General features: G+C 39.7%; 1 protein-coding gene across 1 annotated transcript; it reads right to left on the bottom strand.

Annotated features, from left to right (window-relative positions):
• Positions 1 to 856: 856 nt before the first annotated feature.
• LOC121189933 (cilia- and flagella-associated protein 46) lies at positions 857 to 47,524 on the bottom strand. The gene is made up of 59 exons (XM_041050414.1): positions 47,476 to 47,524; positions 47,270 to 47,391; positions 45,448 to 45,579; positions 45,035 to 45,099; positions 43,986 to 44,150; positions 43,164 to 43,287; positions 42,342 to 42,436; positions 41,257 to 41,412; positions 40,971 to 41,070; positions 40,471 to 40,569; positions 39,785 to 39,975; positions 38,946 to 39,171; positions 38,611 to 38,728; positions 36,767 to 36,896; positions 36,071 to 36,195; positions 35,527 to 35,633; positions 33,853 to 33,965; positions 32,762 to 32,974; positions 31,784 to 31,976; positions 30,078 to 30,227; positions 28,068 to 28,178; positions 27,082 to 27,263; positions 26,547 to 26,678; positions 26,245 to 26,404; positions 24,873 to 24,945; positions 24,397 to 24,532; positions 24,137 to 24,320; positions 23,464 to 23,617; positions 22,552 to 22,775; positions 22,324 to 22,446; positions 21,744 to 21,905; positions 21,299 to 21,447; positions 20,983 to 21,081; positions 20,847 to 20,907; positions 20,141 to 20,293; positions 19,634 to 19,834; positions 19,427 to 19,533; positions 18,704 to 18,886; positions 18,288 to 18,426; positions 16,760 to 16,957; positions 14,728 to 14,916; positions 14,232 to 14,351; positions 13,002 to 13,184; positions 12,495 to 12,668; positions 11,604 to 11,701; positions 11,175 to 11,251; positions 10,400 to 10,566; positions 10,013 to 10,119; positions 9,398 to 9,479; positions 8,786 to 8,942; positions 6,047 to 6,126; positions 5,548 to 5,608; positions 5,341 to 5,373; positions 4,799 to 4,892; positions 4,551 to 4,663; positions 1,854 to 1,935; positions 1,492 to 1,628; positions 1,225 to 1,323; positions 857 to 969 (listed from the first exon to the last, which is right to left on the bottom strand). The coding sequence occupies exons 1-59, from the start codon at positions 47,522 to 47,524 to the stop codon at positions 857 to 859; spliced, it is 7,770 nt and encodes a 2,589-aa protein (XP_040906348.1).
• Between the last annotated feature and the right edge of the window lie 57,011 nt (positions 47,525 to 104,535).

The following is a 104,535-nucleotide window of genomic DNA, read 5'->3' as shown; positions in this document are numbered from 1 at the left end:
CACAGCATGTTTAAACAACGATTATATCCTCAACTATGGGGCTTGAGCTTTGAAATTGACCAATTCAGAGTTAATTTCATGAGACCTGTCAAGACAACAGAACTGTACTATATACTGTCAGGAAGAAACTAAGTCAGCACTAATTGTTTATGAAAGCTACTACTAGCTATTAATAGAGCTTGAGTAAACAGACATAAGAAGACATAAGAAAGCAGGGACAGAACCACATGCAGCTGCATCACCACATTCAAGGCATATGTGACAGTGAGCCATTGTTTCCTAGCTCAGTCCTCTTATTATAGGATTTCATCCATTTCTGTCTGATCCTGTCAAAGTGTTTATTTGGCCTGAAATGATTCCTCACCCTCTTTGTTAAAGTCTGATTTAAATGCGTCAATGAAAAATTGGCAATCCTGGTGACTGGTGTGGACAGAGCATTTTAATTTTCAGTATATTGAGTGTTATCTGCAACACAGAGATCCCAAAGGTACAATTTGCCAGCACAAAGCTCAGCAGTAACATTGATATATTAATAATACAAACCATGTATGAGGTGAATCTCTGTAAGCTACCCCCTCTGAGAGCACCGAGAGCTCTAGCATGTTGCATGTTGTATCTTACATCTGCTGCATATGGCAAAAATAATATTAAAAACATCAAGTATAAAAATCAGTATCCTCATAAAATCACATAGTGGAGGATGTAAGTAATGAATCATCTTTAATGAAATATTTCATCCCTCAAAGAGCAGCGGCTTTGTTTTTTTTTGTTTTTTTTCAAAGTCGGCTGACATGGAGGCTTGTAATTATCCTGAACTGTGAAACAGAAGTGAGAAATATTGAGGGTATACAGTCTGTTACATGGCAATGAAGTTAGGGAGTCCATAAAGTATACAGTTGAAGGCTGATGGTGTGAAAGTCATTTGGTGGTAAACATCGTCTTCCTTTGAGTCAGTGAGGAGCACTAGATCTGCAGAGGAAAGCCAGAGAAATCACATCATATTATATCTGAAATTCAGCTTAGTTGGATTTATAATTTGAACGATTTTTCTTGACGGTTTAATTTTTCTCTTTGCAGAGAGACCCAAGCCTCCTGCACAGAGAAAAAGACATGTGTGGATGTCTGTGATGTACCCATAGAAAACCACATGGACCTGAATGCATTTACACTAAACAGAAATGCAAATGTGAGGCTAAATGAGGTGACAAGTGGGATACACAGTACCACATGATCCTGTAACTTTGTGATGTGGCATCTCTGAGCTCTTCCCTTTCCTCAAGGCATGGACGGTCTGACCAGAGGTCTGCCTGACCCTCAGTAGATCTGTAACACATGGTGACATACACAGATTGTATCACCGTAACTGCTAATAATGCCCACAGGCATTCAGTAAATGTTTAAAGAGGTTAAAATACAATTTATTAGCTTGACAGAAAGTAATGGTACATGTAGAAACTGCGTTATTGTTTCAAACGTATGTCTAAAACCTACTGTCTAGAACAGTGGCCGCATTACGTGTGTTCTGCTGAAGGCTGCTGTGCCACTGATTAAGAACAACACAGCCGACACCACACAAACTCAACAGCAGAGCAGTCTCCAGAGGTTTCTGCAGAGCAAACTGTCCTGCCCTGGAAAGGCGAGAAATAGAGAGATTGTTAAAGACAGAAAGTGGGGAAGCCCTTTTTCTTAAAACTGCGACTAACCTATAGCCAAAAATGTTGCCAAAGAGAAAAACATGTGTCACTACTGTGAAGTGAATTCTGTAGAACACATTAGGAAGGTGAAAGGGAAGAATGAAGATGAGTGAGAAGAAAGGTAGCTGCAAATTTATTTTAAAATAACTGTTATATTACCCCTTGTGCATGTCATGGATTGATTGGCGGAGAAAGCTGGCATTGTTCGGAGCCTGCTCAAAGAGCAGAGCTATGCGACACTCTGAAGAGAGAAAGCATAATTATTATTATCTGCCAATAGAATAAATTGAACTTCTAATGAAAGACTATTCACTGTGGCTGTAAAGAATATATCAAACTCATCACAAACAAAATACATAAAGTACTAGATGTCTCAGTGGCCTGAGCTAGGTGTTACTAAAAGCACTCAGCTGGAAAAACATGAGGTTTCTTTTATTATGAAGCTGTCATTGAGGAGTAGAGTAGAGGAGTAATGGTCAGGAGCAGCCACAGTAAATAAAGTGTTAGATTAAGAGCTGCAGGCGACTGGCTGCACACCCTCAACTTTCAACGCAACAAAACCAAAGCACTGTGCCCTGCTGTTGTGTGGAAAATAATTGTAATGTACAAGCATGAAATCAATCATTGTACCTAATGGCATGATGGGAAAAGGCCACGTACTGACTGACTTTGGTTCTTAATTAAACAACATGAATTTGTTTGGTTGCGCTGTGAAAAGATACACCAGCTGCTCTTTTGTTGTATTTCGGAAAAAAGCAGCTGCTTAAGGACTGTTTGCTGAAGTATTAAACCATATGTGCAGTTTCCATCTGTATAAACAGGTGTTTATAATACAATTCTTCTATTCTCTACACGGCAGAGCATAGTGTATGAACTGAGTTGTGTTTCAAGTGTTTAAATAAACTGCTTCCTCTGGTTTTAATCATTTCCTGATCAGTTTCAGGTGCTCATGTCTGACACCAGGTGTGAGGGCATCATCCATTCACCATCTTCTCTACAGCAGCCAGGATAGACAGTGCCTTGCAGCTGTTCTAGCTGTCTTTCTACATAGAGACAATCATGTCTGCGTCTGAAACTAGACCCTGCTGCCCCCCCTACCCTTTGCTCTGCAGGTGCTCGGGGCCAGGACAGCGTACAGTGTACTCTGATATGAGGCTCACTAGTGCAGGTATTGTCAAAGCAGTGTTACATTTGTCCTTGTGTTAAGAAGTAATATTCTTACTTAAAGAAGACAAAGATCCAGGGACAAAATGTAGAGATATAGATCCCAGACAGGATACGAGTGCAGGTGGTGCACCATGTACTGAATAACACCTTTTTTTTCCCACAAATCTGCTGTCGGCTAATCTTATCTTGATGGCCAATTAAGTAGGAATGGTTCGGTGTGTTGTGAAGTAACAGCTGGAATTCAGACCATGGTGTCAGTCACACTATAGTTAGCAGCAATAACACCAAGCTAGCGGGTGGCACATATGTCTGGCCTGGAGCGATGTATAAGGCCAGCCTGACACTCTGTCAGTCACAGTGGCAAATCCACCCATCCTCAGACCTCCTTTGTTTTCTGGTGAAGGAGACATGAGGATGAAGCCAGATGAAGTTGTTTTGTGAAATACAGTACCTTTGAAGGTCTGAAGAGCTGAAAGGTGATTTGGGGCAGGTTATTTATTTAAAGAGTAGTGAAGAAGGGAAAAGGCCTCCGCTAATAATTGAGAAGGGGAAGAAAGGTTTAGAGTCTTCTTGTCCCCTCACTGTAAATAAATTACAAAGTTCAGGAGTTCTTTTAAGACTTCTCCAAAAAAAAAAAAAAAAAAATCAAAGGACTGGTTCAAGTTTTATCAAAGAGGCTACTTCAGTGAAATGATACTCAGAAATTCTTGAGTTGTATTCAGTTCTTGAATCCTTAATCAACTGAGACAACACTGGCTTTAGGTTGAAATGATTCAGCAAATATCTGATTAAAACGTTTCTTCAAATTTTCATTGCTAAAAGCTAAAGACTTGATGGAGACTGCTCTGTACATTCAGAATAAATAGGAATCCTCATTCCCTAGTATTACAGTGCATTACACTGTGTTACACTACATTTCTACTTGCAGCAGGAGTCCAGACTGTGTTCACATTGTCATAAACAAAACATTATCGCAATTTCAATTAATTTTCAACTGCTTTTCCAGCTCAGTATGATCAACTATTATAATTCACAGTCATTCATCCTCATTAGATTTTCTCAGTGAACTGATTTTTACAGGCACTCAGTGTAGTTGTGGAAATGTTATAGCAAGGATTCGATAGTAAAACCTCATTGATTTGCAGAACAGGGATATTTCTATATATACCCACTCAGGAAATGAAAGATTGATGTGTCTGAAGAGATTAAGCCTACTGCTCCATTTAGTACTTACATAATCCACATCTCTGCTCCGAATTCGTTCATGGCAGTATTTTGCCACCTATTTTTTCCCCCTTATTTACCGTTTTAAATGCTTCAGAAAACACAAGGCGTTGTGTGATTTCATTAAATCTGGTACACTACTGGGGACATCAAGTGCTTAAGACATCTGATGACATATACTCGTTCTCTATCTCTCTATCTTTCTCAATGAAAATGTAGGTTTGTCATGTGAAATTTCCTTTTCGTGTTTGACACTACGCTTGGCTGTATGTGTCGCTGGTGTTATGTCTGAACAGACTGAAACAAACCATATTAGGTAGCAGACCTGTGTGATATGTTTCTGTCCATATATGGTAGTTTTCACACGGATGTGTTCAGAATGACATCTCACATTTTAAAAACAGCATACATTCATTCATATAAAAACTTGTGGAGGGGAAAATGCAGTGTTTGGGTGTACAGTACCAGACAGACTGAGGGCTGCTAGTTTGGCAGGAGGGATGTTTTCCATGAAGCGCTCTGTCCCCAGGTAAATAAAAGCACTGCATCTGCGCAGCAGCTGCTCCATCTCAGACAGACTTGACAGATGTAAGAGAGTGATGGCAGAGCAGAAGAGATTAGGTGTATTGAAATGTAATAAATACAGCAGGTACTCAAAAGCCAAAAAGGGACATGCTGCACTGCACTGATTTGCTGTACATAAAGGTTCTTACCTGGGCGTTTGTTTGCTGCCCATGAAGCCCTCCCACAGATGCTTGCTGTGGGTTTCCAAAACCTCCTCCATCCTTGCGCTTAGACTGGTCCCTTCTATGTCACATACAGACAACAGCATTCAAATACTATAAAACCTTCCAGTTGCGAAAGGTGTGAAACTAATTTAAACTCATACAAGGGCACAAAAGTAGAGTTAAAAAGGACATGAAGGATGCTTTAAAAGGCTGGGTGCTGAGGAGACCACATGCAGTGACAGTTGCTGACTGCAATACAATATAAAGAGAACATTAATCACTGCAGAGCTGGGCTTCTTGAGTCTCTGAAGGACTTCCTCTGATAACACTTTGGTCCAGTGCGTACCACCCACACAGACAGTGAACTAAAAGCAGCTAAAACTATACTGTGATGTAATTGATCATCCAACCATTTATTTCTGCCATAAAGTAGCATATTTCCAACCCATTACAGAAGCAATTACAAAGTTAAGTAGGTATTTTAAGGTATGTAACCTTATTCTCTGCATTGGATTACATTTGCTTACCAAAGCTGCCTTCATTGTAAGGATCAACGATATCTTTAGAGGTGTGTTAAGAATAATGATGTGTAAGAACGAGTGCAGCTTTATTCTACAGTCAGACCCAAATAAAATAGTCAGTTCAACATACAGAACATGCAGAACATAATATTTAACAAAGGTCATTTTAAAAGGACTTTTTTTTTTTTTTTTTTTTTTACTAAAGAAAGATACATTTGAAGTTTTGTGTGTCAACTGGAAGGGTGTTTGAAGGTGAGGCACGATTGGCAGGTACCTGGGTAAAAAAAAAAGTTATTAAAAGTTATTACAACCAAGGACAGTTCCAAACATAAAAAATATATATAGTAGAAGTAAATAAATAATTAAAATAAAAAGTAGATACAGACATGCAAATACTGTTTCTAGGACATGTATGTCTACAAATACCAGTTACAAGAGAGAATATGATGATGGATCTGAAGACTGATGAGACAGAGCAAAAGAAATGGAGGCAAGGACGAAAGTGTTGGTGGAAAAAAACAGAAGTGAGGCATGACAGAAAATAATCGCTCAGAAGCTAGAAATCGGATCTTTATGAAAACATATTATGTAACTGATTGAAAAAACACACTTAAAAGAGAGGTGGGAGGAACTTAATTGCCAGTGCTGATAGCAGGTAAAAGTAATACTGCTGTCTGTATCTGGGAGGCCCAGATTAATTCACTGAACTCACCCCTTTGATGGCTTGGCTTTGACCTTCCTTCCCCTTAGTTCCCTTGCCACCTTTGGTCTCCTTTTTGTTGTCACTTTCCACTGCCACAAATGGGAAGCAGAATTAATATGTGCACTTGTCTGTGGGGAAGATTACACAGCATTTGGACTGGGAGGAGAATTTTTTTTTTTTAATTTATTAGTGACTGAAGAATTTGTTGTAAAAATTTCCTCATGGCCACATCTATTATCCTGTGCTAATAAAAACACTGCATATTGATTAGGTATTGATTAACAGTTTAGTTACCACATTAATTTGATACAAGCTTAAGTTTCAAACTGTATATATATTAACACAGCTCAAAAGCAGCACATCCAAAAAAAAAAAAAAAAAACAGGAACCTTGCCACTAGTGCCAACCTCAAATGCTAAGAGCTAAGAGCACATTTTTAAGAGAAACTTTTTTCCACAAAAAAGGAACATTGACTTAATATAAAGAATACATGTAACTGTTGTGTAGTGTGAATCACAGTTTATGTTACAGTACATCACATGACAGCTTTGAGACAGTAAAGTTCAAGGCAGTAAAAACAAAAAAGGTACAAAGGTAAACATTTCCAAGCTGAAGGCAGTCTTTTTATAGCTTGTGCTAATTTGCCCTGTGCATCCTTCATGCAAAGCACTGCACAGAATAACAAATAGCCCTTTCAAGAGTGGTTTCAGGCACTATATCTTCTTGACACAATGCTAAACTGTGGATGTAAGAATTATGGTAATAATGTTGCAGAAAAAGATCACTTTTTTTTCTGGTGTTATTGTCACCCATGTATTTGATCCAGGTATTGAAAGATGTAATACAAAGTGCATGTTCTTGTAGTTTCCTATCTGTGGCATAAGCAAGTGTCAAGTGCACACACACACACACACACACACACACACACACACACACACAGTAGTTTCAAAGTAACCTTTGAACATTCACTCAAGCTATGCAAATGATTCAACCTTTAAAAAGGTAAAGGCGTCTGCAGCATCAGCTTCAGTGCTCTTTCTGCCTCCTTTTCTCTTCTTTCCAAAATATTAATGTGCATAATTCCCCCAAGAATTGAAGCATCATTGCCATTGTGGACCTCCAAAATAAAACCCTGAGAGACTGAAGAAGGATTAATTAAACAAGAGACTCATTCAGTTTTATAATACTTATAAAACCTTTTGTTCATTTTGCATTGGTCTTCACAATTCTGGGCAATGATAGTGAAACATTAGGCTAAAATTATAGATTCTAAATGATAAAGACTGTTAATCTTCCCAGGGTGTGACTGTGTAGCAAATTTATTCTTCTGAACAATACACTGATGATCAAGGTGGCTGTTCTGATTAGTGTGAGACTGTAGTAATTTCAACTAAACAACAGTTGATGCTGAGCTCCCAGTTTGGCAGTGCTGGACTAAGCAGTATCTGTACACTAGACTGTGTGTTGTGTTGGTTTTGGGTTAGGTTCTGCACTCTTTGCATCAGCTTATTGCCTGTTTGCTGGGCCAATAAGCTCAATCAGGTGACCCCTTTCTGTTGTCCACACTTTTGTGTCTCAGACTGACCACCTTAACAAATACAGTCATTTAAACTGAAAGCTTGATTTGCTCAGTCAACAGTTACCCTTGGCCACAATCTATCTATATATACTGTATATTACCCCTGTACAATCAGACCAACGGGCCTGATTTGAAATTCTTCAAGCAGGCACAGTGAAACGGTCACGGTTAATGGACATCCACTTTAGCAGAGCGGACTGTGATGTTCACGGATGTCCGCATGAACTTCTGCATGCCACCAGGATGTGAAATGACCTTTTTCTCCTTAACAAATTCCATTTCTATGGATGGCTACCTGTGCTCTAAATCCTGGCGTCAAGATGCTTTAGCAAGTATAAGCCATTATTTACTCAAATATGATGAGGAATTATATGAGGCAAACATCCAGTTGTACACAAAACCCCACTCTAATTATTAATAGTTGATAGATAAGACAGTTTTACTGCATACTGTTCTTTACGTGACAATATCTCCCATGCAATATAAAGTAGAGGTCTACTTTTGAAGATTGTATTTAGTGCTACTTAATTTGGCTGTGACTGTATGACAGTGATACCAACAAAATACAAATAAGTAAGTTACATATGAAAAAGACAAAGAAAAGGGGTTTCTAGAATTCAAAAGAAATCACAGTAAATGAATAATCATAGGTCTTGATTAAACATTTTATGTGCACTTAAAAAACGTATTAGTACTATCGGAGTTTAAACAGGGGCCCTGATTAATTAGGGCAGTAATAACTGGCTGAGCAGGAGTTCTCCTGATGGTTTTAGACCTGCCTGAAGTAATACAGCTGCAAGAAAGTCCAGTCATTTGCACTTCCATATTATAATAGGGTTCCAATAATACCTGTGTTATATAAAGTACTGCATTACTCATGCCTTTTGTTTACACTAATATGTTGTATTTCAGTCTTAATATGCATGCACAGGGGCAGACGTGTGTCTGTGAATACCTCTGTGTGGTCACCACAGGCCTTCAAGCTAAATGGATGTTTAACAGACAGCTGAAACATTTTGAATGATATTACTGATAAATGCCTCATTTGCAACTTCACAGTCACATCTATTATTTGGAAAGTAGTACAAATATCCTAATTTCTAGTGTAAGAATGTCAAGTGTCTTGGATTTTCTATACTGAATGTGTGCCGCATGTGTGTCTGTGGTACCTTTCTCTGGCTCGTCTCTGTTCAGTCGACTGTGGAAAAGCTGGAGAGAAAAGTCTCGTGACACAGCGCTCAGGCCTTCCTCCTGCAGGATGGTCAAGGATTCCAGCGGCAACTCCAGCAACTTTCTGTCTGTAAGCAACACTACACATTCCCCTGGCTCGGTTGGTGACTTAGCTGCACACACACACATAAACAAAATTATAATTATAATTATAATTATAATTATTCACATATATATAGTATAATTTATGACAGCGTAACTATTTGTTTAACCTTAGAAGGAACTATTGCTCCACCTGTGAAGTCCACAGTTTTTAATAGTGAGACTGTTTCAACAATCTGGACTGTTAATTCTTTTGGAAACAGTTTAGTGGCACTGTTATCCCCACTATGTGTACGTACTGAGTTATCATATTGTGTGAGTAAATCAATGTGTATCACATGAAATCACATGTACAGGAAGAACATTGGCTTGAGGGGGCAGAGATGTGGCCTCCTTGAATAGAAGCCTGCTCATGGACTGCCAGATAGGAATCCCAACAGATGGTTCTCATGATACACTGTACAGATAATCACAAGGCCCGTAGGATGTCACAGACACACCCAACATACTCTACCCTTACTCGAGCTCCCTTTTTCTTCTTTATCTTTGTTTTTGGTCATCTCAAGAAATGGCACAGATGCAGCCTGGAGCCTGGGGCAGATAAGTACAGGTGAGGATTAGCAGGGCTATAATACCTTATGTTTGACAAGCACATAAGATAGAACCAGACTGTGTAAGATGTGACAATGTGCAAGAAAGACAGACTGACAGCCGTAAAAACCAAGTCTAACTGGTGACATTAAAAAAGCCTCTGCCCTATTTAGGTCTACCAGTAAGAAAACATGCACAAAATCAGGATCCAGGCACTGGATCACCTGTATGACAAGACAATGTCTGATGTGAGAAAGGTCTATAGTTTACACACTGTGCAGCAAACAGGGACATTTACAGTATAGACAGTATAGGGTATGTTTAATAGATGCATAGACAGTTGAACTGCACATAATGAACCATATATTCCACTAAAATGAAAAAACTCCTTTTATAAATAACTTCAGACTTCTAAACATTAAAAATCTTCACTTCAAAGTAGTAAAGTTTCCTTCCTGCACTAAGAAAAGGAAATGAAATTTTCCCAGCCTTTGCAGTGGACAAAATGGGGAATCTGGTGGCATATACAGTACCTTAAGCAAGAGACGTCAAGCTGTGTGAGAAGTGGATTCAAATAGTCTTCCATGTCTTGTACAATTTTGCAGAAGTGAGGTGCTAACTTTTCATCTGCAGCAGTTTTCTGTTATAGGGGAACAAAAAGAAAAAAAAAGGGAGTTTCAGTAGCTGTGATGTAGTATTTATTGTTCCAGGCCACTCATTACATTCATGTGCACATTTCTTTCATCTGCACAAGGCTTGGATGTGAAAGTCAGTTGTCCCATGTCTCCTGAGCAAGTAAGAACAAACAGGAGTTGATAATGATTGCAGTGAAGTGAGCTTATTTATCAGGCTCACAACAGATAATGCTAATAGAGTGAAAAAAGAGCAGAGGTCTGAACACGATGAAAACAAGGAGAAACCTGATGCTCCTCAGAGGCCCCCGGTCTGCCCTCAGCACCGTGCCAACAGGCTTCCTTGAGGAGGGCATGTCTAGTCTCCTGGCCAAAGGCCTGAGTCTGCTCCCTCAGTGCCAGTAGAGCCTGCGGGCAGACCGAAACCTTGGCCACTCTAGAGCACGTCAGGGTACCTGCAACAACAAAATTGACACACAATCAGACATGCATACTCACAGACACATACAGGCCTTGTAATTGGTCCCTGTGAGCACCTCCACCCCCTCCTCCTCATGCTCCTTTTGTAAAATCTCCCTCTCTCTTCAGCTCTCTCATCCTGTTTTTCTGCACTGTGTATGAATTTGTCCTAATTATGAGCCAGTGTGTCTAGATATGAGCCAGCTGCTTTTTTTCTACTATTTCTACAGCTACTTATGTCTGATTAGTCCCAGGAAAGGTCATGTGAGCAGGTAACACAGTACAGCAGGTACTAAGTACCCTGTGGTGACTGGTGTTCAATGCCAGGCCAGTCACAGAGAGGTCAAATGGGAAATGCAGATGCCTCGCAGATAAATGTTAAATAGGAATACTTAATTTATTTGCTGCCATTTACATGCTGACAACAACGCTACATGACGCACTGTAATGAAGTGATGAAGATGAAATTCCCCAGAGCTATGGAACTTATTAGATGCAGTGTAAATACATAAATGCAGTAAACGTTATGTTTGAAATGGCCTGCATCATTCATGTAGGAAGTCTGAGTGCTCTTGGTATTGTCTGTTTATTGTCTGCACCAAACCTGCAACTTGCGTAGTCTTTCCTTTTGGACTTTCTGGAGCTTTGGTCATTTCATAGAAGGCCCCATAAAGTTCTGACCTAAAAATGAAAAAGCACCAACACAAGGACTTTTACAGTTTACCTGTATACTGCATGCAATGCTCCATAAGTTTATTTAAAATGCCATTTAATCTGAAATAACATAGATACCTTCTATCTGCATCCACAAACACATATGTAGTCATTTTATTCACTAGCCCTCTACTGGCAAGTCTAACACATAGCAAGCTCTTTCTTCTCCATGACTGGAGAACCTAATGTGACTTGTGTGACCTGGAGTCATTTACTCATGTACCATGATACTGTCAGAGGCAGATAGGGAGAGAAATTATAGCATGGCAAGGAAAGGGAAATAGTGAGAACAAACAGATAAGGACAAAATAGAAATTACCCGTCTTCAGAGTGCTGAAGCAGCAGGATTTTCAGGTTGGGTGGGAGCTCTGTAAGGATGTTTAGGTGGTTGGGATTGATGGTCAGCTGGTTGAAGGCCTGCGAAACCAGAGAGTCATTTCAAGATCACAGCATTTTAGAAAGCAGGAAAAGTAAGATTGTGGTCCTCAAGGTTTGATTTCAGAATATAAAGAAGCCTCTTGCACAAGAAAGGTGCCAGCAGAGATCCAGTACATGAAGAAAAACAGAGGAATATTTCTTTGCATTTCAATTTATTAATTATCTTAATTATTAAAACCTATTAGAATAGGTCCAACACATGTTTTCAGATTTACAAAACTACCAGTAATGATTTGTCAGAAATATCACAGATTAAATTGACATTTTAGCCATGTCCATGTTATCAGATAAAATGTTAATTATTCAGAGAATATAGAGAATATTTTCAATTTGAATTGCTTCTGAAGACCTCATGTTTTTGTGATGATATTCAAAATCTAAAGAGAACACCTGCCTTTTAGGGAGAAGCTAAATTAAATTAAATATCACAGTTATCAGTCTCAAATCCTAGATATTTTAACATGTGACCCCTTCAGCTTATTCATTCAAATTTAAACTCACCAGCATCAGCGATTCTTAGACTGTACAAACAGTACATGGTCATAAAGTGCTACCAAGATGTCCCCACATACCAGCACATACATAAAAACTTAAACACAAGTACAGCACGTTTGCAGTTCTACTACTCTGTGTGATTTTGGAATCCTACAGTACATTCAGAGCAAAGGCTATTACAGTACCAATATCGTGTCCCCCGTCAAGGGAAATAACCGAGGTGGATATGACAGCATCCATAAATCATGAGTTGGAGGGGGGTATGGTGACCTAGTACCTTGGAGATGCTGTTGAGGGAGTCTTCCACTCCCTTCAGCATGCTGCTGGGCCTCTCCTCCTGAGAGAGGAGCAGTTTTCTGTGGAGGCTGAGCAGAGCTGAGAGCTGGGAGACACTGGTGTCAGCACAGGCAGAATTTAAGACTTCAGCTATCATAGTAGCAGTGCAGCAGCTCTGGGAAAAAAAGCAGAAGATGGATGAAGGAGCTAGCAAGAAGGTAATAGGAGGAATTATAAGCGGTGGATGATATCTTAAAGAATACCATTAAGCAAGCCAAGATGATGTGTGGGTATGGATGCATGGGACTGTGAGGTGCATAGAGCCACCTGCAGTGTGCTGTGCATGCAGTAGGTCAGTGGCAGCATACGGGTCACTATTTGATATATATGTGGAACCCTCTACATGGTACTTGGGCATAGCAGTGATGAGCATGTAATTCTTAAACATTGTACTCTGCATGTGCAGGTAGTTTAGATAAAGATTCACATACGATCTGATGCATAATACCTGAAACAGGGCAAGGTATTGTCCTGCCACTGCAGGATCAGACTGGCCATGACAGTCCAACATGTTGATAGAGGCATCAGCCAGGATGGAAAGAGGCAGGTGATGCTGGAGACACAGGCTGATGGATTCAGTGAGTGCTTTACTGGCCTGTGCCAACAGCTGCTGGGCTTTTTGCCTGTTAGTCTGCACAATTAAGAGACATCACACACACACATGCAGACAAATTAGTATTACTATACAATATAAAAGTGAATTCAAGTACGTGTACATAATCACTCAAGCACAGACATACATGTGCACACTTACAGGCATTTGCTTATGGGCGTTTGAGTATTGTTTTATGACAGACTTTAAAAATGTGAACCTATCCTGATAAGTACACTCAACAGTTATAGTTTTCTAATAACTTCAGAAACTAACTTATGATGTCCTCATCGAAATCAAGTTTAAACTTTCTTCGAGGTATACAATGAAAGTCAAAGTCACAATAATGTTTCCTTTTCCCATGGTTCTATTTCTTTTAATGGAACTGAAAGGACATTTAAACTATTGCTGTGTTTTCTAAACCCAAACAGGTGTCCATGCCAATCTGTTCCAGCCTCTGCATAAGAGACCTCTCTTGCATCAGTGTGCAGTTCAGCCAGGTATTCATTATAACCAGGTCGTATTAAATGCTTTGCATTTACAATTGTTAATAAGACATTTCAGAACAATTTAACAGGGACAAATTATTTTAATTATATAGTTTATGTTTCTACATAAGGCTACAAAGTTCTATGCTATTGAAAAGAAGTCTGAAGTCTGTCTGGCAACAATCTTCTGATCTCCCCAGCGACAAAAGCAGAAGAAATGAACTGATTCAATCTGTGAAAGCCTTTATCTACTTTTGATATGATTCAAATGACATCTAAATATTAACAATACATTTTGTATCGTTGCAGTTAATCTTGAAGCAGACACCCCCATCAAAACTCAATCTTACAACACTACCAATTGAATCTTACTTAATATTCTAACATGCTGCCATATAAATAATACATTGCCTCCATTTTTTAAGCAAGTTTGATGTAGACATTAGATCTCTCTGAGCTGACTTTCAATATGTGAACAATGCAGAACGCCCAGAGATTTAGCTCGGGAAGATCTGAGATGTGAGGTGAACCTTAGTATAAAGACCTCAGATTAGATATGAGTCAGGAGTGATGGGGTCACTTGTCAGGAGGTATGTACCTGCAGCCCAGCACTTCTGGCAGAGGTCATCCTCAGCTCGATTCTGCTTGATTCTCTGCCTTTCTCCTTCTTTGAATTCTCCTCCTCCACAGAAGTGGTTTTAGGGTCAGACCAGGCCTCCTTCTGCACAAAGTTATTTCAGGATCACAGCACAATGATCGTGATTAGTGTAAAATCCCCTCATGATCACAAACCATGAAGACTTAAGTTTTTCTGTCTTAAGTTATGTAAGCAGACATCCATCTCTCTAATCACTATAAGCTTCTCACCCTGTGTAGCAGCTTGTTCCAGGTTATTTGCCCTGGGTATGCTTGTATGTGCATGTGTGTGTTTGCGTCTATATTCCTAAAACAGGCCCCAAGATAGAGAGTGTTTTCATGACTTGATTGATTTCTTTTCCGAGAGCTGTTATTGTTATTGTTACAAAAAATAGAGTCTGGTTTCCATAACTTAAACATTCTGTGTAAATTTATACATAAACATTTGTGTTGCCTACAAGTTTGTGTTTGTCCCAGAGAGCACACAGATAACTGGGGTCCTCCTGCACAGCCAGCAGTCTCAGGTACTTTCCCATCAGACTCAGGCAGCGAGCTCTGGTTTCCATGTTGTCCAAGGAGTGAGAAGTGACTGCAGCCAGCTGGCCCAGAGCCATCTGCCCCAAAGTACTGCCCACACTCACCCATTCCTGGAAAACACACAAGGAAGCTAATGTCAACTGAGGAGTGGATCACAAGCAATTCACTTATTTGGATACACAGATGGCTCTAAATTTGTTTGGACACATTGACTGATGTTCAGGAATTGGCTGAACAGAAACTCATTCTGGGAGCAAATACTAACCCAGGTTTAATCTATTTTGGCAGGAATGTTTTTTTTTCCTTTTTCACTAGGGAATGCTATTATAAAAGCTGTTCAGAAGTTTAGTTATAAGTGGTCGATGTGCGATGAAGACAGAGGAAGACAGAAAGAAGAGGAAGAAAGCAAGAGGAAATGAGGGGTTTAAAATGGGACTATACTGGGAAAATAACAGAATTATGTCAACTCTACATGATTATACCATTCATAAAGACCAAGTGAAGAGCTCCCAGAGTACCCACTTGTCGTGTTCACAGCTCTGCAACTATTCAACTATTAATAGGCTGTTCTCAGTCTGAACTATTAATATTAAATGAGTAATTTTCAATTTAACGTTTTGGGTGATGCAGTCGCTAACATCTTATTTGGCTTTCCAAACATTTGTTGACTGGCAATAAGCACATTCAGAATGGAGGGAATTTTTACATAACGTAACTGTCGAGTGACTGGAGTTTTAGGGTAGTCTCACTGGATGTATTGTGTTTTCTGGAAATCAAATCTTTATTATTGTTTCAAAATTGCATTATTAGGTGCAATATATGTTATATTATATGCTGGATGAGCTGATATACAGCAAACCCATTACTCCCTGTTATTTAGCTATTCTTTTTTTCTTGAGGAGCAGAAGCTTACAGGAGAGTTGAGTGAGTGCACACTAACCCATGAACCTTGGCAACTTTTATCTTACATCTTATGCACACTTGCAACATCTGTCTCTCCTAAAGCCTTCACTACAGAGAGAAATCCTATATAAATACTCTTAATGAAGGAAAAGCTCTCTCTGACCAGGTTAAATCCCAGGCAGTGGTATACCAAATGAATACACTGATGGGAAGCCAAGACTGTGATAATAATATACAACTGCCTGCGCTAGCATTCTCTTTCAAAGCTGATAAAGCAGTTTCAGTTTGATAACATAAAAGTGGGTGCTGTGAGGGGAACATCCTCAAAAATGTTAAACAGTTGTAACGTGTTGCTTAGCCACAAGAGATTTGCCCTCTTGCTGTTGATTTGCAATGATATGAAACTAACCTGCACAGTCCTCTGAGCTATAGTAAGGCAGACTTACTACTAATGTTTTTGTTGCAATTTGTCTTTTCCTGTGCCCCAGTGACTCTGCCCGAAAACTGCTCCTATCTGATGCACCCCTACTTTGTTATTCAGACTCACATTGTAGGTGTATATTAAGAATTTAGATTAACAAAGTATGCTATAGCTCTAATAATTAACTTCATCTGTGTGTGTTGGACTACAATATTGCAATGTCATCTAATTTGTTGTCTTTAAAAAGTTTTTAATAGTCACTGGACAGCAATGAGATTATATTGTACCTATGTAAAAAAGCTATTTGTGAGAAGGAAACATTCATTGTTTTTATTGGTGTTTTTATGGGATCTGCTTAGATTTTTTGCCTTACTTTGTCTTATTGTTTAACAGAAGGTGCCGTACTCTAATTAGAAGGAGAAATTGCCAGTTAATGCAATAGTTTGAACAGCCATAGTTAGAACACAGAAAGTGTATAAGTTCTTTTGCACCATCTGTTGCTGTATTACATTAATTGGTGTTGTAGGGAAATACCACAGTGCATCATTACTGTCCCAGTTAGGTTTCGTTTATATTGAAATGGATACATGATTTCACATTTGGCCCAGGTAGTGTGTGCACTGTGTAACCTGTTCTACAGAGTTGGGCTCAGGGGTGAAGCGTGTAAACTCCTCCACTGCTATCTCAGCAGAGGTCTTCTTCTCACGGGACAGAGCTTGGTGTTTCTTCTCAGCACAGTGCTCCTCCAGCAGGGCCAGACTATATTCTGCCAGGGCCAGTCGCAGGCGCAGCAGCCTCCGCATAGCTGCCAGAGACGTTCCATGACTCTGGCAAGGACAGAAAAACAATACAGAGAAAAAACTCACAAACTTATAAGCACACACCTGTGGTAGATCATAAAGGGAAATTTAACATGCGCCTGAATTATATACATCACTATTTATGGGCCATGGAATATAAATAGAAAACAATTCAAGGAACTCAAAAGTAAATGATAAAGAAAATTGCACAGAAGTCCATTTGCTTTCCTGCTTAACTGGGCTGCAACCTGAAATCAGAAGCACCTTCTTTTTTATAAATTTATAAAAAGTGGTAAATTGGCAATGGCCACTAATTTAAACAAGATAGAACTGAATATGGAACCAAAGTTTGCCCAGCTCACAAGGTTGAATAAAAGAGCATGACTTCACTGAGTACAGCTGTTTACAATGCAGGCTGGATGTCAGAACTTACTTGGGCAGCAGCACCATCTGCTGAAAGCACACTGCTACAATCCAGCCTCCAACGGCTGAGTCAAACATCCACAGAAGATTTCATCAAACACTCAGTTGAACAAGCATTTGTGGCAGGTGTGAGCGTTGTTCAATCAGTCTTTCTTTCATGATTCCATCAACATGTAAATCAAAGCCGCAGTCAGTGTTATGCCAGTCCATCTCTGGCACTGAAGCCCACCGACAACCTCATCTGACTGAGAGCTTGTATAACGTCTGGATAAAATATGATACTGAAACCCATCTGCTGTTGACAAGTTACAGTAATGCAGGTTTTATCTGTGTTTGTGTCAGAACATTGTCAGACTGTGGTACGAGATAAACACAGACACACACACAGATATTTAGCTAAGAACCCCAGAACATGACAGTGGCACAACACGGCCTTAAGAACCTCATGCAGCAGCTTTATTTGGTTAGTTAGACTCTTTAGGAAATGAAAATGCATATGACATAAACACAGCCTCTCTCTCTGTCAGGCATTTCACAGGAAAACCTCTTCTACTCACAACACTGAAAAAACCTGCTCAGATATTTTTCTAAAGAAGATAGAAGATACCATCTGCACATGTCCTTATTGGGCCAACAATTTTAGCCAGAACTCAGCTTCTGAGCTTAAGTGTAACAGTCAAACAAGTGTACTCCCACAGTTATTTTTTTACAATGAGTAATGCTTTCTGCCTCTGTCCAGTAAGTGATTCCTGGTGTTTATTTCCACATTCTCTTCTGATCAATATCAGTATAAGTAGAGTGGGTGTGACTGGTTAAAAGTGTAGATCACAGAATGCCTCTCAGAACATGTGAGAGATGAAATGCCTCCTATGGTTTTTGGGAAGGCAACAATGAATGATGGATCTTTCAAGGAACGTGCATGCACTTTATTTACCTCCTCTCGTGGGGGGAGCAGCCTCTGAGCGTTCAGCACCATATGTTCCTGCACTGTGACAGCTAGCTGCATTTGAGAGAGGCCGTTGAGCAGGAAGCGCTGTTTCTCCTCCTTATCAGTGGTATGTTTGGCTAAAAGTCTGTAGAGGAATAATGTGGTATGAGGCTTGATCAAGACAGAGAACACAAAGTATGGTTGTGTCAGTGAGACAGGAAATGAGTTAAATATGGCAATATGGGAAAATACTAGTTTGAAATCATTCCTTGCTTTGATTTATATGCAGACTTTCAAGAGCTTAGCTGTCAAAAGACTGCACTAAAAATTGTATATACAGATGGTTTACTGGATGATTTGCAGAATATTCTATTTTCAGTGGCCTTAACAGTCAGGTCTGGCCCAACTCCTGAGTGACTAACCTCACACCATGAGCGTACTCTGCATGTGCCTCTGCTGCCTGTTCTCTATAGCTGAGTTCAGTGAAACTACTGGCACAGTCTCTGAGTGTATCACAGGCAGCCATTAGCCTCTGGACAGCCTTGGTGCAGAGTGTCTCTCCAGGTTCACCACCAACAATGGCACATATATATTCCATGGCACCTCTGGAACACAACACATTGCATTAGATCACGATTATGTAAACCTCCAGTGTCATTACAACTTACGTGAGTACATTTGGCTAAGTGCTTATAGATGTTATTAAATACAGTTACATGATTCAGAGCCCCACTGCCCTGTACAGTGTGAAGAACATGTTCCACCTACATGCAAAGTGGGTTTTGTTATTTTCATACAGCTGACTTGTATTAGAGTAAATTAACAGTTTAAGTCTATAGTCATGATACTGCTTTACACAAGAATCAGAATATAAACAATCAAGTTTAAGGGTTTTTGTACTTTATGAAAATCAAGGTGTGTCTCTAAGGGTTGGTAGCTGAGTCACTTTGTTTCCAGCATTTGTTTGTGTGGAGAAATCTAAAGCTACTATCAAATATTTGCTGGAAATTATTGTGTACATTGTTTTTTTTTTTTTTCCAAAACTGGATTGTGCAGCTTGAAAATATTAATCAAATACAACAAATGTTTAACCATGAATAATTACACATTCAGATGCAATTTTGATCACACAGGTTTGGAGTTACCTCATCTGTAATGAGATGATGAAGAATGTGAGCTCTGGGACTCTGTTTACCCGCTGCTCCAGAACCAGCTTCAGAGCCCCACAGCCTTGTTTTATAATCTGATCAGCCTGGGAGAGAAAAACAAATTGGACACAATGGGAAAGGTACTCACTACAAAAACAAGGTAACTGCACTGTAGAGGGTTGTTAGAAGGTGGTGATTCTATACATTGGTTTGTGCATCTCTGTGGCTCTGGCCCACTACAGCTCTAACCCTGGTGAGGGTGAGCTGGTACCAGAACTCCTCATCCCCACCCAGGGCTTGGGCTTCGTCCAGCAGGATCAGAGCCTGGGCATGGTTTTGCTCTTCACAAGCCAGAGTGGCCAGACTGAGCAAACTTCTTGCCATTGCTTTCTGATCCCCAAGCTCCTGAAGAGAGAGAATTTGAAAAACACAGTCATAATAGAGTATATTAGAAGAACTTTTACAGTGAATACTTCTAATATTTTAGCTGGCATTAAGAAGGAGCCAATAGTAGTGGTATCAGTATTAACAATAAACTGTAGGGTAACATTTTCTTTCACATAATTGGAGAAAATGCTGGATCAGTCTGGTATGCCATGATAGTAAAAAATGTTTTTTTTTAAGTAAATGTGAGCAAGATTGTTTGGTCAGATTCTATTTTACTGGCAGAGCCTGGGACTGGGGTCTTCTTCTTCTTCTCTTTCAACTCACCCTAGCCACTAAGTGAGCCTCTGCCAGGAGCTGCCGGGCTGGTTGATAGAGCCCCATGCTGAGGCAAATCTCAGCTTTATCCAGCCAAATGTCCCAAGCACACAAATCTGTACTCCATCGGCCAGACCCCATGTTTCCATCCATTTCAGTTTTCTGAAAAATGACAAATAACTCTAAAGGACAATTCACTTTTTTTTCCCCAAAATGTGCTCAAACTGTAAACAGATAATGATTTTCACAGCAGTCAGTTGTTAACAGGACGGATACACACAAGACATACTGTAGGCACACACACACACATTAACACCACTGTGTGTAAAACTGTGTGAATCAGGAAAAAAAACCTTATCTTCTGTGCAAGGATCTTAAAACGTTACAGTGTTAAAGTTTATGAGCTGTGCCCTGTAGACTTCAATATGAAATCCACACCATTGGTGTTAACACTCATTCCAGGTTTATGAGACAAGTAATGAGACTGTCATAAACCTCATATATTACTCTGCCATCACTCAGTGTTACATTATAAAAGTATTAATCAGAGCATACAGTAAATTTCCTTTGCCAGTATAGAGTACAGTTAGTCACTTGTAGGCACTTGCCAATCACCCTCTGAGAAGTAATAAACCAAAAGTTGTAAATCCTTGTGAATGTGTCACATCCGATCCAAAATAAAAGCACAGATTTATTTTGTGAGCAGCAGACTGACCTGATTGAGAGCTTTGTGAAGGCCTCTCCTCTCCTGTGAAAGAGCAATCACTTTGTGGCACCTGAAAGCAATAATATGATTTGGTTATTTAAGAAAAGTGTACAGACTTTAAATTTTTATAGCTAAGTTGACATACTCCATCTGTTCTTGTTCTTGGATTCTGCACAAATCCAGGAGCTTCTCCTGATATGGTGAGTGTGTCTCCAAACCTAGCTGGCAGCAGGTCCTCAGAATTCTAATTAGGTGGACAACAGGAAACAACAGGAAATCACCACACAAAACTTACTTATGGAGTCTTAATAAGATTTCTGAAAGTAATTAATGGTGCCAAACTAATGGTGGTGATGCTAATCCTCCAGTCCTCCAGTTTTCTGTGATTCCCCGTGTTTTAACAGACTTTGATGATTAAAATTGGTGGAATTCCCCTTTAATGTATAGTATAGTGTGTTCACCTTAGTCTGTAGAGGTCAGAGAGGCTCCTCCTATCCAAAAGATCATGAGCAATGGTTTCAGCTAGATGCATTACAGGAAGGCTCAGGTGATCGAGTGAGAGTGAGTGAAGCTCTTTATGCAGCAGGTTGAGGTAAAACAAGCTTTGAGTCTAAAGCCAAACAAACACAGGGAAAAATAAAGAATTGAAACTATGATTCTAATGAGGATACCTCAAAACAGGTCCATATTAATATTATCCAGTGTTTTATCAGAACAGGACATGGCCCATGGTGTCACCTGTTATCTCCATTTCCTAGCTAATTACCCAGTTTTGGCAGCTGTACCTTTGATTCTATATAATCAGTGGATACCATTTTTGTTTTTAAACAAGACTGAAATCAGAGACAATACCACAGACAGCAGATGGTCATGGCACAGAGAAATGTGAGGGAGAGGTAGACTTGCCTGCTTTGTAATGCTGTGTGTATTGATACAGTGAGGGTTACTGTTGGTTCTGAATATCTGCCGGGCCTGGTCAGGACACATGTATCGAGCCCAGTCCTTCGGGGAGGAAGGAAGTGTCTGATCCAGGACAACAGGTTTAGGTCTTTCTTCTGCAGGGGTTGTCTTGTAAAACAATGAGACATAGAATTACTGTTGTACATTCAGTTTTTAATATTAAGTGCCTTTAATTAGAGTCCAGTAAATACCTGTCAAGATTATTTTAACTGCCCCAAATAATTGATGTAAATAATATGCAGTTTCACACCTTCAGTGTTGTGTCAGGTAATATCAGGTACCATGTAATAATTTGAAATTCTTTAGCCATAGGAAATAAAAATGTTTAACCCATTATGAATGTAATCATAATGAGTATTAATGAGTAGTATTTTAAAGCAACAATGGCTGACAGTTGTTGTACAGACAAGCAAGTGAAATAACTGCATTATTCTTCAAAAGTAAAAACTACTGTATGTTTCACATTCTTTGTGTAAATTGTTTAGATCAGCCAATTTCTAAATGAAATGTGAGCTGTGGGACTTACATCTTTCACTTTCTTGCCTTTGCCCTTGTCTTTGCCTTTTTTAGATCCAGCAGAAGGAGGAGGCTGGAGTGGCTGGCTCTTTGCCATCTCACTGGAAATCTCATAAGCCACTGCCATGGAAACCTGCAGTAAAATACAATCCACCAATCTGCACATGCAGTACTGAACGTAATTTCAATTTGAAGTATGGCCTCATTCACACTTCTTGTTGTGGTAAATATGGAGTACCTGCCATATTTGAAGCACAAAGGTGTAGGCTCTGAGCAGGTTCAGCTGGTGCTCAGGTGAAGTCCTGCCTGCCATGACAGCGAGCAGAGTGTGCGCTCGGACCAAGCAGTCAAGGCGTCTCACTTCCTTCAGACTGGACAAATTTTGCATGAATAACAAGCCCTGGACTCCCACCAGGGACTCACATTCCACTGAACTCAAACCCCTCTTTCTGGACTCGTCCTCTAGAGGAAAGATAAAAATACCATTTACTGATAGATCTATACAATAATCTGTAAGTACAATTGAGCAGCATCATTAACAATGCTTTTAACGATTAGGAAATAAGCCAGTAATACAGAGGCACATGTAGCATCTCTGCAATTAGCTTTCACTTTGTCTTTTACTTGATTGTTCAGTTTTTCCCTTAGTGAATATCAATAGGCTTATTGCAGGAGAATAAAAAGAGAATGCTGTACTATTCTCAGAGGGTACCCACATGGGACCTGAGAAATCTGTGTCTTTGTCTGTGTCTTTGTCTGGTCAGCTCCTTTTCCTCTGAACAGTAGTTGCTTTGTTTATTGTTTACGCAGGGTAACAAGTGAAATAAAAGTACAAACACTGAATTCCGATCCTGATGCAACTACCAACAAGCTGTGACATGGTTCTTTTCTGGATCAGACACATCAGATGATATTCCCCTGTGATTAACGCAGTGTAAAACATCAGGGATTCCCTACAGGCACAAAAAAGCTGAAGCCATATGACAAAGGACCCATGAGATATCTGTGTCCCATGCCTACATGTATACGGTACCTCAAGGGGAATCTGTTACCTTTCACTTTAGATTTTACAGTAGTATAATTCACACTAATGAGTCATTCACACAATTGTATTGTGATACAATGAACAAGATGAGTCAGTGAGTCCCACCTGCTCCTTCTGCCTGTTCAGATTCACAGTGTAGAAGGATGTCTATGGCCCACTGAACCTGCTGCTGGGCACTGGTTTTGGGGAAGTTGTTACAGTACAGCCACTCTCCAAACTCTAGCACAAGATTGACTTTCTTCCACTGAGTCGCTGTGCTCTGCATCACAAACACAAAAGTCAATCAAAGCATCCTTTTTTTGAACATTTCAGCAGTCAAGACAAATTCCCATCACCATGTGTTGGACAATAAAGTTTTTTCTGTTTCTAACAGTAAGGACCTTTCTGTGTCCTGGGGCTTGAGGTGCTCTGAAAGGTGTTACAGATGTCACCAACCCTAAGTCTTTCTAAAATTAGCCCAAGCAAAACATGACTTAGCCCCAGTTGTGAGCAGGTGTTACAAGGATTAATGTGTGAACTCTCTGCCTTCCAGGCTCCGACAAGGAGAATTTGGAAATAAGGTGTAGTGACATTCTGGTTCCACAAGATGGTGCTTGAGCCTCATGCTCTCATTCTGGTCTTTACTTTGAGCAAAAGGACTGCACAGAAAATAAAATGATGGCTTTAATGAGTAGAATTCTCTCATATGACAGATTCCAGCATCATCTATCTGAATTAATCTGCTCACTGATCAGCTTTAGGTAATAATATAAAGATGGAGCCAGAACAGAGGTATTACCAACAGAGCTGTGATGGATTTCTGGTAGGAGGTCAGCTGTTGGCTTATATTGCCAGCACACAGTGCCACCTGATGCCATATAAACGAACAGCACTGCTCTCCTTCATCTTGAAATTTCTGCATGTCCATGAATACACTTTCCCCCAGTCGTGCTTTCACCAGTAGATGATGTTTCAGCAGAGGTCTAGTAAAACACAGAGGACAACAAGATTTACTTTTGTCTTTCTTTCTTTCTTTTCATATCTTTCCCTTTTACTCACAGTCTGTGTCTGGTGTGAGGCATGTCTCTGTTAGCTTTGTCCAGCAGCTGCAGAGCACCTTTCCAGTCTGTTTTATCAATGTGGATGTGGAGCAACAAACTGTAAATGGCTGCTCTCAGGGTTAGGTCCTCTTTATCTACTCACAGAGACACATATATAGATACACAAAAATACATATTTAGAAGATGTCCAGTAATCCAAAAGTATGAAAGTATGAGTTCATAATGTAATTATCAGTGTAGATAGTATAATATGAAGTAACAGTCTGTCTTGACAGAAATTCAACTGTCCTTACAGACCATCCACATGTAGATTTTGCAGGGCTAAACGCTTAATTGTCTATCATGGAATGATTAATATTTTTATGCAATCCATTATTTACAATAGAGGTACAGAGAAAACCAATCAACCATAGCAGAAAGGAAAACCAAATATGAAGCCGTCTGCAAGGGGCGGTGTCTCCTTTTACAACTCACCTGTTGCTTCATGTTTAGAATTCCCAAGAGGCACTGCTGTCAAGGTCAGCAGGTCCTTCACTTTGCCCTGTTTCTGAAATAGAAGAAGGAAAAGATTTACACTTAAGTCGCAGGAGAAGTGACAGAAGAGTGTTGGTGGCGGTGGAGAGTTGGTCATGTTTAAAGCTCACTGGTGTATAAGATAAATTGCCATCTGACCTTGCCCTGTATATGACCCTGCCTCCTTATCTACAAATCCCCTTCCACACTCAGAGCCTGCAACATTTCTGGCTTCAATTACTCAGGTGAGGTGGTTATTTCTGATGTTCACACTTTGGAATCCCATACAGAAAAAAATCACATCAAGTCTGTTAAGACAACAACTGTATGTGATAGATTAAGCTTTTTTTCTGTGCTTACTGTGGGTCACAGCACAGCTGGAGAACAGTATCAAGTTTGAAAGAACCCCACAGATGAACATCATTCTGAATTCTCACATAAGCTGCCTTTAATTAACTGATTTTGCAGTTGAATAACTGTTTATCCCCGTGGCTGTCCATAGGCAGTGCAGGAGAGATATCTTCTCATACTTGAGCACACCTACAGTCTCTCCCCTGTAGCACCCTCAAGAAGAATTTTCATCAATTTCATCATTAATTAAAGATAACAGAGCATGTGTAAGAACTTTGCCGCATACTTTACTATGTTTGGTAGCAACTTAACTAGATTCATTTAAAAAATGAAATAAAAAAATGGGGCAAAATGGGAAATGAAAAAATAACAAGGGATAAAAGGTCAGTTCTGGCTGCCGTTCAGTTCTTGTTTTGCTCACTTGCTGTTCATTTTGTTGCTAGTACTTTCTTTGGCTGAACCTTTGTCCCATCAGCAGTTGGCATGACTAAAAATTGAAAGTTGCTGGAACTGGGACGGGGCTGGAACATTTCCCATAACAGCGGGGCAGACTCTGTGCTTCTGTGGTTTCCCTTGTTGCTGTACTGTTTTGCACCACTATTAATGCTTAAGTTGTTAAACATCACAGATATGCAAAAAGGTAGATTGTGTGCTGTCACATATTTAAGCCAGGTGCTGAATGAAAGATTCAGTGAAGGAAAAATTAGGAGTATCTTAACACTGGAATAAAGCTCCTAAAAACTGTAGCTATTTCACTGAAGCCATTTCATTGTTTGGTGATGTATGTGAAGGGTAGTTTTTTAAGTGTCACTGTATATTTTTTCATCACATCACAAAACAGCAGGATGTCATTAGTTTTGTGCTCATTAATAGTGGCTAGGTCTAGAAATCACCTTTGTTTTGCTTTTGTTGTCACTAAAACATTATGGAAATCATCATATAAGTCAAGTGACTATAAATGTGGCTAAAGAGGGATTTGTACATTTGCATGTTTGGTATGGACCAGAGCATTCAGGATCTTCTCCAGGGGATCTTGGAGTTGCCATATTTCTTCAGGAGTGTGTATCAGGGGCAGACAAGTGTTCCAGTAATGTTTGGCAGCTGTGACGCACAATGCTGGACTCTCAGCCTTTTCTGCATAACTGTGGACCAGAGAAAAGAGAAAGTAAGATATAAAGTAAGAAATGAAATGTCAGTAAGAGCAGATAAAGAGAATGTTTTTAAACATTAAATTTGTTGCAGTCTAAAGTATTAGTCAACACATAAATGAACTGTGAACAGCACCTGACACTGGACAGAAGCACCTGCATGGCCTCTCTGTAAGTGTGTACATCTCCACTGGACTTGTGGACCAAGCTCAAACCTCTGAAACACGCTGCGCTGCTCAGCATCTCATTCACTGCAATCAAGTCATACCTAAGGATGATATGAAGACATTTATTAGCTGTCAGTAGCTGTCAGCTGTCAATCCATCAACAAAAATGTAAAACTGACATACCCTTGAAAAATATGCAAACTTTGCAACTTAATTTAAGCTTTGCAACTTGGACATTTATGAAAAATGGTTAATTTATATCAACTGCAATACTCTTGAATATGCACAAGATGTCACTTGCTCCTCAGAGAGCTTTGGAAGCTAAAACCTCATCTACCCCTAACACCTGTCTCTAATGCATTTCCAGCACATTCATAACAAAGGCAGTTTCTCTTGTTCATTTTTAAGAAGAAGGAGAAAAAAAAGACAGATCTACCTGGGGAATTCTGGGTATATTCTCTTATTGTAAGATAACTGTAACTGTAATCCTCCAACAACACTTACAAAACACAGGGCATAGTATTGAGACTCTTTGCTGCTGCTTCTTCCAGCTGCAGAGCGCTCTTGGTGCAGCACAACACCAAGCTGTGGTCCTTGGCATAGTGGCAGAAGGCAGCCAGCTGGCACCACACCTGCAACTCCACCGCGGCGTCCGTCCAGCTGCATTCTGACGCCATGCTCACCAGCTTTAGGTGATGAGAGAGAGGAGAGGGGAGGGGAGGAAAATGGAGGTGGTGAGGGAAAAGGAAGAAGGAGGGGAGCGCAAAAACGTGAGAAGAGGAGGTGTGGGGAAAAGAGGGGAGGAGAAAGTGAGAGAAAAGATGTGACAAGAGGAGGGTGGAAAGAAAGAGGGGAGGTAATGAAAAGAAGGGAGGGAAATGGTGGACTAAACAGCAGGAAATTTAGTAATACAAGCAGGGAATGGGGGAAAATAGGAAGTAGTGAGTGAAAGCAGGGGGAGGGAAAGGTGATGAAACAAAGGAAAAGAAAAGGAAGGGACAGAAATCTAGACAGTATTGACGAGGGAAAAGACAGAAGGAGGAAGTAAAAAAAAAGAAAGCCCGGGGGTTAGACTGAAAGAAAAGTAAAACCAAGCAGGGGGAAAATAAACCATAGGCAGGAAGTAAAGGAGCAAAGGAGAAAGTAGGAGGCAGGGGAAGAAGACAGTAACAAAGGAATGAGGAGAATGAATGGTGGCATGCAGATAATGAAAGGTTGGTAGAAGAAGGATTAAGAAAATCTGTGAAGGAAAAGGAAAAAGAAGGGATAGGACACGGCAAGCAGAGTGTAGTGAGAGATGCAAAAAAAGGAAAGTCTATATAACTGAAAAGAGGAGGGAGGACGATGATCGTGGAAGCTACAGTATATTGAAGGTATTGACACATAATGAGATTCAGACAGACTCTGAAGGCTCATGGGTCATCTTGGCATCTGTTGTTACCATCTGAGCAACAGCCACAGTAGGAAAACATGAACAGAGAAGCACATACTGTGGAGAGACTGGGAACAGAGAACTCCATATGCCTCGGGTTTCTGTTGCACTGGAGCATCTCCACTCCAACCAGCACACGAGTCATCGCTGACTCTCCCTCGTTGTCACACTGGAAATGGGGGAGAGAACAATGCATACTGAGCATTTCAGTTCAGTCCTCCCTTAAGTTTAATTATAGAAAAGACGCATACATGTATTACTATGTGCTTATAAATAATACATGGACCTGCAGTATGATTATCATATATGTCCCAAATCACAGAGATGGCCTTGTTGATAATGTATGACTCCCTATTGTGTAGAAAATGAGTTGATGAATGATTTATCGATCGCAATTAGAGATAAACCCCATTTATATTAACACTGCGTTTCTTAATTTACATGGCAAGAAACAAACCTCATTTAGCTGTGACTCAAAGCACATCAGGCAGAAGGGACTAATGTAGGGCAGGGAATTCTTGGCTGACAAATGGTCATAGGATTATGGTGACTAATAGTCCATTTAACTGACAAATTACATAAGTGCTTTCCCCACATTTTTGTCCCGAGGTAAAGCAGAACAATCAGGAAATGTGACATCCGGAGATGATCACAGAGCAGCAGATACAATGTTGTAATATGGACATGGCGGAAGTAACACCTACAACATCCAGAAGATTAATAAAAATGTCAAGCACCATAAACCTGCAATATCATAAGCACATTATAAAAGAACAGTGAGTAGACCATCATACAGGATCCATTATGAATGTGACATGATTCTGTTTTGACACTGAGCCATACATTTGTCTCAGCGAGGATCCGTCCTCCTGTACATTTCACATATTCTGTAGTGCAATAATAAGATTTCCAAGTGGCCATTTTTTATCTTAGATGCAGTACAAGTAAAAGTGAAATACGTCACGTAAAAAAGAAAGTAATTACATAAGAATGTATTAAAATAGCTTTACGTCTTAATCATCCTTGTTACATCACAAAATGCAATACTGGAGGGTTTTTGTTGTTTTTCTGTCATTATTTAAAACTGAGTTTTTCAATGCACTCTGCTTTCTCTTTACGTGTCTCACAACCACCACACTGACATTTTGCAGAACACAAGTGCAGGCAGTACAGATATTCAAAGATTTCCAAAGTGAACATTAAGTCTCAAGACAAGCCTGTTTCTCTGGTGTTGATGAGAAAAGATGCACACACGTATGTAAAGGGAAAGCAGCTATGGTGGATTGGAGTGTGAATGTAAGGTGGGGAAATCTACAGAGGGGCAACATTTATCCAACTTTGTTATAGTGTCATAATCCAGCATGTGAGGTTTCATCATTGTGTAGCTGCTCAGTGGATCTTGAAAGCCAGTGTTCCTTCTTTCTTCAATCAAAGTGAGATTTTTTTTTCAACACCTCGCTCACCGAGGCCACAGACATTACTGCAGTCATGCCGAGGTTGGATCTGTCTTATCTTTGCTGCACGTGCAGTGAGAATATTACTGTAGTTGTGGTGTGGCCCAATGTAAATGAAAGATATACAGCCTGAAATATTTTGTTGTTTTCAGTTTAGTTTAGTTTATGACCATTAAATGACTGTAGTTGTACACTTGTGTTTTGGTGCAGTGTGTTGAAAAATATATTTGTTCTTTTGGCTTCATACATCTTGACTGAGGAGTCTTTAAGCACCAATGTGTGATCATGTTGATTGTATGACTTTTGGAGCATGCTTTTGTTCTTTCACAAACTGGTAGACAGCTTTATTGTTTAATTAACCTATTCTCAAAATGGGCCTTTTGTTTTTAGGCAATGCCTCAAAGCAATGGAGAAAAGCTGTAAGTAAAAACATACTCATAGTCAGCATCCAAAGACTGCTTGGGTAAATACAAAAAACTTAATCAGCCAGAATTGTAACCCTAATGCCAAGTGTGCCTGCGTAGTGACCACAGTGCAATATCGTATGAGCAATTCTTTCAAATGCTGATTAGGATTGAATTAGAACCTAGATGGACTGACAAAGAAAATGGTACCTCATCTGTAATGTCGATCTTTGGGCCAATCTGCTGTTGCAACAGTCTCTTGACCTGTACCCATGTGGCCAACACCTGTTTCTTTGCTGCGATGGAGACCGACTCCCCTGGGATGTTACAGTTGGACATGTGAAGGGCGTAGTCACACAGCTAGGAGGAAGTGTAGAAAACAACAATCAGTTAGAAGAACCTGGTACAGTATAAGCAGTCTGAGGTGTTCATTAAATAAAACATAACATGAACATATTCAGGATTATGCATAATTCTAAATAATATTAATATTATTAATTATAGATATCTGTAAGATACTGTAAGACTGTCTGCACACCCTGGACTTCCTCTAGCTCAAGGCCTTCTACAAGCCTGTCAGCTGCAGATGCGACAATAATACACAAAAGACACAAATTCAGTGCGACTTTGCTCAGTCAGACACTGTATCTGACCCTGATGTGCTGTAGACTAGTTATAAAAGCTGTGTTGGAAAGGCTTGTTTTTTTTTTTTTTTTTTTTTATCTTCCCTTCAAAAAGGAAACAGATACGATGAAATTTAGTTAATAATTCACTGATAAAGTGCCTTTCATCTGGAGTTAGAGCTGATATTCATGGTGGATCCTTTGAATAGAAAAGGAGAAAGGAAACAGGGTTTAATTGGCAACTGCAGCAAAGAGAACAGAGATATCAGACTCCAAAGGCCCAAAGAAACACAGTCATGAAACGTGAGTGTGAATGCGTGTGTGCTTGTGCTTGCATTGGGTTGATGAGTAATGTGGATGAATGAGATAACAAAATATACCCGGAGATCCTTAAACTTTTGACCTGTGATGCTTCTACATGTATCATGAAATCATATCCAGGAGGAGGTCTTGTGTTTCTTAGATACAGATGCAAAAATATACTGAATGAAACCTAAACAATGTCTGCGTCTATAATCCTTTCTTGCCTTGAGTGCTAAGCCTCAACATGCACCAGGTGGCTTTTTTCTTTGTATTCTTGTCTGTTCTGGAGTCCCCATTAAGTTTTTGACAAAATAATACTGCACCTAGCTGATATACATTTCAGTGGATAGATGTTCTAGCAGCTTACTTGCCAGCCACATTTTAGGGAGGATGACATAAAGTTTGATAGCAAACACTGATGGTGGAAACTGTGAAAAAACGGGACTAGGAAGTTTAAAATTTTGAAACAGTTGACAGTGTGTAAACTGTATCACGCATAATGTTTGCAGTGTAATATCTGTACAACAGATTAAAATGTGAGTTTCAGATCACGCCTTTCAAATTTTCAGCAAACTCCATTCAAAGATTATACACACACACTCCTCAACACACTCCTTTCAACTCTTTTCAGAGATTCCAGTCAGTTCTTGCTTTGAATGCTGGGATTTCAGACATTGTTTTCACAGTGGAAAGATCAGACACTGAAAATGAAGCCTAAAACAGCACAGTCAGCCTGAGAGGGAATGAAATGTGTATTGATTACTTTGTAATGTAAATGTAGGTGTCAGAGAAGCTGGCTGCGTGTTGCATGATAATACAAGGTTTCCAAACTCTGGGTGAATTATCATGTTTTCTGTCGACCTCATCAGTCCTTCTTCAAGACATTCAGATGTATAGTGATGTGTGAGGCCTTTATGTAAAATGTGTATCTAACTTTGGTTATAATTTTGCAAGTGCCCATCGTGCTCCCACATATGCACACTGACATACCTCTAATGCCTTGCGGACATCCTGCAGGGCAGCAGGGTCTAAGAAAGCCCCATGGACAGTGGCAGCCTTCTCCACCCTGCTCTCAGCTCTGTTTTTGCTCTTGTCACCTGACATGGCCCTGGCTGGTTCACACAGGGGCTGGATCAAGCCCCGGGCCACAGCATCACACAACAGCACGACCAGGGCCCGATTCCTGAGAAACAGAAAAACAAACATGCTCCAAACTGAGAAAATCAGGAAAAAAGCTTTTTCTCTTCCTGAAAGCATAAAACCCTTACTACAGATTTGGACAGGAAAATGTATGTTGACTTAGCCACATGAGAATGTCACATAATTATTGTTATATCCCAGGACAGTTTGCTGTGTTTTTGTAAATATTTACTGCTTCTTTTGATCGAACAAGAAAATACTGCAACAAAGAAAACTCCTCAGTCAGGAGACCTTCTCAATAAAAGCAGAGCTTAAACTGCCTCTTGTTCTGTGACTTAGTTATAGTTCCATAGAGAATTCCTTTTTCAGAAGTACACTTTGACCATGTCTAAAATGATTTTCATAGGACAAGTGTACATATTGGTGCCATTAGCTGAGAAAGTAATAATGTTTCAACTGAACTGAATGACTCTGTATACACAGTAGTCCACTGAGGGCTGAGAAAATGACTGCTGGGCTCGTGCAACTCTTTCAAGACCCACTCAGTAATTTAAAATATGTACAGTCATCAGTCTGAAAACAACTACGTTTCATGTTTCTGCAAATGCTGACATTCTGTGAATGAGTTTTTATCAAACTCATGTGACATTCTGCTTCACACCTGTCTACAATAACACGGATGAATGATGACGTTCATCATCAACAGCAACTGCACAAAATTAGTCTTTCATTCACTGTCAGAGGAGCAGCTTTGTCCTCTCTACAGAACAAACACAGAAACGTTTGTGTCAAACAGAATGATTTGGGTTATTTAGAGACCTAGCCTACCCAGCACACTCTATCTTTTGTAGCATCTCCACCAGACTCTGGAAGGGGGGAAGCAGGCGTTGGTATTCCCCAGCTGCCAATAAGTTGCTGCTGTAGTTCCACAGGTAAATGGCTGCATTTGCAACCACCCACGGCTCCCTGATCTCTGATCCAAGCTCTGCTGCCCGCAAGAAGTTGGAGGTGGCGTAGGCAGACAGAGCCTGGATCCAGTCTCTGGTTGAGAGAGGTAGAGAAATGCAGTAGAGAATGGGAAAGGGTGAGAGAAAATTGGGTTTGTTTGTGAGAGAGAAAAATACAACAGTATGGTGGCCACATGGTGTTGTCTCATCTAAAGGTGAAAAGGTCAATGAATTTAAAAAAAGTTGCTTGTTTAAACTCTTCTACATGAATAGTCCCATCTGCTGAAGAAAAGCAGCTTGCTTTCAGGCAGCTTTTTCTGCATGATGCAAAAGGAAGAGTGGAGCCCCAGCTTGACAATGTCAGATGAGTTGTATCTAATGAAGCATTCAGTAGAAAATGGTTGGAGCACCTGGATGCACAGTGATAGCTCTCAGCCCTCAGAATGTAACGTGCTGCAGATAAATGAGCAAGATAACCATCCTGACCACCATGACTCTCAGTGTCTGATCCTGGAGCTTTGTACCGTACATCTACAACATCATGGTCTTTATCTTCTAAAGTTAATCACATCAGTGAAGATGTTTGAAGCCTTGTTTTATGTCACATAATTGGTGTATGAATGGTAGTTTTGGTTTAAGAGATAAAGAAACAAAGTTCAGGAGATTGTATCATTCCCAGCACTGCGTATGATCAGTCCTGGCCAGTTCCACAAATTTACTCACTTTAAAAGACTATTCACAGTCATTTACACACTTCTATTTTATAGCTAAACTAACCAAACGGCCACAGCTGATAATGTATGTAGGGGCATAAGTCAGAAGCCAAACCAAAAATATTTGGACCTAACCAATTTTTTTTAAAACCAACTTAAATCACAATGTTGTCAAAACCTTTTTTTTATTCCTTTCATAGCAATAACATGACAACAAAATGTAGCACAGTAGATATGTGTGTATATGTTGTGTTTTCACCTGTAAATAACCCAGTGTGGCTCCTCTTCAGGCACACAAACCCCTCTCTCCTTTGGGGGGACAGCAGGGCTGTTAAGATGCACCCCCTCCATTCGCAGCTTTTGGACGGTGGCCTGAGCAAGACAGAGTACTTTCATTTCTGTACCTCAAAAGATAATATTAAAGGTGACTTCCTGTCTTGACAACTTCATAATAAAAGGATAAGAGAAGACCTCCCACTAAGGGAATGACAGCATCTCTAGAGCTGTTAAAGCTCAGCTATAGAAGATCAAAGGAAAACGAAACAACTGGTGAACATTTTACTGCAGTGTCCCTCCGTTCTGTCTTCATCATCAGACTGAGAGGGAAGTATCTTTTAATTTAATTAATTATAACCCCATTCTTAGGAAAATATACCCATGTGTTATAGAACAAAGAGAGAGATACATGAGAGGAGCAAGCAGAGAGGCTACAGTGTGTGTCAGTTTTGGAAAGGTCATGTAGTTGCGGTGGATAGTTGTCTCCATTCTCTTCAAAGTGCTGTCAAGTTAACGTCTCTAAGGACTTAATAAAGACTTGGAGCTGCGGGCTTGATGGGAAGTGCGTTTACACAATAAGACAAGCTCATAAGACAAGCACAACAATTTCTGACTCCGAACAATCAACATGGCTCCTCAAGGGATTGTTAAAATTTCTTATACTGCATGTTTACTACTGCGAGCAGACGTTGTTTCTAATTTCATATTTCAAAGAGTTCAAGCTAAAAAAAAGTCAAGTATAATGTTTCTATGATCACAGAGAGTTCATCAAGTATTTGTGAACATGACCAACTCACTACAGAAAACATCTAGATCCAAATAAGTTTGAAATAAGAAGCTGGTAGAGCAGAACATGTGAATCTAGTCTTTCCACTGCTCTTGGTAAATTAGGTATATTAACGTAATGTAGCATAATAATTAAAAAAGGTCACTATGAAAGTCAGACAGCTTAAAGTTTTTGTATCTGATCTGTATGTTAAACTGATAAATTGCCACTGGGTGTGACTCTTTAATTAATTAGTTTATGTCCCTGGAAGTCAATGTATGGACTCATTCCCCCTTTAAAGTTATAATTCTTAAGATTTTCAGGAAGTCAAACCACATTTATGAACTTATTTACGGCTTTTTTTTCCTGCAATGGCCATTCAGTGTGTTTAAAATAGGTAACTACCTCTTTTATATAATAGTTTTTATTGTTAGTAGTAGAGTACATGCATGCATATCATCCAGCATCATTTTATGTTACTGATAATGGCTGATTTTTAGGGTTTGATCTATTTATTCAGATCTGTACTGTATACAGCAACAACACCCTGCTGCTGCTGCTGCTCACATTACACAATCAAACTGGTAAAACACACGGGGGTAATGGAACAGTGAGGAGCAGCCACAGTGAGCTGCTGGTGACGGGCCACACACGTCCACCTCCTCAGCAGTGTAACAAACTTTGCTGTGCCCTACAGATACACCAGTTGTTCTTCAGCTGTTTTTTAGCTGGTTAATAACAGTTTCATGCAGTATTAAACCACACTTGTGGTTACCGCGGTGACCACAGGTGTGGTCAACCAACCAACCAGGGCTGAGAGATGTGAAACCTGTTTTTTTGTGGAAAATTGTGCATGTGTGTATTAAGTGGCATGAGTTAGTAAGCACACACCTCAGCACTGATGAAGCGGATTTCAGCTAAAAGGCGCAGTAGGTCAGTCACACAGGTTTGGCCATGAAGACATTCTGCACAGCTCTCCGCCTCCGAGCAGCTACATTCTGGAGACAATTGACAAATTGTCTCAGTGACTTCCTGAATGAACACTGTTACATCCACTGTTACTACTTGTAATGCTACTTCCTGTCCACCTGTGTCTTTTCATTAGCAATACTTATTCATACAGATCTGTTATATTGTTTTGGATCTAATTTGCTAGTTAATTTTCCTAGTGTCAGCTGGGATTGGCTCCAGCCCCCCTCACCACCCGTCACCCTTAAGAGGATAAGCAGTATGGATAATGGGTGGATGAGAAAGGGGTTAAGATAATTTTATAATCCTGCTAATGATAACACAGAGTTCTACAAACTAGATCACACAGCAGTTATATATCTATGTCTGTGATTTCTCTCTAAAGCATGCTTTTGTTCTAATAACCCCTCCATCAGGAACATTTCTGGTACATTACCATCACTTCTAGGATCATTCATTATCTTACTGTCAGATTTGGAAATCTTCCACCTCCCATCATCGTAAAGCAAACAGAATCGACAAGCAGCTCGGCACACATCCCAAACTTTGTGTTTTCTGGCTGTCTTCACCAGTGTTGCCCACAATTTCATCCTTGAACAGCCCCCCCCCCCAAAAAAAAGGAAAAAAAAAGAAAATTTAGATATCATTCCTTTTTAAAATGTGAAGATCAGGGCAAGGGAACAGTTTGTTTGCAGGACTATGAATAATAAATTTCTGCTCTGGATAATCTTCAAGTCCTCATGGTTTTGTTCTCTCCTGACCTTAAAGCCTGCCATTTCTGATGTTTACAATTTTAAATGTAATGATATGAACAAACAGGGGAAACTCAACTATGTGCTCTGAATTAGGTGATGTAACAGAACATTACAGACTCTGACAGTCACACAACAAATTTAACTGCACAGAGGACCAATGGAGCAAACATTCATTAGAATCTAATGTTCAGCAAAAGCAAGAAGTAATAAATTCAATGAGGAATAAAAGGCTGATTATACAGGCAATTTTCTAACTGGGTTTCTGGGAAACCTGACAGCTAAAAATGATGAACTGAGAAAACTTTTTACTGTCAAGAAGATTAAAAAAAGTCTTTTACTTGCATTTATACACATAGATAGTCACATTTAATACATTTAAATGCACACACACACACACACACACACACCTGTCTGTGCTGTCAACGTCACCACCTTGTCTGGCCAGATGTCCATCTAACCTCTGCAAAGATGCAGAGTGATGCTGAGCCTTAGCACAGAGCTGAGCCACTGGTCCAGATCCAAGACTGCCTACGGGAACTAGACAATTGTTGTACAAGTACTGTTTGCATTAGTCAAACTTTATAAATACTGCTGGGAAAATGTCTTCATTTTCTCTAAGGAATGAATCAATACAAGCTTCTTACTATTATTCATTATTCATTCTGTTGTATAACTTTTCAGAGCTAAGCAATTCTAATTTATAGAACATGGAATAAATGTACACTCATATGTATTGTGAGAATGTTAACCTTTTCAGGAAGTTGCACAATTAGCCTTATTCTATTTCCATACAAGCAAAAGAAAATACACTGAAGTGGATACATGAGTAAATAGCCCATTGCCAACACTGCCAACACTTTCAAACAGGGAAGTTATAAACTGCAGTCTATTCAGATTGGACAGGTAGGACTAACCAAAAAAAACAAAGGAACTTACTGACACTGACCCACTGACAGCAAAGAGGGTATTCAAGCATTTGTTTTATGGCCTGAATTACGACTACAGGTCTGAGAATTGGACTAGCGTGTTTTAAAGAAGCAAAAGGCTCCAGTGCCTACGTGTTCGCCCTGAGAGTTGAAATACGCGCACACACACCTCTCATTGAGAAATGTCTGAGGAACAATACAAAACTGTAGCAGAATTACATGCTGCAATTAATTAATTCTTCTAGTCTCAAGGGTTACTTGGTGTGCTGGCTTTGAAGCTAAGAACACAATGATTAAGTGTCATCATCTAGGGGGTGCTTGAGGTTTATAGACAAAAACAAGAGGTGCCTCCAGGAACCAGAGCTTTTAACCCATGCCTGCATTAGAAACCCTGAGACTAGCTATCAGAGGTGAGCTCCTTCCAAGACCATTAGGACTGCTGAATGCTCACTTGGTGCTATGGACCAAGGAGTCTGGAATGAGTCTGAGATCAAAGGCCCTTCTGCTCCATGATCCACTGCACACAGTTGATGAGGACGTTCTGTCCACACTTGGAGACCAAGGAACAGATCTGCATACAAGACAGTGTACACCAATTTTGCTCTGTGACGTTCATTCGGTTTTCACTTGTAATCTGCGTGTACTCAGTGTCTGCTTTATTCAGACAGGGGCTCATTACACAATCAGCACAGAGGACCGTGCTCCAGGTGCATTCTGGGAGTGAATGAGAGCTCAGTCCGCTAACACATAAGATAAAGATGTGATTATTTAGTTATATACTGTATATCTCCTGATCTGTGGGACTCTACTAAAGCCACCACAATGAGTGCAGAGAAAGTCAGAGGCACAGAGACAAGCAGCAGATTCAGCAGAGGCTCAAAACCTAGTAGGACAAAATGTACACTGTAAATGTCTTATCAAAATAATGAAATTTCCCACCTAAAGTAATTTTACAGTTGACTGAGTGTGATGTTAAAACATAATGAATACCAAACCACTGGTCCCTGTCTCCACATGTTATAAAATAGTCAGACATTTTCTCATCTTTCCCTTTATGCAGTTTATGCATAAAGGAGAAATATGCACTTTACTACAGACAGAGCCTCAGATAAGAGGTATCTGAAGTATATTCTCCCAGGCCAGTAAACTGCCCGTTTACAAAAGTTTAATGAAATGTTTCATTCCTGGTGCAGATAAAAGGCTCAGTAAATATGGCTGTGTGTTTCAAACTGTCCCTACAAGAGACAATCTTTCAAACTAAAGATGAGTTAAAAGAATGCCACTGTGTCTTAGTGAAAGCTGGAAGCAAAAAAGAAAAATCCTACTGTCGGAGGTGTTGTCTCCATCCAGCACCATCTGGAAATCATCAGGGCCCAAAAGGAGACCCACAGAAACCAGGATGGGACGAGTGTCTGTCTTATCTTGGGGTTGCATATCCTTAGCCTGAGAAAGAGAGAGAAGGGTTGGATGTAAGAATTAACTTGCCAAGCACAGGAGAATACAATTTAAACGTATTAGGCACACTAATTACACTTATTCAGGTCTCATTACAGTTGCACACTGCAAGCCACTTAATACTTTGAATTATTTGACTTCAACACCAGCTTTAAATTGTTATATTGTGTAGTATTAGACTGTTGGATGCAGAAGGATTGAAAACCTGCTGCATAAGCATAGCGGCTTTATCCTCGGGTCGGGAGGGTGTTTGATAAAGTGTCCGTCTGAGTTGCAGGAGGCGCAAAGCTGATGACAGGCGTTCGCGTTGTGTCCCGTTATCCAGCAGCATGGCTTTCTGAAGGTGAGTCAAAGAAGCCTCAAGGCGCCCCTCCTTCTCTTCAGTCACTGCCAGCTCTGAGTGGACTTGACAGCGCATCTCCAGCAACATACTGTGAAAATAACACACAGGCGTTTCCAGCTTAAACTATTATATTATGATAGTACAAAATTAGGAGATACTCATGATGTCTACTTATGTCATTTTGAAATATATCTAAGTCATGGTTCTCAGTAATCGTAACAAATACCAATTTATTTATAACAGTGAAAGAAAAATGACAAAAAAGTTTGTCTGTCTTACCATAAATTATCATAATAAAACTTTAACTTGATCCAAATGTAACACACGAACATATGCTGGTTTTCCTCAAAGCCTGATAGTAAACACTGTAAAATACATACATGTAGCTGAAGAAAAGTACTTTAAGAAAGTATTTTGATGGTGAGTGCTGATCAGTCACCAGAAAAACATTATTAAAACTACATTATTACATTAACACATAATCTGAGCTATAAGAGACCCATGATACTGTACTGCATACTGTGTTTAAAAACAGTGCTCCTGTGGACTTCAGTATTGAATTAGACCACAATTTGTTTGTAAGTCATCTTTGCAAACTTAAGCAAAAGTGAAACGCCAACACAACAATAAAAACAAAATTAAAAGCCCTAAGACATAAACACGAAGCCCTGTATCATGATGATTTTGAAGAAAGTGTAAACCTCTGCATGTCTTCCAGTACTTGGACCACTCTGAGCAACGGTGTCTTGATGTGCTTCCTGAGGTTGTGCTGCAACAGGGGTAAGCAGAATCTCCACTGGGTAGCACACACTGCCTGTACAGCCTGAGGGTCCCCCTCTCTCACTGCAGTCTGCAGCCACTGATCCAGCTTGCCTATCTCCTTTAGCCGCGCCTGTGGGATTAAAACTACAGACTGAGAATCTCTACTGAAAAGCAATGACAGCCCAACACTTCTGTGTACTTGGCAAGTGTACTTGGACTGAACTGGATTGAATATGTGGTGCCAATTCTTAAAGGTGACAATTTTCACACCAAAGTATTATATGGTGTGAAATGAGATTACATGAGCCTACTGCCCCCAAGATTTTTTTCTTGTAAGAGAGGAAAAACTCCTGAAAATCTATTAGGGTGATTATATGATAATTACAGGTCCCCGCTGAAACTCTATGGTAGATGAAGCGCTTCTCAGTGGGTCAGCAGTTCCTTAAGCCAGGGACACCTATTCAAGTGAAGGGGGATTTCTGGATTTACTGCCTTTAAACAAAAAAAATGAGATTACTGAAATATTACTGAACAGTTAATCAAGCCTCTGCCAATGGGTCCACTGCCTGCATTATAACGTGCGGAGGAAACACATGGCTGATAATTCATGTGTGTGATCGAGCACCTCCACACTGGCTTTGGAATAGTCATTCATCTTCGCCTCTTTCCTCAGCAGGTTGATTTCACAGCTGACACATTCCATTATTATGCGTTGGCCAATACTCTAGAAAAGATAAACACACATGTGATTTCAGAAGTCAGCATTCAGCAGTGCATAGAAAAGCGAGCGACACTACAAACTATTAAGTCATATTACATACTATCCCAAAACATCTTGCACATGCAGTGTTGCTAATTATTTTTGGCATTTCACCCAATTCACCTAAGAGCAAAAGGTGCAAATTTCTGAAAAACCTCCACACCTTTCAGTGACAATCAAAAACTGCAGCAACCTCTTTAGCTCTTGGGTATGAGCTCAGCTAATTAATCCAATCTATTGTCAGGCACCTTCTTAAGAGGGGATGTCAAATTCCGTGTATAAATTTGCATGTTTTCATGGTATGTACAGTTACAGCACAGAGCCATGATATTGCCTGAGGTTTCAAGAAAATATCGGACACTCACAGCCTCTCTTGCCCACTTTAGTTCTTTCAAACAGTCGGCAGCTACTTTCTGATGCTTCACTTGCAAGGCCAGCAGAGCCAGCTCCAGGAGGAAGGGAACTCTGCAAATCCCAGATAAAACATAATTTATACAATTCACAACACTTCAGTACAGTAATCTGAGTCATGTACTGCCCCTGGGATATCTGCATGTGGGTTTGTGGTGGTAGGTTTAAGAAGAGGACAGGGAGTAACAAGGGTAAGCTGGTTGGGTAGGTGATTTGATCAGGACAGTCTGGGTCACAGACCTGTCAGCGGGTTGGATGGAGACTGGGCCCTGAAGAGGGCTGAGGTTCACTGGCGTAGAGGAAGCCTTTGTACAATCCACCAGGAGATGGAAAATCTCCTCAAGCTTGGCAGAATCCTCTTTCGTCAGCTCATCCTTATTTATTTCTTCTAATCTGCTACAAACAACAGGAAAACTTGTCAGTGTACATTACGCACTTATGCATCCAGGAGTATGCATGCATCTGTATTTTCCTTTGCCCTCTCACACCAAACAGTACACAAAGCTTAGGCAAAATAACCTATATGATGCTGACGATGGCTGGCTCAGCCTGACTCATGCTGTCAGCGTTTATAGCTGAGCTGAAAAGCCATAAGGAGCTCTGACATGTTGAGTACATGCCTGCAGAAAAGGGGTGGGGGATGGGTCTGTACTACAGTATGCCACACCAGAAGCCATGTTACTATAGTGTTAATGTATGCAGGCGGCCAGATAAACCTGTCCACTATGGGACGCCACAGGCTAAGCTGAAAGCCAGTGGATCACTGGACTATTGACCCAGGTCTAATGTTTACAGAGCTTCCAAGTTAGCTAAAGGCACTAAAGCTTTAGGATAACAAACTTATCAATATCCCTCTGTAAGTCCTAAAGCTTAAGAAAACATTGCATGTATAAAAAAAATACACAGTGTAGGTTACAAATACAGAGTAGTAGACTTCAAAAGGCACGTACACATCAGGTCCTTGATTTGATCATTACTTAAGTAATAACAGGTGAAGGCTATGAGTCAACTTGATTCTATTATTAGCTAGAAGCTTTCTAAAAAGTCAACATGCAATCAGTCAATAGAGCATATGCTTTCAAACACGGTCATGCTTCCACAATTGTTGACAAGAAAACATTATTAAAGCAGATCAAGGACTTCTCTTCTTGGACAACTACAGCTACAGTACAACTTGTTTATCTCAGCTGCAGATAGATGGAGCTGGCTTTCATCGTGACAGCATAAAAACAGTGACTTCTGCAAAACAATCCTGCACCAAAGTCTGAGCTGAAAAAAAAACCTTAATATACTTTACTTAAATATAACACAGCAACTTTACTTACTTTTTAAATTCCTGTATTTTGTAAATGACTGCTAAGGTGGTGTGCTGCCTGCTCATTTCAATAAGGACATCAGCCTCTGCCAGATTATGCTGTACCTAAGAAGAGAAGAGTAAAGGTGAACATCACACTTGATTTATCACCCGAAATTTTTTCAAATGAAACTCAATGAATAATAAATCATATTTATTTATTTATGTACGTAGGTATGTATGTATATTTTATTTTTTACAGCAGCTATTTTCTTAGTTTAGTATCTTTATTAGTTATTCTACTGTTGGAATAGTGTTTATTTAATCTTGTTCTGGCCATATTGGTCTTACTTGTATTTTACTTTCACTTACTGTACTGTACCCCTGCTGTTGCTAAATGCAATTTCCCCACTGAGGGACTAATAAAGGATTTTCTTATCTTATCTTATCTTATCTGAAAAAGAGTCCAAAGACAGATAATTGGATTTTAGGAACAAGGTTAGGAATTAGGGGTTAAACCATTCGACCGTCTCCAGTCAAGTCAAGTCAATTTTATTTACAATATGATTTACAAAGACCCTACGTTTCCCCATGAGCAAGCTCTTGACAGGGATGTGGGTGGGTGGGCGAGAGAGAGAGAGAGCAAGAGGAATAGAACACATCACAATGCAAGTTCCACATACAGATATATATTCCTACTACTACTTCTACTACTAATAGTAATAATAATAGTGAAGATACATGTTTTTCATTTGATTCATTTGATTTGATTTGATTTGATTTTGTAACCTCCAAAATAAATGCTACAACAAAGTCCTTAAATCTTATAATTTTAGTAAGAGTTTCTGTTTACCAGTAATGTGTACAGTCTTGGATAAAGATGTGGGGTATGTGACTTGATCAGTTCTTCTGTAACTCTGGCAAAACTTGCAGCATCCTCCATTTTCCCAGAGTCGACAAGACAATTGATCAGGTGCCTGAATAAAAACAGAAAGTCAAAGACAAGCATGACATCTGGTTGTGAAAGAACAGTGTCTTGCAAACTTAAGGGTTTACTGGGCTATTTCCACAAAATATGGAAATGATGTCATGAAGTGAGTTTTACTGGAGTAGCCTCCACTGGACTACACCCCAAGTTCTCAGTTTATTACTGTGTGTACACCTCTGCATCTACTGTACATCCAACACAATCCAATACAGTGAAATATAAGAGCCTTTCCTTTATGAATCTTGTGATGTTCAGTTTTTGATGACACTGTGGTGCTGCAGAATTGTATTGCATTCTGCTGAAAGACCTTTCTTATATTTTGTGACCAATGTGTTACAAAGACCATAAGTACAAAGTGACCATACAAACTGAGATTTGAAAGGAAGTCATATATAATGAACCCCCATCCCATCCTCACCCTCTAAACAAAGATAAAACTAACATTTGGGCAGGAGGTGTCGTGGCAGAACATGATAAAACAGCTAACACTGAAACAGATTCTCTTTTTCTCTTCTACTGACAAGAAAAGACAGCCAATTAACTGGAGAGTCACAAAGCTGTGCTCATCAGTGAGCTGCTGGTTAATTAACTGTGTGTCATCTCTATGAATGCAGGAGAAGACTGGACAGAATCAGGACTGGACTTATTCATGAAAGGTAAGTAAGAGAGCATTGCGGGGTCACTTGCATCATGAGTTCAGCCCTCCAGCTGTGGTCTTGGTCTGCCACCTCCTCCAGACTTTGGACCACCTGCCTGAGGGAGGGAACCAGGTGGAGGCACCTCCCCGGCTGCAGGAGAGGACGCACTGTCTGGAAATATAGGACTGAGGCATTGAACACCATGAAGTGGTATCTGTAAGACACAAACCATATGCAGAGGAAGCAAACAAGATTACTGAATTATTCATATGATGCACACGCAAGCCATTTCATTTCTTAGTAAAACTAAATTCAGACCGAGTGTCAACTCTGTTTGGAGCAGTCCTGTGAATTGCAAATGTGTGTGGATTAACCATGGTCCAACGAGCCACAGGAGAGCACGCTGTATGAGCCTTTCTATGAGAAATAAGTGAAATTTATGAATTCAAGGCGCTGTTTAAGAGAACACTGTGTGAACAGACTGTTTGAGTGCTGCTAATTTATTCACCAGAGAATGTGTTGTGCATTAGTCTGGGCTGGATGTATTAGATATGTATTCCCTTTGGTGTTAATTGATATAGCTCATTCAGCCCTTTTATTGACAGGTTATGAGTTCATTAGGACAGAGATTCTGTGCTGATTGGTTGCAAAGGCTAGGCCAGTATCTCCAAATACATATTTCAGTGAAAGTAACAAAGGGGACTTGTCTTTTATAATTTCTATTATTACATGAATATTTATCACCCCTTTTGCCCTGCTCGCAGATACTTCCACCGAGCTGTTAAAATTTAGAAGGATACATGCTGAATATCATCTACTTGTGAATAAAAGGTCAAAGCAAAACATGAAGAATCATGTTATAGTTCAACAATGTTCTTTCAAGCCTTCATGTCCCAAAATATTTCGGTGCAGCACACTGAACCCTCCTGACTTAAAAACATTCACTGTTGTGAACATTTCACTTTCATTACATTACATGTTTTTACGGGTGCAATTGGTGAAAAACATCAGAGATGATAAACTGTGCATGGAATAAATTGGTCAACTTTCGCGAAACCGTTAGAACAAAGCCGTCCATACTTCTGAGAGGTTACATACCCTGGTTCATGCTTTGAAATTTCAATTGCTTTGAGAAAATACATCACAGCCTCTTCAAAGTCTTCCTAAGAAAATAATGCAGAGGGGGAAGTGTCACATCATTCAAACATACAAAGATCAGACAAACAGATTATTCAATGGAGGCAACAGCTTGAAAAAACACCAAGAAAAACTTTAAACTGCACAAACTGTGAAAAAAAGGGGCTATATGCCTTAAAGACTGAATCACACTGTGAAAAAAATGGCGAAACCACTGGAGTTTGTTTGTGAAGCTAGGATATCTGCTCCATTGTGAGTGTAAATAAGTACAGTATATCTCCACAATAACTGTGTATGTGTGTATTCCTCATAGGCACAGACACACAGACGCACACAACTCCCTTGAGGAGATGTGTCCAATTTACTGTCCTCACCACACTCCCAGTGGCCGACGGAGACTTCAGCTGGCCCTGGCAGAGGTAGGCTCGACACAGAAATTGATTAGCCGGCGGATTCCCTTCAAAGTACATCTTTAGACACACTGTGCTTATCTCCAAACAACCCAGCTGAAAACACAGAGAAAGGGATACACAAAGGCCAAACAAAATGAATATTTCAACCTTATCCACTGTTATATCGTGTCACCAGCGTTTCTCAGTGTTTGATACATTATTAAAATAATTCAGAAATGGCTTAATTTATATGTGATGCCTATTTATTTTATACATGAAAAAAAAAGAATTGTAGGCTGTTTTCCTTGAAGATATCAATACAGTGTTATATACTGCTTACGGCTTTTAACAGTATACTGTAAGATTTTGTTTGATGATTTTTTTTCTCTCATGCTGGAAAATCATAAAACAAGTGAAACAGTGATGAACTTTAAATCAATGCATTAGAAAATGTCTTTAAGCAACAGGAATATTCATGCTTTTTGAAAAAACAAAACAAAAAAAACTGCAGAATGTGATGTAGCTCTGCTGAGAATGAAGACTAATTCAGTATTCACTTAAGCCCGAGACTTCAAGGCAAACTGCATTTTTCACTGTGAAAACTTGCTGCATGACATAAAGAAGAGAGAACAAATCACATTATGGAATATCACTGCGTTTCATTATTCAAATAGGTCTTCCTTGCCCCGGGACAGTTCAGTCTACATTAGTGAATATTCATTACTATTCCCTACTGGGAGAATAGTTAGATTTAGCTAACTAAAGTTACTGTACAAAAACAGTGACATAATGACATGTGTGATTAGACTATTTCAGAAGAGGTTTTATTTCCATGATTCTCTCCATCAGTACCTGTTTCACTAACAAGGCACTGGCATTAATCAACCAACAGTCCAGAAATGATCTAGATCCTGCTTTATTTAGTCAAACCCAATAAATCCTTTATACATGCCATGATGTTAATAATAATTCAGGCACCTCCTCCTCAGAAGATGCCTATGTATCATCACAGGAGCAAGCATTTACTAATATATATCAGCTCCACATTTTTCACAGTCAGATGCAAATCTTTCATTCTCGGAGGCTGCTTGAAGCATCATGTCTTTTGTGACATCTCAGCACTTATGCACCCCTCACAACATGAAAACACTCCTCAGCACTTGGAGGACAAGGTTGTAGGCACATTTGTAGCATGTGTTTTCTCACATTAGTCTTTTATATTGCGGATTTCAGCATTTCAGCAGAATCTAATGCTGACTGTAGGCCAATGTGTAGACCTACTCACGCTGATTTAGGTCTACACATGGTATAAAGCTCATGGTGCCATATAGACAGTGGAGATTGGGTTTGTTGCAGTTTAATTCCACTAAATTTACCTTGTTTTCTGTAGAATTTAACACAATTAAGAGCATTTATTATTAACACAGATTAGGTATTGAGGTGGCTCAAAGTAACCTGTTAGTGAGTGCAAGGACAGAGGGTACCGTTGAGGAGACTGAGATCACTTGTAACATTCTTGTGATTTGGGGCATTTCAGCAACCTAAGATGCAGTTTCGAGTTTAAAATTACACTTGGCAGGACAGGAAAACTTGGCATTTCAAGATGGATCGTCGTGTTGCAGGTGTAATATGGAAAAAATAACAATAACCTGTTAGTTGGTCATTATCCAAAAACAACCCAGGCCCTCCCCATAAGAGCAGCATATTGTGCTGTTGCTAATGCATCGTGATCTTTAATAATCTTACGAAGTCTACTTTCAGAAGAAGAACCTTACAATGAGCCATCCCCGCCTGAACCTCTCACCTGTAGAGCTGTTTCCGCACAAACGACGTACAACTCCGGGGAAATGTGTGGAGTTCGTCCGCTGGTCCCAGCTGCTGTCATGTCCTTGATTAAATGGTAAGCTGCCTGCAGAGCTCCAGAGTCTACATGAGATATCCACGGTGAGTATAGCTTACTATCACAACTCTTTACAGCTGTAAATACACCTGAACTATTACATAACAAACCTTGTTGCTCCTTTGCCTTGGTTAAATACTGACGAATATCCAGGTCCATGTCTGGTGAAAGTTAACAGGTTAAAACACGTTTATTATTTGTGTTATCGTAAAACTAATAACGCTAATGTTTGCGCTACCCCATTAAAACTGAACAGGTTTGTGTGAGTAACTTGCAAACAAAAAAACAAATATCACAAATAGAAGAACTACATGTCAGTTCGTCAGCTCAGTTTTGATGTTAATGTAAATATACCACTTATTGTCTTAGTGTCGACAGAAACGCTAAACCTTAACTATTCCACCATCCGTGTTTGAAGTTTGGGAGGGTTACTAGGCAACCGGAGGGGGGGCTTGGACTACGGTGTACGCTCAGGCCAAAAAGGGTTGACTGTCCTTGCTTTAGCATCATGGACATAAAAAATGTTTTGTAATGATAAAATATCGGGATTGTACAACACTGAGTCTGACTACCAGTTGGAGTTTAAACAACCCATTGTATTCATTGTATTTTTATTATTTTATTTCACTGCCTTTTGGCAATTGGCATTCTTCATCAGGAAAATATATAAATTAAAAATAAATAAATAAAAAGAATACAAATGTAAGAAGTAACAGATGGCATCGCTTTCTCTCTCTCTCTTTCTTACACACACACACACACACAGACATGGATACCAAAAGCACCTCCTTGTGCTTGTGGTCCCAACGCTTCTTAACTTCAAAGTGCATCATTAGAAATCAGGCCACTCAGTGTGCAAATATAATTTATTTGGTCAAACCAAATACAGCTACTGATGTGACAGGGGGCAAAGCAGTCAGGCAAAGCAAACTACTGTGTCTCTCCCCCTGCAATGGACTCGGGGTTCCTAGTTTGAGGTTTAATTGACATAATCGTGTATTACCTTTCAAAGGATTTCAAAGCAGCATAGATAGCTCTTCAGTGGCCCTTGAGCAAATTTGTTAAGCAGTTCATTGTGGGATCTGTCTAAAAATACACACAAAGAGAATATTCACCCTTTGGAAAGCTTTAAATGTGAAATATATAATTATTTTCTGCTACAGATTTTTCCTCTGTCACTTGACCTACTTAATGGTTTGAGTTGGTGCCGTTATTTGTTGTTTAAAATTTCTGTCATATCATACAGTGCTTTTGCTTTTAAGTGTGAGTAAATATAACAGGGACGATTTAGAGCAAGATCTCTAAATGTGGGCAAGATTGCGTCTGGCATAATTTGGTCAGGTGTGCTCATACAAATAAAGGAAGCCCTTTGTATCAGTTAATGAAACCCCTGGTTACACACTCTCAAAACTAATCAGTGATACACCAATTTTATCATGTCATCAATAAGAGCTTATTGAAACATACTCAATCCAAACATGCACAATCCGCTAACTTAGGTTCTTAAAGTCCAGAACAAGTAGTTTTATGTCAGCGATATAATCAGTTCAAAGCAAAAGAGGGTGTGGTTTGCCTCACAAATACAGAAGCCAGGAAATCTGGCCAACACAGATGGTGCTATACGATGATGAATAGGTTCTTAAAATGCTAAATGTGTTGTTCAGGCTGCCATCCAATATGTTACAACAATACACCTGTCCTGGTATTTAGCTTACAAAAACCTTTACCGGTATATAATCTTATTCCTAATTCTAATTGATACAATATATTAAAGTGCTTTAATGTTAAGAATCTAAAGTTCAATTAATATCTTCAGACGTGGACCAGAACTTCAACATGTAATGTCAAGGCAAAACCTCATTCACAGAGGAAATGTTTACCCAAATGAGCTTTTTGAAATAGAAATAATAATAGTTACAAAATGTGTCAGAATCACAGGAAAAGGAACCTGGGCATTTCCCCTGTGTACACAAAATCTGACTTTAATTCACTGTCACTGGAGCTGCTCCAGAAATGGCTCATATTCACAAAGAAAGACTTAACTGTCTAGGATTACATGAATAACAAGCCTGGACTCTTTTCAGAATTTAATTTAAGGAAGTGAAGAGAGAGTTGAAGTTCAATCCAGTGAATAAATGTTAAGCTCCAGTTAGGGCTCAATAGCAGATTTTAGTTCCATTCAGATTCTGTTTACACACCATCATCCATTTTGCTGAAATGCAGCATGTTTGGGTCATGGTCTCTTGTAAAATTAGAAAGGAAATTGAAACGCCATTAAGTGATGATCCATGAGCTGTGTCTGTGAGTTATCTTTGGACCAGCGCACAAACACGAGCCACATTTAATGAGGACATAACCACAAGATGCAATCTTGTCACCAGCGCTGATGCACACCAAGGTGGAGAACAAAGATAAACAATGCACCACCAGTAGTGAAAATACATTAATCACCCCAGCAATTTCCCAGAGATGAATAGAAGCAAAAAAACCCAAAAGGAGTTTTACACCAGGAGGCTCATTGTAAACATGCACTCAGATAAACAATATGAGTCAGAACAGATTTGTTAGCTGTTTTTAATTTATTCTTTAATTCAAGTGCTTAGAAGTTATAATGAAGCTGTTTTCTAAGCAAAAAACAATTAAAAAGGAGCATGCTGATAGGGATAATCCTTTAACAATCATGGTTTACAGCAGCTTGTTGGTATCTCACACTGTGCTGAGCTGAACTGCACTGACAAAACTATTCTGCCCAGTATTTTGATAAAGTACATTTGATCTGGAAAACTTTTGAAAAGCTGTGTGCTTTGAAGTTATGATATATTACACTGTCATTAATCAATATCTAGAGCCTCTTACAGTGGGTGGGTTTTTTTTTGATAATGAGCATCTACATATCAAATAGTCTATAAATGTTTGCATCAAGCAGTGCACATGCACAGTTCACCTCTCATTCATAATGAATCAAAGCCATTGTGTACAGCAAACTTCTTTGCATTATCCGCCCCCCGATGGGATAACTTTCAACATCTCTGAAAAGCCCCACAATTCCAGAACATCCTTAAGATGCTAAATCACCATGATCAAATTAATTATAGATCAACTCTCAAATTGTTATCAATAATTTAACATTTTGCACATGGAAAGTCCACATACACAAGAATGGCAGCAGCCAAACAGTGATGACATCAGCCCAAATTATACAGACTGGTTGTTTCTCTGCATGCACACAATTCCCATTACACTTTACTATTTAGATACATAGGCCTATAGAAGAACAAAATGTCCTGCTTTTGGATTCAGAGCCAAAACACTTCATCTATGATTGAAAAGAGAATTTTCTTTATCTTTGTGTTCCCAGCAGAGTGTACCGCAACAGAGTGTAATACTTAAAAATAGCCTTTCATTGAGATTTAGACTATATTGGCCTGAGAAATCACATTTGTAAAACAGTTAATTAATGCTATTAGTGATATTAATATTGGATTGATATGATGTGATGTAACTTTGAGAGGCTATAAACAATGACCAGCAACTAGTGCACAGGTTCACGCTGGTCAGAATTAAAACTATTTTCCCTGTCAGTTATTACCATTGCTCTACCACATGCCACACCACTCCAAATCCCTGAGAAATGTACAAGGTCTACAGCATGTTAGCAGCTCTGTGAAGGTGTTTTTAGAAGGACAGAGCTACAGAATCTAAGGTGAGAACTGAAAATGGCTCACAGCAGATAGCTGGTTCAAACTGAATAGCACACTACTTTATATTTTTATTATCTTGTAACATTATCTTGAAAATCTATCATGCCATGATTTCTATGATTTAAAAAATATATATTTAAAATAATTACCTTAAAATATCTTAAATATCTGTTTAAAATCTGAGAAAAAGTCTGAGGCAAGTTATATCAGCAAACACTCATTCAGTTCAAACAACACTGTGTAAACGTTGTGCAGTCAGGCTCTGTATGCACACACCAAACCTATGCCCTTGAGCTCCAGTATGCTGTTCTCCTTTCCTTGAAGGTTTGTGTTCATTGTGTTGAGCTTGTTGAAAATGTCCACAAGGGTATGTAAATCATGCTGAGCCACCGCTTATCATGAAAATGTGCTGGCAAGGATAGGGTCTTCTTTCTTGAGATAGGCCACGACATCTTCTCTCAGCTCCCACACTCTCTGCAGAACTCTTCCCTTGGTGAGCCACCTCACCTCACAGAGAGAGAGAGCAGGTGCTGATGCTCTGCCCTCATTTCCCTGCATAGCTCTGTGAAGAGCCTTGATTGTAGTGGTTGCTTTTTGATTAAATTCACTGCTATCACAACCATATCAAAAACTTCTCCCAGGTTGCACTGTAATGCTTTGCTGGCCTCTATGAATATGAGCCACAAAACCAGACCTGCACCCAGTCGTCCCCCTGGAGCCATCAGTGCATGTACCAGTACAGTTAATCCATTCCAGTTTGAGCCCTTTCAAATTTGCACCCACCGCTCTGAAAATATCCTCTCCCCCTGCTGCTGTGTGCAGCCAGTCACAGAGCAGGAGCTCCTCTTTGATATTCTTACCACTGATGTATCTGGCAAAGATCATTAACTGGGGAATCCCAGCAACACCAACAGACTCATCTCGCTGCAGTGAAAACATTTTGTGTTCCAATATTCCCTCTGTAATTGACGTTTGAATGTCCACTGCCTGTCCGCCGCCACGTCCTGATTCTGCCTGCAACAGTGTTACTTGCGAGTAAAACAGATCTAACTTTGCTCACTGCGTCCTCACCCAAGACAGTGAGACACACATCTTTTAAATGTGTTTTTATCGGCTGCTCCCCAATGGAATGTGGCTTCTTTGACTTGGCAATGTGGATGCTGACTTGGTATGATGCCTTCAGTGCCGCTCTGTTCCCTTTGAATGCCTGGTGGATGGCAGAGAGGATATTGTCATTAAAAATTCACATTCTGACTTGTCACCACCACATTAGTCACACACACACCAGGGTGGGAAATTAACATTTTAAAATCCGAATTTCTACCAGCCACTGACAGGGGGCTGAGCACATGAACTGAGCAGCGTAGCAAAATCGAACGCTCTTCTTCTATTTTAATTAGGATAATGGATTCACATACAGCAATGTTATGCACTTTACTCGGCCAATTGGCGACCCCATAAGAATGGGTCCGTGAACCATTTTGGGAATGGTAGATCTTTCCTGCATCATCGTTGTTTCAGCAACTAATCAGCAGGAACACCTGCATTTAGGATGCAAGTCAATCAGCTCAGAATTTTAGACTTAGAGTTCTTAATGAATGCATCCAAAATTCACTGTGCATTTGCTGAGAATGCTCACATTGAGCTGGGTATAATTACTTTCTCAAGAACCAAAGCCCCCCTTTTTAAAAAAGGCATACAGTAACAACAGTCATTGATTGGATAATGAGCCTTGGGCTAAATTCTAAGCCCTTCCCGAGTGTCCATTTCAGATCCTGTCAGGCAATTAATCAGTTGGTTATTAATGTGAAATCAACTGACTGTTCAAACAAAAATGTGGCAAACTATAATGTTCTTATAATGTCTCTTTCATTCATACATATTAATGTTCTTTTCCCTTTAGGAATGAGGTTTTCTATTAGATAGGGGTAATTAGTGGTGTGAATCACGCTGTGGAGCATTTGCACGCATTTGTTACACCTCATAGCAGTTTTGGCGCAGAATACCTCCTTCCATAAGTAATGCTGAGTCATTATGAGCAATAAATCATTTACCAGTTCCTTGCTCGGACATTTGATTTCCTCAAGATTTTTGTAATCCGATTTTGTAACACTGAGTGGGTTAATGTCGCATCGCCTCTCAATTTGTAGTTTATCTGTGCTTTACTTTATGCACAATATACATACACACTTATAGGACGTCTCGGTTTCCTGATCTGTTAGCTAAAACAGTTCGACATTTGAAAATAATCTGGCCTGTCAGAGCTGGGCCATCAGACACATGGTTCCTTATCTACACAAGCATGTGTTCAAACGGTTAATTAGGGTATTGACTCAGTGGTCACGCTCTCATTGGAGATGACGGATGTCACTGATTTGTTTAAACATCATGAGTGCGGGGATTGGATTTGATGGCACCCTGGATGCATACTTAGCAATAACTGACACGATGCCCAATCCTTCACAGCATGTATTTGCTGATTTGGTTGCTCTCCACAGAGATTAGTCATTTATATCAAGTTGAACAGAAGCACTGCATTACACTCATATTGCTGTGTTTATTTTACATGCATGCTGTAAGTCATACTTTCATGTAGATTTTTAAGCTAAACTTACATACTTCAGGTGCTGTAAGCACTATAAAATAAGATTCTAAACATGAATGCATTTTTTTTTTACAGTTTAAAATTCTCCTGATAGCAATTGCTCTACAGACGAATTAAAAAGCCCTAATGCATCTTAAAGAGGTTGCGGAGCCACTGAGGAGTGATTTATCAGTACTACAGTCAACTGCAGGGAAGATAAACAACACAGTTGATTTGTAAAGGTGTGGTCCGACCAAACGCGAAGATAACTTTTCCCGCGATACAAAGTCAATGCGAGGACGCGAACACACGCGACTGGGCGTCCGCGAGCGCTGAAAACATTTCAACTTCAGCGAAAACCTATTACGCTGTGTGACGAAAGCCTATCAGCGTCGAGATTCTCCTGACGTCACCGACAATCAGACATGGAGGATAAACTTATCGTCGCAGTCTGTGAGCGACCAGGGTTTTGCGATACAAGTTCTGTAACAGAAACAGAACAAAAAGGGAGAGAGCTTGGAGAAAAATCAGCGAAACTGCAGGACTGCCAGGTAAATTTTGAAAATCTGTATCTGTTATTTTATTCCAGCTGTTGGTTGTACTTGAAATAAACGTCGCTAAGGTTAGGATAGTTATCTCAAAGGAGGCAGGCCCCACCTCGTTTCCGGAAAGAGTACTCCTATTAGCTGTCAAAGGCGAATACCTGCGAAATACTCCAAACTCTATAGGAACAACTGTTAAATCTGCATGTTTCTTTTGTTTGAGGTGAAAAATGTATGTGTCCAGTATATCCCTTGCTGCTTATTGGTAAAAATAACAACTCCTCCCAAACAGACAATGGCTAACATTTAGACTATGCCATACTGAAATAGTAAAGTGAAATGAAACAGCAATTTCAGTTGGATTATTGCAGTTTTGCAAGCAGTTTTTATGCTTGGCTGAGGTGGAAAAGTTTGTGTATCCATAAAAACAAAACACATACAAAGTACCATGGAAACAGGCTCAGCAAATAAATCATGATGTACATGAAAGCTCACAAAACAAAATGAAAACATCAGGTATGTGTGGCTCGATCTAATATCTGGATCTAATAGTAACAACCGAAGAATAGCAAAGCAGCCTCTCCATTTTTCATCTCTTAAGCATTTTTCATCCTAAGGACTTTTCTAGAATGCATGGATCATTACAGCCTCACAGGGCTGCAGTATGCCTATAGACTCTGAGTCTGTTTTCTATTTAGATTGCTGGAAGGATAAGCCGGGCTGATTGATCTTGTTAAGAGGTTCCAACACCTCCTTCTCAAAGCCATCCTCTCCGCACAGAGACAGGGTGTCAGTTGTGATTAGCCACACTCTGGTTATCTCTCGACAGGCATCAATAAACCACTTAAAGACACACGCTGGTTGCACTTTTACCTCCCATCCTCCTCCACCTGAGAATATTTCAGTACAGCTTGACCTGAACATAAACCACATCCCATATCAATAACTACACCTTGAGCCACTTCACCCAGGGAATTGTAATTCATGCTCATTGACATAAATATTCTGTAGCTTGAGCATTTACTGCCCATAGAGAATAGCTTCTTCTCCTCACACACCTCACTACAGACTATTGCTTTCCTGATGGTTGGATAAGATAAATGGTCATGTTTGGGAATTGAAATCTTTGAATTTCATTCTTAAATGAGATGTTAGTGTTGAAACTAGGAAATGAGTAATGAGGTGTAAGGACTTGATCGCTGTTAAACTGAACTGTCAGAATCCAAAAGTAGAAGTCTGCGACTTGCTTGCATGTTGGCAAGGTAGCTTGTTCGACCTGGGTTTGTTTGTTACTGTCTGGATCATATGAAGCTTCTTATCAGCATGGCTGTTTACTTGACATATGTTTACAGGTAGATAAATCTCTAACCAGTCTGGGTTTGATGGCTTTGGTATGCTTGTTGTTATCTAACGTTAACTGACATATTCTTTGCTCTAGCTGCCCAATAACTTATATAAAAAGGACATCTTTAGCAATGCCAACTGAATACTATGTCAAATTATGTTTCATGTTATTTCAAACCAGGATTTTCACTTGGCTCAGTGGGTTTACTGCCTTCTGCATAAGACACATGAGATATGTTTTTATACAAATGTAAAAATATGAATGAGGTACACAGGAGTGATAGGTGCTGGTGCAGGTGCTGCACTTGAAGCTAACTGGTCTCCACTTTTGGTAGAATTGTTTTTGTATGATTCAATGCACCGTGTTTAAAATGGCCTGGATAAACAGCTGTTTTCAAGTCACCTTTTCATATTCATTCACATTATTCATGCTGGTATTCCTAGTGCTGTAGATCCTTCTTGCATGCAAATTCCTCTCAGCTGGAAAAGTCAAACACATTCCTGGGTCTTTTAAGGAGGACAAGTGATGTTCTATGAATTGTAAGCAATGACAACAAAAAGAAATATGGTCTTTATACACACTGTCATGGAAATGACATTTCCAAATTCCGTGTATAGCTTGACTTGACTTCATCGTTGTGACAAAATCTGGCACCATCCTTTCAAAGAGATGAAAATAATGCATCTCCATGAATATTTCAGGAGGAACGTGTCCTTCACAGAATGGTACACCTGGCTAATGAGCACCTGTACTTCATCCTGCTGTTATATGTTGAGTTCTGTATCGGTTTGTGAATCTGTGCCTGCGTTACTGTGTATGAATGTTTCTCTCTTCTCAGGTGACTGATGTGTTTCTCCAGCCAAGCACCCATCCTGCCAGGATGCTGAGGAGGAGCAGCCTACGTCTGGAAGAGTTGGATCAAAAGCAAAAGGACCCTCAGTGATATTTAATACTTCTGCAGCATCGCTGAGCTCAGGTACCATGGTAACAAGCCAGAATCTCCCCCCTCCCCCTGCCATTTTCCCATTTTATCTCCTTTTCTTCTATTTCCCTATTCCCATACTTTGAAACAGACTGTGCTCCATAGAAACTCATAAACATGTAGCAGGAAGCAACTGGTCATCAAGCCTGTTCAGACTGATACATGCTACACTGATGACAAAGTTCACATCACGGTCACATTATGAAAGCAATTTCTGAGGGAGAAGCTCCCTCCCTCCTCCTTTCACTCTTTCTGTCTTTTTTCTCTTTGATGATAAGAAAAGTAACGTGCTTGAAAAAAGTTATAATGCTGTGCTGTCACAAGATGATTGAAAAAAAAAGGAACATTTTTAAATGAGTTAAAGAACAAAATTTAAGAGACACTAAATGGAAACGAAACGAGGTCAATCATGAATTACATTTACATGCTTAGAAGGAAAATTTGAGAGTGTTTTTGTATGAATTATGTTTCTTAAAGCAGCCTTGTGCTCTGTCTTTTCTCATTTGCTCCTTGGCTGTTTGCCCAGCAGATTGGCTCTAGCCTAAGGACATGTCAAAATGAGGCATCCCACTGGCCACCACTACATGGCTTATTCAAAATAAAGCAACTCAAAATTTAAAAACAGGAAAGTTAGGCGTAATAAACTTAAGCCTCCCCCATCCTACTGTTTTATAAATTCTCTTTTTATTTTTTAATGGAAGAGTCCACGGTGTCTTCCACTTCACATTATTACATGTCAGAAAATACAATTTCACTCTAAACCACAGAAAGTCATGATCTAATGAGACTGGAAGTTGGATATGTAAGTATAATGTAGTCTTACTTTACTTACTTTATGCTGCACTTAACATTATGTGTACATCATCAAAGCAACAAAGATGCTAATGTATTTGATTAACAGTTCGCTAAGCCCAGCCCACACATAGTGCTACTATTTCCTGTCAAGCATTTTGTTCTCAGATGCCTTGTGTGTAGTTTAGGACGATGGTGAATTTACCACTCAAAATTTATAGTCATTTTTTTTTTCAGGCACATAAAAGCAGGCAACCAATTTCAGTCAATTTTGCGAGCTGAAATTACAACTGTTGCTATGAGAATCTATCAGCTGAGAAGTACGGAGAGGATAACATTAGCTGCTAACACTGATATAGTATAATTTAAGACTGGCCTCCACCCAGTGGAGAGGTACGATAGTGGATGTGCTAGTTGTAAACACAGCTTGTATTTTTTTCCCCAGAGCAGTATGAAATGCTACCGGTCTTGGAGGTAATGCTGGATTTGATTACTGCTGTATGTGGTAAGGTGGTTAGCTGGACATGTTAATATTTGCCGTAGAACAGATAAAAACACTGTATAATCTAGTGCTTGTACTGGTTTTGGAGAGGGAAGTCTTTGTATTTAGAGTGACCTGCTTACTACACCCAATGCACATCAATTCAATGTGTGGAGAAATCCAAAGCTTGACCTCTGATCTGACTATTGTTTTCACGGGAGGGTTTTATCATGAGCTGTACTTTGTGTTTACAGTAACTGCTAAAGCCCAGCAAAGGATGATGGGAAGGGATCAAAAAGAGAACAGCAGAGTGGGAGGGAGGGAGGTGTGATCTTTGTCATCACATGCCCTTTAGGACGGTCCCAGCTTTTTACAGTTCACATGGCTTTTCTTTCACCAGGCTGAATAGCGCAGATTAGGGCATTTCCCTCTCAATTCACAATCCCACTTGAGGGAAACACTTTATGTAAGGGCACAGATGGGCTGTTATGCTCCTGAAAATCTATCCCCTGTGAGCCAAGACATCAAGTTCAACCTTTTGAAGGCTATCCCCATCCCCTTCCTGCTTCACACTCTCTCTCTCTTATACTGTCTCTCTCTCTCTTGTCCACATCCTTCATGACTCTGTCGCTCAATTGACTCTTCTTAAGAGCCTGCAGGGCATGAGTGTTCTGAGCCATGCACGGTCCTATAAAAAGACTTCTCGCTCATATCCTCCATCTTCCTCCTCCTGCGACACACTGACCTTGCTACCCAAGTGCTGACTGCCTGTTTCATCCAGTGACCCTCACCAGCTTTATGTCTAAAGGTCATTCTGTCACTTATGTTACTTCTTCATTCAGTGTTTCCTTGGATCAGGGTTACTGTGGCCAAGCTGCCACAGTACTATCATGTTGCAAGAGAAGTCCAGTCCTGCCATCCAGCAGTTTCTTTTCAGGCTTTAGTCAGAGGATTCACAGGCTTGACAGTGATATAAAAACTAGTACAGATTGAAAAGACGTACAGTAAAGCAGATTCAAATGCTGGCTGGAGTATAGAAGAATTATTTCTGCAATTCATATTGTGACAAAAATGAGGCTGTAACAGGATATTACAAAAGCAAGCTTGAAAAACAAGGACTGCATTTATCTTATTGCTGGGAACCAATTCAGACTGATTCAGCTTTTTTTTTTTTTTTTTTTTTTTTAAGAAGCTCCTTTCCAGAATGTGAAGCTTGCACTGAACCCCCACAGATCCTGGGGGCTCAGATCCCAGCTTGATGTGTATGATGTTGTGGAAGGATACTGCAGACACCTCCTGTGAACACACAGCTTCTCTGCTGCTTACAGCAATAGCAAAGATGTCAAACCAAAAAACACTGCTGGCTATAGCCTATTAAACTTACATTGTGTACTTCTGTTTTTTATGTTGAGCTAGGCACCGTCACAGTTGTTCTCAATTTCAGCTTCTGAAAAAGGGATAGTTTGTTCACAAATGCTGAGACTGAGATAACTGAGATAATAGGAATGCAACTAAGATTCAGTTTTAGTTTTTAAGTGTTTGTCATTGGTTTCCTGATGTAGATTAGGTTTATTACCAGAAGTATTGCACCGCTTCATATGAGAGAGACGTGAGAGACATGGCTTACCTGTCACCTGGTGTTTACATCAATAAATATAAAAGCTCTGAAGCTCTACAGGCTCTACAGGCACAGATGGCAGAGTTGTTGTGGAAGTTTGCTGTTCATTTCAATCTGAATCAACCAGTATTATCTACTAATGTATGTACAGTGTAGCTTCACATCACAAATGAATCTTAGCAAAAGTTCAGTCAGAAAGAAGGATGAAGGAATCTCCATGTATCAATCTCCATGTATCAACCAATCAGAAGCTCAACTCTATGCCCCAACACACACAATTAGGCCTATTTCTAAATTATTATAAGGGTAATGTTCATGTTCGGTTTGTGGTGTAGCCACTGCCATAAAATGACGATGTTACAGAGTGGCCTCTTCACATATCTTTTTAAATACAGTAAATTCTCCTAGTGAGAAGATTTTGTGGAGGATGTCTAAAGAAATGTCTTCAACCACTTCTGCAGCACAGTCACAGCTCCACAGCCAATCTGTTTGCACAGTATGTTCCAAACAGTCATTTTTTTTTTTTTGCCAAAACATTGCAAAACATGCAGCCTTCTGCATAAATTGAACAATACATTTGGAGTTACGTTTGAATTACCTGCTGGTTCTTAAGCCCCAATTAAGGTAACAATAATTCCTTCATTGCATGTCATCACAACCAGCTCAAACAGCAACCGTGCCATGTTCAAAGATGTGGTATGAATACACGTCTATTTGTAATTCTGTAGTAAGTGCTTTCTGGAAGAGATATCCTCAACACACCAGAGTTGCATCAGCTCTCATGCCAAAGTTAGCTGCAGAGGACAGAGAGCAGGAACATGACGTCTTTCTTCAGTACCAACTCCCAGCTAAGAAAATGCTTCAAATTATAATTGCTCAAAATGTGACATTTCTGGATTTATGTGTGTGTGTTAGTTAGTAAAAAAAATGCCTAAGCCATAGAAGCAGTTGCAGTGTGTCGTATTATGACACATTCACATTTGGAGCGCACTGGTGAATGCACCAAAATACAGCAGTGAATATTCCACCAGCCTGTATTTTTGTAAACATATCAGCACAAAATATATGCCATGCAACCCTGAGCAAATTAGAATTTCTCGCTCTCATCCTCTCCACACTCTCCACCCACCCTCTCTACCATATGCATCCCAAAATGATCAGTGAGCCTCAGCGCCTGCTGGTGCCCGTTACACTCGCATTTACGCACACACATTCACACGTTTTCTCTCTCCCGCTAGCTATTGCACTTTCACACAAAAACACACAGAGTACCACTCAGAAATGTAGTGGCTGTATTCTCCTGTACAAGTGAGAAAGGTGTGGGCTAGATTATATTATTACATGCTGGTATTGGACAGTTGGATGGTAACATTCTCTCCAGCCTTTCTTTCGTGGCTATGCAGTGGAGGTATATTTGCACAGATGGAAATTAGCCATAATTTTTGCCCTTGGCACAGTTTTTATGGAAAAATACAGCTGAATTTGTCACATTAGTTCTAAATGAAACCGTAGCATCTCATCGTATTTACCCAGTCAGATAAGATAAACCCTGAATGGCTGTCACTCATTCTACTGCAGTCTGACAACAACAGAACACGACTTCAACAGTAAGCATCTACTTCTAATTTGATTTGGTCAAAGTTTCTGTTTAATCTTATTTCAGCCTCCCTCAGACGAGGGAGGCGCTGATTCCAATGTTTTCGAATCAGTGCTGCAACACTCTGCTCTCTGTTTTCTGTCAATCATCCAATGCACACAGGAGGAAATGGACAGAAACAATTCCTCAAAAACATATTGCATTTCAAACCCTGTCTTTGTTTTAATTGGAACATGTCTCCTAGGTGGGATAGCTTGTAATTTTAAGGTAGGCTTGATACTGTAAAGCCTCTCGTACCAACTGGAATGGAAAGTACAAAACACTCTAGATGAAGTAACAGTTAGCATTTGCTGTGATAGCTGAGATGTTGCTGTTTGCCACTTTAAAGGCCTCAGAGACGTATGTTTTTCTTTAGCGTGTTTCTGTGAGTGACAGGGTCCTTATCACAAGGGTAGATGTCAAAGTTAGAAGGCCTTCACAATCAGAATAAGAATGGTGATAGTTGTTGATGATAGTTGTTGGGTTTTTGCTTCTTCTTTTTTTTTTTTTTAACCTGAGAGACAGCACTGTCAATCACGTCTGATCAAACTGCGCCCACACAGCCTGGAGGAAGCAAATGTGATGAGACATTTATTTATAACTGTGTTTTTTCTTCCAACTTCAATTTCGATATTTGCTTATTTACACACAAGTCTGTTCATAATAAACTAGTTGTCACATTTAAAAAAAAAAAAAAGTCTGCATTAATGATTAAATTCACAACAACCAAACCACAATTCCTCCCCAGGCAGTAACTCAAGCATTCTCATTAAACTTTTGAGACCAACTGCTGTTTACTTTGCTGTCACAGACTCTGTGACCTGTTTGGGCTCCACAGTGAACTCTGCCATTGTCTGGATCTGACTCTGATTACTGGGCATATGCTTCCTCCAAAAACCTGCTGAACTGTGTCAGTTTGGCTCTGCAGTGTTTGTACGACCTCGGACAGAGTGAGTGGGTGGCTGTATTTGCACTGACAGAACTCAGTGTGTGGGTGACGGGGGAGAGAGTGATTATTTCTGAGTGTCCGTTGGCTCTTTGCCTTCTTCCACTTCTTTCCCCTCCTCAGGCTGTGCTGTGTATTCCTCCTGGTGACAGAGACTAGAGTCCTGCTTGCCAAGTGGCAGACACTGCCTGTGTAATGCTGGAGGCAATCTGCGCTCATGGGCACGCTTCTGTGTTACACACACACACACTTACTCTAACTAGACTGACACCCTTATGCTCTAAACATGGTGTCATTAAGACTAGGGCTTAGCTGAAACATTGGTTTGCATTTTTATTAAAATCTGGGCTTGTAATATGATGGCACTCGCTGATGCTGAGTGTTCAGGCTTTCAGCAGTTTTAGTCCAAAAAGTACTGGTGCCAGCCTTTAAACTTCTACTCTTCAATCTGTCAGTCTGTCTCAGAAGAGCAAAATAAAGTTGGAAATCCAGTCATAGAGAGGAGAGACAACAGAGTGGACGGTAAAATATCAACTGGAACAGAGACATCACGCCTTGTTAACTTGGAGAGTTTAGCAGCCAGATGCTTTGTTGTGGTGGAGGTGTAAGCTGAAACTCAGAGGAGTTGTTAAGCAGCTTTGTCCCCTGTTTCACATCTCAAATCAGCATTTGAAATTCCTCTCAGACCTCTGTTCGTCTTGTTGGGGCTGGGGACAGTAATGAAGTTTTAAAAGAAACTGACTGTCTTGCCAAGTCTTTCTCTTTTTTTCCTCTTCAGTGGATTGGTTCACTGGTTCCCAGTAGTCCCATGTTGTCCTAATGGGTTTTCCTACACAGTTGGAGAAAGACTGCAAAAGAGGGAAGAATTGTCAGTATTCTGTTGTGCATGTAGAAAGCAAGAAAGACAGACACTTATGGCACACACACACACACACACACCTCCATCTGCGTGATATGTGTAGCAATTGCAGACAACATTCGCTTGCCAATAAGAGATTGGTGATCGACTGCCACTGTCTAATGCCATTTGTATAGATATTGCTGGTGTTTTATAAAAGCACAGATACCTGCACAGCACTCATATAATTGCATGAATGGATTTCTGTGAGGTTCTAGTTGGCTAACTGTTTTTAAGTCTTTTGAACAAAGTCTGAGTCAAGTCTCTCAAAAGCTATGAAATGACATAAACATTGATTTGGACAATTTTTTATTCTAGTTTTAGAGTTTTAGACATTTTTACATTTAACATTATGTACACAATTTTGGCATTTTGTGGGACATTTGTATGAAAATATTTAATATATTATACATCTGTTTGTTTAGCTGATGAAGAGCCACCATGTTGTGCTCCCAAGTTTCAAAAACAAAAACAACAAAACAAACTATTAATACTGCTTTAACATTTTGATAAATGTTAGAGAAAATTGTAATGGACAATGAGCACTACCATGGCATTGACTGGCAATGACTGCATTTACTGTTAGGCCTGTATGCTGTTCTACAGTGTCAGCTATCTGACATAAAAGACTAAATGTTATTATGTTATATGGATTAATGCCACACAAATAGCACCTTTAACATTGGGGCATTATCAAATGAAAGCCAGTTCCATTCTTTTTCACACAGGGAGTGAAGCCGGTTGGTTGTTGTCAGGTACTTTGACTCATTAATCACGTCCGGGCAACTGTTTAGTAGCAGATTGTTCTGGAGGATGCCAGTTTTTCTGCTGCATGGATGCTCATGATCCGAGACGTAATTTGTCATTGTCTTTGTGTCTCACATTGCTAATGGAGCTTCCTGTGGTAATTCAAAGTGGATATGTGAGATCTTTCAGACTGTTAATTATTCTGAAATTCTAAAACATGGAAATGTTAAACTAATGCAGAGCAAAAGCAGCTTCTGTTTATTAAAACACTGTACTGCTCAAGCTCAAGATGTATTTGCAAGGAGCCATAGCATAACGGAATCAGGTACTCAGCTCCTACACCAAACTCCTCTTAATAAAACTCTTCCTTAATGTTAGTTCATGATACGTCTTCATCTTAACTGTCTTTCCATTTGTGTCAACAGCTTTCTGTTCATCTAAGTAATTCATGTTTAACGGATCCTGACAACCCAAGACATTTATTAATCATCAGTCAGAAAAGAAGAACAAATACCACATCGTCTGTGTACAAACGCCCAAACTTTGTTCAGTTATTTTCAGGTTTCTCGTGTTTCTTGACCCACTTAAAAAAGATGCAAGTGGGAGACATAATATAATTGGCTGTACAAAAGTAGGTCACCCATTGAGCTTTGAAGAGTCAATTTATGGTGTTTTGGAGCCGTGGAAAACTAGCTTCTCTTCATCGTGAACTTTCAAGATGTTCTGCCGCTCTCTCTTTGGTTTTGATTAGGCCATGTTTTGAAAGGAGAATCTGTTCAGTGGTGTTCATGGTGTCAGAGAAACATCAAGAGCACAAATCTCTCTGGAAATGGACTCCCAGCAAGACAGATGCATGTTACTTGAAAAATGTTGTGAGGAAATAGCTTTCTGTCTTCAATGTGGGGTAGCCCATTAGCGTCAATAATTTGCCAACATATCTGGCTGGGAAAAAAATAAAAAATGATGCAATGCTGCAGTAGTCTAAACTAGATCTGTCCTCCCCTCCCACAGGAAGGATTTGTCTAATAACAGCTGCCCCAGCTGAAAAACATTTGACTCTGTACTATTTGTTGTCTCCTCATGATATTCCCTTTTCCCTCAAATGACTAATCCTTTGTAATCACTCCGGGCATGTCTGCAGTTATATACCGTCCAATACTTGTTTAAAACCACAGCAGTCAAACCTGATTTGGCCAAATCTGGGAGCAAAGAATGGTCGCTCTCGCTTCCTCTTCTCTTTTGTGGCGTTGCAGAAAAAAACAGCTGCTGTGTCCCGCGGCAGAGTTTGTACTGAGAGATTATACAGTGCGCCTTTCTGGCACTTGACAGGGCTTTGTAGTCTCCCACACATTTCTGGATAATATGTCAGACTTGCTAATCTGACATGGTGTACATCCCTGTCACCTGATCACTGGCAGAATCCTGATATTATAAAGACAGAAGCCCAGTGTGAGGGAGACAGAGGGTGAAAGAGAGAAACAATACGTATGAGGAGGGAGAAAAAAATGGAATGAATCCCCCAGACAGATGGTGCATGCATGATAGATGAGCAAGGCAATAAATTTTACACTGGGTGCAGGCTTAGACAGACTTCAATCCACCCATTGCACTGAAGTGATAAACCATATGTTTAACTCTACTTACAAGCCCTCATAAACTTTCCATGCAGTATATATTACCTGATAGACTCTACAACATACCGACAGGAGATTCTGTTTGTAAGTTCTGGATTTGAGGAGATGATTTATTATGACACCTATAGCTACAGTTCATAACGATTCTTATTCTTTCCACTTGTTCCTATAAACTCTGAAACTGGACAGTTCCACGCCAACATTAAACTGTACCTTACATTATGCTGTTTGAACTCCAAGTAGCCCCCGAAAAGTCACAGTTTTTTTTGAGCTATACTTTTGTGTTCGCTTATAATACATATTACATTCCTTGTGAACCATATTTCTGTAAGAAGGTCTGACTGCAGTTGCATTCATTGGCTGCCTGCTTCTAGCCGTGGGCTGAGTGCTCAAACTCCACTTGAAGCCACAGCCACAGGTGTGGTTGTAGCTAGGACTATGCCTGTGGTTGTGGCTATGCTATGTTAGAGCCATAGCATGACTATGGCTACCACTGTAGTGGTGGCTGTGGCTGCTCTATGTATCACTGAAGATAACAAGGCCTGTGTAGCCATGGCTGTGATGTATCCATAGCTTTGGTTGTAGATGTGGTTGTTTCCATATCCCTAGCTATGGCTATACCATAGCATTTCACCAAAGGATTTAGGACATAGCTTTACCATAATACTCAGCTCAGCTGTGTCAGTTCACTACTGCACAACACCTGCGTGTTATTAAAAACCTGAGAGTCACAGCCTTGGTGATCTGAACAGTCACAGCCATAATCATAGACCACTGTAGCCATAATTACAGCAACACCCAGTTATGACAGCTGCAGCCTCAGCCATGGCTATACAGCTATAGCAGCAGCCAGACATAACACAGAATAAAGAAATAACTATCCTCTTCTAGTTATCTTAACATTAGCTGTAATGGCACAGACTGGGTTTTGTAGCAGGTCTCTGTGACATAACACAGAAATAGTCAGACAAACAAAGATTGTCGCAGTGACTTAACAGCATAGTGTTCTGATGATGTGGTAAAGTTTTAACCTCCTCATTGAGACACTGACAGCATGTTGTAAAGGCCATTTAAGAGGTGAAAACTTACAGTGTGTCTTTCTATGCCTGAAATACTCCACTTGTTACAATGAAGATATCCTGCCACAGTAAGCTGTTTAGTAGCCTAGTTTGCCTAGTTGCTAGTTTGCTGTGCTTTCACAGATAAAGATGTTATGTGTGGAGGACAGGGTGTTATTTAAATGTGTTTGAAGTGCATAATATAGTATAGGTCAGAGGAAGGCCACGCATTGCTTCATCCCCCCTTAGAATTCATTTGCTTACAGATCTTTTTGCCTATTACAGGCTTTTCAGTTCATTAAGACTCTCCAAAGCAATGTGTATAGAATACAGAATGTGTATTTATCACAGATGGCCCGTACAGCTGATACTAAGCAATGTTGTTAGAAATCTGCATCATATGTTTAATACTTGATCCGCTGCAGCTGGGTTTAAATCTCAAATGTTCGCTGACCTTCTTCTACTTGAGAAATCAAGCTGCACATTTTAAAGATCTGATGTGATTATGTTTTTGACCTGCGCCAAGGAATATCTAAAGCAAAGCATCTTACATGGCTTTCCATTGTTTGAGCTTTTATTGGCCTTTTGATTGCGTCATCTTGTTGCACCCTCCTGTTCTGCAGTGGTTTACTGGCACCTAACACAACAGCAGTGGATTTGAATGCACATTAATTCACATTTTCTTTCACAAGTTTTCTGAAAACAGTTTCTGCAAATAGCTGCTTGACAGCTTCAATGTCAAGAAGCAGAGGCAATTTGAGACGATCAGTTATTCAGAGTTTACAGTCATTTAATCAGGATCCCATTCTTAATCCTTCTCTGGTGTATTAGAGAAAAAAAAATGATGCAAAAGCAATGTCTTGGCACATTTGGGACATTTAGAAAAACAACACCAAGTTAGTCTCATAAAGTTAAGAATTCATTTTGTGTTGTCTCCTCTTCTGTCCTAAGGGGACTTCTCAGATATAAGTGATCACAAAATTATACAAAATTGAAATCTAAATCACTCTTCTTAACAGTTAACGGAAACTTTTCTGGGAAGACGCAGCAGTTTCTTTCTTTCTTTCTGCTATGATGGTAATTGTGTTTGTATTCCAGAGAACCCCATGACTTAATACATTAATTTAACCTTGATAAAATGGCCTCATTTAACCTGATGACTTAAATTACAGCCAAGTTAAATTTATCATCTTTTTAATTGGACCTGTCATGTAAAAAAAAAAAAAAAAAAGACAGGAAAGGTGGAGGATTCATTGGATAGGCTGTGGGATAAAACTGTCACTGATTCATTTCTTTTTCCATGGCACTTTTAACAGCCTTTATTGAGAAGGTTAACATACATTATGTTAATACACTATGTACACAGTTCAATCAACTGCATTATCTGCACACAAACCCACACTGAACTGCTACAGTCTACAAGTAACCAAGGTCTATTTATTTCAGTGGCCATTAATCAATATAATGTCTGTATAATTAGTTGCTGGTGTTGAATCTCATTTACTGATAAAATAATCCTCTCCTGGTGGAGACTGTATTGTTGCTTGTTGTACGTGTTTTGTAATTACCCTGTAAGATACCTTCAACAAAGACTCTCTGCCCTTCATTCCATAATCGTGTGGGTTATTAATCATACTTCACAGACATAGAGTCAATTGCTTTTCTGGAAATGTGTCCCTACAAGTTGCCCATACCTTGCTGGCTTTGAGTGTCCACATACATACATGGAAAGACAAGCATACACAGAGACCGTGCTACCTTATTAAAGCCACGACTCTCTGCGAGGCTTTAATTGTTCACATTTGCTTTGAGCATATTTATATCTTTTCACAAACTATTTTAGGTGACTTTGAACATTTTTAGGCACTTTGAAAAGCAACTTCAAATACATGATGCAATAACTCTCAGATTTCTTCTGGTGGACTTTGGAAGAGCAAGGAAGAAATTCATGCTGTGAGTCTTGAGGTTATCAGCTATTTATCTACGGTCTGTCACTTAAATCTCCATGAGTCATTATTCACGTCTGCGAATGTCCGTAGTTTATTCATAGATGCGAATGTACATATTTAGTGTTTGAGATGCATTGCTGGAGTGCATTTACTAAATCTGCCGTATATTTATGCCTCATACATGGGTCTGTTTACTTATGAATACTTGACTACTGTACTGTACGTATATATATGTGTGTTTCTCGGCTTTCCCGCTGTCTCATGGTGTGTACGTGTTGACAGTATACCGACAGAGACAGTATGATGGATTCTCCCTCATGGTGACACTTTATGCAGAACTGTGTCCTAATTACAGCCATAAAAAATGTGGAACAGAAAGTCCCCTAACGCAGGAGAGGCAGAGTGTGGAAAAACGTGTAAATAATTCTAGTTTAGCTGCAACACTCATTCATCACCATCCATCATCCGTCAGTCATTGCCAAACGACTCGTCAATTACATCCAGATCCTTAAATCCCTTTTGCGTCAATAGTGTTGTGTTCTCTAATTTCCTCCGGTCACATGACATCTGAGTCATTTATTTTATTTCCTTCATTGGCTTATACCTTCAGTCCCAGAGCCTTTCCCAGAATGCTTTTGGCTAAAGGCAATTGACGCCCTGGACAGTTCACCTGTCCATCACAGCACTAATGCACATAGGCAGTTGCTCACATTTGCATTCATGACAATTCAGTCCTCACCTCACTTGACCCACATGTGAAGAATTTACAATCTTCTCATAGAAAATTCAGTGAAACTTAGTTTTAATCCCGTTTTGTATAAACAATAGAGAAACTTAAAGTTAAATAGAGGCTTGATATCACACTGAAACACACAATAATGTAGCTGTAAGCACATACAGCCACATTTTAAGTGTCTTCTGTGAAGTATTCATAACTAGTGTATAAACAGATAATTCATTAAAGATTTATTATATAACACCATTGTAAGATCAAATATGATATATTTTATATTTAATAATCAAGCATTTATTTATTATTTATTCACTTTATTTCCCTCCACTGTCATGGAGACCGAGGCAAATTCCCTCTGCTGATTAAGGCCATGAGATGCAGCTGAAATCCCTGTAAAAAATCTAGTAAGTTGACCTTGAGTTAAGAAATTTTTTTTATCACCCTATTATTTCTATTATTATTTATTTTTCTATTATAACTAAAGTGGTATCGAAATCGCTTCATGCTTTACACATTAACAAGACTAAGAGTCTACAGCCATGCTAGCTGCTCTGTGTATCTGTACATGTGCGTCGCAGTGCTTTGAGCAAAATGCTAATAAATTTCATGGCAGGTCATCCAAGAGACATTGTTGAGACATAAATGTCAACTTCATGGTGGCACATGAGGAAATGTCAGAGGATCGTGGAGGCTTCATCCTCTGGTGACCATGAACGTTTGTACAAAACGTAGAGGAATCCATCAAATTGCCGTTGAGATATTTGTGTGACTGACCGACCAACACTGCCATTCACAGAGCCATGCTGCATGGTTAAGAATAATTCTTGTGTATAAATATATTGTATAAATAACTAATTTTGGATGAAAGTTTTACACAGCAAAGACCAATAGGTGCACAGGAATTTGTTTTTTTTGTCCTTAAATTACCTACACTAAAGAAGTGACCTTTTGTGAACTTTTAAGATTTACATCTTCATCTCATACTAACATTAGATGCAAATATAACAGAAAATGTGTATAGGCTACAGTTCAGTTCAAGACATGACCGATTCCTCATTCATGGGACAAATCCTCATCCCAAAGATAGAATATTCTATACAGCTGTGATTCCTGCAGTCTGGCTCCTCCGTGGCAGAATAATTGAGTTGTTGTTACACAAAAAACAAAACCACATTACAATATGAACCACACAAAAGAATAGGTTCACAGTTTTGGGACTTGTCACATATTGTTCAACTCTGATTTCTGAGGTTGTAGTTTGTGCATTTTGTTGTATTATCTTGTATTATCTTGTATTGTGGCATTACACAGACACACACACACACCAATACACAAACTCTGATATTTTGGTTAACTGCCAGAGCAAATCATGCAGCAACTTCTTGTTATTCTGACCTGATCTAACCTTTCCATGTTGAGTTTCCAAAACTCTCACACAGTCTGGCCAGTGTATGATACATTACCAGTGATATGTAGCTGACCCTTTAGCTAATGGTTGGTTGAACTCGTCTCTTGGTACCGTCTTTACTGTTTATTTTATTAGCTGAAATCTCACAGAAAACTGAAGCACAAGCAACAAACTAAGTGCCAGATACCCCTCAGAAAGTTATCGCTTTCCCAGGAGATTATTAATGCACCAAACTTTTCTGTGCCAACTAACAGTGATAGAAATACTCATATTTACAGAAGCTCTTTGAATCTGTGGATTCAATTCAGCTGTAGCTTTCAGGCACTAAGAATAGAGTTATTTACGCTTAGGCCCCAAACATGCCTCTTGAGTTAAAATATGTATTTTCTTAGTGTATTCTTAAGTATTCATCTTCTTTACAGATACGGTACAGTGTGACTTGGGTTTTTATATTTTTTATTATTGTAGGCAAATTGTTATTTACTTACAGGCACTTCACTTTCAGTCCACCCTGGAGTATGAGGCTGATTTGCAACCTTTCTAAATAATGCATGCAGGTTGGAGCCTGTGGTCCTGCAGTCTTTGTTTCTTCTGACATGTTTTTCTGCAACTTCTTTTGACTGACCTAAAAATATTCAGAAACATCCATATAAAGAATTGTTGAACAGTTTCACTCTGTCACACAAATGGTACCGAGGTGCCAGAATTTGCTTGAATGTAAATGCTTGCCCAGACAATAGTCCAGGTACAGCGAAATGATACAGTGAAATTGCCCTGTGCAGATGACAGCGGCACATCCTGCGGAGTCATCTGAGCATTTACATACATACAAGCTCCAGTGTGTTTAAGGTCAGAGTTGGGATATGTTGTTTTAAAGCATCTTCATATCCTATTCATCAGTATCCCTGCAGACATCAACACGCACAATATTCAGAATGTTACCATGGAAACAAACATACTCTTCCTTGGACCAGCAGTAATTGCACATTTGCCTCAGTACATTATAGTATTTAATTGCTTTATTTGTCAAACAAAACAAGCACATTGGCAGTGCACTTGCTAAAATTATGCCAGTAAATGGTCTGATTTTCCTGTAAGCAGTATATGAATTAATAATATATTATTAATGTAGAGTTTATATATGATGGAATAAAAGAATGTTAATATTTATGTTTACATGTTCCATGTAATGTGAGAAAATCCCCAAAGAACGAATCTTTCTTGATTTCATGACCTAGGCCAGCTAAATGCGTACTACCAGACAATATGTCAAATCTAAAAAATAAAAGCTCAGTATAATTAGCAGTTTCTCTCACACACAGAATACTTAATGCTTTTCATTATATCAACAAAGTAAGAGCTGGTAAGGAAATTACTGAAGAAGGCTTTAAACAGAATGCAGATCTAGACACTTGAGGATTTTCTGCATCTTACCATCCTTCGAAACTAAAAGTGAAACTCACTATCCTGTAAGTCTGCATGTTAGCATGTTACAGAAAGTTCAGCATTATTCTCTTTCTTGTAAGGAGCTGGATCAGTGTCATTCTGTGCATTAAAAGATTTAGCAGTGCACTGTTGTAACACCTTTGGGTTCACCATGGACAGTTTTAAAAAAAGATCAAAACGATCTCAGCAGAACCAAAGACAGTCTTCTTTATTCCACACTTCCTCTTCCTTATCAAAACCTGGCACCTACATTACCCACAATGCAACTCCATTCCTGACAGATGGGTTGGAGATTAGGTTGTATTATGCTAGTAGGAGCTAATGTAGCCTTGAGGCTCTACCCTCAGGCAGAGATGAGGAAGGGGCTACAGAGGTTTGGTGAGCTTGCTTCTTTTTAACTCCGGCCCCAGATGTGTTTTTTTTTCTTCATTTTTAAACATGTAGTCTTCAGACCCTGCTGACGCTGGCTCAAGTAACATTACTTGAGGCAACTTAACAGACTTCACACTGCTAATAACTTTTTTTTCCACATACACAGTAGTACTCTGAACAGGTCCTTCCATTTAAACTATATACCATTTGACCATATAAGTGACTTGTCCCTATCAATCAAGAACTTTATTTGTCCCCTGGGGGACAATATAACGCGTAGGAGTGTAGGTTATGGTTAAGGCTTTGGAACGGGCACCGTTTGGTTAGGTTTTCTCACAAAAGGTACTTGGGTAGGTTTAGTAAGAGATCATGTTTTGGGTTAAAATAAGTAATACGTTAACGTTAGAGGACTTGGTGGTTATGTTGTGGAAGGGTCATGCTTTGTAGACCCATTCATCCACTCTAACTTCCTCCTAACACAGACTTGTGAGTGGTGTTCTTTATCGCTTAACTTCCTCCTTTATTCCTATCATAATTACTACGGCCATCAGAGGTACATTTAATAAAGCCTAACTGTGGGTCATAATAAGCTGCTTCCAACCCTAAAGGCTTGTTTCAGTACTCTCCAAGACCTGTCAACAAACTTTTAAAAGTAAAATAGGTGTGGTTCCCTTTCAAGTATGCAGCTAGAACCAATTAGCTTAGCTTAGCATAAAAACTGGAGGCTGGAAGAACAAAACAGTCTGATTCTGTCCAAAGATAATGCCCTCACAGACTTGTGTTATCAATTATCTCACTATCTTGAAACCACCTTTGAAGGCGAGTAAGCATATTTCAGTAAAATGTTGAACTATTCCTTTAGGAGAAATCTGTAGACTTGCCCCTTTAGTTGAGTTTGTTTGGGCACCAAAAATGCATATCTCATCAAGAAAACGCAGATGTTTCTGGTTCGAGATAAACAAGGCAAAACAGAAGACAGGCTACACAATGCAGCAGAGTTGATGCAGAGAAAGAAGTTATTATAGTGTGAGTTTGGAAAGCTGAGCATGAGAAAAATGAATCATGGGCAAACTGCAGCCTGAGCTGAAGATCGTGTTCAGCCATTTTCAATAGATTCTTAACCAATGTGGACACCAGAAAAGAAGAGCCCAGAGAGGACCACGATCCTCAGATGGAATTGCATCAGCTGGAATTGCATTGGCTCTGACATGTGCACAGTGACAAAATCTCTAACCTAGAGGGACAACAAGTTCCTAGCACTCAGCCCAGTAAAGACACTTCTTGTGAGTCCTTATGACTTTTTTGCAAGCCCTGGATTGTTTGTCATCGTCTGTGCAGCTACAATAGTTTGGAGCAAAGAAAACTGAGGGTGTGAGTACTCCAAGTGGGATGGTCTCTAGTGGACTCGGATGACTCACAGAAACATATTTTGGTACAATAACATCAGCACGATCCTGTTGTAGGTGTTGTGTTTGTTCTCATCTTTTAAAGCTTTTTGTTTACCTCAGTCTCTGCACCGTTGAATATCGTTTGCTTTGTCAAACTACGGCGCTGTATTGTTAAGGTATTGTTGATGGATTTTATGTTTGGGGCAATTTTGGTTTGAAGATAAAATTGAGTCTATCATACAAACAAGCTGACAGACAGATGTAACCTCAAGGTTATTTTGACAGGAAATAGGATGAAACTTTGGAAAAATAACAAAGTTTTGTTTTCTCTCCACGTAGATAGATCTAGTATGAAATACTACTAAATACAGCTTAACAGCTGCAACACATCCGTTCTGTACGGGACATTGCTGTGAGTGGATTACCTTCTTTATTAACGTAATAAGGATATGTTGTTAAAGACTGTGATCTGGTTCACAGTGACTTCAAACACATTTATTAACATTTATCCAAAACCACAGACGTCCCGTGGGATACAAACCCATCTCCAATCCATCCAAACCATCTATTGATAAGTCCACTGCTGTTGTCAGATGCCTCTGAACATAATTCTGCCAGCAATAACATTTCCTATAAAACATATTTGTTGTCTGGAAGCATAATTTCCAGAAGACATGTTTGCTTTCTGCCCAATAATCAATGTCAAGCTTTTCCTGGCTATGTGTGGGTATACGTGTCTGAGTAAAACAAAGGCAGAGAAAGGCAAAGACAGAGAGTGTAGCTGAATGAGCAAGGGATCAAATGGGGAAAATATTTGCAGAGAGGAGTGAGAGATAAAGGATGTCACAGAAAGAGAGAGGGGGAGGAAAACTAGAAAATGTGTTATGAGAAGCAAGGGTGTGCTTCTACCTGCTCCACCAACACTTAAATTGGTTGTGTCTGAGTAACTTTTATAAAAATGATCTTGCTTTTGTCTCTCTCTGTTTAAAGTTCCTCTCATTTGGAAAAAAAATGAGCAAGTAAAACACTTGGTGCACACACTCTTAATGACCCAAGATCCCTTCTAGCTATGCAAAATAAATGACATGCATAGGGTAACTATTATTTAGCTGAGAATTGACACATTTTTTTTAGGTCTGTAATTACTTTCTCAGCTAATGACACACCATTGCAACATGCATGTTTTGATTTATTCATTCGACTAGCACAGCTGTTACATTTGTTACACATTATTCTGCTTTATACGTGAGGTTATTCCAGTCATCACAGCGTCAGTGTCAGAAAACACTCGACACAAGGAAACAATCTAACATGAAAATGCCAGGAAAATGAAAGGCTGGAAACCTCAGGTGGAATGACAAGGCAGTCTCGCTCCCTCTGACATCTGTTCCTGTGAAGGGAAAGCAAGGACGCCACTAACAGTTTACCCCAGATACCACAGTCCCCTCTGGCAACAGCATCTGGCTAATGAGGGTGCACGTAGCTCCTGTGAAGCCAGACATAACGCTGCTTTGATATCATGAAGTTTCCAAGTCTTCAAGAAGCCACTATGAAATGAGGATGAAAAAGATGTTTTATAGAGGCAACGTCTAAAAATGTGACTCGACCAGTCTGTATCCAGATGCATTACCTCTTATTGCACTTACAAAAATCTTAGTGTTTGCACAGAGAACATCTTGACTGCATGCTTCTAGACTGTATTTCTTTGTCTAGTTTCCACAATCCACACCAAGCAGTGGGCATATAATGAACTGGACACAGTTAAAGTTTAATGTAGTAGTTTTCACTCGCTCCAACCTGACAACAATCCAGCAGGTGGACCTGAGAGCTAAATAAGAGAAGCTGTGGTCTTGGTCCATTATAAAGAATCAGTATTGCATAAATTTTAAATAGGCTACACTGAAAACTTTTTCTGTTGTTATAGTGATTATAGCCAGTATATGACTACAGTTGTATGGTACCCCAAAGTGTTCAATATTAAATAAATAGTAATGAAATAAATAATGGCATGAATTAAATTGTGTAAAGGATATAAATGAAACGATAATTTGTGAAATTGAATATATTATTATTACCATTAAAGCCTCATTATTCTAAATTATTCCTCTGGGCCAAACATACCCTTTATTTGGAATAATTCAGAACCATGGACAGCAACATGAGCAGCAGGGACTGGAGCTGTATGGAGGCCCACAGTGTTCAATGTTAAATAAGCAACAAGACATTGTAAAATAAATAATCATATTAATAAATGGTGTTAAATATATAAATGAACCCACCATTTGTGGACTATTTGAAGAAATAAAAATTTCATCTATTCAGCTCATTTTATGGGAACTACTCTGTTTTAATCTGGTTTCACGTGGTAATGAACTACTACTAATATGTAACAGTATCTAATTTAGGCTGTTTATGTGGTGTGATTGGTTAGCAGTAAGGTTAACCATCGGACTAATGAGTGAACATGGTGTTTTTTTCCCATTCTTTCCTTTCTGCCAACATTTTGTGAATTCAACACAAACTTTGTTCATTACTGTGCATCAAAGTGATGACACAGTGTGAACTACAGCGGCAAACATTTTGCAGCATTTTGAATCGAAAGGTGTTCCTCAGAGAAAGACACACAAAACTGTTCTAATGTAAGGAGTCTGAGAGTCATTTCTGACCACATCCTTAGGGCTCACACATAACACAAACCTCTAGGACAGTGTTGTGAAAATGAGAAACATCCTGTCTCAAAGGGATGCTGTAAAACTAGTCCTTGAATTTGTTAGCTCTAGACTGCACTACTGTAATTCCTTATTATGAGAATGTCCCATGATTTCTGTGAAAAGCCTCCAGTTGCTGCAGTGCGAGTACTGACAGGAGCTAGGAAAAGAGATTTCTCCCATATTAGCTTCTCTGCACTGGCTCCCAGTAAAATCCAGAATAGAATTCAAAATCCTTCTGCTTACATGCAAAGCCCTTAATGACCAAGCTCCATCCTATCTTAAACAGCTCATAGTTCCCTATCATCCCAGCAGAACACTCTGTTCTCAAAATGCAGGCTTACTTGTGGTTCCTAGAGATTTCCAGAGTGGAATGGGAGGCAGAGCGTTCAGCTATCAGGCTCCTCTCCTGTGGAATTAGCTCTTCAGGAGGCAGACACCCTCTCTACATTTAAGATTAGACTTCAAACTTTCCCTTTTGATAAAGCTCATAGCTAGGGCAGGCTCAGGTGAACCCTCAACCGTCCCTGCAGGGGGAACTCCCATGATGCACTGAGAACTTCTCTCTCTGTCTCTGTCTCCCCATGCATTGACATTACACTACTGCAGGTCATTAACTTTGTGTCTCCCTGTCCTCATTCTGCATGTATCTCTGGAGCTGCAGGATCTGAATTAGTATTATTAACTGTTATTATCAATAACATTATCACACCTATGAGCTTCTCTAGCATTATTATCATTGGAAAAGCAGAGGACGAAGAGAGACCAGGAGCAGCTGTGTATACTGTTGTATTCACAGCTGCTCCTGGTCTCTCTTCCTCCTCTCTCTTCCATTTCTCTCCTGTCAGCCTAACCGGTCGAAGCCGAATCCCCTGGGTCTGGATCTGTTGGGGGTCTCCTCCTGTTTAAAGGAAGTTTTTCCTCTCCACTGCTCGTGGTGGGAAATTTTGGGTTTCTTTCTATAATCCTGAAAAGTCTTGACCTTACTCTGTGAAGTGCCTTGAGAAAACGTATGTTATGATGTGTCGCTAAATAAAAAAAATTGAATGAATCCAAGCTCACAGACTTGGTCTAGCTTAACAAGAAAACAAAGGTAGGGTTAGCAGCCTTGTTGATCTATGTCTGAAAATGTTTAGTTACTGTGTCAGTTTACTGAGTTTATTTACAACAGCAGATGATCTTTGTTGGTTCAGAATTACTGCGGCTTTGTTGTTGCTCTAGATAATGGGAGCTAACTGGCTGAACCTGGTAGCAGCTGTTGAGCTTCCCCGCTTAAGACAGGCAGGAGGCATGTGAATGGCTTAAAGGTGAGAGGGTGGTGGCAATTCTTGCCTGAAAAGTGACGTCATGAAATGAAAATTGACATGAAGTATGTCTTTGGGAAAAAATGGCATTATGAAACAGGGTGGGTATTTTGAAAAAAAAAAGTTTATAATGAAGTAAAATGATATCCAATAATTATTATTATGAGAATGGTTAAATAATTTCATTATCATTTCATAATAATGAGTTGAGTGTGAATCATTTATATATTACTTTTATTTATGTTTTTTTGTTTCATTTTATAATGTACATTTACTTGAACACTTTGGGCCTCCATACAGCTCCAGTCCCTGCTGTTCACATTGGAAGAGAGAAAGGTTTGCTGTCCATTGTTCTGAATTACTCCAAATAAAGTGTCAAGATTTATGTTTGGCCCACAGATTATTGTCATTTTAGAAATAATGATGCTTTAATGGTACGGACATTGTTGCAGTATAGATATAGATCTTCATCTTTCCAAGTCAAAGGCAGTAGATTCCACAGCTGACAGCATGAAACCAGCTCTGCAAAGCCCGCACTCTTGTGCTTGTGCAATAAATTGTAGGCAATAAATTGAGGCTTTGCATTGAGATCCATCACCCAGATGGGGAGGGCAAGGTCACCTTACAACTGACTGAAACCTTTTTTTTTTTTTTTTAAACTGGATGAATTGTTTGAATAAAAAGATTGTACTTATCAAAATGCTGCATAATGCATGGCCACACTAATATCCCAGCAAGCTCTGCTGGCACTGTGGTCAAATGTTAAATGTCTGGACAAACTAGAGACACTAGAGAGAAGCAGCTGAACCACTCTCACTGCCACACTTTGAAAAATATTAATATCTTCATCAGATCTACATGTACAGTAGCTTGTGCATCGTTGAATATGAATAATGCATCACACACTTGACCCCTTGAGAGCTCAAGAGGTCACTGGACACATGCACGAAAGCATTGGTTTCAGGGTGCACCTTTCATCTGGCCTCCTCTGATGACCTAGGTCTAAGTGATGGAGCTCAGAGAACACAGCACACATAAATCATGCATAAAACATGCACATGGCCACATAACCCTGGGTGAAATGGTTCAGTGAAAGCAGCAGGAGCAGCAGATGAATGAGGGCTCAGGTAGACGTGGTGAAAATATCCCAGCGGGATTCAAATGTGACAGGGAGAGATATGAGGGGGAGATTCATCGCAAGTGGGCTTGTCGTTGGAGGAGGAGGTTGAGAGCTGGTTGGCCTTCAAGTCCTTAACTGTCCCCTGCTCTCACATGCATAAAGAACTACTGGGAAATTGTCCCGTGTTTTAACTTCAAGGATATTCAGAAGATATTAGACCCGTAACACACAACAGGGACAGCAAGACATAGCAGGTGGCACAAGTTCCGTTAACTGGATGCAAATTTTATTTGTTTGCTGGTTGGCGGGATGGATGAATGGAGAGATTGGCTTTTAAGCAGTAACAAGAAATCCATAGTCACATGACTATTGGTGAGAAAACAGTGTCCATACTTTATTTTGTTCTCTGTTAGGTAAACACAGTAGAGAATGTCTGTAGAATAAATTCTTGCCTGCATGTTTAGCAAATGGTGTTTTAATTATCCTCAGATATTGGTTCTTTATTTTTTGGGGGCTTGTGACCTCTTAAAACAAAGGAATCTCTATTTGTGTGTGTCTACAAATTGTGTTAGGGAAAAGTAAAGGTTTGAATTTTCCCTCTCATCCTTTAATTTCAATATTTTTAGAGGTGGGAGGTGAAATTATTAAGTAATTCACAAGAAAGAAACAAGCAAATACTGGAAAAAGTTGACATAACTTTACTGCAGACATAGTTTTTTTTTTCCTGCTTTTTAATCCTATTACTCAGTTTGTGACCACTGAGATTTATCCTGTGACCTTTTGGAGGCCCCTGACCCCCACTTTGAGAACCACTTTCTTGTGCTATATTTGCTTTTTACAATGGTTTGTTCTTTACCATGGTTAGTGGCAAAGTAGCAAATTAATTCTTCTCATCTTTTACATTTGATATAACTGAAAATAGAGCGAGGAAACACTGGCAGACAGAGAGGTTAAAAGTGCAAATGCAACCTAAAAATGTCAGTACGTGCTGTCGGGTCACACCACTTTAACCTTTGGATTTTTGAGCACCCCCTGGCACCTGTAAGTGTGAATGAGTCAAATTTGTGAATTAGGCTGCAAAGATTTCAGTTCCTCTCTTTGTCAAACTGTACATTTCCCAGAAATGTGGATTAAACCGATTCCCAAGATCTTTGAAAATCTCCTGACATTTTATTTATAAAACGTTCCTTCCTTGAGTTCAGCCAGTGAAATGGCAAGATGCTCTGCTTCTTTGACATGCATTCAGATACAATATGTAGGGTATGAGGCTCCATTCTGCTAATGCTTTAATGATCCCCATAGGGAAGCCCTCTTTTTTTTCTTTCGTCCAAGCTAAGGTCAGAGGTCAGGGTCTAGCTACAGAGCAGTCTCCCTGGAGGTGGAAGCTAATGCGCCCATGTGTGGAAGGGATTGATTGTCCTGCTTAGGCACGGTTGGCTGTTGGCCAACAGAAGAGCTTTAACCCTCTCCCACTTGAATGATGGTCTCTCTCACCGCTATGGCTGTCTCCTGCCCTACAATACATACAGTGAGTGAGCACCAACAGTTATGGCACACATGTTAGCTAAGATCGGATCAGCTGCTGCCTGACTGACCGCCCTTCACTCTCCTCCGGGCATTTTGGATAGAAGTGTTTCCGGTCCACCCACGCAGAGTCAAAGAAGGCAGGCCTGGGGAAAGTTGTCCAGCTCCATCCATCAGAGACCAACACCTTGGCGCAGAGGTCCTCCACCCTAACTTGCAGCCCCCGAGCTTCCTTTCCTGAATTTTTAGAGCAGCCTGTTTTTCTGAAGCTGATTATAAAGTATAATAGCTTTAAGTGCTGCTGCGATGCGTTAAACGTGCACTGACAGGATTATTGTCACTTGATTTCTTCAAAGTACCAAAATAGATGTGGAATGATTTCATAGTGCACGTGCTGTGTGTCAGTATGGATTACATGACTCCGCGATTATCTCTTTGATTTGAAAGATGTGAATCGCTGTTGAGGGTTTGAAACAAAGATTCACGAAATGCCTTTTGAGGCAACTCTTTGTCTCATGCTGTGATAAAAGACAAAAAAAAAACACCTGTATGGTTTTAGATTCACCATGAAATATCGCTTTTGTCCCCCATACAGTGTAATGGCAGGGTAACACAGAGCAGACCATCATGATGACAGATATTCTGGGCATTCATCTTGGACAGCTTTGGAGACTCCAAATCAGCTGCGAGTCCATGGCGTGCGTCATTGCGCAGCGGCGCGTCCAACACATAGTGGTTAATGGGAATCCGCTGACAGAGCACAACCAGTTGTTTGTGCGGGCATATGTATGTGCGGATCGGCAGGTGCTGTCTTCAAACAAAACTGGATGGAAGTCTCGATAACGACCATACCGATCTGAGGGAAAACTCTTATGTTTCGGACTCTTATTTCCAGGATACGCTGACATATATGACATGCTCGCGGCGATCGACAGTTACAGGTAAAGTTCGGGTTTTAACTTTTATTACTCTGGGTGATTTTTGTTTAAAAATTGCGGTGGCACCTGTCCATGTTTGCTGCGCCTCAAATGGAGACGTTTATTGTCTTTTCGTGCGCTTTTTTCTCACCAGCGCGCCTCTGAATACAGCGTGCCATCTGATGCAAGCTGGGTACCATAGTCCGCTGTCGATTTAAACTTTGAAGTATGGGGTGATGGTTTGTAAAGTCGGACAGTCAGTAAATGTGTTCATGCGTAGAATTTCACGGTGTTACTTAACAGCCAAATACACGAATTTGTGCATTTGGCAGTGTGTGTGTGTGTACGCACGCGCCTCCGTGCGTGTGTGCGTCTCCCTCCTAAATTCTGCTGCTTTCAATTAATTCTGCCTGTGCAGGCTGCTGGTGCACCAGCGCATGGATGATGTTCTTATTCTTGACGTGAAAGAGGGTTAGGAGGTTAACAAGTTTGTGCTTAACCACGCAAGCCTCTTAATCGTTGACTGATTTTTCCCCAGGGCCATTTTTGGACATTGTTCTCAGTTTATAATTGGAGGAGCGTTCAAGTATTCCAACTATGGTCAAGCTAATAAAGCAACCTTTAATTGGGAACAGGGGTGATTTTAAGGATGACAGTTATCAAAGTAACAGGAAGGTGAAGGTCAGGAATGAATTTAATAGAGACCCTTAGGGTGATGCTCTGTATAGCTGTGTCTTTATAGGGAGTGGGTGTTAGTGGGATACATAAATGGAGAATTTATCAAGGTTAACCACCACAGCCTGTAGACATTTACAGGCCAGTCTAGTCTTGTGTAGTAGATTCTTCTTATCAATGGTGATGCCTAATTTGGCCGATCTTTACCCGGCAGCCCTGCATCAGATAAAAACAGTTAAGCTGTCAAGCCAACAGATAAATGCTCCCAGCATTGCTGTGATTCAGCTGTGATAAAAACAGTTATTAAAATCACGCTAATGCTCCATGAAGCCTTATGGTGAGTCCTCCTCTAATTTCTCAAACTCTGTTTACCACAGTGATAATGCCTGCAATCAGCGGAATAAGCACAGACTGTAGGGCATTCTTAATTTGTGCAGATTTTCGTTCACTCGTTGGGTATAAACTGCCAGCTGCCTTTCAGATGGAGCTCTCACAGTGCAGGCCAGCCATCACAAGAAAGCACAGGAAGGCAGAGGAATGAGATTTACATAAGTAGAGTTGTGTAGAGATAATGGACAGTCTCTCTATTATCATCAAAACTCCAGAGCTGCGAGTGGTATTTTCACAGGGACAATGTGGAAGAATTAAAAAAACAGCACTCTCAAACAACAAAGTGAAGTATTGGGGTGGCTGTGCCTTATTGAACATGCGACAGCATTGTCTTCGTTTTCAGTTTTCTCTCTGTGTATTGATTTTTTTCCTCACTCTGTTTGCTTCTTTTACCTGCGTATTGAATGCTTTCTGTGGTCTAGCAAGCTAAATGGGAGCATTGCCCTGTGTCACTGGAATGGACAGCTGGTAATTCATCTCAGTGGTTTGACTGAGCACATCTCTTATGTCAGGTTCATACTTTATGACCCCACTACTTTTTTTTTTTTTTTTTTTTTTACACTGAGTGAGTTAAAAGCAACAGTTCAGACTTGCCAGGTTTGTTTTCAGTGCACATGCATCCTGGCAACAGTTGCGTCCATCTCTGGCTTGTGTCTAATGGGACCTTGCCTTGACTCAGTGGCGCAGTGTCATGTGTCATCAGTAATAAAATCTGATGGCACAAGTCCTCCTGGTATTGTCCCTTCTCGAGCCGTCACAGTGTCCAGATGCATCTTCAGATCAACTGGTTTCCCTCAGGCTTTACTTTTCAAGGATTACATGTGATAGAAATGTGGCCAAGGCCCAGAGGTCTGTTGCTGATGGACCATGGAAACTCTCAAGCCGTCACATACAGTATGTTTCACTGGATTTTGAATGAGTCCAGTGCATTAAAATTTCTTACATTTAACCCATACTGCTCCACTCATCAACTAAAGCTGATCTGCAGCACAAAAAAATCCAAATCTAAACCACTCCTTGTTTGCTGTTTCACATTCATGCGTATCATCAAGAACATCATTGGCATGTACTCCAGTTCTCCTCCCAGTCTCAATAGAAATCTTCTATCTTCTCCTCTATCTATGGTGACTTTTAAATGGATAAGGTCAACTTCAAGGCCGTTTTAAGTGTGGAGCCTGCATAAATTGCCAGCGTGCCAAAATCAATGTATAGCATACATACTGTATGTGTTGTATGATGACCATGGTGATATTCTAAAAAAAAATGTTGCTCTTTATGTCAGAAGTGTTGCTGGAGTTTTTACCTCTTCAAAATCTCCTTCCATTTTTATGATTGATTCACCTATTCTGGCATCTCATCACCATCCTTACTTACTCGTGATCACTGCTGTAATTGCACGCCTTTAGATTTCCTTCTTCCTAGTGTATGTTGGAGCATTGCTAGCTCACCCCAATAATAATGCAGACTGATGGACACTAGAGACCTGTCTGGGATGATGAGAAATAGAAGTCACTCAGAGTCTGAATTGAAGCTTCTGAACCCGCAGATGAAACAGGGGAGGGGAGGCCTTCGCCTAGATGAAATCCATAGAGTCCTTAATGTTTCTGTGAGACACTGCCATGGAATGTTTGAAAGAGAAAAGCAGGCAGCGCAAGAAAGAAAGTGAGACTGAGATGGTGTCTGTCGGGAGGTGAGCTGAGGAGTACACAGAGTTAAGTTACTTTTATACAATAAAAATGTTGGTTAGACTGTGGTGTAAACCTCAAAGATGCCACATTCACAACATCTGTAATCGACTTTGATAAGAAAAATGAAACTATTCTAACACAGTGGAATACGCCCTCACTCTCTTCCATCACTCTCACATTAGTGATTCTTTTAGAGCTATTTTTGTGCCAGTGTACTTTTGTGGAATCTCTGAAGAAATGTTGAAGATCTAAAAAAAAAGGGAGCTGGACTGAAGCTTGAATGGTCTCAGTGTGAGGAAGAGTAGCACCTAGTTGTAATGCGTTGTCTCTGCAGCAGCTTGCCATGTGGCTGCTTAGTCCTTATGACTGACACTTTGAAAGTACTCATATCATTATAAAGATGTTACAATAGACCAAGGCTATATTGTGCATTTCTTGTTAGCACACTGTTTCATCATCTCTATGTTCGCCTTTGTTTCACTACTTGACTGGCTCGGTCGTATCTGTGGATACGTGGAAATGTCGGAAATTATTCACTTGACAGCATAAGATTAAGTCCAGAGACTGTCTCACTAACTGTTGAATAAAAATCCACCTGGACAAGCTAAAGCTGTCCATTTTGATGAAACTGCTAGCTTACGGTCTGATGCAGTTAAAATCACTGGCAGACGAGACAGGCTGATAATGTGCTCTCCTAAGCAGAACACCAGCTAGAGTGTAGACGGAGGTGGCCCTCACTGAAAAACATGCAGCCAAACCATATGCTAATGAAGCTTGTACAGCCAGCTAATAATGAACACAGCAAGATATAACTATCAAAGACTACTTTATCAGGTGGAGATTTGAAGGGATCCAACATCATCACTGAATTCAGTGTTTTCATTACCATTTGCCATGATGGGCTGCTGACTCTGTTTTAGTATCACAGCAGTCTCTCTGTATGTTTCCTTACATTAAAAATTCTCCCAATTACCATAATTGTACAAATTTTACACAGTGTGCATATTTTAAACTTGGGAAAAAGAGTGTAGTGTTAGTGGATTGGTATTGAGTATTGGCAGGTACCCTAAATTAATGTATGATGAAATGAAAACATGAAGCCATGGGCTGGCTCCAGCATCACTTATTTGTACGTAGTGCAATGTAAAATGTGTAAAATATATGTAGTATATGTTGTATGTAATGCAAAGTAACAGGACAAGGAAAAGTAGTGCCATAGCATTTGTCTTCGATAGATGTGTGCATAATCAAACAAACGAACAAACAAATAAAAAACGCAGGTATACCTAATTAAACTGTCCCTGTAACCCATGTTGGTGAGCCAGCATTGAACAACAGCAGGGCCCTGCTTTAATGAAATGTAGCCATAATTAATGTTATTAACAGCTGTTTCCTGTTTAAACACACCTGTTTTCCATTTATGACATGTTAAAAAGTCTGCTGTGAAAAACTCTGCTATGGAGCACTACTGCTACTCACAACTGAACAAGTGAACAAGGAAGACATTTTGGACACAGATATGGTTTGAGTACTGGCCTATTTTTTAAACCTGAAACTTTTATTTTAAGTATTGTTAGCAAGCTGACTCGCTAGAAATGCTAGCTTTTAGCTCGTACCAGATATGCTGGCTTATATATACAGTGTTGACATGTTTTGTTGTTTGCAGGATAATTAGCTAGCCTGATAATGACTTTATATTCCCTGCACCTGCAGCTTTGGTGCTCACCTGTTAAACTTTGACACTTAATGTAGGAAACATCTCTTTTTGTATATGAAATTTTATGAAATACAAGTCAAAATGGCAACAAAAAAATTGCCATTTAGTCAGTCTTGGCTATGAAGGAATGAAATGAGAATAACTGGGAGAAGGGGTGAATTTGAGCACGGACTAGCAGCTTGGAGGCCACCATGGTTGACATGCCATTGATGTGACTCATCCATGATGCCTGGAATAAGTACCTTGAAGAGCAACAAAGGAGAGAAAATCCAGAGATTTAGATGAAGTGACTCAGTTCTCTTTTTATATTTGCTGCTGCCCTTTTCAAGTCAGCTTAAAATCAAATTTTCCAGTAGTTAGAGTCACAGCTGAAAGACAGGTTTCACTTTGGAGTACTAACTGTTGGAGTTCCCTCTATCAGGATGATGGTCACTGAGCTAGGACAGATTTAATAAACAAACAGAGCCTGAAGAGGGGAGATATCTATGCACAAGCCCTGCTTAACCTAGGGTAAATCTTGGCTTCATCTCCTAAAATAACAAGTAAGCAGTATTTGGTACCTTGAATACTTGTAAAAAATAGTGATGGTCAGCAGTCAGTTCTTAATATGGATGACTTTGCATCTATGTGCTTAGAAGTGTGTTTTGGTCTGAGGTTGTGTAAAACCAATAAGCTGTGTGTGATTTATTTACTCCTGACAAAGGATCAAAAACCTATCCTCAGACAGTGACAGATGAATCCAATAACACTGATCAAAAAATAAACTATTATGTAGTGTTCTGATTTACTGCCTGACCCATCAGACCCACTAACTAGGCCATATACTACTGGCAATGACAACAGCAATCTTAAGTCTAATAATTTTTCATGATGGCACACATGTTTTAAAAGAGCATCCCTGATCCCCTGAACAGTTCTCTGGGTTACTGTAATGTGCTGTAATGTACTGACTGAATTCCTTCCATGTGAGTGGGTGCCATTAATGCATTACCGGGCTGCATGTACAGATTATCATTTATAATGGCATTCCTCAGTAGGGATCCAAACACAAAGTGCTGAGAAGGATGAACAGAATACATCTATTTAAAGTATTTAACATACAAAATAGTAGCTGGTGATTTTTATTTGAAGGAGCAGGGAAAAAAGTCTTAAAGTATTTGGTATTAAGCTCTGTATTTTTACTTTTTTAAAACGCCAAAAATACTTTTCCACAATTCCCCTAACCGCACAGCTCACTGAGTGTGTTTGATTTGCAGCCCAGTTTATACTGTTTGGGCAGAGCATAAACCAGTGCATCAGTCCAAAAGTAACACGATTACTTTTGTTTCTTAACATTCCTTGTGGAGCTTAAATCACTCTCGGGTGGTGTACTCTGGTGTACAAATGGAGCACACTCAGTCATTTGCTCAGTCTTATGTCACTGGGAGGTCAGCGAGGAGGTTGGTGAAGTGGAAATACGAGTTTTTCTGAATCACAGTAGCCAGTTGCAGTTTTACTTGCTAATGTACAGTACGGCAGAAATATTACATTAGCAGCAGCTCTAAATTTAAGAGGCGTTTAAATGATTTTACATGATTGTAATGCCCTTTATTACTCATTGACTCACTTTGCTGGAATACCACTCTGTCCTTTTAAGCCGCTTCCTCAATTGAGCAGTACATGGATTTTTTAAATGTTAGCTCTCACAAGGGACAAATAAAGTCGAGTTATAATTAATTGTGCAGTAATGCTAGACAGAAAGAAGGATAACTAAAGGAACAGTACACATGCACTGTGACACATACAGGGCTTGTATTCAGTGTGTCTTAATGTTGTTTGATTACTGCGTCTATTAAACATGGGTCTGTGAGGTACTGCTTTTTAAGTGTATTCTGTTGCAGCATGTTGTAGATTTCATTCTTTATTATTACTTTCTGTCTGTATCTACTGTTGGCAGCCGTACCCCATGGTACATGCATCGGCCAATCCAAGAAACTAAAAAACAATAGATCAGCTCTTTGTGAGTTAATTACTTTCTGGTAGATAATTAGATGAGAAATACAAATCTACAAATCTAGTTTGGCATTCTTTATTCTTTAACCATAAGGCTACAGCCAGGAGCCAGTAAATTTAGCTTAGCACAAAGGCTGGAAACGGGGAAACAGCTCGTCTGGTTCTGTCTGAAATTAAAAATTCAGTATCAACACATCAAAAACTCACTCATTAACACATTATTAGCTTTTTTCCCCTGTTGTGTTGTTTTTGTTCTAAGATAATCTGTTAGCCAATGGACACATGTAAGCCTGGTATCGATCTTTTTATCTAACTTTTCACCAGAAAGCAATTAAGCATATGTCCCCAAATTGTTGGTCTATTCTTTAAAAAAAAATATCAAAAATAAGGAAATGTTTTTAATAAGTGTGATAGCAATCAAATCTCAATTTCACTTGTGATTCTAAGATTTATGATTGCAAGATTGTTCAAACACACACAAAGATGAGAAAGAAAAATTCAATGAAATGCGCTGCTCGTGACTCATAATGCGTGACAGCTGAATAAGCATCACAGCAGCAGTGAGTGAAAACTTTAAACATCCGTGCAGTTCAGTCAGGATCAGTCATGTCATTCACTGCTGTCCGTTTGGCTGTGATGAAGTTCGCAGCAATAACACCAACGCTGAGCCATACTGTATCTTCACAATGCTTTCCTCCTGATATGATCAAACTTAGGCTAGAACAGAAGAACAGAAAGACAGTATAGGTATGGTGGTAAATTCAATTGTGAGTTGTATAGTTAACCCAAGCAGTGATAATGCCGTGTCTTCAGTGTGGAAGAACTGTGCACTGTGTGTTATGTAACCAAAGCTGTTGCCAAAAAGGTAACATTACCACTAAACAGGTCTTGCTTTATTTAAACCCTACACCACTGTAAAGCCACTTTTAACACCACAGCCAGAGAAGTTTTCTTTCGACTTTACATTAAATATTTCCTTAACCCAGCTTGCCATCCAGAGCAGTCCAGCCTCCGTGGTTAATTCATGCTGGTCTCTGAAGGTTTTCTGTCTGCTTTCATCTTAAGAGAGGCAGAGGGGGAGAGAGCAGGAAGCCATAGGAAACAAGAGGCCTCTCTGAAGGAAACTGCAATATGCTTTATTACTTTTCACCCAAGTCTGGAGCTCTGTGCCAGACTTGGAGTTAGGGTGAACTCATTAACAAGAGGTCATTATACTGTTGAGAGATGGTCCCTCAGGCATACCCAGTGCTGTAACTGGCTGCTGTGTGATTCAGAAATATGTCCAGATTGTCCTACATTTCAGTGTCTGTGGGAGAAGCTGTGAAAGATAACCAAGTGGTAGAGAGAAACCATTGTTACCTGGGTGATAGATACCATCTCAGTAGAAAAATATTTGTGGAACTGTAGACTGTAAAGATTAAAAATAGGAAAGGGGTCACAGACCATCTGTGATGCCTGCCAGCTGAAAAAGGAAGGTTTAGAAATCTCTGGTTTAGCACAAGTACAATGTTGCATCCTTGTTAAGAACAGTTTTGTTTTCAAGGGAAACAAAATCCTTATTTTCTCACTTGCATCCATCTAAACTTCATGTTATTGTCCTCTAATTCCAGATAAACTCTACCTGGTGTCTCCACTCCTTCAGCAGCCATGGCTCTCTTTGTATCTGGAGGGACTGTGTTCACCATTCTCCTCATTAGCAGGTAAGAGCGTTTACAGAACGGATCTGTAGCCACACAGTTATCTTAACAGGCAGGAAACATAATCACATCGTGTCAGATTGTAATTTGTTACAACACCAAAGCTTTATATGCAGTGAGCCGAGTGAGGAGATAGAGAGGTACTCAGTTGGATCATTTTCTCCTGAACCATCGATACTCAATAACAACCCACCATGCATCAGACAAGAGGCATTGAAATTCCATTGCCACGTTCATGACACTGCTGAGCAGAAGCGATGAGGCAGGATCCAGCACCACATGCATCAGTCATTGCATACAATTGGTGTTATAATCCCTGCAGAGGTCATACAGAGAGAATGATGGGATGTTTTGGTGCACATTTGTCTGTTACCGTGAAGAGAAACCTCCCTTCTTACAGTTTATTTTCAAAGCACAGAATGCACTTTGCACATATTAGATAAGGCAAACCCTCTGGGTCTCACTGAATCCTGCTATAAGATATTCTGTGTATAGTGCAGCACTTCTTTGCACAATCAGCTCTGGGATTAATGTGCTGTAGCAGGTTGCCTGCTACACTCGTATGTTGCCAAATGCATCTGCTTTCATTGTAGACGCCATATGCCAGACTTTGGCCATTCAAGCATGAAATGACTTAATTTCATGAATCTGTGAGTTTTCAGAGGTCCCATCCAGATTACCTTTGCATTGATCATTGTTTTATTTAAGTGAATTGTCTATGTGTAATGGCACTGCAGCCACTGCAGTGCGGGCACCAAAGCAATGATGCATGTCATGTCAGTCAAAGCTGGGAAAGCCACAGGAATATGCACAAGGTATCTCTGTTTTTTATGAATTAGTAAAAAATATTACTTTATTGTGAAAGAACGACTTCAAAATGTAGGTTTAGCTGTCAGTCTTCGCTCTTTTTATTAAAGGAATACTGAATACCATTCTGCTGCCCATAAGCATAACGTCCTCCTTATATCGCAACAGGACACAGACAGCTGAATTTTTAGTGAATTGCATAGTGTTTATCCAGCTACGCTAATTGCTAGCTGCCAAGTTCTGCAGATTCAGTACATGTGAAGAGTAGATACCCACAAAGATCTGAAAAGACGTTGTTTTGGGTCCAAATTATATTCAATCCAGGCACGGTACCAATTTCAATTTTGGATGGGCCAAAGTAATTCTGGCAGAGCTTTTTAATTACAGAAGTCAATAATGTTTGCCCTCCTTTGACGGTTTCCAACTGGTTGTCTCCCTAAAACAGAAATGACTCACATCATCCTGTGGAAGGCGCCTGGTGTGTCTGGTTGATTATGACACTTTTTAAATCTCTGATAGCTCATTATTCACCCGCGACAGTTTGCATTTATTGCCAGCGGCACACGTGGGTAAATTGCTCAAATCATGCAAAAATTAAACCTAATATTATATCTATGATTTTTATATTTTGTAGGTGGATTATGTAGACCAAAACATCCATTCATTTAGAGCACTGACATTTTTATTCTATTTAAGGAAACACCACCTGTGACTAGTGGTGGGAAAAAAAATTATTTTAACTAGTTTTCTTCTGTTACATAACTTGCTCACTCACAACACATGTACCTTGTGTTTAGACGGGGTAGTGTAAATAGGACTCATTACAACAACAAACACTGAAAAATCCTGACTCAAAAAAACTTTTTAATCTGCCAAAACTTTTTTCACCTGTTATTTAGATATAAACACCGGAGAGAAAACTATTTACATCAAAAAATGTATCATCAGTATCTCTCAGTCATTGTATTCCCTCTCAGTTAAGGTCTGTGCAGGTTTTTCTGGATCGGGCCTAATTAAACTGTCTGTTTTTTTTGTTTTGTTTTTGGAATGTCAATGTTATCACTTTGTCAGTAAGTCTGTCCACCACTTATTGGTGCAGACATTCATGTTCCCCAGAGGTAGTTTTACAATAACTCTGAAGCCTCTAGCACCATGATCAGGTCAAATTTTCCAGTATATTGGTTTTTGGCTAAATACCATACCTTTGTGTTCAGTGCTAATGATCAAATGTTTGCATGCTAACATTGCAAAGTAATGGTAAACATTATACCTGCTAAACATCAACATTTTAGCATAGTCATTGTGAGCATGTTAGCATGGTGATGTTAGCATTTTGCTCAAAGCACCATTGTGCCTAAGTACAGCATCACAGAGCTGCTAGCATGGCTGTAAACACTTAGTCTTGTAGAAAATCAATTGATGCGGGTAGGTAGAGTTTGGGCAGGTTTCCTTTCATGTCCATTTTAGACCCATGAGAACCTTTATTAAGAAGTACAGTACTAATATATAATATACAATAATGTGAATTAGAAATACACGCAGGTGACTGTCTCACACACTAACACTAACCCTTCACGCAGTCCTTTGCTGTTCAAACACACGACAAAAAGCATTTCTAAGTGTCAGCCATCATTTGAAATAGAAAGAAAAGGCTTAGTGTGCAGCTTTGCCTTGTGATGCCCAGCTTATGTTCCTGGTCTGGAAAATAGAACAATGTAATTTTTATTCTGTATTTCAGTGCAGTGATGTGCAGCCCCGCATGAAAAAAACTGGGTGCTTTTGAAAATTCAGTATAAATTTAGTGATGAGTGACAGCTTTGACTTGTGGTTTGCAGCTTTTCAGCATCAAATGTTTGCAAGTGCTCTACGAACGGTAGACGTTGACTCAGACTACCAATTGTCCATTGATGATCCTGAGAATGAGAATTTTAGAATAGTTTATATTGAGAGGAGAAAAAGCCTTTTCAGGCTCATCCTTTTGCAGAGTGTGTTTAGACAGACCTATGCAATAATACTATAAATGCACCAGTGTGACTAATCAAAATCTTTGCTTTTTTGTTTGTAATCTGATCTGTTTCATTCAGTGCTTGATCAACATAAACTCATCCTGAGTAATTTAATGATAAAAATTCAGTGATTGTAATTGGTATGACCTCCATGACGCTGTGTGTGACGACCCTGGTAAGTTGATTTACCATGCTTTGCAGCCCATCAGCAAACCCTCTCAGTATGAGGCACTCAGCTCAGAAGATTTGATGGCTTTAGTGTGATTAGGAAAGACCGCTTGCCTTCTTCCAGCTGAATACAAATGTCTTACAATCATTTTCACCAACATACGTGGCCACATACTGACCCGCCAGGTTTGGTAGGAAGATGAACTGTGACCTCGGCGGCGATGAAACTGCCACAGCCCTCACCTCTGAGCAAAGTAAGTTGTTACAGGTCACAAGCTGCCATAATGTAAGCTCATAAAGGGTCATGAAAGTCACACATTAATCTGGCAGACAAGGCTCACAGCGACATGAATGGCCTATTTGAACTGTGTGGAAAAACTGATGTCTTGCTTCGTGCTGAGGATACAGTATACCACCAGCAGAGGTGAATTCTACAGTGGCACACTGGGAAATGCTTGAGTGTCTGTCCAGCCTCAGATATCTTCCTCTTCTCATGTTCCTGTGGCTCTCACTGAAAACCCTGGGCAGCACTGAGGCACTGTTTGTCTCCCTGAGTCAAAAGAACAAAGCAAGAGATTCAGGAGGAGAGGCTGAGGATCACTGCTCAACTTGTTATTAAAAAAAGGTAGAGCTTAAAAAAAAACCTGATTCTGTGCCATGTAGGGCAGTCAGCCATGGCCTTGGCTGGTATATAAAGTATTCACGGACTGTTGACTTGTTGACTAAACATGGCAGTGGTGCAGATCTCACACGTTTCAAAGTCATTTTATTTTTTTTCTAGGTGTTGATTCATCTGTTCTGATTTTAACTAATGATCACATTGATGCAGGTGTCATTTGCAAGGGATAAGTGAGTAAGCAAAAGGTGTAGCAAAAATGGAGGTGGAGAAAAACAAAACATCAGAAAAGCGATTTGAAAAGTATTTAATTGCCTGGAAAAACAAACCAAAACAATAAAAGCAGTTGCTGTAATATCTGTAATATATCTGTATAAATATATGTTAAGCATTCTTGCACATACGCAGTGCATAATTATAACAATGGCAGTCAAAGCAAAATCAGGTTGTTCATTTGTAGTCAGCAGCTGTCAACCGCTGGCTGAAATGACAACTGTTGGCAAATTTAATCGGTAGCTAGTTTAGCTGATTAATATAACGTTAGCTCTATGAATTTGGTGAAAAGTCCTTCTCTGGCTGAGGGTCTTCACACCGTGAGAAAATACCACACAATGAATAGGCCTATGCTAGTCATGAACAGGCCTTTTTTATGTGGCATGTAATCCCACAAATAGTGGTTTGTTATTAGTTCGTGAATGTGCTCCTTAGCCTTGGAAGTGAAGCTTAGTGCTATATTTAGGTCGTAAGCTATTTAGCATGCTAAAATTTGAGGCGAATGCCAACATAGGCCGTGTTTAATCCATTCCTCATACTTTTGCTGATGTGTGCCCAGTTGTAGAAAGGCTGAAAACAGTAGACAACACCTTTCAAACTCTTTGAATACCAAGTATTGCTCTTTGTAGCACATAACAGACACAGCCTCAGCATCACTATTCAGGGGAGAGATTATTCTAATTAATATAATCCACAATAAAGTCAAAAAAGTATCTAAATAAAGTATTCCATATAGCACTCATTTAATTTACAATGATCTGTTTAATTGTGAATTTCTTTGTTAAAACGGCTTCAGGACAGAAAGAATATATTCACATTTTGTGACCATAAGTAACTGTGTTCTTCTGCAAGTAATTTAGCAGCCCACATTCACAAACACAGGCTGCAGCATCAAAGCAGTCAGGCTTGATTTCTCATTTAATCTCTCTCAATAGAGACTTAATAATATAAAGTACCGTCATAATACTGTATATAGGCACCAATGGTTTCACAGCACTGGTTACAGAAAGCTTGGATAAAATTTTACCGAAGCCTATTACAGGCAGATTAAAGGCTTACGCTATGCTTCTCTTGCTTTTACTGGAGAGACATGACTTACTCCTGTATAGAAATCCATTTCATGTCAGCTTTTTTTATTGATTGTCACTGGAAAGATTAGTGTACCCCCATGCTCAGATAATTACATGATTGGATTGTCTCAAACCTGACACCACATTTCAGAGGTACATGAGGAAAATTAATTGGCGTCAGAGGATATTGTAGCGTGTACTTTGCTTTTTGTATGTTAACAGGGACATAAATAGAGTTTTTAGTGTCACTCATTAAAATGTCTGTGAAGATCCTCAGTCATCCAGGTCATGGTAGCTTTTGGAAACACTCATTAAAATGACTCTATCATATCTATGAAGAGTTGTAAAGGTTATGGATTAAAAGAAAATTTCACTTTTGGGGAATGTTATTACTTTTACTCTTAAATCCAAATTAGACAATGTCTCTGCATGCAGTTGGAAGGTATATTCAACAGTGAGCTTCCTTAAGAGAATGAGATTGGACTCCAATAAATGCTTTGGCACGTTGATTTGGAAGAGTGATCCTCAGTTTTACTGGTTTTGACAAGTTAAAGTTTGAGGCTGCTCTCTGATGTCAGCTGTCAAAGGTTACCAAAATATAACACCGCTGATGTTTCAGAGCTGATGCCACGGCCTATTTAAAGCTTGAGTGAAAGACAAAAAAGACTCAAGGTCAGACTTTGGCTTTTATCCAAAGTGGCTTAAAAATGCAACCAGTGATGTTGCAGTTACTGAGGTTGTAACCATAGAAACGCATGATAACCTATGCTGCTATATCCATTAGCTTGCCACTGATTTTACTAAAAGCTTCCAGGATCTTTCTGATGAGAGTTTGGTTAGAAATAGGTCCTCAGTTACTTCATTAAATACTACAGTACATTTTTTTAATGGTCAGTTTTTGTGGTTCTGTATTTAGCACCACTGGAGTGATAATAAATTTGTTGGTCCATCTCAAGTCACAATCTTGTGTCTGTGGGAGAGAGGTCAAGGAAGAACTCTTTAATAGTGAATAGTTTTCATTTTTTACTCAGAAAACCGTTGAGCCTTGTTTCCTCGGAGTTAAATAATGAGGCAATTGAGATTCTTTTAAATTTCACAAAATCCACTCTTCTCTTTACTACAACAGCTGTTAGTAATTGCCTTGTCTCGCCTATTTGAAATCCATCATTTGTCATTTTCTGCAGCAAAGCGAACTGAAAACCAGTTTTTCATGTTCATTAAGTTTAATTGTAGGTCCCCTATCTGGAACAATATCTTCCCTCTGTTGGGTTTCTCTGCCATTTCCATTTTCACAGAAGTTAGTCATGGTACCATTTTCAGTTACATTTTCCCTCAGTGAGGAATATTCTCACTCTAGACCTCATTATTCTATAGTGTTAGACCTTCTGAACCGCAGGGCTGGATGTACTTAATGGCCTCTCTATTTCTATGAGAGCAGCTCATAACAGATTATTGGGTAACAATACAAACACTCACCACCACTATGACTTGTGAAAGTACAGTGGGGTCCAAATGTCTGAGACCACTTTCCCAAAAGTGCATTTTGTATTTTGTTGGGTGGTTTGGGGACCAAGAGCTAGATTTAGTCCCTCTTCTTGACGGGGATGAACATATTTTCTTAAACTGAGCCTTTAACAAATGATTGATATTAAATTTGCATGAGGAGTTGATTTCACTCCCTGCTGCAGCTGATAAATGAGACAGATGTTCCCATTAAGACGTGTATGGTTTTTGGGCACATGATTTGAAGTCTAATGTTTAAACCATAAAACTAATTTGAATTTTGTGAATTTAATTTGCACAGTTAGAGCATGTATGCCTTTATTCTGCCAATCCTGTTCCTGACATTCCCTCCTGACAAGTACTCCCAGGAATTATGTTCTTATATGTTTCCACGCCTCACAATTTATATCCAGTGCCAGTGCAGGAAATAGTGTGCCTATTATGCAGCAAAATGGATGGTAAGGTTCGGCTGCCGTGTTTTCATATTCTTATCCTATAACTCTAAAACTAGAGTTTATTCATGAGGAAGTGACACAACTGACATCCCTAAAATTGCCATAAAAGGCTTCCTGTTCCACTTTAATACTGTGGTGTTTCGAGACTGTCCTCCTGAAAAGAATTACCCCATGGGGTAATTACCCTATCTGTGCATCATCATTATGACCCATAGTTACGTTTTATTGTTAGTCAGCCTCTGGCAGCTTTAGTAATTATGACGGGGGCAAAGGAGGAAGTCAGGTGACATAGTACACAGAGTGCATTAGGAGGAGGCTGGGGTGGATGTGTGGGTTGACAAAACATGGGAGACTCGCAGGAGACTCTTCCCATTTCAAACTGATAATCAGCATTGTTTCTTTCACCCATGACCGCCCCACACTTGAAAGGGAACTTGAAATCATGAAGTGACATGTGACTCAGCATTACAGGGCTACACATATGTGACTGTTATGGGTACAAATGTTTTTAAAAGTTTAAAAGTTACCACATTTCATTCTCCTGATTAGAAACCTTCATCTTTGGCATTTAAATTGTAAAAGTCATCACTCCATCTCTTAGACAACATTAAATCAAACAAGTAAGGTGTCATTTACAGCCTGCAAGCTACCACTCCAGTGTCTGGATGTAATTTCGTCATGAATTTAGATTAGTGATTCAGTATCCAGTGGATAAATTTAAAGAAGTACGCCCGTACAGTACGTATAGTATCTGTTCATGAGCTCCACCAAAGCTCCAAGGCCTATTTCACATTACAAGACTACAAAGCTTAAGCCATGGATAAGGCTCTTATTACCATGATAACGCTTTGTAGTGTCATTTTAATTAATACTAACCAGAGATCTTATTTTGGCCTTCCTTTGAGCTCCTAAAATCTCGGAGCTTGTGTAAAAGAAGATTTAATAAAGAAGCACATGCTTGCCTTACGAGGGATGTTACTGTAGCTGATAGCTTATCCCATCAGACAGGGGCTCTAAACTCAAAATCTTACTTTGTTTCTCCCTCATCACCAAAACCGCTTTGGCAAGGTTAAAAGCCACTAGCAGGCTGATTGTCATGCATCTCATTGACTCACACACCACTTCACTTCCCGATGATCCCAGGATAATGTTCAAGAGTAACACTGTAATTGAATCATTATCTGAGGGCGCAGAAAGTTCAAGCTGAGAGACTTTACGAAATCTTTCACATTTTTTCAAGATGGCAACATCCATTACAGTTACTTTTCACTCAGCACTGAATGGGGATGGCTATAAGTGATGTCCAAGTCATTTGAAAACTCAATTACTCATTACAAATAGAAAAGAAGACACTACGATTTAACAAGCAGCCAACTTATGGTTCACGGGAATTTAATGACCATAACCAGTTAGCTTAACAGTATCCCCAGTGGCTGCACCCAGCACTCTAGAAGTCCTGTCCTCCAACATTCCTGTCTTCACAGTGAAAACACAGAGTTCACATGCCCTCCAACTCTGAACAAACATACTGTACATAACATAACATAACAAAACACCAGAGAACACTTGTTCAGTTTGATCAGATCACATTTTAGATAAAAAGGCTGAAACTTCTCCACAATGGAAAGAACAGTGAGGGTTAAGCAAAGTTCACATACGTAATAAGTCTATTTACTACTTCTGATTTTAGTATTTTCATCTTCTAACAACAAAGGACACCACTGTATCCATCCCAGTCACTTGTGTCCCAATATATCTGTGGGGAGCTTTGTGAACAAACTCCTAATTACTTTTTTGCTTTCTGTGGTTGAAGTCGTGTTTTTCTGTAAAAGGAGCTGGAAAGCTGGAACTGCTCTCCATGAAGTAAATCATTGCTTTGTAGACTGCACAGTAGGAATAACTTCTAGGTGTGTTGATTAAAGTTTTGATGAATGCAACTGCCCTTTAACAGTGGGAACCAAACAGTCAGATCTGGTAAAAGTAATACTAATGATCCACACTTTTCCAGATCATTTACCAAAATAAAATGTTACAGGTGTCTGGTGTGCTCTTTCGGTGCATTTGGAGTAAAGAATTACTCTTGAAACATATCGTCACTGAGCATGTTTCAGCATCCAAGCAAGTGCCCTCCCTTTAGATTCCTATCACAGAATATAAAGGCTTCACAGTTATCTGAGTGTGTGCACTTTGTACAGTGTGGAGACTTAATGCAGTGTGTAACTATGATGATATTTCTTTCTTATTTTTTAAATTTATTTCTCTGTAAAGAATCCATCAAACTTTTAAAAAAAAGCATTTCAAAATCCTGCCTAAGAAATTAATCTGCACAATGATATTGGGTTAGGGACTGTTTTAGATTATAATGAGACTGTTATTATTCTTGCCCTGCAGATATCCCCATTCTACATACCCACCTTAATGTTGCAGCTCTGCAAAATCGTAAAGAACTCTATTAAGTGCTGCTTGACGAACCATGGGGATCTGATTTAATGTGCTGTCTTATGGATGAGATAAAACTTCTGTCAACTTGTTCTTAACTCTCATGTTCTTTAATAGAATGCCAGGAAATTTGGTACAAATATCCATGGCAGCCAGAGGATGAATCCAGGCTTTGGTGATCCCGTTACAGACACTGTATGTTCCTAACTCTCGGGCATGGTGGAGGAGGTGTTTTTAACCTGGACAGCTGTGAGGATATTTAAACTTCTCTGTGTTTCAACCATATTTCACACATTCCACGAGCTTGGAAATTTACAGTTATAATACTGAAGTTCTGTCTCCAGTGCAGTGCTGGTGTATTGTGCATCCAAATTTTGGCACAGCAGCCCTTATTAGAAGACTGTTTTTTTAATTCATCCATATCCAAACACATATTCCCAGAATGGAATAAATTAACATTCACATTATTAGGTTTTTCTAAGTTTGGACAAAAAAAAAGTCAGATGGAACATCACTATTCGTAGCACACACACTGTTGTAAGTACAGTAATGTTGTTTACAGCATGATGACTCTGAATTCAGCATAAATTTGCATGATTCTTCCCTCACTTGTGTGGGAACGTTCGGTAGAGGCATCTGTTAACATGCTTGTTACTCTGTTTCATCTGGTGTCAAAAAGAAAACACAGTTAATTATCCCGATGATAGGATTTTTATGGATGGTTAAATATTTCCCCATAACTAATCGTTTTTTCTCTCAGTAAAGGCATTACTCTGTAATGGACAGGAAAAAATGCTGAAGTAATTATAGATTGCCCACAAAGGCATAAAATGTGTTTTTGATGGTTTCCCTTAATGAAAATCTAACTTGTTGAAAGGAGTCTCGGTAGGATGCCGTCTGAGGTGTCTGTCAACACAGCATTGAGGTTCGGTGTAATCTTTCTGTCCATTTCATTTTATTTAGATTCTTTCAGCAAAGACCTGACCCCATAAAATTTCAAAACTGATGCATCATGATTTAACAGTGTTTATTTTTACCAATATCTTCTTGACATTTTCAACAAACCAAAGCTGCGTATTTGATAACCTTGTATAGTAGTTTTCTTGATGCTGTTTCTTGTTGACTTAATGGAATATAGTAGTTCCACATTTTGGACACTATGCAAATTTGCTTATTGGCTTTCTTGCAGAGAGTTAGATGAAAAGATCAATATGGCTTTCATATCAGTCCATGAAATATGAGTGTACAGCCAAGAGACTGTCAGCTGTGACTTCCTGGAGTCTTGTTGTCACCATGCAAAGCTAAACTAATTGGCTCCTGGCTCTAGCTTCATTTGTAATGGACAGATATGAAAGAGTCTCATATAACTCTCAGCAGGAAAACCAAAACACAGAACTATTCCTTTAAATAGATAAATTAGGAAATCAGACTGACCAAAATTAAATGGACTGCCAGTGTTTAGACTAATGCAAAAATCAGACTACAGAGTACCAGCCTGATAAGGGCCTCACCTGGAATGGCAAGCTATGGTTGATTGAAGTTCAATGTGTAGTCTGCCAACCAATCAGTCTGCCAGTCAAGTCACGGCTGATGGAAATATCATTTCAGTCAGGAGTTTCATTCTGAGTGAACAATTTTTTTTATTGCCATATGCACAAACAGGAGGAGTAATGTAAGAGATGTGCCCGTCTTCCGTGATTAGACTTCATAGTAATGTCATCATATTTGAAGGGGGTGATGCTGTGCATAGTATAAGTCCCCACCCCACCCCCACTGGTGGTGGTGGTGATGGGATGAAGATCTGTATGTGATGAGGAGTGGACTCTGATGAGCTTGACCTTGGCACTGGATATGAAGGCTGGAGGTGAATGGGGTGGAGGAGGGTTGCAGTAAATTCACGCCGAAATGACAGCTGACAAAGAAGAGAGAAGGGGTTTAAAGTTTGTAATGGCACGATTGGCTGACTGAGATCGTGACAGAGCCTGATTGGTTTATTGAAAACACCCAGTCGTCTGATTAGAAGAAAGGGTGAGCGTTGAACTTCATTAGTTTTGCGAGTATTTGGTCAGAAATCAAAATACTGGACAAACTGAAATTTTGACCTGATGGTGGCACCAGATGAAAAGTCATGGGTTCACCAAAAATAATTACTGTTCATCCTGAGGGGGGCATGTATTCGTTTACCAGATTTGAGTTGTTGAGACATTTCATTGAAAACCACAAATGTTAACCTCGTGGTAGTGCTAAAGGATTATCAAAGTTAGTTAAACATTTGGATACATGGTCAGGGAACAATGAATATCTGCTCTAATTTTGTGGCAATAGTGTGGAAGTAGATTTTGCAGTATTGCACAGCACAAGTGAAAATGTTGACCTTCTGGTGGCGCTACAGCAAAAGTCTGGATTCATCTTCTGGGGACCATGGATATCTGTTCCAGATTTCATGGCAGTTCATCCAGTGTTGTGGAGATATTTCAGTCTGGACCAAAGTGGTGGACCAACCAACCAACCGAGAGACAAACAGACACTGCCATTCCTAGAGCCATGCTGCTAGCATGGTGATAAAAGAAAGGATTGTTTTTGCACCAGCAGTGTTTCCCTATGCATTCACTGCCAGCCACACAAGCATATGTGCAGGCTTTACTCATTTTTGCACTAAAAGAGAATGTGGAATTCGTATAAAACACTTTATTTCTCATGAATCCCTTTTCAAGTTTCCTCAAAGACAGCCATCTTGTCAATGTGACACTGTCTCTAATTAAAAAAGAGCAAAATTCAGTCCTCAAAACCCATCACTCACTTTTCACACATTTGTCTGTGTGATTTTAAAGCTACGTAGAGTAGTCGAAGGCTCCTGAAAGTCTGAGTTTCTTCTTCTCAGTTAAACCTTGTTCCAAATAGGCACTGAAATTTGCATTTTTGTTTTGCAGACAGTGGAAATTGCATTATCTTGCAGCACTAGACATAATTTTCGTTGACATTAAGGAAAGTAGTGAAGGACCTTTCTTCTGCATGACAACCCTCCAGTGTTTAGCCCACTCAGGAGGCTGTGCTCATTCAATCAATTACTCTGGGCTGACTCTCAGACCACTATCTCACTATAACTGCATAAAGAGAGGTGAGCAAGAGATTGGATCTATAAACATCAGGCTGAAAGCAGACCATCAGTGCTCCCCACTGCCTGCTGGATTTGTCTCACAGCAGGTTCACAAAAGCTGTGTTTAATCACTTTGAAAAAAAGAACTCAATGAAGAATGAGAACTGAAGAGCCTCTGGGATGAGAGGTAAAACACCTACAGCCTACTGTACCTACAACCAAGTCCAGTTGCCATTGATTCAGCATTGCTTGGATAACCATGATGTTTTGTTGAATTCCACATTTATCGTTTAGACAGCCAGGTGTGTCTCTTACCAGTACAATGATGTAGTCATATTGATCACACACAGAAAATATTCTTCTCACATAATTCTCATTTTTGGAGAGCAGACTTGTGTAAAAGCAACAGCTTGTACATTAGCAACACAATTAATGCACAAACATGCTGTAAAGCTCACATGAAAAACCCAGTTAATTTACTGTTTGATTCAGGATACTGGTTAATTTCTGATTGTGTGGGTGCTGTAATTGATTAAACTGTGTGGATATCAGAGGGCATGACAAGCTGATAGTGCAAAGTGAGCAATATTTCAGTTTAATTGGCTGGGGATGATGGATAGAGCACTTCATTGACGAACCTCACTCTGCCCCTTCAATAATCAGCAGAGAGTTTTCAGGCCTGCATGTATTATTAATGAAAACGAGGTCAGAATAATATAATGGAAAATATCTGTATCTGAGATGATTAAGAAATGCTATTCTAACATTAAAGTAAATCTATCAGGACTGTTAAAGATACAATATGAAGCCTTTTAATAAATTGTAATAACCTTTTCATAGAAAGGAGACATTTCTCGCCAAGATGATTCTACAGTAGGCTTTTTGTTTTTAAGGTGTGAATGTAGAAAGTGGGCTGAAGTAGCCAAAACCATATAAAAGTGTACACATAACACTTGCAGATTTGCCAGAAACAGAGTCACACATTTTTCATGTCATAATTCACATTTTTTTTGTCTGAGATTCAGACTTCAGTGGGCTTATGAAGGCAGTAAATGTTCTGTGTTTGGCAGGAGGGAGTGCTTCTATTCTCCTATGTGGAGGGGCTTAGGCAGCTGCCTGGGATAGCATGAAAGGGAGAAACAGCTGCTTTTATCCACAAAACCCTGTGACATGAACTCAGGAGGACTTTCTTTTTCTTTTTTTTTTTTTTGATTTGTGGTGCCTGGTTGCCTGCCTCTGCAGTGGCTGAGGGGTCTGAGGAAGCCTCCGAAGTCCCTGATGAGCGAGAGATTAATCTCCGTATGTGAGAGCAGCAGAGACTTTCCTCAAATCCCTTTTCACAGTGGCAAAAAATGAATATTCTCTGCTAAAGAAGAAAAGAAGACATTTAATACAGCTTGACAGGCGAAGCATCCAGAGCGCAGCTAACATTTCTAGCACACCTTGAGGATTGAGCTAATGCCATATGCTTTACCTGTTCTCCCCAACAGCCTGTCACAAGACAATGGATGCCTTCTCTGTCTTTCCAAGGAAGTCACGAGGGTGCTCTGTATTTGAAAGCCTTCATGAAGTGAAGCACTGTAATTTCAGCCCTGTGTGGAGAGAACATGAACCAATTTCTATGGTTTCCCATTTGATCTGGGGCTGTGAATTAAGATCCAAATGCCATTAGTTGTCAGTTGAATATGAATGAATTAGCTTGATTCTCTGACCTTGAAGGTCAACTGAGGACCTGCCTTATTGCATATGGTGTGTTGAATAACTGATCTTCATATATCCATGACCTCATTTAAATCATGGTGATGTAACCCACATAATTTAAGCAATCTCTCAAAGGGGAATTCTTTCATTTAACATGTCACGTATGATTAAATGCTTTGTATTTGATGTAGACTCTGTGTAACTGAATATCTTAGTTGGTGTGCCAGTTTGGGGGAATGTGTAACAACAAAAAATCTCTGCGATCAAATTCCACTGTTGTCAGCTGATCTGTATTTGCTAATGAATGGGGGATATTCAGTCAAATTGCTCCCTGTGTGTATACAGAACACATATGTTATACACCACTGAGTGTCATAGTTTGCCAATGGCTGCAGGGATTTCTGCAGCAAAGATGAGGCCAACAGCTAAAGGAGTTTGGGGAATGAGGAAAGACACAAACCAGTGAAAGAAGAGTGAGAAGTAGGTTGGAGTTTAGCATACTGCTGTGTGGGAGGAAGACAGGAAGAAAGACTGGGAGAAGGGGGTCCATAGAGAGCGTTACTTAGCTCTCTGCAGGGGTCATGTTCAACTGAATTAATCTGTTGTGAAATGTGCAAGCGCTGCCTGGACTGATGCCTTGTGTGCACTTGATATTGGTAACGAAGAGTAAGGGGGGGTAGGGAGGTCTGTGGGGAGGCTATGAAATAAAACAGGATCTGAAAAGGCGAATTCCCCCCACAGGGTTTGAGTCGTTCATTTCAAGCCACCCTGTCACCTCTGTATTACTCTGAACCTGTTCCTCCACCCACACATCCAACATCAAAACACAAGACACATTAGCATAGCTTATAGGCCACACAATGCATATAGGCAGAGAGGCCATCCTATGGTGGTATAGGTTGCTCATGGCTGTATCACTACAGCTGGCTAGGTGTTCTGTTTATACTGTGTTATACTCAGTTTTACAGGACTAAGCAGTTACTAAGGTATGTCAAAGGAGAAAAAAAACTAACCACTAATTAATAAACAGCTTCCAAATAGCT

This window comes from Toxotes jaculatrix, chromosome 11, assembly GCF_017976425.1.
Source record: "Toxotes jaculatrix isolate fToxJac2 chromosome 11, fToxJac2.pri, whole genome shotgun sequence".
Lineage (NCBI taxonomy): Eukaryota > Metazoa > Chordata > Actinopteri > Toxotidae > Toxotes > Toxotes jaculatrix.
Note: the sequence above shows the minus strand (reverse complement) of the source record. Positions and strands in the feature narration are given on the sequence as shown.

Bases quoted from the DNA above. Each gene is read 5' to 3' on its own strand.
- LOC121189933 (XM_041050414.1), bottom strand. From the start codon at position 47,524: ATGGACCTGGATATTCGTCAGTATTTAACCAAGGCAAAGGAGCAACAA. The intron at 41,413-42,341 runs GTAAGTAAAGTT...TGTTGTTTGTAG, and splicing joins AAAATACAGGAATTTAAAAA to CAGATTAGAAGAAATAAATA. The intron at 23,618-24,136 runs GTAATACCTCTG...TTTGTGATGCAG, and splicing joins AATCCATCACAGCTCTGTTG to AGCACAGCGACTCAGTGGAA.